The sequence below is a fragment of the Chiloscyllium punctatum genome, chromosome 46, assembly GCF_047496795.1.
Source record: "Chiloscyllium punctatum isolate Juve2018m chromosome 46, sChiPun1.3, whole genome shotgun sequence".
In the NCBI taxonomy this organism is placed as follows: Eukaryota; Metazoa; Chordata; class Chondrichthyes; order Orectolobiformes; family Hemiscylliidae; genus Chiloscyllium; species Chiloscyllium punctatum.
In genome coordinates this window covers 55,151,712-55,281,520 of record NC_092784.1, presented here as the reverse complement: position 1 = coordinate 55,281,520, position 129,809 = coordinate 55,151,712, and the positions used below count along the sequence as shown (strand labels likewise).

Sequence of the window (129,809 nt, the reverse complement as noted above, 5' to 3'; positions counted from 1 at the left end):
AAACAATTGACTAACTCTCCCTGGATCCCACGTGATCTAACCTAACTAAGACATAACAACTGAAGCAGTCAGAATTTAACAATAGATTGGATAAGTAGTTGATACAAGCATCCTAAAAGAGACATTGGAAATTGTGGGACAGCATAGAAAGTACAGGACAGAAAGATGCCATTCAGCCCCACTACTACTGCTTGTTTGTATTTCAGTTGGGAGGCAAGTCTTCCAGTTGAGAGGGTGGCAGTAAAAGAGAATAGTAAGTTACAGAATGAGATGTACTAGAAGAAAGACTTGCATTGAGGAGCATGAATTCATTAAGTCATTGAATGCGTTTGGAGATAGAGATGGAATTTGTAGACATGGTGAGAGGTGATTAGGTGAGATCAATCAATACAAAGTCAATGTTGGACAGACAAAAAAAAGTTAGTTCATCCATCAAATCAGTCCCTCACAACTATATACTACCTTTTGCATCACAATATGCAGTCCACCCCATCTCAAATACATGAGATTGACTGGGAGATGAACGTGCAGATATAAACCCAGATTAATTTAAGGGAGAATATCTGAAAAAATAATCCCCTCTGGCCTCTTTTTCTCAGAAAGAACACTCTGATTGGGGTTAATTATCTAATTCCTGTTTTCATTTCTGTATTATAGGCATGTATTAATTATTGGCATAAATTAATTAAGTAACACTTTACTTTTTCTTGGAATCCTTTTGGAGAAAGAAAAGAACAATCCCACTAGATGTGTCACGGATGAAGCATAAACTTTCTAACATTTCGAATGCTTTGCCTAGCTGCTTACAGAATAAGGCTGAGAGAGACACGCGGGAACAGTAAAGTTCCTATACTCCTGTGCACACTGTACCAAAGGCAAAGATCAGAGAAAAGGTGGGGAGCAGGGGTGCAGATAGAGGGAAAGAGAGAGAGAGAGAGAGAGAGAGGGAGAGAGAGAGAGAGAGAGAGAGAGAGAAGCATGCTGACAAGAAAACAGTGTTAGCTTTAAAGGTCAAATATTGCTTTTGTTGGTATGAAGCTTACAGAAATAATCTAATCAATTTGAAAACATTGTATCTACGCAAAGCAGTAAGGAACCATCAGAGGGAAAAAAATTGTCATATTTGTCTTTTCAACAAACAAAAGTTTCCAACTTAATCTGCAAGGTTAACATGATTCTCATTGAAAAACAATGGGAGCTTTAATGTGCTGAGTATCTTTTAGTTTTTTTGATGACACTGTGCTTTCTGAGGAAACAGAGGGTGTTGTGACATTTCTGCCAATAGTTTCATCTGATGTGTTCAAGTTGAATCTTTTTTTTACATTCATTTTGCAAGAATTTGGAGTTGTCCTCCATCGAGCCACATACATGATGATCTCTCACGACATCTCCATGGCTATTATTTATGTCACTCTTCGGTCAGCCATACAGAGGATTCAGAAGCTGCTCCTCTATCCCTGCCAAGCAGTCTCTCAGAGATAATTAATTCTAAAGTAGTTTTCTTAAAAGAACATGTTTTTTTTTCGAAGACATCAATGTGATGGACATTTTGCCCCAAGTTTGATGCTCTGGAGTTTTCATTCTATTGTCACATACAGCAGCCTCTTCCAGTGCTCTGAAAGCTGTGTCGCAAAGACCAATAAATAGCAAGTGTTGGCTCAGGGTTGGACTTGCATGAGCTGATCCCGGTCAAGGCAAGTAATAAGACTGTTGTACTTGGCCATTGTGCATCCAAGTGTTCTTCCCTACACGTAATTGGCAAATGTTGTTAGTTTTAAATTCTTCATTGTATTCACTGGCATGGACAATATTTGTTGTTAATTTCTGTTTGGCTTTGTTGGTTGACAATGATGATGACGACACATCTTCTTGAACCACTGTGATACATGTGATGTAGACACACCCATTGGAGTTATTCAAATTTTCTGCAGTTTGATACAATTAAGTGGCTTGCTCAACAATTTCAGAGGGCAGTTAAGTTTCAACCACATTGCTCTGAGTCTGGAGTCAGATGCAGGCCAAACCAGATAAGGACGCTAGATATCCCTCCTGAAAGAGCATTAAAGAAGCAGATGGGATTCTAAGTGACTATTCACCAGTTTCATAACTATCAATGGGCGGCACGGTGGCACAGTGGTTAGCACTGCTGCCTCACAGCGCCAGGGACCCGGGTTCAATTCCCGCCTCGGCGACTGTCTGTGTGGCGTTTGCACGTTCTCCCCGTGTCTGTATGGGTTTCCTCCGGGTGCTCCGGTTTCCTCCCACAGTCCAAAGATGTGCAGGTCAGGTGAATTGGCCATGCTAAATTGCCTGTAGTGTTAGGTAAGGGGTAAATGTAGGGGTATGGGTGGGTTGCGCTTCGGCGGGGCGGTGTGGACTTGTTGGGCCGAAGGGCCTGTTTCCACACTGTAAGTAATCTAATCTAATACAGAGATTACCTTTACAAAATTCTATTTATCAATAAATCTAGAATGAAGTCCTCCAGCCACCATGCTAGAGTTTGGACTTGTGTCTCTAGAACATTAACCCAGGCCATTGGATTACTATTGCAGTAATATTGCCACCCAGCTCCCATCACTCCAGAAACATGTCTATCCCAGGAGAAGAGAACTCTACTGCAGTGCAATGCCTTGTTTTATTGAATAGCTCCAAACCACTTGGGCATTAAAATGAAATAATGGGCAGTCAAATATGTTTACAGAGCAAGGAGGAGAAATCAGGTAATGAAAACTCATTATAAAAATAACTTTTACAGTGGATCTGGGTGGGGAAGGTGGTGAGGTAAATATATGAAGCCAAGGTTCAACACGGAGACAGCAGACAATGGAATTGAATATTTGATGCTGTGCTTTAAAGCCTTTGATCTTTTTTCTATTCATGTGTTGTGGGTGTCACTGACAAGGCCAGCATCTGTTGCCCAGCCCTAAGTGTACATGCACTGAATAGCTTGCTTGACCATACTGGAGAGTAGTTAAGAGACAACCACGTCACTGTAGATCGGGAGTCACACGCAGACTAGATTAGATAAGGCTGGCAGACTTTCTTTGCTGAAGAATACTGTGGGCGGCGCGGTGGCACAACAGTTAGCACTGCTGTCTCACAGCGCCAAAGACCTGGGTTCAATTCCCACTTCAGGCGACTGACTGTGTGGAGTTTGCACATTCTCCCTATGTCTGCGTGGGTTTCCTCTGGGTGCTCCAGTTTCCTCCCACAGTCCAAAGATGTGCGGGTCAGGTGAATTGGCCGTGCTAAATTGCCCGTAGTGTTAGGTGATGGGGTAAATGTAGGGGAATGGGTCTGGATGGGTTGTGCATCGGCGGGTCGGTGTGGACTTGTTGGGCTGAAGGGCCTGTTTTCGTACTGTAAGTAAGTAGTCTAATCTAAATAATGAAATAGAAGGGGTTTTACAGCAAATAATGATTGTTTCATGTCGCCATCACTGAGACTAGCTTTATATTCCAGATTTGTTCATTAAATTTGATTCCTCAGCCATCATAATGCAACTTAAACCCATATCCTCAGAGAAGTTGGGAAAAATTAAATTAAATTAATCAATAAATTTGATAAATTAATCTCACTATTGATAGTTATAAAACTAATGAGTGATCTTCAGGAGCGATCTTTAGATCTGGTGCACTAAAGTTCTTCAGGAAAGGAAATCTACTGTCCATTGCCAGTCTGAGCAACATGTGACTCCTGATCCACAGTGAAGTGCTTGACTCTTAAATACCCTCAAAACGATCCTGGTAAACCACTTAATTGTGCAGAAAAATCAAATAAACTCTGTGTGTGTGGCTCCACCATTTGCACCACAATAGTTCAAGAACATGTATCATCATCAAACAACAAGGGCAAAAAGAAATTGGCAATAAATATTAGCTCTGATTTCTAGTCCATTGACATTATCACAACACCACAATTTCCCCTTAAGTATTAACGCATCTTGCACTGCCACCACTCCCTTCCCCAAGATAGATTTGTCGACTTTGTGCATGGGGCATTAACAATTTATTAAAACTGACGCCTGATTTCATAGGTGAAAAATAAATGAGCTATCAAAGTATATGCTAATACTTATAGAATCTGTAAATTTATAACTTCCTGATAGAAAAAAAATTGAGATCATGCATTCACAACCTCAGTACATCTCAAAGTGCTTTACAGCCACTGAGGAGTTTTTGAGGCTCTTGTCATGCGGGAAACATGGTGGCTTCCACAAGCGGCAGTGTGATATGACCAGACAATTAGTCGTAGTGATGGTTGCTAATTCCTTCTTGCCCTTATTGGTTGATGATGACACATATTCTTGAACCACTGTGGCCCAAATGGTCAAGAGGAAAATGTTATCCAGGCACTGAGGAAAACTGTTCTGCTCTTCTTCAAAGATTAATGCCAAGTAGACAGGGATTCAGTTTAATGTTTCATTCAAAGGACTGCACATCTGATGGCAGAGGATGCTTTCCAGCTTCACAAAGGGTAGCTTTTTTCTATCCCAATGAAACATAGGGCAGTGAGATACACTGCAGGGAGTTATGAGCATTAGGTTATTAATCTTATGCACATGAATTTATCTTATCTAAGAAGGCAATTATTTGTGTTGTTAGATACAATTCCCTATGGCAGAGAAAATCAAGAAATTGTAATCAATATGATATTATCTGGAAGAATGCACAGGGAGAGTTATTAGTCTGTATTTTACATTCACCCCATCTTCAAATTTATCTGGAAAAATGTTCATTGTAAAATATAAAACACACTTTCCAAACTGCTATTTCCCCCAACAGCAATCCCAATAAATCTAAGTGAGATTGTCGGTTTAATAAAGATATTTTAGTACTGTGCACGAGGTTTGACTGAGAGCTCATTTCACATGGGACACAAGCAGAGGAAACTTGCATTTATTCACTCAGTCTTCATTCAAGTACAGTTTCTTGAAGCAAAGGGACATTGCGGAGCTGCTACATAATCCAATTGCCCTCAGCATTGTTCTCAGTATTTATGTTTTCAATGTACCTTTGCTATTTCCAATTCCTTTTCATTGCCTCACACCACTTGCCAGCAGAAGGTGACAACATAACAGCTTTGACTGAAAGCATCTTTTCACTTATTCCCTTGAAGAAAGGTGTGTCCTGTAATAATACACTTAAAATATGCACATTCACACAATGTACATGCACAATAGCCAGCAATGTATTCACACGGAATGGTCTGTATGTTGGAAATTTGTGTGAAAAGACCAAGTCGATGATTAAAACTCAGGTAAAGGGATGGTTTGATTAGGAGAGTGGTAATGAACAGACAAGCAATGGGGGCTCAGAAAGCACCATGGGGAGATCTTGTGACAAAATGGAGGTGTGAACTGACTGTTATTAGCAACAATAATGAAAGCAACAAAGATGGTAAATGTTTGGATTTAGGAAGTCATATCCAAGGCTGATGTTCATTAGAACTGATTGCCAATGAGATATTTTATTGTAGATAATCTCACAATGAGATTATCAGACCATGTAATAAAATACATGCTGAGCAAGCCATTTTTATGTTTAGTGAGTTGACTCAAAATTGGTGCCATTAATATCGCGTGTTATCTAATTGCTGTTTCATGTAATTATCTTATATTGAAATAAATCTGACTATTAGATTGGCCTGAATAATTCAGACTGGTAGTGTGGCATTTATTATCTTTTTGAGTAGACAGGAGAGTACAGTGATTTCTGGTACATGATACATAAAATCAAAAGAATTTTTTTACCAGAAGAATGCACAATTGAATTCAGCTGGAGCTGTGTCTGTTTATAGAAAATATAATCAGAGCAATGTTGCAAAATTTATGTTCTGATAATATCTCAGTTAACTGGAAGAGGGTGGGTTTCCCGGAATTACTGGAATATGGAATGCTTCTCTGTGGGTGTGTATTGAGGCCAGGGATATAACATTTCCATTGGTACGTAGCAGAAAATGCCGTATGTAAAATGATGTGGGGAAATGGAATTAGAGGAGGGAATTCTGATTGAAAAATCAGTCCTCGATATTTAACAGGCCAATAAATCTCTCTATAGCTGCTGTAAATTCTGTGATCATATTGCATAACTCCAGCATATTGTTAAGAATTACAGCAAAAGAAGCAAACCTACAAACCAACTGTACAAAAGGCTAATTTCTGTGCTGAGTTCCATGTATACTAGAGGACACAAGTTAGATTGACAAGAGTGGGAGAGAAGGCAGGGTAAATCATATACAGGTAGAAAGGGAAAACTCAGGATGAAAAGAATTCCACAGTTTTTAGTCAGGAGAATGTGATATGAGATGGGAATAGATATAACAAGCCTTCAGTTTAATACAGGGAAAGCAATGAGGACTGGTTACGATGATGTCTTTACAGCTTTGGATGAACAAGATGGAATGTTAAATGGAATCATGTGATACTGACTGCAGTACTATCAGGTTTTGCATCCCAGCAATGAATCAAAATAAAAATCTACCTGAAAGTTATACCATCCGTTCCAGCGATGTGGTTCAATGTGACTTTAATTTCACCCTTGTAATGTACATCAGGTTATCTTGCTCTGATTGCTGCAGCAAAGTCCATTATTGTATTCAAATTTTGGGTTTGATAGATCATGTTTTGTTGGCTGTGTTGCAGAGATGAACTTTTTAAAAATTCCTTCAGGGGATATGAACATCAACTTTTAGGCCGAATTTATTGCCCATCATTAGTTGCCCTTGAGAAGGTGGTGATGAGCTGTCATCTTGAACCACTGCAGTCCAATTAGTGTTGATAGACTCACAATGCTCTTCAGGTGGGAATTACGAGAGTTTGGCCCACCAATACTGAAGGAACAGTAATATATTTCCAAGTCAGGATGGTGAGTTTCTTGGGTGTCAAAACAAGGTTTGATACTTCAATAAGAGTAAAATATTGTGGATGCTGGAAATCTGAAACTAACATAGACAATGCTGGAGAAACCCAGCAGGTCTGGCAGCATCCGTAGACAGATAGACAAAGTTAATATTTTGAGTCCAGTATGACTGTGCTTCAGAATTGAAGTTCTGAAGAAGAGTTATAGTGGACACGAGAAGTTAACTCTGTTTCTGTCTTCACTTAGTTTATACACAGAGCCACATTTTAGGACAATTGGCCAAACACTTAGTTGAAATAATCAGTTTTATGAAGCAGCTTTAAGGAAAAGGGAAATGTGGAGAGGTATTTGAGAGAATTCCAGAGTTCAGGGACCAGGATGCTGCAACCATCAACAGTGCCGTGTAGAAAATCAGAAGATGTGTAAGAAGCCAGAATTGGAAGAGAGCAAGATTTGAGACAAAAAAAAACCCCAAAGAATTGCAGATGTTGAAAATCAGAACCAAAAACAGAAATTGCAAGAGAAAATCAGAGGTGTGGCAGCATCTGTGGAGAAAAGGCAAGTTAGCGTTTCAGGTCTGGTGACCCTTCTTCAGAATAGGAGATTTGAGAATACAGGTTGGAGGAAGACATGGAGGTTGGAAAAGGGAAGGCCATGGAAGAAATTTGAAAACATGCTAGATGACCAACCCATCCACCGACCTGCTCAGTCTCACCTGAAGCTTTTGTTTGTCACCCAATCCTAAACTCGGCTGAACAGGCTGGGGCTGTTTTCCCTGGAGCGTCGGAGGTTGAGGGGTGAACTTATAGAGGTTTACAAAATCATGAGGGGCATGGATAGGATAAATAGACAAAGTCTTTTCCCTGGGATCAGGGAGTCCAGAACTTGAGGGCATAGGTTTAGGGTGAGAGGGGAAAGATATAAAAGAAACCTAAGGGGCAACTTTTTCACACAGAGGGTGGTACGTGCATGGAATGAGCTGCCAGAAGAAGTGGTGGAGGCTGGTACAATTGCAACATTTAAAAGGCATTTGGATGGGTTTATGAATAGAAAGGGTTTGGATGGGTTGGACCAAAGAGTCTGCTTCCATGCTTTGTACATCTCTATGATTCTATTTGCAACCCCACTCAAAGCATGACAACAGCAGAGTGAACATCAGAACAGGAGTGCAGCCCAACCCCTATCCTTCCCATCTGCTCTCTACTCAATATAATGATTTTTACCTTTGTTTTATCTACTTGTGTCAATAAGGGTTGCAACATTGTAAATTACAGTCTGGGGCTAGTGTTTGACTTGTGTGAGACTTGTCCACATCAGATGTGGCTGACTCGCTCTTACCTCCCTATCCCAAGGTTCTGGATTCGAGAAGACTGAAGACTGAGTTCAGACTCCGGTGCTGGTCTGAGGGGGTGCTGCACTGTCGGAGGTGCTGTGAAGGAAAAACTACAGAGATGGCCCGCAATCTCAAAAAAAACTACTCACGTCCTTTAGCTGAGATCATGGTTCTTTTTAAAATATATTTTATAAAGCTCATTTGATTTCCCACCGTTCATTGCGATATAATAATGTGATTTTTTTTCCCTCTCTCTTTTCGATCGGGGTGGGGGGGTGGGGGGGGGTTGGGTTTAGCAGATGCCTCTCAGCTCCTCCCTCAGCCCCTGATGCATCACTGTGGCAGTGAGAGCAGGCAGCCAGAGATGCTGGCGGGAGACGCTAAGACTAGGTAGAGTGCTTCCCGTGAAGTGACAGACGCACACCCCGTCCGAGTTGAGCCAGAGGCAGTGATCATCTTCCAGTGTCCTCCCCACCGCAAGTCGGACCGAGACCCAACACCTGGGAAAGCGGCTGTGATTCGCAGGTACCGGCAACGTTAGAACGGGCGATAATTTAGCCGGTGGGTTACAATGGTCACGTTGGTTTTTTTTTGGTTTTGAAATCTTTTTTTTATTATTGCCTGAAATATTTCTGAGGCGGGGTATAACCCAAGCAGTTGCCGGGCTCGGTCCCTCATCTTCGCTGCTGGATTGGAAACCGCGTTTGCCTGTTGGTCATGTTTTGATGGTGAACGGGTGAACTCTTGGGACGGTCTGTCGATTGATCCCCCCCTCTCTCTCTCTCTCTCTCCCTCCCAAAAAAAATGAATATTTAAAACGTGCGGTTTAAATTGTTAAAAATTAGGAAAGTGTTTTGCTTCGCTGTCCAGATTTTGTTATGGGAGGGGAAGGCAATGAAATGGAATCGATTTTTTAAAAATATTTTGCGTCAAGCTTCAGTTTTCCTTGCAGTCAGTGAGCAGCGATGGTTAATCTCTAACTCAGACAAGCACGAATGGAGGCAGTGGATATGCGGATCTTTTGTTGTTGTTGTTGGGGGTCTGGTGTTAAACTGGATGACACGAAATTTACACGGAGTGAATGTCCTGAAATTGAAGCGTTCGGGGCGGGAGGGAGACGGGACCTCTTTTTGATTCGCCTCAGTAAGAGCGAGGATTAAAACAAATGATTCGGTGTGAGGTGACTGCGATCACCAGGAACCGGGTTGAATATCAGTCTAAGGAGGGTAAACATAAACAAAACAAGATCCATTTAAAATAAAGAGTCCGATGTTCGAGCGAGAAATGTTTCTGAACAACCGGATCAGAATTCTGACTTGGGAAATGCAACAAATTAAATACAATTTGGCACTTTTTTTAAAAAAAGATTCATGAAACACATTGTTAAAAGTAAAATAAGCACTCTTAGAAATATCTTTTTTTTAAAATTGGATAAACAGTTTTAGAGAAAGATAAACCATCTGGAGTGTGAGATTCCGGGGGATTGTCAGTGGGAGGTTTATTGCCTCACCCCTGCTTTCAGATCTAAGCGGGACACATACTCAGTAAAGTCAAGGTGGAAGCGGCCAGACAGTTTTCAGGCAGGGGCTATTGACGGTCCACCTAAAATGTGTTATTAAAAGCCGGGATATTAGGGGTGAAAGATGGAACAAATCTGTGGTATTATCGAATGACTTTGAGCTTCTGGCCTGTGCCTTTTTGTTTTGGTTAAATCTTTTCGAATCTCTAAATTGCCCCCATCGTGACCTCGGCTGTGCAAGTTAAAGTGGGTTAGCCACGGGAAATGCAGGGATAGGGTAGATGGAGAGAGGATGCTCTTCGGAGGGTCGGGGTTGACTCGATGGGCGGAATGGCCTGCTTCCACACTGTCGGAATTCTATGATTCTTTTCCAACGAATGGTAACTCCGTTACTGAAGCATTTTTAAAAGTCTGACCTCCAGTGTTAAGCTCAACTCCGTGTGACAGCCGCCGGCTGTGTCCCAGCTAATCAAAAAAAGGTCGCAATCATTCAGCATTAAGGTGTATTTTACAAGATTTGTTCTTCACTGCAGAGGGCTCAACCTTCACAGATGCTGTTTAACATTTGTGCACTGCTGGCAGACTTGTCTTTCATTTGAGATCTTTGGTCTCAGAAGCCTTTTGTTTCCCTTTTTGTCTGAAGAGAATATTGTACCTTCTTTCATAAACTGTGAAATTTATTGTGGAGAAGAATATATAAACATTGGTGTGAAATTAATTTGGGTCAAATTATGACAGATATTAATGAACCCACTGACACCACAATTGGAAAGCTCACCTTAGACGTGGAGAAACTGTCTTGGATAGACCCAAATGGACAAGTCTGTGTCATCCAGTGATTTTACTGTTTGAGGACAGAGACGAGTATTCAGGACAAGTGAGCACCAATGCTAAGCCATCTATCCATCCCTGCAATACTAACTTTATGAACAACATTAGCCAACAGTTAAGGGGATGTGCAAAGATGTGTAGGTTAGGTGGATTGGCCTTCCTAAATTGCCCCCAGAGTGTCCAGGGTAGGTGAACTAGCCATGGTAAACATGGAGTCGCAGAGATAGGATGGGCCTAGGTGAGATGCTTTTCAGAGAGCTGGTGCAGACTCAATGGGCCGAATGGCCTCTGTCTGCTCTGTAGGATTCTATGATTCCATGAATTAACACCAGGCTCAATGTTACAACATGGAACAACATCAACATGGTCGGCAAAGGAGTCTTTTTTTTAACTCTGGACACCCATCAAACAGCAGGAGAATACATTGTCAAAGTAGCAGAAAGATAGATTTCACGAAAGTATTAGTTTGCCTGAATGATATCACAACTCTGGGATTATGAAAGGACATTTTAGCGCTCCAGGTGAAAAATGTCAGGAACCAGGTGGCCTTTTTAGAATGTTGAGCATCAATGGATGGCAGTTCATTCTGCAGCCTGCCTAAATTTCCAGTCCCACGACCAGATGAAAAGCAGACAGGGTAAAAGGTGAGGTCTCTGTCCTGTCGATATTCCAAGAAGTCCTGTCATTTGGAACACGTTGTATCATGATATAACAGGCGCAAACCATCACACAGCCCCACCAAGATCACCCCTCTAAACCTTAGCACTTAAGAAAAATAAAATCTCTGTGAAAAGCAAAGATTCAAAACAATAAATAAACAAAGCCTGCTGCAAAATGTTCACTGCTGGCTGTTGTCCGTGGGAGGAAGGTCATCAGAAATAGGAGCAGCACATTTGGCTCCTCAAACTTGCTCCAGTCAATAAGATCATGACTGTTCTTGTCTCGGTCTCAATTCCACTTTCCTACTGTTAATATATTGACCATTTTCATCAGTCAGCAAAACTTTACACATTTTTGTAATGTGTTATTGTCATAAATTTCCAAATGTGTTGGATATGATTAATCAGCACCTTTTAAAGGGGCCTAACCTGTTAAAGAGGCATTGAGCTATTGAGTTCACTTTATTCTTGCATGTGATACAGTGGGTAATTTGTATTTCAAAAGTGCCACTTCATTATATCTCTTTTCAGTTGGGTGGTGGTCCCTGTTCTTGTCCCCTGCTTTTCCCCCCCGCGCTCCCCATGACTACACTCATTGTCCCAGGTACTGAGGGAATTCTGCATGGTCACAGTTAGCATTTTGGTTGAGATGTTCAACCAAAATCTGTCTGCCCCCTCAGGTAGATGTAAATAAACCCCTAGCATTGTTGAAAGAAGGGTCTGTCTGATGTACTGGTCAATATTTGTCCCTCATGAACACACCATCTGATCATTGCATTGACATCCATAGAACATACATGGTATATGTTGAGCACACGTTCATAAGACCAACTCAGGTGCCTTGATGGGTTCACTGCCACAAATCCTTCTTATTAGTATTAGTCTGAGCTACTGATGCCAAGTGGGGAAGGATGCCCACATTAAGTCCTTGGGAGAGATATCTTTGGTATTGTTAAACATTATAGGTTTAATACATGATACCTAATAGCTAGTAAATTACTTCTGAGTTACATAGTAAGTCTAACCTGAGGTCTCGCAAGAGACTGAAGTTTGATTAGTTTCAACTTTCTCTGTGGCAATGTAGAAATAAACTCATGTTGTGGCCAGATTCAAGCACCAATTTTACATCATACCAATCCATACGTATTAAATCAAATACTCAAGTAGTACCTTTCTATGTGCGGATTAGCTTCAAAGATTGGCAGTCATTGTTCTATAAGCCAACACAGCAGTATTGCAGAGTCAGTATTACCATGTATGACCGATTAGTTTGCTTTGGTACTGCTGCAAGCAGGAAGCATTGATGGGGAATACGAGGAGTTCCTGCATTTCCTGAAATAATGGCAAATGCCTGAATCATCTAGATATGGAGATGGCATTTTACTGTAACGTCCATCTGTAAGAGGCGATATTTTGCTCCCTCGATGACTGTCCTGCCATATGCCTTAGGCCGCAATCTTCTAACAGAAGATTTAGGTTTAGGATTCATACAAGTGGAGCAATCTTCTAACAGAAGATTGCTCCACTTGTATGAATCCTAAACCAAGTGTCAATTTTATTAAAGAGAGCAATATCAGTAATAAATATAGTAGAGTATTCAGATAAAACATCATGGCACAAAGAGTGATTGGAATATGGAACCTGCCACAACAGAGAATGGTTAAAAGGCATGGTATGATTACATTAAGAAAAGTTAGATAAGTACGTGCAGAGGTGAAAGGGTGAGATGAAGATAGGAAGAGGTGCACGTGAAGCACAGACTTTGTATGGCCAATCTCTGTGGTGTAAATACTGCTGTAAAGAAAAATGGTTACCTGCAACTTAAAACTCCATCATTTAAATTTGCTTTTAGTTTAGTCATTCAAGGGATGATGTCAAGAAGGGTAGTCAAAATCTGAAACTCTCTCCCACAAAATCCTGTTGAGACGGAACATCAATTGAAAGTTTATACACTATGATTGATCGATTTCTGCCAGGCAAGTGTTATGAAACTAAGGCAGGCAGATGAGCCAACCTACAGATCAGTTATCGCCTAAATGAATATCAGAAGGATAGAAGGGCTGAATGACCTTTACATCCAAAATTCAAAAGTGTGTTTCCTCTTGTGAGAGAATCTAATACTAGGGGTCATAATTTAAAAATAAGAGATCATCCCCTTAAGAACAAGGTGACAAAATTTATTTTTCTCTGAGGGGAGAGTCTTTGGAATTTCCTTCTTCAAAAGGCAGTGGATGCAGAATCTTTACTTCTGCCTTTCAAAATATTTGGATAGATTCCTGCCTTCGGAGAGAATGAAAGATTGTCAGGGACATGCAGGAATGAAGAGTTGAGGTTAAAATTAGATCAGCCATGAATTGACACAAGAGCAGAACAGGTACAACGGCCAAATGGTCTATTCTTGTTCCTTGCTCATACATTTGCATGATTTTTAATGCTCCTTTTTAATGTTTCATATTGCAAAATATTTTCTCCCCCAGTATCATATTTACTTTCTTAAACTTCTATTGCCCACTTCAGATTTGAAACAAGTTTTGAAAAAACTGGACTTTAATTATTTTAGCATACTTGATATTAAAAGCCTAATAATTTAGATGTTTAGATGAACACTTTGTAAACATGAACTCAAAGGTCACCATGGTAGCTGTGGGAATTCAAATTCAAATCTTGAATATAAAGTTAGTATCATTGATGGTGACAGTGAAACTAGCAATTGAAGAAGTGTTGGAGCATAATCCCCAGTGTCCAGGCCAACATTTGTCACATGACCAACATCACTAAAACAGATTATCTGGTCATGACCACACTAATTTTTGTGGGAGCTGCCACCTTACTATATTACAATAATGACTTCACTTCAAAAGTCCTTTGTTGGTTTTGGGATGCCCTAAGGTCTGTTTCATTGTGTGGTCTATGCCTCTTCCTATTGTGAAGGTATCAATTCAGATTCCAAATGTGCTAATACCTATTTTGATAGCTCACTCAAGTAATCATTTTTCATGTGTGAATTCAATGTGTGAGTTTTTGCAAATTGGTGGGAAATCGCATTCAAGCCCAGCTTTCAGTTAAATGATGTCCCAAGCACAAGACCCAGAAATTCATCTTGGATGGTAGTGCAAGACATTTAAGGGCAGATGTTGGTGCAGTTTTAATATCAATGGGCTCAGCAATTCATCAGTTCAGGTTAATGCTGTAAGGATACGGGTGCAAATCCTGCTCTGGAAGCTGATGGGATTTAATTAAATGACACAAAGTTATAGTCCAAAGGTTTATTTGAAGTTCCAAGCTATCGGAGCTCAGCTCTTTCCTCAGCTAAACTCCAAAAGCTTGCAATTTCAAATAAACCTCTTGAACTATAACCTGGTCAATTATTAGATTACTTACAGTGTGGAAACAGGCCCTATTCGATTTTTGACCTTGCCCATCCCAGTCCAACTCCAGCATCTCCTTAATCATGGATAAAAGTTTGAGTTAAATGACTGTAAACTGGAATTGAAAGCTAGTTGCAGTAGTAGTGATAATTATATCAACATCTATTGTCATAAAAGCTTATTTGGTTTGCTAATAATCTAGTGAGAAGGAAATCCGCCACCCTTCCCTGGCCTGGCATACACCTGACTCTAGACACATGTCATGGTGGTTGGAATGAGCTGCCAGAGGAAGTGGTGGAGGCTGGTACAATTGCAACATTTAAAAGGCACCTGGATGGGTATATGAATAGGAAGGGGTTTGGAGGGATATGGGCCAAGTGCTGGCAGATGGCACTAGTTTGGTTTGGGATATCTGGTCGGCATGGATGGGTTGGACCGAAGGGTCTGTTTCTGTGCTGTACATCTCTATGACTCTATAATTCTAATTTGTTTGACTAGTAACTGCCTTTTGAAATGACCAAGTGAGCTACATTTTTGCTTTTCAAAAGGTGGTTCAGCATCTCAAGGGGAAATTAGTGAAAGGTAATAAATGCTGGCCTGAACACCCACATTCCATGAATGAACAATTTATTTTGCAAAAATCCTTTAGACAACCTGAAACTAAGACATTGGAAATACATAACGTACATAATGTCTCTAGATGAATAAAGTCAATCTCTGCTGATTTAATTTTACTCTATAAAAGCAGACTAGCATAAAAGTATGGTTACAGCTGCCATCTGAGTCCCCAAACTGGATGAGAGCATCACAACAAAGACTTGAATTTATGTAACATCATTAATACAGTAAAACATCTAAAAATATTTTGCATGGTAGTGTTATCAAATAAAACCTGATATCAACCCACATGGAAATATTCGACCAAGTTTCTGGTTGCATGTTCCAGGAGGTAGAACTTAATGACCACCTTACAGGAGAGAGAAATGTTGGGTTGAAGGAGGGAATTTCAGAGTTCAGGGATTAGGCAGCTGAAGGTGGTTAGGTGGTTACAATGGGGGGGCGGGGGGTGGTGGGGGGGGGGGGGGAGGGGGGATACAAATTCCTGATTTTCTAAAGGTCAGTCTTGGAGTGGTGCAGAGGTCAAGAGGGTAACAATGTAAAGATAGGGAGGGGGCAAAGCAATTTGGAAACGAGGATGATTATTTTAAAAATGGGAGACTGTGAAGGCCAGTGAGAACATGTGAAATATAAAGGAGGCTCTGAGAGAGTTAGGATAGGGTCAGCAGATTTTTGAAACAGCTTGATATGAAGGGTGAATGGAGCAAATTGAAATAGTTGAATTTAAAGAAGATAAAAGCGTAGGTGAGTGCTTTGACAGTAAATGATCTAGGGCTGGAGAGGAGACAGGCAGAGTTACAAAGAGTTAAGACCATTATCTAATCCTTGGGTACTGACTGAATCTAAACTGCTCAAGTTTCAGTCTTGTGAATTATGACATCAGTGAACCTCTCAATTGGATTACTGTTTTATAATTAGCTGGGAATCATCTGTTATCTTTCACATAACAGTATATGGCATTAACACAAAGCTCCAAGACATCGGAGTGAGCTCACACATAGTTAGTCATGCAATGCTTTGCCTTCCAAACTGTTTTACACTTGCAATCCTCCTCTCCAAATGCTTGAACACAGTTCATGAATTAATCATTTTGTTTTTGTAAAGAAAATGGATCTAATAACATAAGAAGTGATTCTGAAGAAGGGTCACTGGATCGGAAATGTTAACTCTGCTTTCTTGCCACAGATGCTGCCAGACCAGCTGAGTTTCTCCAACGATTTCTGCTTTTGTCTAACCTAAGTGGGGCCTTTGCTAAATCTGTTGAGATGAGCTTTACAATTACCAGGATGAGATTTAGCACTGGGGACTGGGGCACTTTGTACGTTAGTCATCAGTGGCAGCATCAGTCAGTCCTGGGTCAGAATGATGCAGTTATTTACAGAAGGAAACTCTCTCTATACTGCTGCAACATTTCCCCCCCCCCCCATTTGCCACAAAGCATTAGGGAAACAATGCATGTTCGTTGTGCTATGGTCTTGGAATTGGACTGAGACAGCTCAATCCCAGTCCACAAAGGACTTGCATATCAACAGCCAGAGCCAGATTGGACCTTTATACCAATCCAAGTTCTCAAAATTGTAAAGCCTGTGTCTAACCCTTAACTTGTTTATTCTTTGTACTGAAAACAACACTCTTGACAGCTACAGAGATTCAGTCCTGCAAGACAGTTTGATGATGAATAGTATTGCAAAGAAAAATTGTGAATGACTTACACTTACATGCCATAAGCACCATGTACTCTTTATTCAGTGGAATATGTCAGTCTACAGATGTTTTCTTTACTTCAATAAAGGCTCCTCATCGAGCTACTGTTATAAAGTTAGCTGACAATGTAGTGAGTTGAGTGCCTACAGTTTCATAGAAACAGCCTAGTGAATATTTATTTATTCATTACTGCTTCGAAAACTTCAGTTTTGTGGTAGAGCTAAGCTAAAAGGCAGGGTTTCAGTAGCAGGGAGAATGCATGGAAGCTCGGTTGTTAAGTTAAATTAGAAGATCACAGGTTCATATCCTATTCCAGAGACTGCAGCACAAAATCTAGGCTGACACTCCAACGAGGGGACGTTGCATAGTTGCAGGTACCATCTTTTAGGTATAATATTAAGGTTCCAAATTCCATGTCGGATATACGGAAAACAGAATCTCCTTAGCTCTGTTCCAAAGAGCATCAGGATAGCTATCCCTCCATTAACATCACTTAAAAACTGATTATCTGGCTATTACCATTTTGCTATTCATTTATGCACAAATCAGGTGTAATTTTTTTATAAGGTGTGTGCTTCAAAAATGCTCCATTGGCCATAAAGCATATAGGGCATCGTGAGGTGGTGAAGGGTGCCATATAAATGCAAATCTTTCTTATTTCCTAATCGCCTTATTCATGGAGGTTAAAGTTTCATGGTTGAAAAATTGTGTTGCAGTTCCTTACAGTTCTTTACTGCCAAATTGTAATTAATTAGGCACACGATGAATCTATCACAAGGTGATGTGTCATCCTCTGTGGGGAACAAACTTCCTTCTGTTCTATAATCTGTAGGATTGGGAACACTCGATCATTTCTGGTCTAGTGGAGAACACCAAAAAGCACAACAAGAAAGACTGCAGCTTTGATATTTGATGAGTAACTTTACACCTTTCATCCAGACTGTCCCATTTACCTTCCCATCTAATGTTCTTTCTATCAGAGTGATATCAAGGGAGTTGTTGGGCAATTTTATACATTTTTTAAAAATTCCTAACTTTCCATCCTTCTGGGTTATTTTTTTCAGAGTCAACGCAAGTGCCAAAATGCTGCCATTGATTGCTGTTATTTTGTTGTGTGGGACTGTTAGACACCTGGAAGCAACCTGCCCAGTAACTGGAAGCCACAAAGCTGCCCCGAGCCCTGAGCCAGATCTCCATGACTGTCCGTTATATTCAAAGAGTAAGTGTTTGCATGCTACATTTAATATTTTGCCAAAGTAGTTTGTATTAGTGTTTATGTTGCACATGCACCTCTCTCACTGATCGTCTAAGTCCAGCATTAAAATATTATATTTCTCTCTGCATTGTTTAGCATTTCCTCAAATGCATCCATACCATTTTCTTCAATCATTATCCAGGGTAGAAAGTGCTGCATTCTCATGATTCCCTGGGTCAGAGCGTTTTGCCCTGGTTCCATGCTATATTTATCCCTGACTATCTTATACTTACAATTCCTAGTTTTGATCTTCCTCACGGATAGAAATACTTTCTTCTTCAGCTGTCTGTCCGACGGCAGATCTCAATCACAGCACCACACCTTCCACCACAGGTACGGGAAGCCGGCTAGTTGTAAAGCCTTGAAACCTCAAAGAGCAGGAATCAAATCCCACGCTGTTGACACCAATCTGGGGCTACTGGCTGTCAGCTGGTTGGACCAACTATCCAAATTGTCCAACCGATCTGATTTAAGGAGTCCAAATTGTTACGGCAACATGGACTTCTACAAGCATGCTGCAGATATTGATGGGAGAGGCTTCAGTTTTCTTACCATCATACGACTGGCCAGGAACTTTTTAACCAGTTGCATGTGTTGGAAGTATTTGCAGGTTGATGGTACACCTGTTTGGCTGTGTTATGAACACATCTTCCTTGACCATTGAGTCCTAGGGTGGGATGTGAACTCAGAGCTTCTATACTACCCACTGTGCTACTAGATCTTTTTCTTTAAATCCAGCCTGTTAAAGTCTTTATAACCCTGAAGACCAATGAGGCCACATGGATTGAGGTTAAAATGTAATATATGCACCATTATTGCTATTGAATACTGAAGTAATGCACCCTGACGTTTTATGTTCATCATGAGTATAACTTTACTGCTTTTGGAATGAACTATTAGTTAACTAAGCAACATCTCACTTTAGGACTAGAAGTTTGTTTATTTAAGTGTCTGAGATGTAAAGATGTTTGTGCACTTTTCAGCAGAATTTACCATGGGATATATTTAAGCTGTCTCTTTCGCATGATAACTGGAGTTGAGAGTCATAAATGCAAACCAATTAATGTTAACTGCATATGTGGGAGGGGTGATGTAACACAGTGTGGCACTCTTCTATTCATGATAACTAAGTGTCAGTACTGAACATTCTCCAGCAACACAAAGTCAGAATGAAAGCTCCATTCAATTGCAGGTTTCCACCACCCAACTTCCATGCAAAAGACTGAGCTCAGGAGCTTTGGCATTACTTAGTGCACAGTGAAATCCCCCAAAGTAACACAATGCCTCAAAGTAGAATTACCGATTTATTTCTGCTGTGTGGGATCTTGTTGAAAATCTACAAAAAGCAAATTAGTTCCCATTATGTAAGAATGATACCTAAAAGTGTCTTGATTGGTTGTCAACCCCTATGGTCCATCATGAGGATGTGGAAGGAATAACATAAATGCAAGTTTCTCCTTAATGATGTGTAAATTTGCTCCTGGCAAGTGCTTCAAAAATCTTTCGCTGGAGAAGACTGCTTTCATATTTCCTCATTTTACATTGATCCAATGGATAGATAATAGATTTGCATAATGCTGAGAACCCTCTTAAATGAACCCTGGCTGGAGTTGGGGTTTTTATGCTGGTGTAAGAGATACTTAAAGACCTTCAAAAATATGCATGTGAGGATCGAAGTGTATTTCAAATGTTCTGCCTTTTTATTTAATTTGTAGAGTATTCTGTTTAAGAAAGAATTGAATTGAAGCAATTTGCAGAAGAACTGTGATTATAATAGCTCACAGACTGTTTGATTTGCAAGATTTTAAATTCCTTCACAAACATCTTCAGCAGTTCAAAGGTTTGTGCGTTTGTGCAGTTGTTGACTCCCCAGAAGCTCTGATTTCTCTGCAGATCAGTGCCTATCTGTCAGCAGAGAGAAGCCACTGAACGCAGGACACAGCCAGTGACGAGCAGTAGTTGTGTGTAAGAAGCATACTTGAAAACGGTCACCCTTGTGGTGCGTTCTGAAATGGTATAGAAACAGGAACTGCTTGTCGTTAACATTAGCTAGCCATATGCCTTCATTGTCTGGCTGAAGCATTATCCTCGCTAATTACTTCTCCTAAGACATTAATCTTAATACTTAGAACAATGAGGACATGGAGAGTTAAACCCTTCCACCCAGAACTGGCTTTCTGTCCAAGGATTGAGCAACAATTGGATTATTTACTTCAAAGATATCTACTCCTAAGTATGTTTTTACTTCTGAAAAAAACATTCTTGTCACCAAAATCCAGTCAGAGAATCGAAGAAGTGAGGACCCTTTGGCTTTATCCTTCTGCCTAATTGAAAATAAACAGTTCATGGATACTCTTTTTGCCATTGATTTCCATCTACTTGGAATTGTTTGTCCAAGGTTAATAAAGTTTTGGGTCTTAGTGTTGCAGAGCAACAAGTTAATTCCATCTTCTAGATTTAATTTGTACTTCACTTTCTCCAAAAAGTGCAAGCAGAGCTTTCTAATATACGACACACAAATGAAGAGCAAAAGTAAGCTATTCAGCTCCTCAAGCTCGCTCTGCCATTTAATAAGATCATGGCCAATCTGTTTGTTTTTTGAATTCAAAATTCCCATCTACGCTTGATAATCATCGATTCCCTTGTCCAATAAGAGTCTATCCACTTACACCTTAAAAATATTCAATAATTCAATATTCAATATTCTTCTGTTTTCTGAGGCAGAGAATTTCAAATTCACACAAGCCTACAAGAGAAAAACATTTCCTCATCTCTGTCCTAAAATAGGTGACCTTAATTTTTAAAAAGTACCTTCAAGTATTGGATTCGCTTACAAGAGGAAACATCCTTTCAATGTTCACCTTGTCAAGATCATTCAGAATTCTAGTGATAAGAAAGTCCAATCTGTCCAACCTGTCCTCATAAAACAACCCATTAATTCTAGGAGTCAGTCTGGGAAACCTCCTCTGTACCATCTCAAATTATTTACATCCTTTCTTAAATCAAAGAGACCAAAATGCACATGATATTTGAGATGTGACATCACTGCTGCCCTATATGACTGTAACATAACATCCTTGTTCTTATTTTCATTTCCCCACATTATGAAGGATAGCATTCCATTAACCTTCTCAGTCTCTTGCTCTAGCTGCATGCCAACATTTTGTGACTTGTGTATTAGAACACCTGGAACCCTCTGCGCCTCAGAATGCTGCAGTCTTTCACCATTTAAACAATATGCTGCTTTTTAAATTCTTCCTGCCAAAGTAAATAACTTTACATTTTCACATATTGTACTCCATTTGCCAGTCTCCATTTTGTCCGCTTGGTCTATGTGAATTTTCTCATGTCCACTTCACAATTTATTTTTAAACCATCTTTATGTCATCTACAAAATTAGCTACCATACCTTTGATCCCCTCATCTAAGTCTTTAAAATAAAGTATGAAAAGCTGAGTCCACACAGGACTCCACAATTTCATCCTGTCAATTAAAGAAATGCCCATTATGCTGACATTGGTTTTTGCTATGTTATCCACTACATGTGCTCCTACTTTGCACAATAGCCTTTGGCTCAGTGGTTAGCATTGCTGCCTCACCGCACCAGGTATATGGGTTCAATTCCAGCCTTGTGCAGCTGTCTGTATGGGGTTTGCACATTCTCACTGAGTCTGTGTGGGTTTCCTATGGGTACTCCAGTTTCCTCTCACAGTTCAAAGATGTTCAGGTCAAGTGGATTGGCCATGTTAAATTGCCCACAGTGTTCTGGGATATATAGGTTAGGTGGGTCAGCCATGGGGAATACAGGGTTACAGAGATGGGGTGGGTCTGGGTGGGATGCTCTTCAGAGGGGCGGTGAAGCCCCTCAATGAGCTGAATGGCCTGGTTCCAAACTGTAGGGATTCTAGGATTCTTTGATTAATGGTCAATTCTAACACCTTCGTCATGGCAGACATCAAGCTATTGGACCTATAGTCTCTTGGTTTCTGCCTCCTTCCCTTTCTGAATTGACTTCTATTTGTTATTTTCCAATCTGGTGTTCCAGAATCGACTAGGAGAAAGTGAGGACTGCAGATGCTGGAGATCAGAGCTGAAAATGTGTTGCTGGAAAAGTGCAGCAGCTCAGGCAGCATCCAAGGAGCAGGAGAATCGACGTTTCGGGCATGAGCCCTTCTTCAGGAATGAGGAAAGTGTGCCAAGCTGGCTAAGATAAAAGGTAGGGAGGAGGGACTTGGGGGAGGGGTGTTGCAAATGCGATAGGTGAAAGGAGGTTAAGGTGAGGGTGATAGGCCAGAGTGGGGGTGGGGGCGGGGAGGTCAGGAAGAAGATTGCAGGTTAGGAAGGTGGTGCTGAGTTCAAGGGTTGGGACTGAGACAAGGTGGGGGGAGGGGAAATGAGGAAACTGGAGAAATCTGAGTTTATCCCTTGTGGTTTGAGGGTTCCTAGGCAGAAGATGAGGCGCTCTTCCTCCAGCCGTCATGTTGCTATACTCTAGCGATGGAGGAGTCCAAGGACCTGCATGTCCTTGGTAGAGTGGGAGGAGGAGTTGAAGTGTTGAGCCACGGGGTGGTTGGGTTGGTTGGTCCGGGTGTCCCAGAGGTGTTCTCTGAAACGTTCCGCAAGTAGGCGGCCTGTCTCCCCACTATAGAGGAGGCCACATCAGGTGCAGCGGATGCAGTAAATGATGTGTGTGGAGATGCAGGTGAATTTGTGGTGGATATGGAAGGATCCCTTTGGGCCTTGGCAGGAAGTAAGGGGGGAGGTGTGGGCGCAAGTTTTCCATTTCTTGCAGTTGCGGGGGAAGGTGCTGGGAGTGGAGGTTGGGTTGGTGGGGGGTGTGGACCTGACAAGGGAGTCACGGAGGTAGTGGTCTTTTCAGAACTCTGATAGGGGAGGGGAGGGAAATATATCCCTGGTGGTGGGGTCCGTTTGGAGGTGGCGGAAATGACGACGGATGATACGATGTATATGGAGGTTGGTGGGGTGGTAGGTGAGGACCAGTGGGGTTCTGTCCTGGTGGCGATTGGAGGGGTGGGGCTCAAGGGCAGAGGAGCAGGAAGTGGAGGAGATGTGGTGGAGAGCATCGTCGATCACGTCTGGGGAGATATTGCAGTCTTTGAAGAAGGAAGCCATCTGGGTTGTTTGATATTGGAACTGGTCCTCCTAGGAGCAGATGCGGCGGAGACGAAGGAATTGGGAATATGGGATGGCGTTTTTACAGGGGGCAGGGTGGGAGGACGTCGGTTTATAGTAAATGTCTGTGTTGTTCATCCAATTTACCAACACCTTCCACCTGACCTCAAATTTACCTGGACCATCTCAGACTCCACCCTCTCCTTCCTAGACCTCTCCATTTCTATCTCGGGCGACCGAATCAACACGGACAGGGTGGGGGGAGGTGTAGTCTAGGTAGCTATGGGAGTCGGTCGGTTTATAATAAATGTCCGTGTTGATTCGGTCGCCCAAGTTAGAAATGGAGAGGTCTAGGAAGGGGAGGGAGGAGTCTGAGATGGTCCAGGTAAATTTGAGGTCGGGGTGAAAGGTGTTGGGAAAGTGGATGAACAACACGGACATTTACTATAAACCGACCGACTCCCACAGCTACCTAGACTCACCTCCTCCCACCCTGCCCCCTGTAAAAACGTCATCCCATATTCCCAATTCCTTCGTCTCTGCCGCATCTGCTCCCAGGAGGACCAGTTCCAATATCGAACAACCCAGGTGGCTTCCTTCTTCAAAGACCGCAATTTCCCCCCAGACGTGATCGACGATGCTCTCCTCCACTTCCTGCTCCTCCGCCCTTGAGCCCCACCCCTCCAATCGCCACCAGGACAGAACCTCACTGGTCCTCACCTACCCCCCCACCAACCTCCATATACATTGTATCATCCGTCGTCATTTCCGCCACCTCCAAATGGACCCCACCACCAGGAATATATTTCCCTCCCCTCCCCTATCAGTGTTCTGAAAAGACCACTACCTCCGTGACTCCCTTGTCAGGTCCACACCCCCCACCAACCCAACCTCCACTCCCCGCACCTTCCCCTGCAACCGCAAGAAATGGAAAACTTGTACCCACACCTCCCCCCTTACTTCCCGCCAAGGCCCCAAGGGATCCTTCCATATCCACCACAAATTCACCTGCATCTCCACACACATCATTTACTGCATCTGCTGCACCTGATGTGGCCTCCTCTATAGTGGGGAGACAGGCCGCCTACTTGCGGAACGTTTCAGAGAACACCTCTGGGACACCTGGACCAACCAACCCAACCACCCCGTGGCTCAACACTTCAACTCCTCCTCTCACTCCACCAAGGACATGCAGGTCCTTGGACTCCTCCATCGCTAGACCATAGCAACACGACGGCTGGAGGAAGAGCGCCTCATCTTCCGCCTAGGAACCCTCGAACCACAAGGGATAAACTCAGATTTCTCCAGTTTCCTCATTTCCCCTCCCCCGACCTTGTCTCAGTCCCAACCCTTGAACTCAGCACCACCTTCCTAACCTGCAATCTTCTTCCTGACCTCCCCGCCCCCACCCCCACTCCAGCCTATCACCCTCACCTTAACCTCCTTTCACCTATCTCATTTCCAACACCCCTCCCCCAAGTCCCTCCTGCCTACCTTTTATCTTAGCCTGCTTGGCACACTTTCCTCATTCCTGAAGAAGGGCTCATGCCCGAAACGTCGATTCTCCTGCTCCTTGGATGCTGCCTGACCTGCTGCGCTTTTCCAGCAACACATTTTCAGCTCTGTTCCAGAATCTAGCAAATTTTGGAAAATTAAAATCAACGCATGTACTATCTAATTAGCCTCCTCTTTTAAGACCCCAGGATGATATTCAACAGGACCCAGAGAATTGTCAGTCCACACGTCCATTTGTTTCCTCTCATCACATCCCTAATGATTGTAATTTCACCAAATTCATCTCTTCCTTCCAACTCATGATTTATAGCTATTTACTGGAATGTTTTTTATATTGTGAATACAAGCAAAATATTTGTTCATTTTTTTTTCCTGCCATTTCTTTATTATGACGATTCACTCCCCATTCTCACTCTTTCAAGGGCCAACACTCACTTTACTTTCATTTATTGTTTAAATACCTGGTAATCTTTTTTACATTTTTTGCAAGCTTCCATTCATACACAAATTTCTTTCTCAGATGTACGTTTTGCTATTTCTGCGATTCTTTATATTCTGCCTTGCTTCATTCTCGCCTCTACACAAATATATACGTTTTCCTTGAGTTCTGTGAGAGCTCCTTGAGAACCTTGAGCTGTTGAGGGGATATGGCATACAAAGGGAAAAAAGGACAAGGCAACATTACCGGGTAGGTATTTCAGTAATGAAGTTGGGCGGGAAGGGGCAGTGTGCACAAACAAAAACATGCAGCAATAAAGTCAAAGAGAGAAAATACATTAAAAGCCAAAATTAATGGCTCCATACTTAAATGCACATTATCGAGTCATAGAGTCATACAGCATAGAAACAGACCTTTCAGTTCAAATAGTCCATGCCGACCATGTTCCCAAATTAAACTAGTCCCACCAGTCTGCATTTGGCCCCTTCTCCTCCAAACGTTTCCTATTCATGTACTTATCCAAATGTCTTTTAAATGTTGCAATTGTAATTGCATCTACTACTTCCTCTGGCACACACTAACGACTTTCTGTGAAAAAAAATTTTCCTCATGCCGTTTTAAAATCGTTCTCCTCTCACCTTAAAAATATCCCCTGAGTTTTGAACTCTCCCACCTTAGGAAAAAGAGTTTGCTATTCACTTTATCTGTGCTCCTCATGATTGTATAAGCCTCTATAAGGTTACCCTTCCACCTCCTCTGTAACAGTGAAAGAAGTCCCAGCCAATCCAGTCCATTTTTATAATTTAAGCTTTCCAAACCGATAACATCCCCGTAAATCTTTTCTGAACCCTCTCCAATTTAATAATATCCCCCCTATAACAGGGCATCCAGAATTGCACACATTACTCTAGAAGAGGTCGCACCAATGTCCCGTACAACCTTAATATGATGTCCCGAACAAAATAAATGAATTAACAGCACAAATAGAGGTTAATGGCATGATCTTATAGCCATTATGGAGACATGGTTCCAAGAAGATCAGACCTGTGACCTAAATGTTCATGACTTGTGACTTTTTGAAAGGACAGGCAGGAACTAAACAATAATCGAATGGCTTTGTTAGTAGTAGGTGGAACAGGTACAATAGCAAGAAATCATCCTGAATCAGAAGATGTAGAATGCGCATGAATGGGGTTAGATGGGAAAGCACTGATGGGAATAGTCTACAGGCCCCCTAACAGTAGCTATCCTGTAGAACAGATAATAAATCAGGAGATAATGAAGGCATGTAACAAAAGCAGTCTATTAATCATAGGTGACATTAATTGTCATGTATATTGAAAAAAAAACTGGCAGAGATAGTCACAAGGAGGAATTCATGCCTGACAAATTCATCATAATTCTTTTGAGGATATAACAGGCAAGATAGTTAAAGGGGAACCAGTAGATGCAGAATATTCGGATTTCCAAAAAATATTTGATAAGTTACTGCACATAATAAGGTTAGAGACAATGGTGTTCAGAGTAGTATTTATCATGGATGGAAGATTGGCTAGGTCATAGAAGATTAAGTTGAGATAAGGGGTGCATTCTCAGAATGGCAACCTGTAGCAAGTGGAGTGTCACAGTCATAAGTATTGGGGTCACAATTACGTATAAGATATATTAATGATATGGATGCGGAAATGAAGTGTAGCATCTCCTAATTTGCAGATGGCACAAACATAGATGGGAGGACAAGTGGCAAGGGAGAGATGGTGTCTGCAGGGAATATAGGTTAAGGCAAAAAGTTGGCAAATAGAATATAATGTGAGAAAATGTGAACTTATGCATTAGGCAGGAAATGGAAAAACAACTGCAGCACAGAGGATTTAAGGGTTCTCAAGCATACATTGGGAGCAGATATTCTTAGGGAAATGCATGACAGAAATGTGGAGGTTGTTTAGGGAGCACTTGCTGCAAGTGGTGGATAGCTTTGTCCGACTGAGGCAAAGAAGTGATAGTAGGGTGAGGAACCTTGGATGACAAGAGATGTGGAACATCTGGTCAAGAGGATGAAGGAAGCTTTCTTAAGGTTGAGAAAGCAAGGATCAGAAAGGAACTGAAGAATGGACTTAGGAGAAGTAGAAGTGGGTATGAAAAAGCCTTAGCGGGTAGGATTAAGGAAAACCCCAAGGTATTCTACATTTATATGAGGAACAACAGGATGGCCACAGTGAGGATAGAGCCAATCAGGGATAGTGGAGGGAACTTGTGCCTGGAATTGAAGGAGGTATGAATCGGAGGGTGAATACTTTGCTTCAGTATTCACTAATTAGACGGACCTTGTCATTTGTGAGGACAACATGAAACAGGCTGATACGCTCAAATAGGTTGATGTTAAGAAGGAGGATGTGCTGGAAAGTTTGAAAAACATGAGGATAAATAAGTCATCTGGGCTGGACAGGATATACCCAAGATTACTACAGGAAGTGAGGGAAGAGATTGCTGTGCCTTTAGCGATGATTTTTGAGTCCTCATTGTCCACTGGAGTAGTGCCAGATGATTGGAGGGTGGCAAATGTTAGTCCCTTATTCAAGGAAGGGAATAGGAACAACCCTGGGTATTACAGACCAGTCAGTCTTATGTTGGTGGTGGGTGAGTTATTGGAGAAGATTCTGAGACAGGATTTATGACTATTTGGAAAAGCATAGCTTGATTAGAGATAGTTAGCATGGTTTTGTGAGGAGCAGGTCTGCCTCACAAGCCTTATTGAATTCTTTCAGGATGTAACATTGATGTAGGTAGAGCAATGGATGTGGTGTATATGGATTTTAGCAAGGCATTTACTAAGGTTCCCCATGGTAAGCTCATTCAGAAAGTAAGGAGGCTTCGGATACAGGAAATTTGGCTGTGTAGATACAGAATTGGCTGGCCCCGTAGAAGCCAGAGAGTGGTAGGAGATGGAAAGTATTCAGCCTGGAGCTTGGTGACCAGTAGTATTCCACAGGGATCTGTTCTGGGACTTCTGCTCTTTGTGATTTTGATAAATGACTTGAATGAGGAAGTTGAAGGGTAGGTTAGTAAGTTTGCCGATCACATGAAGGTTGGTGGAGTTGTGGATAGTGTGGAGGGCTATTGTAGGTTGCAACAGGATATTGACAGGATACAGAGCTGGGCTGAAAAGTGACAGATAGAGTTCAACCTGGAAAAGTGTGAAGTGATTCATTTTGCAAGGTCAAATTTGAATGCTGATTACAGGGTTAAAGGCAGGATTCTTGGCAGTGTGGAGGAACAGAAGTATCTTGGGGTCCATGTCCATAGATCCCTGAAAGTTGCGACACAAGTTGATAGGATTGTTAAAAAGGCGACTAGTATGTTGACTTTCATTAGCAGAGGGATTGAGCTTAAGAGCCGCAAGGTTATGCTGCAGCTCTATAAAGCCCTGGTTAGACCACATTTGGAATATTGTGTTCAGTTCTGATCGCCTCATTATAGGAAAGATGTAGAAACTTTAGAGAGGGTGCAGAGAAGATTGACCAGGATGCTGCCTGGACTGGAGGGCATGTCTTCTGAAGAAAAGTTGTTGAAGCTGGGGCTTTTCTCATTGGAGCAAAGAAGATGAGAGGTGACTTGATAGAGGTGTACAAAATGATGAAAGGCATAGATAGAATGGATATGGAAAGACATTTTCCCAGGGTGGAAATGTCTATCATGAGGGGACATACTTTTAAGGTGATTGGAGGAAGGTTTAGGGGAGATGTCAGGGATAGATTCTTTACACAGAGAGTGGAGGGTGTGTGGAATGTACTGCCAGCAGTGGTAGTAGAGTCAAATACATTAGGGACATTTAAGTGAGTCTTGGAGAGGCACATGGATGATAGGAAAATGTAGGGTATGGCAGTGAGTTTGATCTTAGAGTAGGATAAAAGGTTGGCGCAACATTGAGGGCTGAAGGGCCTATACTGTGCTGTACTCTTCTATGTTCTTTGTTCCAGCATCCATATTCAACGAGAAGGTCAATGGAATGTTGGCCTTCATTTCAAAGGGACTGGAATATAAAAATAGGGAAATCTTGCGAAAAATATACAAAAAACCAATTAGGCCATAGCTAGAATACTTTGAACCGTTTTTATCCCCTTGTCTAAGGAAAGATATACTGTTGTTGGAGGCATGTTCAGTCGGTACATCCTGGATGTGGATGAAGGTGAGGTTGAGTTAGTTAGGGCTGTGCATATTATAGTTTAGAAGAATGAGAGGGTAAATGTAGAAAGGTAGTTTCCACTTCTGAGAGAAAGAACAAGTCTAGAATCCCAGGGTATAATCTCAGAGTAAGAAGTCTCCCATTTAAGACAGAGATGAGAGGGAATTTCTTCCCAGAGGGAAATGAATCTGTGGAAACTTTTTTACCACAAGGGGCTGTAGAGGTTGGGCTGTTACATAAATTCAAAACTGAGATCTATGGATTTGTAATCAGTAAGAGAATCAAGGATTACGGGGAAAAGGTACAAAAATGGAGTTGAGGATTATCAGGTCAGCCATGATTTTATTGAGTGGCAGAGCAGAGTTGGTGGGCCACATGGTCTACTACTGCTCCTACATTTAATGGAGTTTGATGACTTCTTTAACTTCCTTAGTTAACAATGAATGCTGGATCCCCCCCTTAGAATTTTTCATTTTAGTACGAATGTTTGTTGAAGCTTTCCATCTTGCATTTATCAGGATAATTCATAAGAATACTAATTTAAAGTGGTAACCAACATTTACAGTATCTGAGAAAAGAATGCTGAATGATTGACAAGTAGACATTTCTATCAATCAGAATTCTAATGAGTGCAGGGTGTTCAGTTTCAGTAACATGTTTTTACAGTAACGTGTTTTGTGCAAACTCTATACAGGCAGTCACCCAACAATGGAATCAAACCTGGGTCCCTGGCACTGTGAGGCAGCAGTACTAACCACTGAGCCACTGTGCCACATTTTCTGTATTGATCTATCTACTAGCTTAGCATCCCAGTTCACTTCAGCTCGCTCAGTTCCATGTGCCTATTGTTGCCCTTAATTAAATTAAAAATTTTTAATCTCAGACCCACTCTTCTTCCTTTTGAGGTGGAAGTATAATTCAATCATGTTGTGGTCACTGCTCAGTTCAACACCAAGTTCTTTCATTGACATTGTTAGAAAACTTTGCCTAGTCTCCCAATGTTTCACTATTTTCATCTCGACCAAATCTGTACCCTTATAACGCAGCAATATGCTGAGTGGATCAATGTTAATCATATTTTCACCAGATTACCTAGCAGTTTACTGCTGTTCTCTGCAGCAATCAAAGCCACTGTAAAGGTCAATTCTTGGATGCTTCACTTTTCCTTTATTCTGGAGCAGATCTTTCTTTTAGCTTTCTGTGACAGTAGCTGCTCAGAATATGCTGACATCCGTTCAGATCTCAGAAGGATCGCACCTGTGCTCTTGACTTATCATTAACAAATATTTGATGGCTGAGTTATTTTTCAGTTGTTTAATAGTTTTTATGACAAATGTCTGCTAGTTTGAAACAAGGTCTGTTGTCAGTTGATAATCAGGGTGCAGTCAAATAGTATGTGTGAAACAGTTTTTTGTTGGCAATTGAACAAATTGGCAAAGCCAAACCTGTGAGGCATGATTTCCTTGTATATTCAATGGTCTGGCAAATAATTAATTTTGTGGATACCAGACCTTTCCAGTCAAAGTTTCTTCCCAAAAGATTTTCGTCACCCTTCAAGCTGGGGAGTTTCCCATAGCCTCTGAACAAACTCAAATATCTCACCTCAAAACTCAGGATCAATGACTGTTTGACCATGATCTACAATCACACTGGAGTCCAATTCTATACTTTTACACATTCCCTCATTCATGGAACATCCACATGCAGATATACACACACAATAATAATTGGGGACAAAAACAGAAATTGCCGGAAAAGCCTAGAAGGTCTGTCAGCACGTGTGGACGGAAATCAGAATTTTCTGAGGGTCACTCAACCCGAAACATTAACTCTGATTTCCCTCCACAGATGCTGCCAGAGCTGGTGAGCTTTTCCAGCAATTTCTGTTTTTGCCTCTGATTTACAGCATGCGCAGTTCTTTCGGTTTTACTAATAATTGGGAGTGAAAAGCCTCGTTCATTTTATTTTCTTTCATACTCTGAGAAATAGTATTGCATGTCCTTGTTCAAGTTAAGCTCCGATAACTGCATGGCAAAGGAATTTAGTTTGGATCCTCACCTGATTGTTCAGTTCATAATCCCAACATAGCATCAGCAGAACTGTCACAGATATAATTCTCTGATGTGTGTTAAGGAAAGAAATATTTTACACACAATGAAATATTTTAGAAGCGTTATCGTTATGGTCATGAAGGAAAAGACGCAGCCAATTTCCATACAGCAAAGTCCACAAGCAGCAAATAAGTAAATGGCCAGACAGTCTGCTTTTTTTTTAAGATGTTGGTGGAGTCAATGGCAAGAATTGTCCTGCTCTTAACAGATTAGTACCATGGGATCCTTCAGGCTCACGTTAGAGGGCATCAGTTTAAAATCTTATATGAAAGATGTGAAGCACCACCTCCATCTCAGCCCAGATTATGTGCTCAAAACATGTTATACATGAACATGCTTTGTTGGTGAATCCCAATCCTACCAATACCATCTGTAGTGGAGGATGAGAAATAAAATTGGGTGGTAAGATCTGCAAAGCCCTGTAAAGGAAATATGGAGGGCACTATCACGATAGATACTGAGATTAACATAGAGTAAGTTTAGAGTTGTACACTCACCCCCTTAAATTGGCAAGGGAACTGATATTGGGGCTGCAGTGTGCAAGTTTGATATTGAGGAAGTTGTGTTGACATAAATAGTCGCATTGCCTGAACTAAAGAAGACTATAATCGGAGCATTACCTGACATAAGAGATATTAAATAACTGGAATTAAAGGACTATTTTTATTTAAACCTTTTGCTTCTTGATGACCTTGTCTTCTGGTGGGGCTGAATATTGGCACTGAGCCTAATTTGTGTAAGCTGATTTCTTATTTTGGAGTCACCAATGAATAGAAAATGAAGATGGAACTTGAATTTCTATGAACACCTCTGAATGTGGCCCTTCTGCTTCACCCTACCTACAAGAACAAAGCACCTCATAATTTTTAAATTGCTGGTGAGAGGAATGACCTTCATTCTTATACCTACTCACTTTAAACCTTCAAGTTGTATACCTATCCACCGTGCCCTCCTTATCAATCAATTCATCTCAAGATCTCACCCCTTGCCTTTTCCTAACCTTGACCATATTTCATGCACTGATTACTTATTGATTTTTCTTTTAGGAAGGGAAAAACCTACTTTGCTGTGAAGCTACGCAATGTATGAAATGAAAGAATTAAAAAAAACTGCTGGCAGTGCATTCAAAATAGCAAAATCAATGGTTACATCCTGCTGATGTACAGAACCATTCAAGCTTGGCTCCCTTTAGTTTATAACCTCATCAGAACAGTTTGATTGAATTTCAGTCTCGTAACTCATTGCTGAACATGAATTATTTACAGACTACCCATGCTTAAGCATTTCTGTTTGCGTTTGTACTTAACCCATTGAAAGATGGGAACTCTTCTTTCTTGAGGGTGGGGGTAATTTGAAGGATTCAAATTGCAATAATACCTCAACGAGAAAAGCTAAGCCAGCATGGCTGATACTCAAAAAAGACCCTGCTTTACGTTTCCAGTGCATACAGGTTATCAGTCCTGTGAACCTAATGTATTTCTCATCCACTCTGTATTGTACTCTTCCTACATTTGGAGAAAAGACTTGCTTTGACAAGGTCCCACCAGACAGTACTATCATTTGTGTTTCGACTACCATGGATGAGGGATAAATATTGCACAGGAAAAAACTCCTGCTGTTATAATAGTGCCATGAGATCTTTTATGTACATCCAAGAGAGCATTCGGGACTTCAATTTAACACCTCATCCAAAGAATAGTGCCTCCCATGATGCAGTCCTTCATTGGTAATGCACTGGCAGTGTCCAGTTCAAGTCTCAAAAATGGGGTTTGAACACATAATCTTCTGACTGGAGAGTGCTAGCCATTGAACCACAACTAATGTGTAGCTCAGCAGAACAACCTGAGCTGTGAAAGGCTCTGTCTCCAGACAAAATATTACAACTATCCCATCCCCTCATTAGGTACACAAAAGCCAATGGATGATATTCAGCAACAGGAACCTTGGCTGATTTTCAATCCATCGACTATGATAGGGGACTCTCTAGTCAAAAGCACAGACGGACGATTCTGTGGCTGACAGCGAGACATTAGAATGGCCTGTTGCCTCCCTAGTGCCAGGATGAAGCATATCTCAAAAAAAGGGGAGAATATTCTCAAAGGAGAGAAGTACCAGCAAGAGGTCATTGTTCACATTGCAACTAATGACACAGGAAGAGAAAAGGATGAGATTCTGAGGAAACAATATAGGAAGTTAGGGCAGGAAATTAAAATGTAGGTCCTTGAGGGTAGTAATATCTGGATTACTCCTAGTGGCACGAGCTAGCAAGGGTAGGGATAGGATTATAGAGCAGATGGATGTGTCCCTAAAGAGCTAGTACTAGGGAGAAGGGTTCACATTTTTGGATCATTGGAATGTGTTCTGAGGTAGAAGTGACCTGTATAAGAAGGACATTTTGCGTTTGAATTGGAAGGGGACTAATACACTGGCGGGGAAATTTGCTAGAGCTGCTCGGGAGGATTTAAACTAGTTTGGCGGAGTTGAGGCATTGGGGTTTGTGTGTGTGTGAGACACCCAGGGAGACAGTGAGGAAAGAGATCAGTCTGAGACGGGTACAGTTGGGAAAAGGAGCAAGTCAAACAGACAGACAGGCAGGAACAAAGTAGAGAACGAGATAAGACTGATTAAATTAAAGTGCACTTATTTCAATGGAAGAGGCCTAACAGGGAAGGCAGGTGAACTGAAGGCACAATTAGGAACATGGGACTGGGATATCATGGCAAATACAGAGAAGTGGCTCAGGGATGGACAGGACTGGCAGCTTAATGTTCCAGCGTATAAATGCTATCAGAAGGACAGAAAGGGGCAAGAGAGGAGGGGAAGTGGGATTTTTGATTCAGGATAACATTATGGTTGTACTTAGGAAGGATATTCCTGGGAATATGTTTAGGGAAGCTATTTGGGTTGAACTGAGAAATAAGAAAGGGATGATTACCTTGTTGGGATTGTACTACAGACCTACCAATAGTTAGCAGGAAATTGAGAAACAAATTTGTAAGGAGATCCCAGTTATCGGCAAGAATAACAGGGTGGTTATGGTAGAGGAATTTAACTTTCCAAACATGGACTGGGACTGCCAGAGTGTTAAGGGTTTGGATGGAAAGGAATTTAAGTGTGTACAAGAAAACTTTCTAATTCAGTATGTGGATGTACCTACTAGAGAAGGTGCAAAACGTGACCTCTTGGGAAATAAGGCAGGGCAGGTGACAGGTCTCAGTGGGTGAGCTCTTTGACCGTAATTCTAATAGTTTTAAAATAGTGCTGGAGAAGCAGAGACCGGATCTAAGAGTTAAAGTTCTAAATTGGAGGAAGGCCAATTTTGATGGTTATGAGGCAAGAACTTTCAAAATCTGATTGGGGACAGATGTTCACAGGCAAAGGGATAGCTGGAAAATGGGAAGCCTTCAAAAATGAGATAATGAGATTCCAGAGACAGTATGTTCCTGTTAGGGTGAAGGGCAAAGCTGGTATGTGTAGGGAATGCTTGATGACAAGAGAAATTGAGGTTTTAATCAAGAATAAGAAAGATGGATATATCAGATATAGTTGGCAGAAATAAGTGATTCCCTAGGGTACTATAAAGGCTGTAGGAATATACTTAAGAGAGAAATCAGGAGAGCAAAAGGGGGACTTGAGATAGCTTTGGCAAATAGGGTTAAGGAGAATCCAAAGGGATTCTACAAATACATTAAGGACAAAAGGATAACTAGGGAGAGAATAGAGCCCCTTAAACAACAACAAGGCCACCTCTTTGTGGAACTGCAGGAGATAGGAGAGAAACTAAACAAGTATTTTGCATCAGTGTTTACTGTGGAGAAGGATATGGAAGATAGGCGAGGAGGGGAAATAAATAGCGACATCTTGAAACGTGTGCATACTAGAGGAGAAGATGCTGAACATCTTCAAATGCATAAACGTGGATAAATCACCGGGACTTGATCAGGTGTACTCTAGAAATCTGTGGGAAGCTAGGGAAGCGATTGCTGGCCACCTTGCTGAGATATTTATATCATCGATAGTCACACAAGATGCTGGAAGATGGGAGGTTGGATAACGTGGAGCCACTATTTAAGAAAGATGGTTGGACAAGCCAGAGAACTATAGACTGGTGAGCCGGACATCGGTGGTGGGCAAATTGTTGAAAGGACTCCTGATGGACGGGATTTTAATGTACTTGGAAAGGCGAGGACTGATTAGGGATAGTCAACATGGCTTTGTGTGTGGGAAATCATGTCTCACAAACTTGATTGAGTTTGTTGAAGAAGTAACAAGAGGATTGATGAGGACAAATTGTGGTGCTCGTGATCTATATGGACTTCACTAAGTTGTTCGACAAGGTTTCCCAGGGGAGAATGGTTAGCAAAGTTAGATCTCATGAAATACAGGCAGAACTAGACATTTGGATACAGAACTGGCTCAAAGGTAGAAGACAGAGAGTGGTTGTGGAGGGCTGTTTTTCAGATTGGAGGCCTGTGGCCAGTGGAGTGCCACAAAGATCGGCGCTGGGTCCACTGCTTTTCATCATTTATATAAATGATTTGCATGTGAATATAGGAGGTATCGTTAGTAAGTTTGCAGGTACCACCAAAATTGGAGGTGTAGTGGACAGTGAAGAAGATTACCTCAGATTACAATGGGATCATGTTCAGGTAGGCCAGTGGGCTAAGAAGTGACAGTTTAATTTAGTTTAATGGAATTTAATTTATATAAATATGAGGTGCTGCATTTTGGAAAGGCAAATCAGGGCAGGACTTATACACTTAATGGTAAGGTCTTGGGGAGTGTTGCTAAACAAAGAGACCTTGGAGTGCAGGTTCATATTTCCTTACAAGTGGAGTTACAGGATAGTGAAGAATGCTTGCTTTTATGGGTCGGTACATTGAGTATAGGAGTAGGGAGGTCATGTTGTGGCTGTACAGGACATTGGTTAGGCCACTTTTGAAATACTGTGTGCAATTCTGGTCTCCCTATTATAGGAAGGACTTTGTAAACTTGAAAGGGTTCAGAAAAGATTTACAAGGATGTTGCCAGGTTTGGAGGGAGCTGCTGAATATACTGGGTTATTTTCCCTGACGCACCAGAGACTGAGGGGTGACCGTAACCAGGTTTATAAAATCATGAGGGGTATGGATAGTTTAAAAAGCCAAGGTCTTTTCATCATTTATTTAGGGAGTACAAAACTAGAGGGCATAAGTTTATGGTGAAAGGGGGAAGATTTAAAGGGACCTAAAGGGCAACTTCGCAGAGAGTGGTGCATGTATGGAATGAGCTGCCAGAGGAAGTGGTGGAGGCTGGTACAATTACAATATTTAAAATGCATCTGGGTGGTATATGAATAGGAAGGGATTAGGGGAATATGGGCCAAATGCTGGCAAAAGGGAGTAGATCAGTTTAGAATTCTGATCAGCATGGACAAGTTGTACCGAAGGGTCTGTTTCAGTGCTGTATATCTTTATGACTCTGTGACTCTGTTGAGATCAGTTCAAACTTGCCACTGGTACCTTAACTGTGATCAGTAACTCACTCCAGGGTCAGGTTTTTAACAAGAGTGTAAAAGCTTAAAAATGTGTTGCTGGAAAAGCGCAGCAGGTCAGGCAACATCAAAGGAGCAGGAGAATCAATATTTCGGGCATAAGCCCTTCTTCAGGAATCAAGAGTGGGCATGTAGCATGTATGGGGATGCAGTGGTTATGTTACTGGATGAGTAAACCAGAGAGCTGGGTCAATAATCCTGAATGTGGGAGTTAAGATACCACCATGGCAAGTTAAGAATTTTCATTTATTTAAAACAATATCTGGAAATAAAAAAAACTGACACCAGGGAAAAAAAGGCCAACATGTTCATTTAATACCTATTAAGGAAAAAAATGTAAAGAAAGATTGAACTGATCTGCTGTATATGTGAGTTGATTCCAGTCCCTCACCAATGTGCTTTGACCACCCTGTTCAGGTACCCTGTTTACCTCAGAGATATCAGCAATGGTTACAGCCCAAGAATGAGTATTTTTAAAAATGGGAATTTCAATCAGCGTTATATCTCACAATCATTACTTACTGTTTAATAATGGAGAGTGTGAATGTGTTGAGGCTTGACCAGGATAGGGTTGACTTTAGCTGTGATTTCCCTCAGTTAAATGATCTACAAATGACTAATCTGGAGTAGAGAATAATACACTGCCTGTAAGTGTAATGGGAGCAGATTCAGTGATAATTTTCAAAAGGGTAAATCCTTGAAAAGAATGTTTGTTGGGTTGTGGAGAGAAAGCAGGAGATTGGGACTAATTGAATAGCTTTTTCAAAGAGCCAGCACAGGCATATTGGAGCCAATGAGGTAAAAACAATGACTGCAGATGCTGGAAATCAGATTCTGGATTAGTGGTGCTGGAAGAGCACAGCAGTTCAGGCAGCATCCAAAGAGCTTCGAAATCGACGTTTCGGGCAAAAGCCCTTCATCAGGAATAAAGGCAGTGAGCCTGAAGCGTGGAGAGATAAGCTAAAGGAGGGTGGGGGTAGGGAGAAAGTAGCATAGAGTACAATGGGTGAGTGAGGGAGAGGATGAAGGTGATAGGTCAGGGAGGAGAGGGTGAAGTGGATTGGTGGAAAAGGAGATAGGCAGGTAGGACATGTCCGGACAAGTCATGGGGACAGTGCTGAGCTGCAAGTTTGGAACTAGGGTGAGGTGGGGGAAGGGGAAATGAGGAAACTGTTGAAGTCCTCATTGATGCCCTGGGGTTGAAGTGTTCCGAGGCAGAAGATGAGGTGTTCTTCCTCCAGGCATCTGGTGGTGAGGGAGCGGCGGTGAAGGAGGCCCAGGACCTCCATGTCCTCGGCAGAGTGGGAGGGGGAGTTGAAATGTTGGGCCACGGGGCGGTGTGGTTGATTGGTGCGGGTGTCCCGGAGATGTCCCCTAAAGCGCTCTGCTAGGAGGCGCCCAGTCTCCCCAATGTAGAGGAGACCGCATCGGGAGCATCTGCACAGCCACTAAATTATATTAGTGGATGTGCAGATGGCCTCCTTCTTTAGAGACCGCAATTTCCCTTCCCACATGGTTAAAGATGCCCTCCAACGCATCTCATCCACATCCCGCACCTCCACCCTCAGACCCCATTCCCGAACCGTAACAAGGACAGAACACCCCTGGTGCTCACCTTCCATCCTACCAACCTTCGCATAAACCAAATCATCCGCCGACATTTCCGCCACCTCCAAAAAGACCCTACCACCAGGGATATATTTCCCTCCCCACCCCTTTCCGCCTTCTGCAAAGACCGTTCCCTCCGTGACTACCTGGTCAGGTCCATGCCCCCCTACAACCCACCCTCCCATTCTGGCACTTTCCCCTGCCACCGCAGGAACTGTAAAACCTGCGCCCACATCTCCTCCCTCACCTCTATTCAAGGCCCTAAAGGAGCCTTCCAATCCATCAAAGTTTTACTTGCACATTCACTAATATCATTTATTGCTCCCGATGCGGTCTCCTCTACATTGGGGAGACTGGGCGCCTCCTAGCAGAGCGCTTTAGGGAACATCTCCGGGACACCCGCACCAATCAACCACACCGCCCCATGGCCCAACATTTCAACTCCCCCTCCCACTCTGCTGAGGACATGAAGGCCTAGTTTCAAACTTCCAGCTCAGCACTGTCCCCATGACTTGTCCAGACTTGTCCTACCTGCCTTTCTCCTTTTCCACCTATCCACTCACCCTCTCCTCCCTATCACCTTCATCCCCTCCCCCACTCACCCATTGTACTCTATGCTACTTTCTCCCCACCCCCACCCTCCTCGAGCTTATCTCTCCATGCTTCAGGGCTCACTGCCTTTATTCCTGATGAAGGGCTTTTGCCCAAAATGTCGATTTCGAAGCTCTTTGGATGCTGCCTGAACTGCTGTGTTCTTCTAGCACCACTAATCCAGAATATTGGAGCCAATGGCCTACTTCAATGTTGTAAGATGCCACTTAGTGAAAATTGGTAAAACAATGTAGAATAGCAGTAGACATTAAATTCTCCACTCCCAGAAGAATGGGATTTATTTTCATGTAAACAAGGATTTGCTGTTCAGAGGTTAGGTGCTTGAATTCCTTTAAGTGGAGATTAGTAGGCGAAAGCTCAAGATTAGCCGATATAGAGATTCAGGGGCCTCAGGGGTTTGGGAAACAAACATGGCAAAAGAAATCTGGACCTGCCGCTCACAAAACTAATAGACTTTAGTGTTAAATATTAAAGCCACTTGTGCACATTCACAGAATTCTTTTGTACTGTTGTTAGTGATTTGCAATAGAAGTGATTAGGCACCAGTTCCTTTAGATGCATGGCATGACAAAGCTTTTCACTGTGCCTCGGTACACGTGACAATAAATTCAAATCAATTCAATTCAATTCAGTATGAAAAATACCATACGGGATATGTCCAGCTGGACCATCTACCTTGTCCCATACTGTCACGATGTCTCATGCTTCACAGCTAACGGACTTTTTTTTAATAGATATTTTTGTTGAAAATTTAACATGTTTTTACAAGTTTACAAATAAAAAAAACACAAGTATTAACAGTGACATACAATTAAATCTTAAATGAATAATAACCAAAATCTATCAAACAGAAAAAAAGAGATACCAAGAGAAAAAAAAGACAAAACTCAACTAACTACTAATCTAACCTACAACTAACCAGAATGTATGATTAAATCTCTGACATTATTCAAGAAAAAAAACGAAGGATAACACAGAAATTGAGTAGTGAAATACATCTCGGAATGTGTTAACATCAGATCGTAACAAAACCCGTATTCGTGTTCGCCTCAATTAAATAAAAGCCCTTGTTAGGATGACCGAAATATCTGTATTTGTGTAATTCAAGAAGGGCTGCCATATTTTATGGAATAATTTGGTTTTATGGTGCACCATATTTGTAAGGAATATTCCATGATTATTCTGTGCCAGTTTGAAAGTCCACCAACCAGTTTACCAAAATATTTTTCCTTGCACAAAAAAAGAGAATGGAAAATAATCTCTTCCCGGTTGTAATTTCAAGTGTTCTTTATCCAATAAATGTGTCTCCTGTAGGAGAGCTATACCAACCCTTTCTTTCTTGAGGTTTGATAATATTTTCTTCCTTTTAATTGGTGAATTACTCCCCTTGACATTCCAGGTGCACCATTTATTTGACTGATTAACCATAATCATCCAGGCAAGTCCAAGACCATTGGGAGAAGAAACCCTATCTAAAACATCCCGAGCATAGAGCATATAAAATTCACAAAAATAAAGGCTCTTTAATACACTCACATCAATATAATAAAAAACTATTTCTAAATAAAAAAAACTTATTTAAACTAAGATTTTCCCCCTTGTTCCCAGGGGGCATCACTTCCTTTCCAAAAGCCCATCATATCCTCTCCCAACCAGTGCCCCACCCTTGACCCAGGCACCCCACGATATGATAAAGAAAATTCAAATATACTACAGAGCTAGAGTTAACAGTGTGTACCCTACCCCCCCTCCCCCTCCCCCACACCAACACCTGGATATATTTGGTAATGTTAATACCATGTATGAACATATATAATGATAAAATTACAGTCTCAGCAAATGATAATTAAATATCGTAATACAATATAACGGGAAAACAACCTCACTCCTAAAGACAGAGATAAAATATGATAAGGTAACCACCTCCCCTCACCTACATTAACTAGACCCCCCAGCCTATAAAGAGGAGAAAATCGCTAAGTGAAGAACAAATAAATAAAAACCTCTCCCCACCCCCCGGAGATAATATTAAACAGTAAGGTAATGAAAAGGAAAAAAAGGGGTAAACCTGGATGGGGGGAGGGCAAAACAACATTAATTAACTCTTACAATCTATCGAAGAGAGTCCAAAAATTCCATGGCCTACTCCAGCAATCCAAAGTTGTACACGGACCCTTCATGGCTAAAGCGTAGCATCACTGGGTAGCGCAAGGAGTAGAGTGTTCAAGTCCCTTAAACGCCTCTTCGCTTCGTCAAACGCCTTCCTCTTTTGGACCAAAGCTGGGGAAAAGTCCTGGAATAACATAATCTTGGATCTTTTATAAATCGTGGCTTGGGGATCTTTCCCAAGATTTCTGGAAGCTTCCAAGACCATCTGCCTCTCCTTGTAGCTACGCAGCCGGAACAGCACCGGGCAAGGGCGCTGGTTCAAGCCGGGCCCGCGTATTGCAACCCGGTAGGCCCATTCCACCCCTACAGATCCAGCCTCCAGAATTAACAGCTGTGGAAGCCACTGCTCGAGGAACGCTGTAAGCTGGCCTTCCTCTTCCCGTTCGGAAAGGCCCAGCAAAAGAATATTTTTTCAATGACCTTGAGAATCTAAGATTTTCTAAGGTCCAGACTCGCTCTTCGAGAGTCTGGACCCGATCCACAGCCGATTCTGCTATAGTCTCGGAGGTTGTGGCCTTTAACTCTGCCCCTCCAACTCGCCACTCGATTTCGTCGATGTCTCAGTCATGCTTTTGTAGCATGGCCGAGAGTGAATTCCATCTGCTCCGGGACTCTTCGATGAAGGTGTTGATCTTCGTGTCAAGTTTGGAGATTACTCCCACAAGGCTCGCCACTGTAAGTAAGTCCCCCGGGGCGGCTGTGGATGCCTCTGCTGCAGCTCGGGCGGGTGTGGGAGGGGTTCCTGCCTGCTAAGAACTGCGGGCTCCTTTCCCCCTAGTCATTTTTACAGGAGAATAGACTGTTTAAATTTAGTACTGAGCAACTAATTACATTAAGTAAAAACTATTTTAAATGATTTGGTAAGTGTAGTGGCCCACTTTGCCCAAGTCTTGGGAGGAGCACTATAGACTCAGACTTGCTGGGTCGCCGCCATCTTGGATCTCCCCAGCTGAGGGACACTTAACCCACTCTCACCTTTGTGTTAGAAGGTTTAGAGGTTCAAGTCCCAGTCCCCTGGGAACCTGAGCACATAATCTAGGCTGACACTGCTATTTCAGAATTTTGGGACATTTGCATTGTCTAAGACTTTGTCTTAAGATGAGACATTAAATCAGAGTTCAGACTATCCTCTCAGACACCCTTATCAGAACATTCAACAGGTGAGTTATCCATGGTGGCCTGGGCAATGTTGTTTCTCAAAAACATTTAATTATTTCATTTTTAAAAAATTATCTTGTCAGCGTTACATTGTGGAGAAAGTGAGGACCATAGATGCTGGAGAATCAGAAAGTGTGGCTCTGGAAAAACACAGCAGATCAAACAGCATCCGAGGAGCAGAAGCGTTGACGTTTCGGGCAAAAGCCCTTCATCAGGAATGTGGAGGAAGGATACTGAGAGATAAATAAGGGGGTAGGGATAGGGCTGGGGGGAAGGTAGCTGGGAAGGCGATAGGTGGAGGCAGGTGGGGGTTAATTGTGATAGGTCGGTAGGGAGGGTGGAGAGGATAGGTGGAAAAGAATATGGGCAAGTAGGACAGGTCAAGAAGGTATTGCCAAGTTGGAGGGTTGGATCTGGGATGAGATTGGGGGAGGAGAGATTTGGAAATCAGTGAGGTTGATGTTGATGCCATGTGGTTGAAGTGTCTCGAGGCAGAAGATGAGGTGTTCTTCCTCCAATTGTCAGGTGGCTTGGATTCGGCGGTGGAGGAGGCCCAGGACTTGTATGTCCTTGGGGGAGTGGGATGGGGAGTTGAAGCGAATGGCTACAGGGCAGTGGCGTTGTTTGGTTCGTATCTCCTGGAGATGTTCCCTGAAATGCTCCGCGAGTTGTGTCCTGTCTACCTGATGCAGAGGAGACCACATCAAGAGCAACAGACACAATAGAATGAGGCGGGAGGGTGTGCAGGAAAATCTCTGCCGGATGTGAAAAGATCCTTTGGAGGTGTGAATAGAGGTTTACACCTCTTGTGGCAGCAAGGGAAGATGCTGGGTGTGGTGGATGGTTGATGGGGGGCGTGGACCTAACGAGGGAGTGACAGAGGGAATGGTCTTTGCGGAATGTGGACAGAGGTGGGGAAAGAAATATATCTCTGGTGGTGGGGTCTGATTGTAGGTAGTGAAAATTTGGAGGAGTTTCCTTTGTATAAACTGGCTGCCACGTTCCCAACAGTGTGAGAGATTGACTACTTTTCAAAAGTATCTACTTGGCTGTAATGTATGTTAGGGACCCTGAGGGCGGGGAAGATGCTGGTAGATAACAAGTCTTTGTAAAAATTTGAACTTGTTGATCCTTTTGCCATAACATTCCCACAAAGCTCCATGTCATACTTGAAGGATACTTATTTTGACAGGACTTCTGCATAATCTACATCAGTGGTTTCCTACCTTTGCAGTGTCAAGGCACACTTCAATGAGACACACAATTCCACATAGCGCACACCTTTTTCAGTTGACTTGAAGCTAATGCGCATTGCCAAATCGGCACCGTATGTGGTGTTGGAAGTTATGCATGCAATCCTGTGGAAGCTTGTGCATTCCCAATTGGTAAGGGTGCCTGGTGTCTGCAGATAATAGATACCAAGGCTCCAGAGGAGAGGGGAGTTGAAGTGGGAGTGAGACTGCACAGATGCAGTCTCAGGTAAAACAGCGCTGCTTCCTGAAAATTTCAGGGCAATGTTCTTAGCTTTTCAAGTGCTGTGACACACCAGTTGAAAACTACTGTTCTCGCAAGCAAGTTTGTCAGCTATTCCTTTACAATAGCGAAAACTGCAAGATTACTGAGCTGAAATATAGGCAAGAACCCACATCATCTTTGGGAAGTGGCTCAGTAGTTAGTACTACTGCCTCACAGTCGCTAGGAACTTGGGTTCGATTCTACCCTCAGGTGACTATGTGGAGTTTGCAAGTTCTCCCCATGTATGCGTGGGCTTCCTCTGGGTGTTCTGGTTTCCTCCCACAGCGTAAGGTGTGTAGGTCAGGTGGATTGGCCATGGGAAATTGCCCATTGTGTCCGCGGATGTGCAGGTGAGGTGGATTAGCCAAAGGAAATGCAGGGTTACGGGAATAGGGTAGGGATGGGTTGGTGAGATGCTGTTTGGAGAGTTGGTGTGGACTCAGTGGGCCGAATGGCATGCTTCCACACTATACAGACTCTCAGATCTGCCTTTGTAGCATCAACTGTATGCTACTGATCTTGATTGGAGGGAAAAGGCGACCAATTTGAAATTCTTGAGAATAGAGTACGGACAAAGAATTTTGCAGTCCAATCTGGAAAAGATAAAACTCATTGAGACTGAACTGAGAGAGATTATCCAAAACTCTGGCACATGACATTGGCTGTTAACAACAGCAGGTAATAATGAGAGACACGCAGCAACCCCAATTGACTGGAACAAAAAAACAGGGGATGAAGGGCTTTTGCCCGAAACATTGATTTTCCTGCTCCTCGGATGCCGCCTGACCTGCTGTGTTTTTCCAGCACCACTCTGATCTAAACTCTGGTTTCCAGCATCTGCAGTCCTCACTTTTGCCTGGAACAAAAAAACTCCATGTTATGATCATCTGACCAGAGACCTTTGCAAGACATGATCACGTTGCCAATGGAACAGGGTTTCCAATTAGCTTATTTCTCATGGTGGCTGTTAATGACAACTCACTATGGAACTAACCTGTTAAGAGTGAGCTGATCTACACAGACCAAGCTCAGCTTGCCAATTTACACTTAACGCACTAATCCAGCCTGATCAGGGTGGATGTGACACTATTGAGCTGGGCAGACTTTTGAGGAGGTGGGGGAGAAGAAGAGTTAGGAGGATATCAGCCAATGATCTTAACTTGAACGATACCAGTCAAAAACAGCCTACCCTTCATTAGTAGCTCTGTGTGAAATGGGATCAGGTTTGATTGTAAGACCTCCCAAGATTGAAGAACCAGCCAACACTCAGTCTATGCTCACATATAGAGTGCCCATTGGGGTATAGTAGTATCAGAGAATTGGCAATGCTAGTGGCATAATATTGGTTAGAGACAAAAAGAAATCTGCAGATGCTGGAATCCAAGGTAGACAAGCAAAAGGCTGGAAAAACACAACAAGTGAAGCAGCATCAGGAGATGGAGAAGTCAATGTTTTGGGTGTAATCATAATATAGCAGACCAACTAAACACCCCCATCAGATCTAGTTGGCGTGTATAGATAACCACAGGTGGCCCCAAAGCAATTTTACAGTCAAGTACTTTAATGGAGTTGGCATCAATCATTGTAATGTAGGAAACTCCACAGCCCATTTGCACACCACAAGATCCCACAAACAGCAATACATTTGCTCAAGGTGACCTGTTTTTGGTGATGTTGGCACACAGGTAAACTTTAGCCTGGATAACATGTCAGGAGAGAAGAAAGGTAAAGGTTTGGAGTGAAAAAATGCACTTGATGTTACTGCTAGTCATGAGAGACTACATAAGGCATCAATGAAAATGTTTATAGTCAGTGTAATCGTCAGCTTCTGGCAATGAAATACATTGAAGTTGTTTTGGGGTACATGAGAATTACTCATTTTCTTCCAGTTTCATAACTCTTTGAAATCTCAATTGCTTTATAATCCTTGCATCAGCAGATAAATGTTTAGAAATCTGTACCTCACAGTAGTTGATCTCCAAAGTTGCTAATTTAGGGACAGAAAAGTGAGCCAGGATTTCCAGCTTCTGATCACCAGTTGAGTGACACTCTTGCTTCCCGAACACCATATGCATTTTGGGAGCTGGAAGAGGAAACACCTTACTAAACTACTGAGTTGTGGGCATATATTCTGTATTAATCTATCAGTCAAGAGAACACAGAAATAGCGAGTTTTGAGAAGATTTGTAGGTCAGGTTGAGGTTCTGGATGTAAGTTTGCTCGCTGAGCTGGAAGGTTCATTGTCAGACGTTTCGTCACCGGATGAAGCTTTGTCCGGAGGCCCAGTATGGTGACGAAATGTCTGAAAATGAACCCTCCAGCTCAGTGAGTAAACCTACATCCAAATTCCATGACTATGGACATTGACAGTAATTTTTGTATCAATTACTAAAGGTTGGACTCAAAAGTTTCAATCATTATGTAGTTACAGGAAGAGACGATTCAGCCCCTCAAGCCTCACTATTCAATTAGATCATGATTAATCAGTATATTAACTCCATTTACTTCCTTAGATCTGTACATTTGACTAACAAAAATCTATCAATCCCAGTGTGAAATTTTCCAACTAACCTCCAACCTAAACTGCTTTCTGAGTGATAGTATTGCCAATTTCCACTACCATGTATGTTTAGAAGGGCATACTAACACCAGTCTGAAACTCTAATTGTAAGGTTTAGTTACCACTTTATGCACTTTTCCATTAAAGCAAACAATTACTACTGATCTACCATGTCATAGAGTCCTAGTCATACAGATCCTTCAGTCCAACTAGTCCATGTGAACATAATCCAAAACTAAACTAGTCTCACCTGCCTGCCCCTGACACATATCCCTCCAAACCTTTCCTATTCAGGTAATTATCTGAGTGTCTTCTAAATGTTAGTTCCTTTTAAATAACTGCAAACATCTCAATGAGTTTCTGCCCATTACAGTGAATAGAAATCAGGCAGGAGAGGTGGCAAATTCCAGAGCATATATTTAATTATCCTGGACATCCTCTCAGACAGAAGTGTAAGTTTCTGGTTGGGCAGTACTTTGTTCAACATTCTCCCTTGATCGGTTCATAAAGACTCACCACTTCAAAGATTTGATCTGATCCCCAGTGTCATAGGATGAGAAGTTTAATCATGTGGATTGGACTATGAAAAAAAATTGTCATCTCTATGACTCTATGACTGAGTGGCTGGCGCTGTCACTGAACAGGAAAGTAGGCTCCAGTTTCTCTCCCAGCACACTGCCTGTCACAGCAGATTTCATCATGCAAAATCGCTGAAGGCCTCCCTCGGTTAATCAAAGCAGCATGTGCTACAATCTTTCTATTCACATCACTCAGCTATTTTCCTCAGCTTCTGCAAAACAAAAACCTGAACTGCCAAATCCTTGGCTGGCTGATCGTCACCTTCCTTGTGTATGCAGTAAAGGGAATCAAACAGTTCACCCTCACTCTCCATGGTACAAAACTAGAACTTCAGCAGGGACAAATGTTGTTTTTGCAGCTCTGGGACTTGGACTTGTATTCAATAATGAATGACACTGCATGTGTCCAAAGATAGTGCAGCTAATTTTGGTGCATTTGTCCAGCTCCCCAGGGACACCACCAAATGCTCCCATCCTGTGCACAAGCAATGAAAGAACAGAGTGAGTGAATGTGACATCTGGGAGCTGTGTCTCTATAACTACAGTTCCGTCCTCACAATCTGCTGTGGATGCAGAGACGGGTTTTAAGTCTTCAGCAGTGTATTTGTACCTGATGTGGTAGTGCTAATGGTAACATAAGAATGGTACTCATATAGTACCGAAAGATTTAATAAATTATCTTGAGAGCTCATGATATTTGCACATATTTCCATCACCGGTGTGGGCCATGCATGGGATAGGACTGTGACATATGGTTATAAACTGCAGCACACTGCCCTCAGCATGTCATGCTACAAGCAGCCCTAGTAAGGTGGAGACTAAGAACTTTTCTAACATTGGGTCACAGTGATGAGACCACAAGTATGCCTCCTTCACATATATCGCATACTAGCTGTGAGTCATAACCCGATATGTGTATAAACAACTGTTCAAAAGATTGGTCAAAGGAAAACTTGCAGACCCTTAGCTCATGGATGTCAGGGACTAAAAGGGACTTTTGTTAAGCAGTAAATAACATGGCATTCTGCCTCCATTTCGCAAACACATTAGCATTCAAGGTCATGCAACTTTGAGATGAGTGTGGGTTTCAGATGCTTTATTGTTCACTGGCAACTTGCCTGCAGGGTGACTTGCATCTATTTTGCCCACCTCTTTGACTTTTCACCCCTCCTCATGAGGCAGCACATTTTGTCAAATAGTAATAAATTCTCCCAGTACTATGTCCAAGCTGTCATCTTTTTTGTATGTAAAGCTAAATAATTATCAGCAAGCTATTCAACCACACGAGGCATCACATTCAAACTTGCTGTTCTCCTCATCCTGCAAGCATTTGACCAGGAATATTAAATGGTGCACGGGTGGCTTATTGCCCCCACCCTGTTTAGGGGAGGTATTCAGTCCCCAGTTAAAACCAATTGCCTGAGTAACCATCAGGGATTCAACTCTGGAGGAAAGATAACAAGGCAAGTTGACAAAATCTACTGAAATCAATCATAATTTCTTTTGCAACTATATTTTCAGAAGTGATCTTTAGTATTGGAATGAGGGCCAGGTGGATCTCATTGACTGCGGGGAACCCTGATTGGCCTGGGTTAAGAACCCCAATCAGGGAGCCCTGGCTGACAGGAGTCTCAGAGATTCTGCTCCTTCTAGGGACTGGCTCTGAGCTGGCTGGTCAGAGTCCATGTACTGTGCACGTGTAAATAAAGGGTGACTTGGTGACAGTATACCAGCCTGCGTGGAGTTTTCTTTTCAGGATCTTAATGCCAAATGTCATCAGGCACTAATGTCGCACTGATGCATACCTAAGAAATAGTCTGACAATGTAATGAGGTACACTTTTGGGGTAAAGTACAACAATCTTAACTCTGAAAGTGAACATAAACTGCTCTTCAACTGGAATGCATAATACTAACATTGGGTGCAAAAATGGAGAAGAGGAGTGCTCTATCTTAACTTTAATAAAAGTAATTTGGACACTGACCCCTTGCTCCCAAGAAGGAAGAAATAACCACCTTAAAATGTTGACATTGCTTAGTTATTGAAAATGCAGAAGGTTGTTTTAAAAAAAATACAATGGCTCAACTACAAACAGAAAATATAGCAGGAGACAGGAGCAGAAAAGTCTGAAAGGGGAAGTACAGATATTTTACTGGTTGCATTAGTGATTACTATAATTAAAAATAATAATGGAGAGGGGACATGGCTGAAAACTAGGGGAACTAGAGCAATGTTAACTGAGTTCACAGCAAATGACTGTATTTCAGCAGCAGTGTACAGATTCTAGTAGTATCCCTCTCGACTGTCCTGGTTTAATCAGGATGACCTGACTCTGTAAGCTAATTTCAGTCCTGTATTGGTGTTCCTTCTTCAAAACAACAGTCGCAGAGGTTTAAACACTACCCCAAGTTATAAGGTTGCTTGACCTACTGGGACTGGAGGTATAGAAGTGTAAAGAACGTTGACAGTTGCCAAATTGAGGGTTCTCACTAGCTGTAGGCCTATGTCACCAATTGCTAATGTGGCTAATGAATCAATCCTAGATGGTTTTAGTTACTTAAGTCAAACTGATATTCTTTGAATTTTAAGCGATTGGATACAACACATTCTATTTCCTTGAATTACAGATGCTTGCTGCACAGCGAACATAAAGGATAAAGTGAATACTTCACCAGAGGCTGTGTCCTGGAACCAATGTGGACGCTTGAGCACAAAGTTAGTACAACATTTGATTTTTAAAAAATCACTTTTCTTTATAGGCTGTTTTCAGTAGTCGCATGAAGTGGATGTGTACTGACTTGATCTTTGTGTTGACCAAAGGAAAGGATAATTAATTGGAGAATGGAGCCTTTTGAGAGAGAGAGAAGAGCAGGTCCAAGACTAGTATTTTAAATTTAAATAGGAGCAATTGAGAAGACTGGCTAAACTGAACGAGCAAATTAGGACGGTGGCTCGGTGGTTAGCACTGCTGCCTCACAGCACCAGGGTCCCAGGTTTGATTCCAGCCTCGGGCGACTGTCTGTGTGGAGTTTGCACATTCTCCCCGTGTCTGTGTGGGTTTCCTCCGGGTGGTCTGGTTTCCTCCCACAGTCCAAAGATGTGCAGTTCAGGTGAATTGACGACACTAAATTGCCCATAGTGTTAGGTGCATTAGTCAGAGGGGAATGGGTCTGGGTGGGTTACTCTTCGGAGGGTCAGTGTGGACTGGTTGGGCCGAAGGGCCTGTTTCTATATATAATATATAGTTAATAGAGAAGCAACCAGCAGCCATTTGAGGGGATATTTCAGAATTAACAGAACAGCTACATTCCCTTGATAAAGAAAAAGTTAGATTTTTTTTTCACTTTAAGCTTTTTATTATGATTATGGGCAGCAGTAGTGCAGTGATCATGCCACAGAACTGATAATCTAGAACCCCAGGCATGTTCTGGGGACATGGGTTTGAATCCCAAGGTAGCAGATGGTGAAGTCTGAATTAACAAAATCTGGAATTAAATACTGGCCTGATGGTGACCTCATAACCACTGTCAAATATCATTTTTTTAAAAAGTACCTGGTTCAGTAAGGTCCATTTGAAGGAAGGAAATCTGTCATCCTTAAAATTGGCTTGGCCTATATGTGACTCTAGAGCCATAGAAATATGGTTGACTCTTAACTACCCACTGAAATGGGCTACCACACTACTCAATTGTATCAAATTGCTGCAAAGGCTGAAGAAAGGAAAGAAACTAGACATATCATTTGGCATCAAACAAAGCAGCAGAAATAACAATGGCAAACCCAGCCCTGTCAACGCTGCAAAGTCCTCTCAGTTGCATCTACGGTTTTGCGCCAGAATTTAAGAGAATTGTCACAAAGACTAGTCAAGCAACAGGGTGAAAGTCATTCTCACAGAAAAGTACTCTATTCCCAATGGCCCAGATATCACCATCGCTACCCCTAGTACTTCTTGTCACACTGTCAAAACAGACCAAGCAGATCTGGCAGTCCGTGATGTACTTTTTCGGTGTGACTTGCCCTGGTAGTTCTTGACATTGATTCCAGAACACACGAAGTCTCATAGCTTCAAGTTTAACATGGACAAGGAAACCTCCTGCCAATTATCACCTACTGAACCTCCTTGAGTGATGAATCAATAATCCTCCATGTTGAACAGCACTTGGAGGAACTACTGAGGGTGACAACAGGACACGGACTTGAATGTCTGTCATCAAGAATAGCTCAGTAGCACCACTACAGGTGGAACTGCTCGAGCCCTAAAGGTCACAGCTGCTAGATAGGGTCAGCTTTTCGTGATATGGGAAAAGCAAGAGGATAAAAGCAATCTGCCTGTTGCAGGTGCATTTTTCTGTGACAGTATCAATTCATTGCAGAAACTAACTCCCATTTTCTCAATGGGGACACATGGCACCATTTGACAACAAGCTTACCAACACGTGTGGTGTGACAGGAATTTGTGATATCATTCAAATTACATTTAGGTAAAGAATAACTCCTGGAAACTCCATGGTTAACCCAAAGAAAGTGAGGAGCCACGCCCAATGAATAGTCTGAACCAAGGCTATTTATACAAACTAGAAGGTCCCGAGTTTGATTGTCTTGTCTGAGTTTCATTGAGTAGTCTTAGTTACAGCAGAAATTGATGAACACAGCGCTTCAAATAACCACAGTGCCCTGAGCTGTAAAAGAGAGAAATCAGCCATGATTTCAGTGACTCCTGCTGTAACTGCATGGCTGAACATGGACCGCTTTGGGGCATATGGAAAATTGCTCTTGCCAGCAGAACCAAAGGGAGGAAAAAGAAAAATGATTGGGTATTCTATGCCTCAAGGTTTTACTGATATAAAGGAAAGCACTGTCACAGTGCATTAATAAATTTCTTTTCTCTCTAGGTGCGAGCAATTCTTCAGCCAGTTGTCGTGTTTCTATCGCTGCTCCCCAGATGTTACAATTTGGGCAAGCCCAAGGCATTCCAATTCTCTTCTGAATGTACCTCTCTGTCAGGGCTTTTGTGACCAATGGTAAGTACAATAATGCTCCTCCAGCTACTTAAGGACTGAACAATTCATATTTGAATATACTGGGCACATACACAAGTGGCATGGTGAATCACAACATCCTTTCACTCAAGCGTCTGCGTTTAGACAGAATCCTTCATCATTGTTACCTGTAAGAATCAACACAAAGCAAAACATCTCTAGGTACTTCACAAGAATGTCATCAAACAAATGTTTTTCTTTAAATTAAGGAGATGTAAGTGTTGTTGTCAAGGTGAAAGCTCATTTTTAAGTGCCCCTTATGAACATGATGATGAGCTTCCACCTTGAATCACTGCAGTCAATGTGGTGAAAGTACACTAAGAAGTGTTGCTAGGGAAGAAGTTCAAAGATATTGAATCAATGCCAGTGAAGGAACAGCATCGTAATTCCAAAGGTATATTAGGACAAATTGGGCAATCGTATAGTTTTTAAGTACTGTCTCAAAGGATGAAAGAGTAGTGAGGAGACTTGGTGAGGGAATTTCAGAGCTTGGGACCTAGGAAACAGAAGGCATGACAAGCAATGATTGGATGAGGAAATAAGGAATGTACATGATTGAGAATGAACCCATTATCGTCTCTTCTGTCTCTATCTACTTACCAATTACAAACATATATCACTGGATTACATTTAGGCAGACTCCACTTCTCTCCATAAAATTGCTCACCTTTCAGCTCAAGTGATCTAAGTGTCAAGTGTCAGAAGGTTGTTCCACAGTTGGAGGGGGGGGGGTCTTCTGTTCATGGTATAAGTGTTGACCCGGCCTTCAAATGACCATACTTGCTGCAAGACCAGTGATGATGATTACCAAAGGGATGATTTTCTGATTTTTGCCATCCTTAAGCCAAGGTCAGTTTACTGTCCCAATGCTCGCCCATAGAGATCAATTAAACCCACTTAGGCCAGGGGCTAAGTTGAATATATTCTTGGTCTTGAGACTCCACTACTCCTTTGATAGAGTTGGTGAGATATCAGAAGAGTGATGAGACAGAACTAATTTCCAGTTCTGAAAATGCAGCAGACTCTCAGTTTGCAACCAGGCCAAAGATAACATTTTGCAGTGGATTCTACCAAATTTCTGTCTCCAGAAACATCTTCAAAAAGTAATAACCTGATGGAAAACTCTGTGCCTGGGTTATTTTATCAGCAATGGTAGCTATAAAAATCAGACAAGAGCAACTCACAGAGGGAACTGCTCCTATCCCTCCCACTCTCGTTATACACTGGTGGGTGAATGAAATGACTGTTGTGAAACCAAACCAAGGTGAACAGAAACCACAAATGCTTTAGTCATTGATCTCAACTTGAGGGCTAATGGGCAGTGGGGCATTACCAGTGACTTAGTCTTGCAGAAGAAGGGAAAATAGTCATGTATGATGATTCCTGCTTGGCTTGTATTGACATTTACTGCTGTGTGCAGATTATGCTTTTTTTAATACAATCATAGACACGGTGCAGAGAGTAGCTATTTGGCCACTGTGCCTCTGTCATTTCATTGAAAAGGTTCTTCAACCAGTCCCAGTAAACTCAGGTCTTGAGAATAGTGAGTGAGGGAGTATAAGGGGTGGTGGAGATCCATACGTGCTTCTCCTTTAATCTGAAAATGTGAATTTTTTTTCAAGTAATGATCTACCCTTGAATCTGCTTCCACTATCCTTTCAGGCAGTGCAATGCTACTACCTCCCCCCGCCCCCACTGTTGTCTCTGGTTCTTTTGCCATTTATCTTGAAGCTTGTGGTGCCATTCACCCATTGCAGGTGAAAGAGTCTGACTTCTTCCCATAGCCAAACATTTTGTCAGCACAAGAACAGCAATTTGGCCAAACTACAAGGAACACTGGGCACATATAGATTCATTACTGTATTCCTGATGAAGGGCTTTTGCCCAAAAAATTGATTTTACTGCTCCTCGAATGCTGCCTGAACTGCTGTGCTTTTCCAGCACCACTAATCCAGACACATAGATTCATGCAGTTCCATATCAATAGAAGTGATGGGAAAGGAGGAACCTTGAGCTTAGAGAAGTCTCTGTGGCGCAATTGGTCAGCACTTTCCGCTGTTAACCAAAAGGTTGGTGGTTCGAGACCACTCAGGGATGGAGCAATTGCTTTAGGGTGGCACGGTGGCTCAGTGGTTAGCACTGCTGCCTCACAGCACCAAGGACCCAGGTTCAACTCCAGCCTTGGGTGACTGTCTGCTTGGGTTTCCTCCGGGTGCTCCAGTTTCTTCCCACAGTCCAAAGATGAGCAGGTCAGGTGAATTGGCCAAGCTAAATTGTCTGTAGTATGAGGTCAGAGGGAAATGGTCTGGGTGGATTACTCTTCGGAGGGTCGGTGTGGACTTGTTGGACCAAAGGGCCTGTTTCCACATTGTAGGGAATCTAATCTAAACATTCACCAGTGAAGTAGTTTTATGATTGCTTACTCAATAAAAAAATTGTTAAAGCAGGATCGCTGGGTCACATGCCAAAACAAGTCAGCGCAATAGATACTGTTAAACTCATTCATTTCTAAACCAGCTTTTAATGGGAGTACTGGTGGTGATTATGGCTATTCTCAAGCAGTTCCATTTTCCCTCGACAGGTACAAAGCATGTGAGAATGATCAGACCTGCGTTCGGGACTGGAATGCAGGTTTGAAAGGGTCAAATCGTACTCGGGGCATCTGCACCTCGGACTGTATTCCTTTCACTAAGGTAGGAACAGTGGTGAGGTTACAGCTGCTAGTGCAGCTCCAACAACAAAGACTGAAACGATGGTGAAATTAACATAATACTACTCTCCTATTGGCTTGATCGGCAGTATCAGAATGTTGAGGCCCACACCTGGTAATCTGATAGAATTTCAGAGCAATTGGCTCATCTGATGAGTTGTTCCAAACAAATCATGCACCGCACTGTTGTGGGATCTTGCTATGCAGAAAAAAAATGACCTGCAAAGCAGTGAACATGCCTCAGTGCGATTTGGCACATTCGGAAGGTAGTGCAACAGATTCTGGAAGGCAGAGGTGGAATCCTGCTTTTCATTTTCTTCCCAGGATGAAAAATGTTTTGCTGCAACAGTAGCTCAAGAGCGACAGGACTCCCACCAATGATCGCAGTCCCCCTCCACAGCCAAGCTTGCAGAGTTGGAGCAGAAGCGCCAGCCTTCCCCCCAAAGAAGAAGGCAGGCCGGCAAAGTTGGACTCAATTGCCTCCAGCTATGCTAAAGCAGCTTGTCAGTTCATTCATCATGGAGAAGCAACTATATTCGGGGCTTGAGAATGGCGAGTGGGGGAGTGGAGGGGGCGGTGGAGATCCATAGAAAATAAGAAGTGATTTTAAAAAAAAGTCTTCATTGTTCACTCAAATGCCTGTGAATTGTAAGGCGTGAGTTTAAAATTGTCTAGAAAGCTCTGTCAGATCTCATTTTCAACTGAGACACCAGAGGATTGAGACCCCAACACCCCTTCCGCTGCTTCAGGTCAATGATTCGTGAAGACACATTGCACTTAACGTCACCGAACAACGCAGGGAACATATCATCTTAATCGATTTGATGTGGAGTATCGCAGATGGCAAGGCCCAGAGCAGCTCTTGAAGAAGGACAGTGTATCTCAAGTAGTTTAATCTTCCTCAGATTATAATCATTAAAACCTCAAGAGTGACGGAATTTTAGAAACAGGAAAGGTGGCTGCTGAAGCAGGAAATATACTTTAAGAAGCAATTACAGCCAACTCTTCATGCAAATAATCTGACTGTTTCCAGTCGTATTTCAGCATTAGCTTCTCATTTTACGCTCTCATTTACATTGATCTTGTAACCAGACATAAGACTCTCTTTTCTCAAGCATGAAATGCCTTTGCATTATTTATAAAAGCAAATTACTGCAGATGCTAGAATCTGAAACCAAAAGAGAAAATGCTGGAAAATCTCAGCAGATCTGGCAGCATCTGTAAGGAGAGAAAAGAGCTGACGTTTTGAGTCTAACTGACCCTTTGAGTCTAACTGACCCTGTCGATGACTATTTCGGTGCAGCTTCATGCTCTCATCCTGACCTGAAAAAATTCATAAACTTTGCTTCCAGTTTCCATCCCTCCATCACCTTCACCTGGTCCATCTCTGACACTTGCCTTCCTTTTCTTGACCTTTCTGATTCCATTTCCGGCAATAGTCTATCCACTAATATCCATTACAAGCCCCACTGACTCCCACAGCTATCTGGACTACAGCTCTTCTCACCCTACGTCCTGTAAGGACTGTATCCCTTTCTCTCAGCTCCTTTGCATCTGCCGCATTTGTTCCGATGAGGCTACTTTCCAGAGTGGTGCTCTAAATATGTGCTCCTTCTTCTCCAACCTACAATTGTTGACAGGGCTCTCGACAGCGTGCGGTCTATTTCCTGTGCCCAGACCCTCACCCGCTCCCTCCCCTCCCAGAACAAGGATAGGGTCCTTCTTGTTCCCTCCTTTCACCCCACCAGCCTTCACATACAAAGAATAATCCTCCGCCATTTTCACCAACACCAACACGACACCACCACTAAATACATCTTCCCTTCCCTCCCCCAGTCAGCATTCTGCAGAGATCGTTCCCTCAGGAACAACCTAGTCCACTCCTCCATCACACTTAACATCTCTCCTATCACATACGGCACCTTCCAATGCAATCGCAGAAGGTGCAACACCTGCCCCTTTTCCTCTTCCATGCTCACCATCCAAGGCCCCAAACACTCATTTCAGATTAAGCAGTGTTTCACTTGTACCTCTTTCAATTTGGTCTATTGCATTCGTTGCTCCCAATGTGGTATCCTCTATATCGGAGAGACAAAACGCCGACTGGGTGATCGCTTTGCTAAGCACCTTCGGTCTGTACGCAATCAGGTCCCGGACCTTCCTGTGGCTTGCCACTTCAACACCCAATCCTGCTCCCATGCCCACATGTCTGTCCTTGGCCTGCTGCAATGTTCCAGTGAAGCTCAACACAAACTGGAGGAACAGCATCTCATCTTCCGATGAGGCACATTACAGCCTGCCGGTCTCAACATTGAATTTAACAACTTCAGATGATTATCCCATCTCGACCCCTCAGTTTTCATTCTGCTCCGTAATTTTATTTCATTTATTTTACTTATCATATTAATTTTTTTTATACTGTTCTGTACCTCTTATTTCTTGGTTGTCTCTCTTTCTCTCACTCCCCACTCTCTCATCACCTTTTTCCTCTCCTCTTCCCCTTTGCTACCCTTCTCCCCTGTTTTTCATTTTGCCTCTGCTTCACCCATCCCCCCCCATATTTTGTCACATAGCACTGGCTTCAGCCTTGGTCATTCACAGCTCCTATCTCCCTATAATCTCTCTATGCACTGTCATTATCACCTCTACATTGCTATCTTTGCTTCTGGAGCCATGACTCACCTTCTCTCAGCCTAGTATAAATACCTCCCTATTTCTCCCTTTTTTTTAGCTTTGACAAGGGGTCAGTTATACTCGAAATGTCAGCTCTTTTCCCTCCTTACAGATGCTGCCAGACCTGCTGAGATTTTCCAGCATTTTCTCTTTTTGGTTGCATTATTTATAGACTGCTAAAGTATTTCCATGAAACAAAAACAGAAATTGCTGGGGAAGCTCGGCAAGTCTGGCAGCATGTCGAGAAAGCAGGGTTAATGGTTCAAGTCCAGTGACCCTTCTTCAGAGCTGAAGGTGCTGCCAGACCAACTGAATTTCTCCTGCAGTTTCTGGTTTTGTTTCAGATCTTTAGCATCCATAGTTATTTGTTTTATTAAAGAATTGCCATGGTTGCTAAAGTAGCACCTCTTTGTCTGTTGCTGCTATTTCTCATTTTTGGCAACTCCGGTGTTTTTTCAAACGATAAGTCTACCCAACACAAGAGCTGTACTGAGAGCAACAGAACCATTTGAGAGACTTATTGGGTTCGGATTATTTTGATAGTTTAGCCAACAGAGCAGATTAGAAACATAGAAACAGCTTAGAGGGAACCATTTGTTCCATTATGTTTGTGCTGGCTAGCAGTAGTGCAATCCAGCTCAGTTTTACTTTCAGCTCTCATTGTGTAGACCTGCGAGGCATGATCTAAGCATTTTTAAAAAATGTGATGAGGACTTCTGCTTTTAGTACCATTTTAAGCAGTATTTCAAAACCCTTTTGGGACAAAAGATTTTTCAACACCCCCCTCATTTTCAATCAATTTTTTTTTAATATGTACCCTGGTTATGGTCCTCTCTGCTAAGGGAAACAAATCTTTCCCATCCACTCTTGCTAGGTCCCTTTAAAATTTTATATATTTCAAATAAATCTCCCTTCAGCTTTCTTCATTTTGAAGGAAATAATACAGACCCACCTTTAAAAAAAGAATTGCAGATGCTGGAAATCAGAAACAAAAACAGAAAATACTGGAAAAACTCATCAAATCTAGCAGCATCTGTGGAGAGAAATTACAGTTAACGTTTCAGGTCCAGTCACCCTTCTTCAGGCCTATCTAATCGTTCTTCAAAGCTAAAGTTCTCCTGGCAACATCTCAGTAAACCTCCTCTGACTGTGATCTTGTAATGTGATGATCAGAACCACATGCACAAGTTCACAAGCAAATATTGCCCCACACTGTGAATGCACTTTAATTCATCCACTAAAATGTGTTTATTAAATTGAAAATACTTTTCTTTCCTCGTCAATATATTTGGTCCATTTGGTTGCACTCTCCTCATTTGAGGTGAAAAAATTTGGGATCGAACCCCATTCCTGGAGTTGAGCAATGATTGAGGGTCAGAAACCATCGCAGTACTGAGAAAGAGGTGCATTGCTGCCAAATGGCAACATGTTAAGCCATTACATCATTTACCTGCTTGTAAGCCACAAAAGATCTCACAGAAAGAGGAAGGAAGTGCTGCTGGTATCCTGACAACAAATTCCTTCTTGAGCACCACTACAATGATCGGATAAATTAGTCACGTTTATCCATCATGGTTTACGCACGAATTGATTTCTGTGTTTACTTATATGACAACGGTGACTATACTTCACAAACAATTCATTGATTGGCACCTAAAAGATCCATGCTCTTTCTTCCTAACATTTGGTTTGCAGCCAATAGGCTGGGACAAAGGGAAGCAAACAGCTTGCCATGAGGATTCTGAAAAATCAAACAAACCAAGTATGGATAAGTGCGCTTCATCCAAATTATCAACACCGCGTAATTGACAGTATTAAGCTGCAAAGATCAATGTTCAGAAGATAAGGTGTATGATGATCACTGTTTTAGAATGAAACAAAGTTGGAAACAGTAAACTGACCCAAAGGGGTTCTGCTGATTGCAGAAATTGAAAGAAAAACGCAGAGATACAAGTTCCTGGTCCTTTACTACCTACCTAAAATCAAGAATATACAGGGTTGGGATAATTTGAACTTTTGGGGTATGCATTAGCTGCACTTGAATAATTGGATCTTAAACCAGATGACACAATTACACTTAGGGAAATGCCAAAAGTGATTGGAAGCATCACAGAAAACAGTGAGCTATTTTGATTCCAGGCATCTAGCCCAGCCCTATACATTCCTAAGTCTATTGCAAATATTAATACTTTCTTATTCAAGGAGAGGAGAAAGGAAGATTGAATCAGAATCAATACATTAAGAATTTTATAACGTTGGACTCCAGATAGAGGGCCGATTGGGTAAGAGGGTCAGGTGTAGCTTTTAAATTATTGTTTAATATTGGAAAAGTATTTGATGGCCTATAAGTTGCACCACTGTTGAATAATCAGTATCAGTCAAATAGTGTCTGGATGACATTAAGCTTGCATATTAAAGTCTAAAGCTTGGAGAGCAAGCTACAAAAAATAATAGGAGATTTGAGATCCTGAGAAAGAACAAGTTACAATGAGAAACAAAGCAATGAATTTTGATTTATGCACAATGTAGAAGACTCAACTCAACAGATTCACACTGGTGTTTATTCTCCATATGAACCTCCTTTCATCCCTCTTTGTCTAACCCTTTCTAACTTGCATTTTTTTTTGTTGCTTGTGTTATCTAGCTTTGCATTGAAAGTGAGTTTCACACTTTAATATATTTCTCCTCTGATTCACTTGCCTCCCAATCCTTTTGCCCCTACTGAGGAATGCTTTCTTAGAGTTCTGCATCACCCAATAACTCACTCAAATGTTCGCTGTTCATCTGTGACCTTGACCAGTGAGCACAATGGTAAATTGGCCATCCATGTACATATATTTCTTTCGAAACCACTTAGATAGTGTTTGGAAATTTGACCCATGGTTACATTTCCTTTCCAGCAAAGTAGCAGCAACACCAACTGGAATGTCACTGTTGCTACTGAGATCAGCTAATAAATCCTAAATTTGGGATAAATCCCAACAATACAAATTTAATTTATATAATCCATGCCATGTGGCAAAATGCCCCAAAGCACTTCACGGAAGTGTTATCAATCCATATTTGACTATATGCCCCATAAGGAGATACTAAGGGAGATGATCAAAAGGTTGGTTGTAGAGGTACATTTTGAGAAACAGCACTTTAAAGGAGGTAAGAAAGATAGAAAAGTTGAGAGAAGGATCTCCAGACCTTAGGGCTACTGCAGCTGAAGACCCATAGCCATCAGTGGTGAATCAGTTAGAATTTGGGATGTGTGCAAGAGACTCAAATTGGATGGAGTGCAGATATTGCAAAGAGTCATGAGCCTGGAGGTTGCATAGGTAGGGAGGTACGAGGCCATGGAAGGATTTCAAAAGTAAGAAATGATCTAAGTCTTAATCTCAGCTACTCATTTGATCAGAAAGAAATGCTTGCATTTGTCTCGCACCATTCATGATCGCTGCACATTGTAAAAATCTTCACAGTACATGAACAGTTAACACACAGCAACCAATTTGTGCATAACAAGGTCCCCAAAATAACAATGAACTAATGACCAGATAATCTGTTTTAGTGAAGTTGTTTGAAGGAAAAGTGATGGCCAAGACACCACATTCCTCTAAGTTGAAATAGTGTCTATAGTGATCTATTGCACCTACCTGAAAGGGCAGATAGGTCAGAACATTAACACTGCCTCTGACAGTACGGCTCTCCCTCAGTACAATGACGGGCCCGAATTTTGCTTCCGAATCTTTGAACACATGACCGTCTAATTCTGACAACCTAAAGTAGCTGCTAGCACAGAGCCACAGCTGACAACTGACCAGTCACTGAGAAACAGTTATAGGCTTGTTAATGCATTTCTTCTGATATGATGAAACAATAAAATAGAACAAAGTATTACAGGTGCTGGAGATCTGAAATAAACCCAAAAAAAAAGACCCTTCCTGAAGAAGAGTCACTGGACTCAAAATATTAATTGTTTTCTCTTCACAGATGCTGCCAGACCTGCTGAGTTTCTCTAGCAATTTCTATTCTAGTTCTTCAGCTATTATACTGGATATAACTGAATCTCGATTATTAGCATAGCATTCACATTGTAACAAGGAGCTTCACTGCTTTACCACTTGTAATTATATTTCTGAGCTAATGCCACTGTGCACAGCATGCACTTTCTTCACAGCACTTGAAATTCATTGCAACCCTAGTTCCAGCTGAATGATAATTGTGTGACAATTTTGCTGAAAGATGATGACGTGTGTGACAAATGGTCACAGAGGTCTATGAATTATGTCGCATCGATAAGCTTCTGTCTTTCAGAGGATGCTGGGCCCCGGGGAGAATTCTGCAGCCAGCTGGAAATTTGCTGGAATATTTCTGCGAGTTTTGAGGAGTTGTCAAGACAGATGAACATCCCTGTCGTGATGTGTGGGACAGGATGTCTTAGTTAGAAATTGCCTGTCATACAGATTGCTGTTAGCAAATTGTTTTTCTTCCCCACACACTCTCTTCATGTCTTCACCTCCACCCAAGAGCACTGACTTGTGATATCACTACAGGTATCAGCTGCCCTGCAATCACTAGAGAAGCCTTTTGAGCCAAAATAGCAGGGTCTTTGACCAATGGAATGGGTCAGATCTGGTCCTCAACACATGTCCACAAATGCATTCTCCAATCAGAATCAGGATGCTGCTTAGGAATTGATTCTTTTCCTTCCCTGAACTCTTATCCATGGTGCTTTGGTTAATGCTGGGCTCATATCAGGAGGGAATGTGGTGGTCTTTGCAACCATGAATATAACCTATCTACATCTCCACAAAAGCAATTTAATTTGATAATTTACTCACCAAAAAAAAGTCAATGTAGCTCATTATTATCATCACTCCTCAGTCTTTAAGCAGCCCACAAGGTAATCTATACTTAAGGCTGAAATTCAATCATTATTATGATTTGGGCACTTCAGTAGAATTGCAGCTCATGTTCTTGATCCAAAGACCTTCTCACGTACTGTAGCCACCTCCTGTGCACCAAGCTTTAATTTCTGCCTCCTCTCTGACTCCACATTACTGCTCGTTCCATTTCTGCTGCTTTTACTGCTTGGGTGTCATGGTGCATGGGGATTATCACAATTTCAATATCCAGCCATGCTGTTCAGCATACAACAAAGGAGAGACAATTGTTTTATTGAAAGAACACCATGGTGGTAAATTGTGCCAAATTGTGATGATGATACAAATAAAAGTAATCATAATAGACTATCATTAATAAAAAGTATACATTCATTAAAGGATTGCACATACATAAATATTTCAGTATTTAATTACAATATGTTACAATATGCAAGTCTCTTTAATTTACACAATGAACGGTGTCTTGCACACTACAGTTTATATTGAAACCTACAGATCACATGTTTACAGGTTGGGTTCATTAAGTTCTCTACCATTTACATCCTATTTGAGTTTTGGCTATCTTGTAGTTTTCTTGTTCTACATCTTATTTGTGGAATTGCGTGTTTTCTTCTTAATTCCATTGCATATTTATTTTTATCAGGCTGTGGTGAGAGATAGTAACTGGAAGTGAAAGATACTGCTTTGGATTTTGGGGAATGCAAAAGAAGCATAATAGAGCAACAAGAGGTGAAAAGACTTAAGAAATGCAAACGGTGGTCGATCGGTTTTTAGGGTATCACCATCATCCCTGCTTGTTCAGAATACCAAAGTATACCTAGGGCCTAGATAAGTGATCATTGCTTTTTTTTATATGCAATATGCAGATTCCACAATGTGTAACGAAGTGTTGGACAGAAACCCAGTTTAGTTAGATGCTGTTAATATCTCTGCTGATAGCAGCATCAGCATCTGCTGACAACAGTGCATCCTAGCAATAAAAAAGCACAGCCTCTAGTCAATATCCTGAAATTGCTGGCACATATGGCTTAATGGCTTTCTTTATTTTATTTTCTTCCAAGATGTACAAGAACGGAAAAGATCTATGTGAGAGCATATCTGGAAGTTCTTTCAAGGTCAGATCCTGTAATTGCCTGAACATGGACGAGAATGACGAGGAGGTGATTAAAACCCTGATGCAGGAGGATAGCACCAAGGCTGGTATTAATGGGGAGCTCCCATGCAAAGAGAAGCGCAGCATTCGGAACAAGCTGAGGCGCTCCATCCGCACGCATTCACTTTTCGTGGAAGACATTGATGGCAGTGGAAGCGGGTTCCCGACGACTGATTAGTTAAAACTACGGTTGCTGTCTCTCTTTTGTTTTGCATAGTTGCTGCTCCTGTTAAAACCCATTCCTTGCTGTATTCACATTGATAAATATTCCAGAGTTAATACTCACCATCCCAGTCCTCTTTATTCTCTATTCTAGCATGCAACCCATCTACATTTCAACAAAGTCCATCAAATTCCCTCCTGATCTAAGTCCAAAGTCAACCAAAGCACCATGAATGAGAGTTCAGAGAAAGGAAAAAAAAATCCTGTTCTTCTTTCTATAACCTCACATTTTCTTTCTCACAAACTAGCTGATTCAGGATTAAGCTTACAGCCAAGTCAATATTTTAGCATTACTATCAAGCTGCTAATCTCAGCAGTGAAAAAATGATGCCACACCATCTTGAGTCATTAAGCTGAGATGTCCAGTGTCCAAATTTGGTATCTTGGTTTCCATTAGACTCTACCGAAGAAGAAGTCAGATATGTTTTATCCATCAGTTCCAAATTATCACCACCTAACTACATATTGATCACCATCCAAAAAATAACACAAAAATAGAGAAGGATGAATGGACCTTTTAAAGAATGAACTTTTAGCAAGAGTTAGACAGTAATGTCATCACATCAGGAAATTAGACATACGTAATGGGCCTTTCTCCATCCCGAATACAATTCTCGGGTTCACATTTTAATCCACCGAGTCATTCCCCTACACAGAACTTGTGTAGATTCCTTCAAAAGACACATTCCTTAAGTCAAGACAAATGCCTCTCTGCAAGTTCAATGACCAAGTATATCAAACTTATGGATGCAGTCCCTACGTTGTGAAGGACAACTCCAGGTTGTTAACCCAATCTTACAACTGACTCTGACCTCCTCCGTGGACTGGAATATCTCTGGAACCATTATTTTGGGAGGAGTAATTAAATATCTAAATTCATGTAAACATTTAATCCTGTAAGAACCAAATAAGAAGTTGTCCAAGAAACTTAACAGCAGATTCTATTCCAAATTGCTATCATTCTTTTTGCTGAGCTTAGGAAGAAATATCTGATAAGATTAGGATTTGGTAACATTGTACTCCTATTCTCTCGTTCCTTGTTTTGCAGTCTAAAAACTTATAGTTACCTGCTCACAGCAATTCCTCACTTCATTTTGAAACTCTGGATCACACCTCTGAAATAATTTTGCCAGAGAAAACAGACTCAATAATATACAGAACGTATGACATTAAAATAGAGAACTAATCCAACAGTATGCAATCACTTCACTCAAAGTTCCAAGTCGCATTGTCATCTCCATTCCCTTTGGGCATGGTTTGTATTAAACATATAATGTTTGTGATAAGGGAAGGAACATTTGGGACAATTCTCAAGCCACCTGCGCTTTCGCAGCAAACTTTTAGATGCTACAATTCTGCAGCCCAGTTAGTGTGAAATTTGCTTGCTCTGATCCTAACTCCTACTATTAGGAAAGAGGAGAATTTATATTTAGCACTTTTAACAATTGCTGTAAAATTTGAGTTGTAGACCACCATTTGCTTGGGCCACATAGCCTACTACTGTTGGATAGGTGGTGGTGTGTGTGTGTTTGTGGGGGGAGGAAGCAGCATCTGAGTAATAGTCTAATAATAGTCTATACGTTGCACCTTGTATTTAAAGAACATATAAGCATTCATGAAGATATAGTTTACTTGCTGGATTTTACATTTAGACTTTCTTGCTTCTGAAATGGTCTTGAGATTTTTCTGTAAATTTCTAATAGAAATTATTATAGAATTAAAAGGATGCAATGACTATGGAGTACTGATAGCTGTATTAAAATGTAATTTGGTGATCATTTTCAGAATGTGTGTTAAAATGTCATTGTAGCAAATCTGAGCAAACATAAATACAGGACTGGTGATGTAATGCCATACATTGCATAACAAATTCATAAAGATACAGTCATGTTATCCTGACTAGAATATTATTATGCTGTATGAACAGAGATTTTATAGAATGGATGAGGATGACATTGTTGATCAGCTGTTTATTAATTTAAAAAAGTCAACATTTGAATCTGTCCTCCTGAAGGCAGCAACTTATGCTAAAGTACAGTGCAGCGCCTACCAGACACACTCACTCAAGTACTGGATTAGTGGTGCTGGAAGAGCACAGCAGTTCAGGCAGCATCCAACGAGCAGCGAAATCGACGTTTCGGGCAAAAGCCCTTCATCAGGAATCATTCCTGATGAAGGGCTTTTGCCCGAAATGTCGATTTCGCTGCTCGTTGGATGCTGCCTGAACTGCTGTGCTCTTCCAGCACCACTAATCCAGTATTTGGTTTTCAGCATCTGCAGTCATTGTTTTTACACTCACTCAAGTGACCATTTGTTCATGTGTAAACTCTAACCAGGAATATTGGCACTCGACTTGACTGAGATCTGGGTACAGTAGGAAAGGAAACTGAAATCAGTATAGCAAAACTGAAGATCGAATATCTGAGCTGATTTCTGCCAGTCCCCCACAACCTAGTCTTAGCATAGGGCTACTGTGGCCAATTCTGCCAAACCAGTCAACTTAGCTTATGGCTGCTTTACAACTAAATATATGTACGTGGCCCAGCAAGTGCAATGGAAGAATGTTTTGCTATGGATCAGTCACAAGTGGTGCATTATTGCTGACATACTAGTTTGCATGAATTGGGATACAAGGTGCTTCTATTGGTACCTAAAGTGATAACTGCAGGTGGGCAACTTATGAATTAAGGGTTAAATATTTAAACAGGACATCTGTCTTCCAAGTGGTATAACTTCATAGAATGTGTATAAATGAAATCCTTGATGATGATACTGATCCTGTATGTACTGGCTCAGTTTTTGGATCCTCCATGTTAATTTTTAAAAAAATATTTTATCATCTTCATTTGATAGATAATATTTGTTAAAAAGTCCATTATTTTTCCTCCACTGATTGTAAACTATCATTCTTAGCTGTTGCTGTACCATTACATTTTAATTTACTTTTCATTAATCTTACAATAAATTCACCCTTACCAGAAGGTGAATAATTTGGCTTAGCATCTTCTATGAATTGTGTCAACAATAACATGGAAAATGTCAGCAGACAGACTGCTTCATTTCTCCACTTACCAATTAAAGAAACAGATCTTTTTGCCTTGCCAATCCTGCCAGAGACTTGACTGATGTGGTAATCTAATAAGTAACTTTCTGCAGAACAAGAGAGCACAGAAAGTTATAAAATTCAAAGGCCCTTTATCCGCCAAAACTACATCAACAGGAATTGTAATATTGAACAGAAATGGGCTGATAAGCAGTAGATGTTTGGCCTAGCAAAGAGATGAATTGACCTTGTTAAAGATTTGTTTGCTCCTTCTTTGCAGGTTGCTTATACTTTGAACATGCCATGTCAGTTGGTTTCAAAAATACTTAGTTTTCTTATAATGATAGAAATTTTCTGTTCGGAGCATAAATAATAAATCAGCAAGACTAGAAATAAAGCACATGCATGTTTTGTAGCAGCTTGTTTCGTAACAGATGCAAAAGCACAGGTGAAAGTTTTGGCTGAATCAGTTTTTTGCGGGCAAGCCTTACAAATAATTTTTTTGTCAACTTTGTATCATGTGAAACTCCTGACTAGGAAAGGGAAATATAGATACAAAAGATGGGTTGAAAACTTATCCACTTCTGGCTAGACACAATAAATTAATCATCATTTTCTGTCTCCTGCACTGCGTCAGTGTTGATATGGTGATGGCTCTGGCTTTACTGACAATGTTCAAACAGAGTAAACCTCTCGAGGTCCAAGGAGAAATGGGCCTGTTGAATAAAGATTGGACCTCCGCCATGCTGGAGCAGAGAATGCATGACCCTATTCTTACCCTGGCACCATCACCACCCCTTTTACACGCAATATACATATGAATTATCAATTCTCCTGCAACATTAGAAACTATAGCAACTAATGTCAAGAGTCAATCATGCTGCTTGCTTCAGACTACATTCTTACAAGATACAGTACTCCTATCTCACAATAGGTTAGCCACAAATTACTGCTTCCTCTCTCCTCTATTCTTTCCTTCACCCCCCTTTCCAGTCAAATACATTTAAAATTAAGAATTAAATAGAATTCATTGCAGTCTCTTTTGTATTTTAGGCACTGTTCCTGCCCCGTAATGTCTCGTATATTTGGTTTTAAAGTCTGATTATCTTTCTGTGGTGGATTGTAAAGATCTGCTGTAGATTTGGTCCCTGTGCACAGTGTGCTGTAAACAGGATGTCCTCATATAAATGGATAGTGCGCTTTTTTGTCTCTGCTTGTTCTATATTTTTATTAACCAGGTTATCTGTCCCTGTAACTACTGATGTTGTGCAATTCTACAGAAATGTGAGATTTACTAATAAAATGGGAAACACAGTGATAAAATCTCTAATGTCACTAAGTCTCATTTATGTTGAGAAACAAATTTATTGATACTCTTTGAACCAGTCAGAGTTTCACAGTTAAGGTTTACACTTATAGTTGTGTTAAATTGCACAAAATATTTAAAACGTTTTAAAATACATTCACAGGGGAGCGTGTGTTACTGGCATTCATAGCCCCTCTCTAAATAGCCTGAAAAAGCCCACGTCGTGCAAGGTCATTTTAGAGGATTGTTAAAATCAACCTCATACAGTTCAGGAATCACATGTAGGCTAGACCCACTAAAGATGGCATATTTCCTTCTCTGAAGGACAACAGTGAACCAGATATGTTTTATGACAATTTGGTAATTTTATGATCATTACTGAGACTAGCTTTTTATTACAGATTTATTTAATTATCTGAATTTAAATTCCCCAACTATTCTGATAAGATTTGAACCCAGTCTCTGAAATACTAATCCAAAAATCTTTGCAGGACAGTGCCCATAACACTATGTGCTGTTATTAGGAATACACGAAGGGAAGCTACAAATCATTCCCTAAAATATATCTGCTGCATTTTTTCCCAATTAGTTTTCTCTCTTTAAAGATCTTGGACATGGTACCAAGTGAATCACCCTTGTCCAGATGCACAGGGGTAAAAGGAAAGCTTACATAAAGTCTTAAAGATGCAACGTCCTTCTGCTTCCTGCTTACAGTGCAAATTACTCAGCAGCCCATTTAGGCTAGTGAAAATTAGCTCCTCCAGCCTCCATGGCCGAAGAGCTGTAATTATTTAGGGCTATGATGAGACCATAACTGGTAAGTAATCTACAGTTCCAGACTGTGAACAGATTTCATCTAAGCCCATTAGTTTCAGTTCCAGTTCCGCAGAGAAACAGGGATGCCACTAAGTGAGAAAAATATGAACATCAGGATTCTGGAGTCAGCAGCAGAGAAATTACCTTGTGCACTGACAGTAAAATGTCTCTCAAGAAAGAGAAAGGCTTGCTTAGCATAACATTAACACATCGGTGTGCAACACTGCAGCAGCATACTGCCCCACACTTTGATTGCTTTTATTAGGTTTAATGTACCGGTCTGAAGTTGCAGAAACTGATTCAGGAAACATCTGTTTGTGAACAGCGATATCCACTAAACAGGACTGTCAATAGGAGAGAGAAAAATGGCCTAGTGACCCAAGACACCCTGCGATGACTGAAGCTGCGAAAGAAAAGAATGCATTCAGGGAGAAATTAATACTAAATTGTTCAAGTCTGATTACAGATTCATTTTTATTTCATTAGATTTTTAAAACATTTGAAAGGAGGCGGCTCCACGTTATTAAAAAAAATTGCATTTCAGCATCTGCATAAAAATGGATTTAAACTTAATAAAGCTTGTTGGGTCTGGTGTTGTCTGTGTACTCACTGTAGCAGATGGGAGCTCCTTAATTTTTACTTTCATCTCCAAATCTTCATTTAAATATACTTGAGGTAATTTTCATAGGACACATAATATTAAATTGCTCACCCATTATACTCCTTGCACAATTATCTTTTATGCTCAAGTCGTTGGAAACCAAAATCTGAAAAGGTATGTAATTCATTAAATAGCCCTGGAGTTTGCTGTCTTCATTCCAGCAAAATTGTTAACGCTCCCTGTTATAACTCTACGAAAACTGATAACACGGAAGGAATACATTAATTTGCAGAGCAACATGAAAATGCAGCAGTTGGTTCAAGTGAGCTACTCTGTTGGCTGCACTGTAGATTCAGATAGACTGATATCTATACTAAAACCATGATTTGCTGCAACCTTCCCCCTCAATGTCATTTGTTTCACAGTTTAAGATCCTCAGAAAATCTTGCACTTTGATGGATGACCTGCAAACAGCTGTTGAAATGATTCTGATTTATAATTAATGATAAAAGTACTCTTTCTGACCCCAAAAATCTAAATGTTATATTTGTTGATTGCCAAATTTCTCCATATCAAAAAATATCTATTATTACACAAAAGTGGACATCTTAATTAAAAATAGAGGCTTCTAAGTGACTGTGACATCCTGATGTACCTTTTCAGAATACTACATTGCAAGTGGTACCATACTTGTTGGAATCATAGCTACCATCGACCAGAACATGATCATTGGTTAAATGTTATAGGTTGATTTTGAGTGAGTTACTATTGGTTAAGTGAGAGCCAGATGATCACAGGACAATACTTGAGAAGGGCTGTACTTTGATTGGAGGCTGTTCAGAGAAGATTACTAGACCAATTTAGGAGATGAAAGGGTTGCTTTACGAGGAAACATCGAGGAGTTGGACCGGTATGCATTGGAGTTTAGACGAATGAAAGTTGGGGCCCTCTTTTCATCTAGTGATAGAGTCCTTGGTTTAAGAACCACCACCGCCTTCCAGAGGCGTGTAATAACATTTCTGGGCAGGTTGAAAAATAGATTAAATTGAAAGAAAAGTGATCTGACTAAAACATATACAATTTTAAGGAGGCTTAATAAGGTAGATGCTGATAGGGTATTTCCCCTTTTGGGGAAAATCTAGAACCTGGACACAGTTTAAAAAATGAGGTTTTCCAGTTAGGGCAAAGATGAAAAATAAACTCTTGGCTGAGGATCATTAGTGTTTGGACTTTTCCTTAATGAGAAGTGGAGGCTGGGTTGTTGAATATATTTAAAGCTAAATTGATTATCTACAGGGATGTGTAGAAATGTGTGTGGGGAAATGGAAGGCAAAAATTTGCAGTTAAGGCCATCATTCAAAACAACCATGGTCTGACTGAATGGTGCATCAAGTTCAAAGTGGCTGAGTGGTTTCCTGCTGTTCATAATACTTATGTTCTCGCGTTCATTGTATCTATTTAGTTGGTACCAGATTTAAATTACCACTGTAAAGGGAAAAGCATGTCTCAGATTCCAGGGAACTAGATTTATACAGACAGCTTTCTTTCACACTAGCAATTAATGACTACAAAATCCAGGCTGTTTTATGCTGCCGCCGAATAATGTTAATTATGTTTAAACATACCAATCAACATCAGTGTTAAGGTGTACTAGTGGCACTACAATCACCAGTTTAATGTGGTAAACCTATATCCCTACAAAGCAACCACTCAGCAGAAGGAAACAACTTGATTTTATATAGCACATATTAAAAAGTCCCAAGGTGCTTTAGAGGAGTATTGTCAAACAAAATTCAACATCAAGCCACATAAGGAGATGTCAGGTCAGAAGACCACATGATTTCTGAAAGGACTGCATTTTACAGAGTGTCTTGAAAGGAAGACAGAGATATGGAGGGGGTTATGGAGGGAATTTCAGAGCCAAGGCCCTAGCAGCTTAAGTCATGGCCATCACTGGTGAAACAATAAGAACAAAAGTGATGCACAAGAGTCAAAACTAGAGGAGAACTGCCACCTCAGTGACCAAACCAGATCACGACTATAGCATCAGGTTCACTGTGGTAACGGAGTTTGCTGTCTCAGCTGCACGATCTGCAATGTCAGTGTCACTTTGCCACAGTTTATACCAGTCATACCTCCAAGGCAGAGGGATCAAACCATCCTACAAAATCTCCAAGTTTAACCTAGCCTCTTTTTTTCAGTATATCACTGCTACTTGATTTATCTCCTTTTTAACCTTGAACATGTCCTTCAGGTTCAATGTCTAAGAGGCTGCTGCACTATACTATTTATCATCGTTCCTACAGATGTACACAGGGGCCTTAAACCATTAATCATGGACTGAGGTAGACAGTAAACATGCTGCTCCAATTTATATAAATACAGAAGTGAAGTAAGAGGAGGATATGTAATTCAAAGAAAAACACAAAAAGTTACAGTAACGAAGTGATTTACTCCATGTCATGGCAAGGTTATAAAGATCTTCAGGGCTCAAATTTCACATCTCAGGTTGCATAATAAATTATGTGCAAACTCTCATTTCTCCAGGATAACCAATAATTAACTAAAATGACTTGGAGTCGGCTCACAAATGTACTTAATTTTTAAAAATTCAATATATTGGAGTTTAGGACAAAGATACTTGCAAATGACTGCCCTGCAGTTCCAAAAGACAGTGTTTTAAAATATATAGTTCTAAACTGTCTCAGTCTTCCATCAGTAAATTATTTTTGCAAGCCTAGAGCTCTGTAAAGAAACACTGAGCCACTGGCTCTGGAACCATGATGTGTTATAAAATGAAACAGCAGGGCTTAAAAACAAGTTTATGATTTCTTACAGAGGGACTTCCCCACCTTTGCATTTTATTCAACAGAAATCACCAGGCAGTACTTCAAGAGGAGAAGGTTGAGGGGGCGGGGGGAGGAGGAGAGAGAAATTTATTCTCAGCCTACAAATTAATTTGATATTTTTGATATTTCCTGTAAAAAAAAAGAAAAGAAAAGCCTTCAGTCAATTTCCACTAATGCAAAAGCAGAATAACTGCACATTCTGGAAATCTGAAATAAAAAACAAAACAAAACAAAAACAAAAAACTTTAAACACTCAGCAGTTCAAGCAGCATCTGTGGATAGAAAGATTTCAGCTCAAGTGACCTTTCATCAGAATTGATGAAAGTCAGTTTTCTTGATGGAACTAAAGAGTTGCTTTGCAGATGTAATTCTTAAAAAAAAACAATGAAGTTCAAGAACAGTTTCTGTGACCTCAAATACCCAGCAATGGAAATTCAGGCAAAATACTCAATACAAAACTTTCGATATTGACAAGGAACATGTCCTTGATGAGTAGCTCTAGGATGAACATTCTCATGAAAAATTCAGTTCAGGGTTACTGTCGCTTCTTGCACGCATGGGCTAGATGGTTGCTCATTGCTGACCCACATTTTCCAGCATGCTGCTTCTTGGAAAAGCTCATTCTCTGCATTTGTTTTTTCTCTCCTCCCACCACATAGCATTTGAATTCCAAACTCTGTTTTGCACTTTTTCCATACCCACGAGATCTTGTGCTCATAGGTTCACAAGAGAGACAAGTTTCCTTTCAGTGAAGAAGCGATGTGCCTGATCTTTAGGACCTTCGGTCTTTCTTTGAAAGTAGGAGAGGACTGAAGAGACTTCCTTTTTGTTGTCATCCTCCTCATCATCCCTACAAAAATACAGCAGGTTTAAAAAAAAATGCACTTCAGAAAAAACTGAATCTGGTAATGCAGCTGGCAGAGTCCTAGCCTGAAGACCAGGAAGGAAAAATTCAGAATTCTTCCTTAAAATTTTATTACAAAGTTCTGAGGGCAAAGCTGAACTTAACTAACAACTTGAACCAAGTGGAGCATTAAATTTTAGCAGGTTTTGAGAAGATTTGTAGCTCAGGTTGGAGGTTCTGGATGTAGGTTTGCTCACTGAGCTGGAAGATTCATTTTACGACATTTTGTCACCATACTAGGTAACATCAATCAGCCTCCAGTGAAGCACTGGTGTACTACAGGAACTGACAATCACCAACTCAAGGAAACCTAAACACATAAATAGAAAGCGGGTCACCTACACCAGTGCCTCACCGTAGGCTCACTGATGGTGTTACCTAGCATGGTGATGAAACGTCTGAAAATGAACCTTCCAGCTCAGAGAACAAACTTACATCCAGAGCATTAAATCATTTGTCTTGCAAATCAGGCAAGTCTTTTGGATTGGCAGTGCCTTGTGTGAAATGAATCTGGACAATTTGAAGAAGTTCCGAGATGGCACGATCCTATAGAAATAATTGTCCTCAAGCCTGAATTAATTTGTGCCCTGATTGGCAAGCCAGAGGATATGTCAGAAATAAAAAACATGTCTTGGTGTGAAAAACACTTGTGTCTGCAGGGGGGGAAATAGATGTTCATCTGACAAAGGTGGACACATGCTTGTAAAATGTTTACTCCATTGCTGGTTACACTAAGTCTGACCTCAAGCAGCTTAGATCACCAACAAGGTGTGCCTGAATTGGGAAGAACTCCCAATCCTCAGCACTAATCTACCTCACTGTAATTGGCAGAATGGTGCAAGGCTGCCAATGTTATGGTACTGGCATGCATTGCACCTACATGAGGAGAGAGAATCATTACAGTGAATAACTTCAGGTGTCTGGTATCAGAGTTACAGACAATTAAAAAAAAAAGCAAATGCACTAGATGTCACCAAGTGAAACAACTTCTTGTTGATTCTTTTGTTGGACTTGTCCATACCTGAACATTTAATGTCACTCAGCATGTGGCCTGTCATCCACAATCAGTCACTCAAAACAAAAAAAAAGGTGTGCTGTACAAACCTGAATCCAGGGGTGAAAACTCTGCTGGACTGCAGAGGTGAACAGGACAATGCATCATTCAGCTTCAATTAAATGGAAAAACAAGGTGAAGTGTAGTGAAATCAATAAAAAAGGTTATTATAAGAACAAAAGGAAGGGCAACTAATAGGTATATTCTAAATCAACCGGTTCAGAGATGTTATTACACACCTCTGAAGTGGGTGGGTCTTGAACCCAGGCCTTCTAGCCTAGAGGCACCACCACTGTGGCACAACAGCCCTGAAGGACATCTAATATTTCAGAAGTGGAAACCAGTAGAGACAGGGAGGCTGCAGAATGATTTAGCTAGGCTGGAGAGTAAGCAATGAAGTGGCAAATGGAATACAATGTGGAAATGTGTGAGATTATGCACTTAAAAAGTGGTTAAAGGCTTCTGAGTCCTTGTTCAGGATTCTCTCGATTAATTTGCAGGTTTGCAGTTAGGAAGGCAAATGAAATGTTAGCATTCATTTTGAGAGGGATAGAAAACAAGAGCAGATATATTCTGCTGAGATTGCATAAAAGCTCTGATTAGACCACATTTGCAATATAGTGAGCAGTTGGGGCAGGGAATCTCCTTGACACTTAGACTATGCTAGGCCTAGATAGGTTGGACATGGAGATGTTGTTTCCACTCGGAGGAGAGAAAAGGATATTCCCCACACCCCCCCAAATGACAGCAAAGACTCAATAGTGAAGGGATGGACTTCTAGAACCGAAATGAGGAGAAATTACTTCTGCTGAATCTGTGGAACTCAATGCCACAGAAGACTAATGAGGCCAAGTCATTGAGTATATTTAAGACAGAGATGGGTCGTATGGGAATCAAAAGTTACAGGGAGAAGGCAGGAGAATGGAGTTGAAAAACATTGCCATGATCGAGTGATGGAGCAGACTCTATAGGCAGAATGGCCTAATTCTGCTCTTATAGTCTTACGGCATGGTCCTGGGGTCTTTTTGTAATGAAACAGGAAGACAGCCAATATTATTGCCCATCCCTGCATCACTGTCTGGTCTGTATAAGAGCTCAATTTGGTAAAGAAGAGAACTTAGAGAAGACAGAGTTAACATCACATCAGCATTCAAGTTATTTGCTTCATCATTTTTGTTTGCCTTTGTGCATCCAAACCACATCTCAGTCTCACATTTCATGAACTATCTTAATTTTGCATTATTGAAGCATGCACAGCATGAAAGTTCAAAACAGATACCAATATATACTGTGGCAGCTCAGGATAATTGTGGAGCCCTAGATTACAAGAAAGGAAGTACAGATTTCAAATCAGTCTGCAATTGTCCACATTTTATATCCACAATGTAGTGGCCTAATGCTTGATTAGGCCTATAACCATTGGAAAGAAACAACAGGCATTCCTATAGCATTTTCATGATCTCAAAAATGTCACAAAGAGATTCAGTCAGTCAATCAAGTACAGATATGAACAGAAATGCATCAATCAAATTTCATGCAACATGTTTCCTTAACAGCAATGAGATTAACAATTTTTTAAAAATTAAAAAACAGTGGTGCTGGACAGCGAGAGAATTCGTGTTTGAATAGAGCCAGAGGATCTATTAGATTCGCCTGACAGGAAGCTGCTATCATTCGAAAACCAGCAGCTCCCACAGTGCAGTGCCCCATCAGTACTCACTGAAACATGATTACACACTCAATGTCTGTGAGTGGCTCAAGAATGAAAATGTTACCTCTGCCAAAGTGGATATCTAATTTGGATGAACATAAAAAACATTAATGCAACATTCAGGTCTGTGGAGGAGGTGATGAATCCTAATTTTGCAATCTGCCCTAAATACTGGAGCTGGTCTCTCTATCCTGATGCTCTGCCATCCTTGCCCAATTCTAAAATGCAACTGTACTCCACATTAAAATGATATATTCCTATGGAGATAAGCATTTGAAGTAGAATTTCAACCAAGGAAATAAGTATTCACTTTAAAATAAAAATTGAACAAATTAACACAGTCTGCACGTTTAGATTTATAACATGAACTTCAAACTGGTAACCGAGGTTACTGGTATTGCTGTCTGCCAAATTAAAATATTTTTCTACAATAACAGCTATGATTCTATTTGTGTAGCTGACTTTTACTAAGAGTTAGAACTGGAACCACCAAGACTTCCCGGCAAATATTGGTAACTATACTTACCATCTGTACAGTGGAACTGAAGAATCAATCATATAAATGTGTTTATATGGCTACATTAGCAAATATGATAAATTATTGAAAGAAAAGCAAAAGTGGAAGTTTAACTTTGCAGCAGCACTGGGTGATAAGTGACAATAGTTAAGTGCAAAAAAGGAGAAAAAATATTCTGAATGCAAGAAAAAGGAAAGGAAATACATTTTAATTAGGAAGATCATAAGGAAGCATAGAGTGGAAGGAACTTGCTGTGCATGTATGCAGGTAAATATGTGGACTTAACTATACACATTCTTGGGCATCCCATCGATTTAAAACAATAGAAAAGGCAACACACATTATCAGCGATCAGAAACTATTGTTATGAAGATAAAATTGATAATATCTCCCTGCACTCTAATAATTAGATATTTAAGTGATTTCCAAGGTCCTCAAAGATATTAGGATTGTGGAAATAGTTTTATCAGTTTCCATGTCAGTAAGACAAGGGTGCACAGATTTAAGAATTAAAATGGAAAGTTAGAAAATTCCTTTGCACAGGTGTTAATCAAAATACAGGCTTTTCTGCCACAAATCACTGTTGAAGCAGAGCATGGGTGCTTAAAATAGCAGTAGAAGTCTTAAGAAAATAATATTGAACAGTATACAGACAGCAGGTAACTGTTGGTTCCCTCAACATCTGCCACAGACCCAGTCTAGCAGTTATGTCCTTTAGGACCTAACCAGCTTGATCCATAGTACTGTTGCTGAGCCACTCTTGGTGGTAGACATACGAAATCCCCCACCCAGAGTACATTTTCTGCCTTTGCCATCCTCAGTGCTTCCTCAAAGTGTTATATCGGTATGCCTCCATGTTGAACATCAGCTGAGGGAGGACATACATAGTAATCAGCAGGAGGTTTCCTTGCCCATCCTTAAACTGAAGCCACAAGACTTCATGGGGTCCACAGTCAATACTGATTTATACCAGTGGTGTCACCTCTGCTGGGTCTGGCCTGCCAGTGAGACAGGACATATCCAGAAATGGCAGTGGTGGTGTCTGGCACATTGTCTGCAAGATATGATTATGGCAGGCTGTTGCTGGACTAGTCTGAGAGACAGCTCTCTCAATTTTGGCACTAGCCCCCAGATGTTAGTGAGGACAACATTGCGGGGTCAACAGAGCAGCTTTTACTGTTGTCTTTTCTAGTGCCTAAGTCAACCCCACGTGATCCGTCCAGTTTCATTTCTGAGAGATTGTAGCACTTAATAAGCATGAAACATTAGCAGTGCTTCGTCCGAAGGCTCACTGAAGTTGTTACCTAGTATAGTGATGAAACATCTGAAAATGAACCTTCCAGCTCAGCGAGCAAACCTACATCCAGAGCTTAAACGTCCCTAATGTATCTCAGACTCTAGTACCACCACTGGCAGTGCATTCCACCACCCCTCTCTGTGTAAAGAACTTACCTCTGACAACTCCCTAAAACTTTCCTCCAATCACCTTAAAATTATGCCCCCTTATGAAAGCCATTTCTGCCCTAGGAAAAAATCTCTGGCCATCAACTCTATCTATGCCTCTCATCACCTTGTACACCTGTATCAAGTCACCTTTCATCCTTCTTCGCTCCAATGAGAAAAAAGTCATAGCTCCTTCAAAATAAGGCGTGCCCTCCAGTCCAGGAGCATCCTGGTCAATCTCCTCTCCACCCTGTCTTATGCTTCCACATTCTTCCTATAATGAGGCCATCAGAACTGAACACAATATTCCAAATGTGGTCTAACCAGGGCTTTATAGAGGAGTAGAATAACTTCGCAGCTCGTAAGCTCAATCCCCCTGCTAATGAAAGCCAACACACCATAAACCTTCTTAACAACCCTATTAACTTGGGTGGCAACTTTGAGGGATCTATGGACGTGGACTCTAAGATCTTTCTGTTCCTCCACACTGCCAAGAATCCTACCTTTAACCCTGTAATCTGCATTCAAATTCATCCTTCCAAAATGAATCACTTCACACTTTTCCAGGCTGAACTCCATCTCCCACTTCTCAGCCTAGATCTGCATCCTGTTGATGTCCCACTGCAACCTACAACAGCCCTCCACGCTACCCACAACTCCCCAACCTTCACGTCATCGGCAAACATACTAACCCACCCTTCCACTTCTTCAAAGTCATTTATAAAAATCACAGGACAGATCCCTGTGGAACACCAATGGTCACAGAGCTCCAGATGAATACTTTCTACTACCATCCTCTGTCTTTTAAGGGCCAGTCAATTCTGTATCCAGGCAGCTAAATTTCCTGATATCCCATGCCTCCTTACTTTCTGAATGAGCCTACCATGGGGAACCTTATCAAATGCAATGCTAAAATCTATATACACCTCAGCCACTGCTCTACCTACATCAATGTGTTTAGTCAAATGCTCAAAGAATTCAATAAGGCTTGTGAGGCATGACCTGCCCCTCACAAACCATGCTGATTTTCAAACCATGCTTTTCCAAACAGTCATAAATCCTGTGTCTCAGAATCCTCTCCAATATTAGGAAAGTTTAATTCACCCATGACAACAACCATATTACTTCTGCGCCTTTCCAAAATCTGCCTTCCTATCTGCTCCTCTGTTTCTGTTGCTACTGGGTGGGGGTTTAGAAAACACCCAATAAAGTGACTACTCCTTTCCTGTTTCTGACTTCCACCCATACTGACTCAGTAGACAAACCTCTTCGATGACCTCCCTTTCTGCAACTGGGAAACTAAATCGCTGATTAGCAATACCACTTCCCCACCTCCCTCCCTATTTCTTTTGAAACATCTAAACTCTGGAATATCCAACAACCATTCCTGCCCCTGCGATATCCAAGTCTCTGTAACGGCCACAATATCGTAGCTCTAAATATTGATCCATGCTCAAAGTTCATCCCCCTTATTCCTGACACATTGATTTGCAACTTTGCCCTATCAATTTCTATCATTCTCAGACTCTCGGCATGCTGTAACTGCCTGTTCACCAGCTACCCCATCGTCTCATCCAAAGCTCCAGTTCCCATCCCCCTGCCAAACTAAATTTAAAACTCTCTCAGAGCTCTAGCAAACTTTCTGCCAAGGATATTGGTGCCCCTCCAGTTCAAGATAAACCTATCCTCTTTGTACATGTCCCACCTTCCCAAAAAAGGTATCCCAATGATCCAAATATCTGAAGCCCTTCCTTCTACAACAGCTCTGCAGTCACATGTTTGCTGCACTGACTCTACTCCTAGTGTCTCCAGCCCGTAACACCAGTAGCAATCCTGAGATTACTACGCTGCCCATACTGCCTTTTAGCTTCTAACCCAACTCCCTATATTCACCTTTCAGGTCGTCATCCCTTTCCTAGCTATGTCAACATTACCGATGTGTACCATGACTTCTGGCAGGTCACCCTCCCCCCCCTTAAGAATCCTGTAGATTTGATCAGAGACATCCCTGGCCCTGACACCCCTGAGATAACATACCATTTGGGAGTCTCATTTGTGACCACAGAATCTCTTGTCTGTTCCTATAACCATTGAATTTCCTATCACTATCACTCTTCTATTCTCCCCCCTTTCCCTTCTGACTCTTTAATTGCCCTTCAAGCAATTAGAGATGGGCAATAATATTTATCCCATGAATGATTTAAAATTCTAGATCAACCTGTTCAGAAATGTTATTATACACTTTTGGAGCAGGTGGGACTAGAACCCAGGGCTCCTGGTTTAGCAGTAAGGATACTTTCAGCTTGCCGCAAAACCCCCTTATCCACATGACTTACTTGCTCCAATTCATTGTCTACAGCTGATCATTATGTAGTATACTGATCTATTCCCGATTACTCAAAATAATAGTCAGCTTCTGAAATAATATCAAAGCATAGAGTGAGAATTTCTAATACACAAATGTTATCAACATAGTTAGTTATTCACTGCTCTGATATAAAGACAAGGGAAGGGATGGTCCTTGCTCTGTACCCAATGAGCCGATATCAGCCAGGGCAACATCCTCAGAGGTAACACAACTAGCCTTGGTACTTAATGGCAACATCACAGGACAGTTCAATCAACCTGGGATCTCACTCCTGATTTTCACTGAGTAACCCTTGCAATAATGAATAAGTGCACACATCCGAAAAGAACTAGGATTAGCCTTTGCTCTGATATTTCCCAAAGCAATTGACTGTTGAACCCCAATGCTAAGCTTACAAATGATAATTCCCAACTTGGATGAGATACTGAAGAGTGGCCAGTGTCTGTAGGGCAATCTCCCAATAGTAACCTGTAAGAAGAGAGCAGGAAGCAAGGAGTGTAAAATTTATAAGGAACTAGCAATATTCATTCACCTTACTTCTAGTAATATGACTGTCATTACATGTTAATTAACTCAGGTTTTCATATTCAATTCAGCAACACTGGACAACAGCAGAAAGCCAAAATTGTCTCTGAGTAAAGCCATCCAGCAATTCCTGCTAGAAAATACATATTTGTAGAATTAGGTTTGAACTGAATTGGACAGTGATGATGCAGCCCAGCATTAATATTAGTGATCTAAAGAAGAGACAGGACAGAAATATGACAAAAAGAAAACTGGAAGACACCAACATCGGATAGGCTTATAAACAGCAAGTTGTAGACTAAAAACGTACGCAATGGTAAGTTTCAGGAGACAAGACTCTCTCCTTAAACTAAATTCTGCAACTTGTGGACTAGTTAATTATGTAATTTGTTCCATACCAGTGCACAGGTACTGCCCGTGTATCCAGAATTGCCTGGGCTGTGCTCCAACTGAAGCGTACAAACTGTGGAAATCCAAAAACAGGGTCCACCTGGTTCTCCAACCAATCTTTTGTTTTAGGATCTACAAGGAACAGCAGATGCAAAAAACAATGAAATGCTTGAAAACAAGGGAACTTTTCTCGAGAGCAGTCTGGTGCAAATCCCCATTACGCAAGAGCATTGACAAATGCAGTGGCTGTTTATAGTGCTGCAGATAGTTTGATGTTTAATTTTATCAGATAGCCCGACACAGCATTCCACACAGTAGAATGTGAAGAGGAACTGCAAACCTTAAACCAGGTAACCATATAAAAATCAAATGTCTAAGAGTTTATGTCAAGAAAACCCAACAATTAAATTAAACCCACCAGTTATTTATTGCTGCAAGCTAAATTTTTTAAAAATCATTTAATTAAACTACAGCTGAAAGAACAAGTATTCATGTTTTCTGAAAATCCTGCAAATGTTGAATAAAAAAAAAGTGATTTGTCTGGTGTATCGATACTTTTTCAAAATATAAGATGATCCCATTTTCTACTTTATTTGATTTCTTCCCAAGCAGCAAGGCTGCGATAATCAATTCTGATGTATTGAGAATCTTACACACAAGTTTACATCCCATTGCTCTGACAACAATTCAATCTGACTCAATATGGTACAATAAACACAGACATCTAGAGGCACAGAGAAAATAAGAATGGTGCAGGATTCATATACTATGCAAGTATTGCACATCACTTACAGCTACGTCACCAATGTAAGAACTAACAATTAAAAGACCACGGCAAGAACTCCTTCCCTAGCTTTAACAGTAGTGTCTCACATACAACATTCAGCTCACTTTCAGACTCTTGTATACAAAAAAACTTTGTTATTTATGCTGCACTCCGATCAATATTTTTAGTTCAACATGTCCACTACTCAAAGCTTTTGTGACGCTCAGTAACACTTAAAAGTTAATTAAGATTAATGAGAAACCAGACTTTTTAATTGCAATGTGACATTGTCTAGTGCCCAGTGGTCAAAATCCCCTGCTTTTTAATATTTTTCATGATATTAAACAAGTTCTCTTCTCTCTCCTATCCTTTTTGATGAAGAATAAATATTACATGTTGCTGAAAAAAAATACAGTCTGCAAGTTTTGCATCATGCATGTATCAAGACAATTCATTAAGAAATATCAATCATTCTTGCAAAAACCCTGTTGAGTGCAAGATTAAAACCTCTGCTAAAGGGTGTGTCTTTTGTCAACAATACTCAAGTTCTGTACTACTAGACAACTATTAATAAGTGTTCTCTTTTGACTGTAGGACTCAAGATTTAGGCAATAAAGCAGGTTTTAAATGGAAAGAAAAAGCAAACTCTAATAGCAAACCAATATCGTGACTTCATTTAATTCATCTGGACCGGGTCAGACATAAGTATAATGTGCCTTTAGTACCAAACCTAGACCAATGTGCGAAAGTCTACCCACCACAGGATTTCTATTAGCCATTTGCCCAGCTGCAGTACAATGGCCCAAGAACTGCCAGTCTGGGTCAGAAGGTTATGCACTGAAGTTCTGCTAACAAATGTGAAGACAATCTCAGTTGACTCTATCATAACACTGAAGGAGTATTCCATTAGAATAGAGTGTACAGGAACACATTCTTTGGCTCACCATGGTATGTTGACCATGATGTCATTCTAAACTAATTCCATCTGCCTGCACATGATCAGTATTACACTATTCCCTGTCTGTTCAGCAGAGAGTGTCTAAATGCCTCTTAAAACATTGCTACTGTGTCTGCTTCTACCTCCTCCCCTGGCACTGCATTCCATTGCTGGAGATACTGCAATTATAATTAAAAGAAGGACATTCTTGCCTGTTCAAGTAGATACAAAACATCTGCCGATATTATCTGGGACAGAAGTAGAGAGAATTCCCAAACATCAATGTTTCTTCTTTCAGTAAGTCCACCAAAGGCAGATTATCTTGTGACTGATACATTTGGTGTTTGCAGGACCCTGCAGTGCACTGGCATTTCACCCATAGGTCAGCAATGGTGCATTTTAGAAGTAACTGGTTCTTTGTAACAAGCATTGAGCAATCTAGTGGATATGGTAAGATTACTACTAGAGTGCTTAATCTAAATGGAGGTGGGAGTACACTGTCACATACCCGTCAAGGTTCAAATTTGATATACAGAAAATGAGAGGTTTCCACCAGTCAGCAAAAAATATATCAAATGAGCCAATTCCTGGTAACTGTCAGGTAACTGTGTTGAGTTTGCACGCTCTCCCCATGTCTGTGTGGGTTTCCTCCAGGTGCTCCGGTTTCCTCGCACAATCCAAAGATGTGCAGGTCAGGTGAATTGGCCATGCTAAATTGTCCATAGTGTTAGGTGCATCAGTCAGGGGGAAATATGGGATCAGGAATGGGTGTGGGTGGGTTACTCTTCAGAGGGTTTGTGTGGACTTGTTGGGCCAAAGGGCCTGTTTCCATACTGTAAGGAATCTAATCTAATCTTAAAAAAAACTAAAAATACTGAAATCACTAATAATATATCCAGCTGTTTTATGTGAGATTTATGAATTCACATTTGGGGTTGCTTCCTTTCTACTTCAGTGCAAAAGTAAAGTCAGTTAGTCACCAAAATATATCACCAATGCATTCTGACGGCCATTTTTAAAATTAGATCACAAGCCTTTAAACAGCAGGTCAGCATTGGTCTTCATGAGATCAGTTTAGAGTGGGGATTGGGACATAAAAATTGTGGTATAATTTCTCTTCAATCTCCCCATATCCCAAAAGACACAAAACAGTAAACTGCAGAAGGAAGATAAACCCAGATTAAATATTTCACATTACTCCCAAGAAGTCAATGGCACAAACAGAAACTGACAAAGCAAATTTGAAGAAACAACATTACTCAACAGAAGTTTGTGAAAAGCTCAAGTAGGAAGCAACGAACACATGAATATGCAACCACAATCGATTCCTCCCCTCAGAAGGTCCAGTGCAAGCTTCTCATTTCATTTCTCCAAACAAACAAAGCAAAGTCAATCAATTCTCATTACTCCTGTACCGTATTGACTGATGACACTCTTGCTACTGATAATTCTTACCATTCGGATACCCTGAACCATAATCCAGGTTTACATCACCTAGATCTTCAACAAATTTCCATGTCTGAATTGCATGATCTCTGGCAACCTGAAGGACACACAATTGAAAGGACAAGATTAGCTTGGTTCATCAACTCAAGGTTACAATTAAATTTCAATATTATGATGTTAGTGTTATATTCTTTAATAGAAGTATAATGCATGAAAAATAAGAATATTTTTTCAAGTATGCAAATAAGTAATGTCTCAATTCCATTTCTCCCTAGAATACTTCAATATTTTAAAAATCACTCACATATGAATTCTTTATGAAAAAATAGCCTATTTTTAAAAATCAGCCTGTTCGGAGGTGTTATGACACACCTCAAGAGCAGGTGAGACTTGAACTTGAACTAGGGACCATACCAGACCTGGTGTTGTGGAATGAGCCCGACCATGTGGTTGAAGTTCCAGTAGGAGCACTTTGGGAACAGCCATCACAATTCCATAAGTTTTAGAATACTCATGGACAAAGACAAAAGCGGCCCTAAAGGAAGGGTGCTAAATTGGGGGAAGGCCAACTACACTGGAATTCAGCAGGAGCTGGGGAATGTGGATTGGGAGCAACTATTTGAAGGTAAATCCACATTTGAAATTGGGAGGCATTTAAAGAGAGGTTGATTAGAGCACAAGACAGACATGTCCCTGTGAAAATGAGGGATAGTAATGGCAAGATTAGGGAACCATAGATGGCAGGTGAAATTGAGAGACTAGCTAAGAGGAAAACGAAGCATATATGAACGTTTAGGCAACTGAAGACAGACGAAGCTTTGGAAGAATAATCGGAAATATAGAACCAATCCGAAAAGAAGAATTAAAAGAGCTAAAAAGGGGTCATGAAATATCTTTAGCAAACAGGGTTAAGGAAAATCCTAAAGTCTTTTATTCATATGTAAGCAGCAAGAGGATAACTAGGAAAAGGATTAGCCCACTCAAGGACAAATGAGCAAGTTACGCGGAGTCAGAGAAAATGGGTGAGATTCTTAAATCGGTATTCGCCGAGGAGACAGACAGGACGGATTTTGAGGTTAGGGATGGATGTTCGATTACTCCAGGTCAAGTCAGCATAATGAGGTAGGAAGTGTTGAGTATTCTAAAAGGTTTAAGGTTGACAAGTCCCCAGGTCTGGGTGGGATCTATCCCAGGTTACTGAGGGACGCAGGAGGAAATAGCTGGGGCCTTAATAAATATCTTTGCAGCATCCTTGAACAAGGGTGAGGTTCTGGAGAATTGCTAATGTTGTCACCTTGTTTAAGGGTAGCAGGGATAATCCAGGTAATTGTAGACTGGTGAGCCTGATGTCAGTGTTAGGGAGACTGCTAGAGAAGATACTGAGGGATAGAATCTATTCCCATTTGGAAGAAAATGGGCTTATCAGTGATAGACAACATGGTTTTGTGCAGGCAAGGTCATGTCTTACCAACTTAGTAGAATCTTTTGAGGAAGGGACAAAGTTGATTGATGAGGCAAAGGCTGTACATGTCATTTACATGGACTTCAGTAAGGCATTCGATAAGGTTCCCCATGGTAAGCTGATGGAGAAAGTGAAGACGCATGGGGTCCAGGGCGTACTAGCTGGATGGATAAAGAACTGGCTGCCTCCTGTTGCCCAGAGCGTAGCAGTGGAAAGAAGTTTCTCAAAACAGAACTGTGACCAGTGGTGTTCCACAGGGATCCGTGCTGGGACCACTGTTGTTTGTGATATTCATAAATGATCTGGAGGAAGATATAGGTGGTCTGATTCGCAAGTTTACAGAGGACACTAAGATGGGTGGAGTAGCAGATGGTGAAGGGGACCGCCAGAGAATACACCAGAATATAGATAGATTGGAGAGTTGGGCAGAGAAATGGTGGATGGAATTTAATTTGGGCAAATGAGAGGTGATTCATTTTGGAAGATCTAATTATACAGATCTAATTATAGCAAACTATACAGTAAATGGAAAAGCACTGGCAAAAAAAAAAAGAGATCTGGGTGCTCAGGTCCACTGTACCCCAAAGGTGGCAACGCAGCTCAATAGAGTAGTCAAGAGAGCATACAGTATGCTTTCCTTCATTGGATGGGGTATTCAATACAAGAGTTGGCAAGTCATGTTACAGTTGTAAGATTTTGGTTCAGCCACATTTGGAATACTGCATGCAGTTCTAGTCGCTACATTACCAAAAGGATGTGAATACTTTGGAGGGTGCAGAGGAGTTCACCAGGATATTGCCTGGTATGGAGGGTGCTAGCTATGAAGAGAGGTTGAGTAGATTAGGATTATTTTCATTAGAAAGAAGGTTGAAGGGGAACCTGATTAAGGTCTACAAAATCACGAGGTATAGACAGGGTGGATTGCAAGAAGCTTTTTCCTCCCAATTACTAGAGGTCACACGTTCAAGATGAGAGGGGAGAAGTTTAAGAAGAGATATGTGTGGAAAGTTCTTTACGGAGAGGGTGGTTGGGTGTCTGGAATGCATTAGAGGTGGTGGTAGAGGTAGGCACAATAGTGACATTTAAGACTGATACATGAATGGGCACGGAGCAGAGGGATACAGATTCTTAGAAAGGTTTAGAGAGAGGATCGGGATCAGCGCAGGCTAGGAGGGCCAAAGGACCTGTTACTGTGCTGTAATTTTCTTTTGTTCTTCTGGCTCAGAGGTAGGGACACAACTACTGCACATCAAGAGATAGCGTTCTATACTTGTCATTTTCACATCTGGTTTAGAGTGAAAGACATTGCATATTCTAAAGTGGTTTTATCAGATATCAACTATGGCAAATTTAAATAATATTCTTTTTCCACATATTGGTCTGCAAGTGTGACCCATTACTGCCACCTTAAGGACATAATTTTCCAGTCAAATCATTCCTATGCAACTAGAAAGAACAATATGTTAGACCAGGAATTTCAGCAATGCTCATTCTGCACACCAACACAGGAAACATTTAAAAAGTTAGTGACATGAAATTACACTTTGTACACATTGCAGTTTATGACATATTCTGCTATCAATTGGTCCATTTGACCAGTTATTTCCAAATTGCTGTATTTCTAGCATCTAAACACTGCCATCTGATGGTTTAATCAGTAAATGCAACTCTCAAGCCTAGACCAAGACCTGTCAGTCTGGTGAGAAGCAGAAAGCTAGCAGTGTTAAACTAATTATGTAGTGTCACCTAGGTGTGTATTAGTTAGATGATAGAAATACAGCAAATAATTTATAGGAGTGCAGTTCAAGAGATATGGATCAGTCAAACTATTTTTGCTTATAAACACTTTGCACTTGATAATATTGTTCTTCACAAGCAAACGCAGTAAAGCACAGATGCACACCATGAGCTTTCCCCTTGTGCAAAATCAGAAATACTAAAGTAAAATTGCCTCATTGACCTACACCATTCCAGTTATTGGGGAGGAGACTGCAATTGGGCGAGGGTACATTGCTGCAATTATACCCTGAAATACTTTGTATTGAACTGCATTTAATGAGAATAAGTGCAATGAAACTTTTTGTTAAAATAATTCTGGAATTCCTTCTTAAAACCTTAGATACAAAACTACAGTTTACTCCGAACAATAGCCAATTTACATTGGTGAGAAAACGTAAAGAGCAGAGTTAAACAGTGATGTAATGTGATATAGTAACAGTTTGCTAAATACAGTGCATGAATCGTTCCCTCAAATGCTCAAGATTTCTTGATTTCAACTAGGAAACCAGAATTTCAAAATGTTTTTAATTCATTGTCTGGAAGTAGGCATTGCTGGTAGGGATGGAAGTTATTGCCAGTCCCTGGTTGCTTTTGAAATTGAGGTAGCAAATCTTCTTCAACTGCAGGACTCCATGTGGCAAAAGGTACTCCCATGACCAAGAGGAAAAACCTAACACACTCCTAACATTCAGCACTCACTTTGGCACAGATGCTCGCTGCACTGACTATTGGGAACAAGGAATCAGCCTTGGATCTGACTGTGACCTCCAGGCCTGGGAAGCGTTCCTTCAGCTTTGCCTCATACTTTTCTGCAGGTCCCACTGTGTCTACGTAAACCTAAGGATAAGCAGAGAATAATGCAGCAATATAAAAAAAATCACTTAGTTTTTACTTAAGAATAGGAACTGTAGAATTCATGCTGCTAGGCAGAAAGCCTCTCCAAATGGAGAACTAGACAATGTCTTTTAAATACCAGATATTAGTGCTTAAAAAAAATACAAAATGAGACATGCAATTCAGAAACAATTAGGCATGTACTGTACAAGGAAGCACAGGTGTGACCAACTTTGTACATGTGCATAGTTAAACTGTTTTACAGAAAATGAAAACAAGTTTAAAAAGCAACTTAATAGCAGCTGAACTAGATTCATGAGCCAGATTAAAATGGATATCAGATAAAAGCAATAGTGTTAATTTATTATTGATATAAATAGCAGAATGATTGTTATTAATGAAATCAATAACGAAATCTCTTCAGGGTAATCATTCATGTTAATTCACTAGTTGACCCAATTCCTCCCATGCAGCTCAATGATTCTATGACCAAGGTGTGCGCTTGAAGTGGACGAAGAAATGTAGTTCAGGCTATATGTAAAATCAGAACACAATCTCAGTTGAAAAAACAAAAAAGGAACATTGCCATGGTAAAGCATCAAGATATTGTTATTTTTAGACAGGGTGAGCAATTATCCAATTAGAAACCTGAAGCAAGACTGCATGTTCTTGTCCAATATAGTTCTATAACTGTAGGATAAAATGTTTTTAAAAATCCAACATTAGATAGTCCTCAGAAACAGATGGTCACAGAAGCTAAAATAGCAGCAGAGTTTTCAGAACAAATTCCACGAAATGAGACAAAGGCATTTGGCTAAAGCTCCTCATTGATGTGTCAGCTATCTAATAAGGATCAGGTTATCAAATCCATCACTAATTTTTGATATTTAATATAGTAGTTTTTTTTTGTGACCTGATAGAAATCTTGAACAAAGTAAATTCTAGTGTCTACTAACCATAAAAGGCACTCATAACAAAATGCTTAGCTCAAAGGTATCTTCCCTCCTCGGCTCAATCTAGTACTTTCTCAATCCCTTATATCTCTTTCAAAGGCTATGGGGAGAAAATGGGGTTGAAAAACCTCAGGAGAAAGTGAGGACTGCAGATACTGGGGATCAGAGTCAAAGAGTGTGGTGCTGGAAAAGGACAGCCGGTCAGGCAGTATTTGAGGAGCAGGAGAATCAACATTTCAGGCATAAACCCTTAATCAGGAATGAGACTTATGGGCCAAGAGGGCTGAGAGATAAATGGGAGGGTGTGTGCGTATGGTGGGGGGTGGGAGTGGGAAGTGGTATGGTAGCTGGGAATGCGATAGGTAGATTAAGATTGGGGGGGGGGGGGGGGTCATAGGTCAGAGAGGACAGTACAGCAGATAGGTGGGAAGGAAGATGGACAGGTTGGACATTCAAGAGGACAGTAAGGGGGGGGGGGGGGGGGGGGGGGGGCGAAGCCGGTAGAGGGGGGAAAAGAGAGGGGAAGTGAGAAAACTGGTGAAATCCACATTGATCCAGTGTTCACAACAGTTCATCAACTTTACAAACACCTTCCACCCCAACCTCAAGTTCACCTGGACCATCTCAGACACCTCCCTCATCATCCTGGCCGTCTCCCATCTCCACATTTCTAGTGACTGGCTCAACACGGACATCCACAACAAATCCACTGACTCCTACAGCTACCTGGACTTCACCTCCTCCCAACCTGGCTCCTGTAAAAACATTATCCCTTATTCCTAAATTCTTCCACATCCATCAGATCCACTCCTAGAAGGACCAACTCCACTCCACATCCTGCTCCACTGCCCTTGAGCCCCACCCCTCTAATCACAACAAGGCCTCCTCCATCACCAAGCACAAACTACCTGATGCCTGGAGGAAGAACACATCTTCTGTCTTGGGACCCAACCACACAGGATCAAGTTTTCCAGTTCACTAGTTTTCCCATTTCCTCTTCCCCCACCTTATCCCAGTCCCAACCTTCAAACTAGGCACCACCCTCTTGAACAGTCCTACCTGTCCATCTTCTTTCCACTATCTGCTCCACCCTCCTATCCAACCAAATCACTTTTCACCCCCACTGTATCTACCTCGCACATTCCCAGCTACCCTGCCTCCAGCCCCATTGCCATCCCAGTCCCATTTATCTCTCAGCCCTCTTGGCCCACAAGCCTCATTCCTGTTAAAGGGCTAATGTCCGAAATGTTAATTTTCCTGCTCCTTGGATGCCGGCTGACCGGCTGTGCATTTCCAGCACCACACACCCTTGGAAAAGCTATCAGCCATGATTGAATGGCAGAGCAGACTCAATGGCTGCATGCCTAATTTCTGCTCCTATGTCTTATGCAAATGTGTAACTATGTGGATTTTTATTCTTTTAAAAAAAAGAGCAAAAAAAAAAGGAACTATGATAGCAGCAACTCAATTGAATAATGCCACCAATAAGTTTTTTTTAAATTTGAGAGATGTTGGCATCACTGGTTTGCCAGCATTTATTGCTTGTCCCTAATTGCCCTCAAAGAAACTTTGTACAACTGGTGCAACTGAATGAAGTGGCCTTGTAAGCCAGAGGGCAATTGAAAGTCAATTACATTGAGAGTGTCTGGAGTCACATGTCAGCCACACGTGAGGATGAAAGAATTCCTTCCCCAAAAGACATTTGTGAACAAGATGAGTTTTTCCCCTGAAATCAACATGGACGGTTTCGTGATCATCAGTAGATTCTTAATTCCAGATTTGAACCCTGGTCCCCAGAACATTAGCAGAATTTCTGGATCAACAGTCTAGCAAGAAATACCACTAGGCTATTGTCTCCCTGTAATAATCTACTCAATCTCATTGCAAGAAATGCTCCCATCACACTGAATACCTAAAATAAGTGCAATCACATAAAAGACAGTCTTAGCAAAATGTTTAGTACAAAAGTTATCCTCCCTCCTCTTTGCAATCAGAACCCTGTACCCTTCTGGCAAAAGCTCGTTGTCCTGAAAGACTAATTCTGCATCCTTCTCCACAAATGCTACCTAATCGGAGTACTTTCAGAATCCAAGACTCAATGGTTTACGTTCCTCATACCCAATACAAAAGAATAAAACAACAGCTTTTAAAATTAATTAGAATTAGTGCTCCATCTGCCTTAGTTTTTCTTTCAGCTGTATAGATTGTGGTATACAAACTTTACAAGATACAAACAGAATCAAAACATGTGTTACTTACAGCAACATTGGAGGTTAAACAAGAATAAACCTACCAATTAACATGTGCTATTCTTGAAGTTCGGTCATCAATAGTCTAATTATTTTGATTTTGGTCAACTAGCAGAGATCCAATAACAAGACAATTTTTAAAAGCCAACTTTACATTACCATCACTGATCCACACACTATCCATGTCCTAGCTGGTTACCATTGATCAGAAACTGAACTGGACTGGACTGATTAAAAATGCAGGTCAGAAGTTAGGAATTCTCACCTCCTATCTCCCCAATGCCTGCCCACTCCATACAAGGCACAAATCAAGAGCATGATAGAACACTGTCCATTTTCTTAGATTGTTGCAGATGCAACAACATTCAAGCAGCTCAAAAGCACCTGAGGCAAAGCTTTCTACTTAACTGGCACCCTCTCCACATTCTGCACTGATGCAGGACAGCAGCAGTGTGTACCACTAAACGATGCACTTCAGCAACTCACAAAGGATCCTCAAATAGCATCTTTCAAATCCATGACCTCTACCACCTAGAAGGTCAACGGCAGTTGTATGAGAACACAAAGACCTGCAAGTACCCAATCAACCAACACTATTTGGACTTAGACCTAGAAATGCCATCCCTTCACTGTCACTAGGTCAAAATTCTATAACTCATTCCTTAACATCACTCGGACTACAGTGATCCACAAAGGCAGGTCACAATCTCCTCGAGGATATTTAGGGATCGGGGATAGCTGGCTTAGCTATGACACCCACATTCCATGAATGGATTAAAAACAAAAAAAAATTGTGTTTTAAAAATGCCACACTCAATGGCAAAAATCAAGCTTTGGGATTTCATGAGCAGCAGAAAGTCAGAGAAAGACAACAGCATCCCAAAGAATGGCTAAACCAGAAACTCACTGATAGGGAAGAAGGCAGTACCTAAAGATGACTCAAGTAACAAGTCAACATTTAGGAGAACAAGACTGTAAAAAAAGTAGTATGTCCAGATTATTTTATCTACTCACCTCTTTCACTTGAACACCACTGTCCAATGCATACTGAATGAGTCCAATGGCAGCATCATGAGACAATGCATTCAGGTTATATTTAGTTCTGACGAGAACAAGAAATGATAAAACATAGTCAGTCAGTCAGTAATTGATGGTTTCAACCTCTAATTCACCATGTGGAAAAATGTGGTCTAGTTCTAACTACCAGAAGGGAAAACTGCCCCCCATGTATTAATCTTGCTACAGCAAGAAGGAAGGTTTTCATCAACAAGGTCAGAAACTTAAAAAAAAAAGGTGTGCACATTCCAGAATGAAGTGTTTCGAGTATTTTGCCAATCAAAACTGAGATATCTACTGTGTAGTTCTGACAAGGTTGGAAAACATAGAAGAATTGCTTTCATGCTCGATGCCAGACACCAACTACAGTATGACTGCAACTAATACAAACCAGCATTTTAAGTTAAGCAAGCAGAACTAGGGTTCCAAGCCTATCAGCTTTCCTCTAATCTTAAAAATACGTCACCAACATATTTTTGTATAAGGATGCAAACAGAGTGCAGCATTCCTTAACCAGAGATCATCGGGTTGTCCACTTGCACTGTTTCAAAAACTGTAGTAGGCATCATGGAGGCAGCATAGGTATTAACATGCTTCAAGTTGTCAAGGATTTAAAGAAAGATGACCAAATTTAGAAATATTTTTTAGTTTTACATTTGGTGTGAAGCTTCTGTGTGGCAATTAATAATTGATATCAGTAAAGAGGATGGCAAGGAAAAGGAAAGATTAGTAAATGGGTTATCTGAATCTGGGCCATTAAAATCCAGCTAAAACAATTTGGAGAAGCAAGATAACCCTAATGGCAGACCTTCGACATGGGTGAAAATATTAAAATTTAGTATTGATAGTGAAGTGAAGGCAAACGGCTCAATCATAACAGTTCATTTATAAAGATAGCATGGAAGGAGTGTATTCAACCCCTGTAGTATCAGGTTCTGCCAAATATAATATCACTTTTTTTTTTTGCAGGAAAGTTATCAGCCCATTGCAACATCTGCATGTGGCCAGTCATCTTCATCTTATTCCAGCCCTAATGTGTCTCAAACCAACCCCTCCATTACATCAATATGCTGGACAGTACCTTTGCTGCATTGAAGTTGAGATTACATTGGGTGAAAGGACCTCCAAGGCCCAGCCGATAAAATCATTTGCTTCATCTAGTTTCGCAAACAGTTTTTCTCTCTCTTTCTCTGTCAACGTCTTGGAATCTGCAAGAGAGAATGGATTTGATTCGATTAGATTTATTATTGACACATATCAAGATACAGTGAAAATATTGTTTTGCCTGTTCATGTGGCAGTGCGAAGCAAATGGAAAAAAAAAGCAGTAAAAAAGGGAAATAAAGTCAACCTATCAGGATCTGCATTTAGCTAGCAGCTGGAATATTCCCTTCGCGGGGTAAGGGCAACAAGAAAAAAAATGGAGGCAAAGATAACAGCCTGGTGGTACAGTTGGCCACCAACACACTTAGGTGTTTGGAAACCAAAGGACATGCTTTCAATTCCCACACAGTAATCTTTGCTGTTGTGTTAGGTCACTTCTGGAGGAAAGGCCCACAGGGTAAAAGTGAAACCAAGCAGCATAAAAGATAAGGGATCAAACAGAATGGCAAGGTGGTCGCTGACCAGAACTGTAAGAGGAATGGGAAAGCAAAATCCTGAGTGAAAATAAACAAAAATAAGCAACTGTGTGGCAAGTCTTGCTTTCAACTCAGTCACATAAATGCATCCTAGGAATCATAGAATCCCTACAGTATGGAAGCAGGCAATTCGGCCCATCGAGTCCAACGAACCCTTCAAAGGGCATCCCATCAACCTACTCTATCCATGTAACCATACATTTCCCATGGCCAATCCACCTAATCTGCACGTTTTTAGACTGTGGGAGGAAACCAAATCACCTGAAGGAAACTCACAGACATGCAAACTCCACATGGTCACCCAAGGGTGGAATCAAACCAGGATTTCAGCATTTGAGGGAACAGTGCTAACCACTGAGCTGCAGTGACACCGTAGGGGGCTCAACACTTCAAAAAAGGTGGTTAACATCATCTCAACAAACTTTGAAAAATTTATTTTGCGAACATTAAAAGAACCCCCATGTATCTAAAGCAAAGGCAGAAATTGCTGGAGAAAAATCAGCAGGTCTGGCAGCATCTTTGGAGAGAAAGCGGAATTACCCATTCAGGTCCAGTGACCCTTCTTCAGAGTGAGAATAAATTCTTGCCACATTTCTAATCTAAACCACATCAAGCAAGGAACTTGCAAGATATTGTTTGGGACTGGGAAGAAAAGTCAGAAATCACAAATCCTGCACATTGTGCTAATTTGATTCAAGAGGTTTTTAAGAAACTGGCCACATGCCACTTCTTCATTTCAAATACAGCATGAAAGGTCACAAAGACCTGGAGAGCAGAATAATTTAAAGAAAATTTAAACACAAAACAACTAGTGACTCTTACATTTTACTATTCCTGGTTTATGCTTAATAATGAGCAATAAGATTGTAGTTTTGAAGCTTTCTTGAACAGCAGTCACCAATATCAAATACATTGCAGATTAATTCCAGCCATTTTCAGTACTTTGTTGAATAATCAGAAACACTTAAAATGTTGCAGCATTCTGGAGCCAGGGGTGAGCAGCAAGGTCTGCAGTATTGATACCTTGATAAGGAACAAAAGCTTGTACAATGTTTGCACTTGTACTTGCTTGTTTGTCATTTCTATATTTGGGTTTTGGCAGCATTTGGCAATTTCACTGGATTATCAGAAGCATTTTGACTTTTTAAAACTAAAAAAAAAGTGTTTTGACTTCCATACCTGCAACCTTGAGCTCCTCAAGTTGCTGTTGTTTAGAAAGCAGGCAATAGCAGATTCCATATACCATCGGCCCTGAGAGAACAGTAAAACAATACATTAGGCACAACAGTCCTGAACACAGGTGAAGAGGTCAGTGAGTCGACTGACAGGACATATAGGGACACAAACAACCATTATATGGTGCAGAGATTCTAATGACAATAAGTCATCTGGGAGAGTACAGATGTGAACACAGATTCATAATTTAAAGGTTTAATAAAGAATCAGTCAAAACTGGTCACTGCTGTTTTAAAGATCTCAACACACAATAGGATTGATTTAGTAAAGATATCCAAACTTCTTAAATCTGCCTGACATACAAGCTACTTATCCAGGTGAAGTTGTAATAAGCCTTTATTAAATGGTTTCCGAATCACCAAAATACATATGTCCACATATTTCAAACAAAGACAAAGACAAAGACAGAGTTGCACACTTGAGTTTGGACCAACAGCAATCTACCAAATAGTGGTTTTGGATGGACCCAATTAACATTCACTACTTTCAGGTAATTTTCTCCTGTTTGTAGTACTAGCTCAACACTATTTTAAAAATTAGAGGGAGGTGCCACCAATTGCCAGGTCTTTGTTGTATTGCTTGGAAAATGACTAAGTGTGGGACTGGTTTTCCTTCCTTGACACTTGAAAGGGTTCAGAAAATATTGACAAGGATGTTGCCAGGGTTGGACATGATTTGGAGATGCCGGTGTTGGACTGGAGTGTACAAAGTTTAAAAAAATCACAACGCCAGATTATAGTCCAACAGGCTTATTTGAAAGCACTAGCTTTCAGAGCACTGTTTCTTCATCAGGTAGTTGGAGGATTTCAGCTATCGGGAGAGGTTGATTAGGCTGGGGCTGTTTTCCTTGGAGTGTCAGATGCTGAGGGCTGACCTTATAGAGATTTCTAAAATCATGAGGGGCGTAGATAGGATAAATAGCCAAGGTCATTTCCCTGGGGTGAGGGAGTGCAGAGCTAGAGGGCATAGGCTTAGGGTAAAAGGGTAAAGATATAAAAGGGACCCAAGGGGCAACTTTTTCATGCAGAGGGTGGTACGGAATGAGCTGCTAGAGGAAGTGGTGCAGCATTTAAAAAGCATCTCGATGGGTATATGAATAGGAAGGGTTTGGAGGGATATGGATCAGGCCCTGGCAGGTGGCACTAGATTGGGTTGGGATACCTAGTCAGCATGGACAAGTTGGACCGAAGGGTCTGTTTCCATGCTGTACATCTCTATGATTCCTCTCCTATTGTGAAATACAGCATGCCTTTTGCCATACTGTTAAGACCTAGAGTAGGTACAATTACTGTAATTACTTCACTCCCTCCCTCCCCACCACCCTCACCCCTCCCCAATAATCCCCCTCATTCCCCCACCACCCCCCACACACACCCCCCCACCCCCCACACACCCCCACCACCCCACCACCCCCCCACACACCCCCACCACCCCCCACACACCCCCATCCTCCTCATCCTCCCCACCCCTACTACAATCACCATCACCCCTCATCCCCATCCACACTCTCACCCCTTCCCCACTCACCCCACCCTCCCCCACCACTCCACCCCTACCCTCCCCCACTCCTATCACCCCCAACCTCCCCACACCACCCTCACTCATCCCACCCTCACATCACCCCCTCCCCCACATTACTCTCACCCTTCCCCAATGCCCCAACCCTACCCCCCTCACCCATCCCCCCCCACTCACCCCTACACCTCCCTCACCCCTTCCCCCACCCCGCCGTCGCCCCTCACCCAACACGGGCCCCCTTCCAGCCTCATCAATGCCCAGGCAGCAATCTTCAGTCAGGCAGGCGGCGGGCACGGCGGATACCAGCCGGTAACTTTTACTGCTGTCCTCCAGAAACTCGCTCAGGTCCATCGCAAAGGCGCACGAAAACAACTCTGACCACAACCGCCGATCTGAAGCAGGACAGCGGCGGGACTTTTAAATATCTCGAGAAACAACCGCCACAATGACCTCTCCCGCGCTCAGCGGCAACCTGCCCTTTCACCTCTGATCCCATCCCTGACGCCCCATTTGTTTTATTTTTTTTAAAAATCATGCGGTAGAAAGTTACCCTAAACATTTACAGCCGGATTTTTTTTCAAATTTAAGTTTGGATTTAATTTAACGTTCAAGTTTATCATTCACTGCGACTTAATATCCTTTAGTGCGCATGTGCAAATGTGCGCAAAGCCCCCCGGGAGTTGTAGTTTAAGACCAAATTCAAATTTTGTTTTAAATATTGAAATTTGAAGTAGTCTTCCAACAATAAAAGAGCTTATGGGGTTCAAATAATAATACATTCGACATATTGTATTATCTTATACATATTTATAAACATAATATTGTGATTTTTCTTTCAGCTCCAGTATTTACTCTTCATCTCATTTTAAGGTTACCAGTTTAGCATAAGCACTCAATGGGTTCTCTGAACTTCAAATGGCCTTATGAATTATTCCGCCTGAAGTATCAGCCCAGATTGCTCTTTCAAATGTTGATGTAGCCGCTCTGCATTTCCGTTTCATTTTCAAATTTTCAGCATATTGCTTTATTTTTATCTCTGCAATGAAATCAACTACCTCACAGTTACCATGGAAGCAACATGTCTGCCTATTCAGATAGATGTTGACTGAACTGTCTTTACGCTGTTCAAAGAGCAGGAAGTGAAGCTCCCAGTGATTCAGCCAACATTTTCCTTTATCTGTATAGCAACAAAAAGCTAATTAACTGTTCATGCATTTGCTTTTTGTATTTTAGACTCAGCTATTCCAATACTCTAACTGGTCAGCCATCTTTTACCACCCATAAATTTATGTTTCTCTGCTGCCCATATCTCAACTCAGATGAAGTTACATGCAATCACTGATTTTTGTTGTTATTCAGTCTGCAAACTACTTATTATTAAAAGTTTTCATCATCATGCTCACCTCCCATCACGATCTCTTTCCTTTAGATCTCTGCAACCCAATTAGACCTACTCCCTTACCCCATGATCCATCCACACCTTTCACTCTTTTCCATCAACTGTTGATTCCTTCAATACCATCGTCTGAAAATCCCCCTATTCATCTCTGTATCCTTATCTCTCTTCTTTAAGACAATCCTTAAAACCTAGCTTTTGGTCACCTGGTGCAATGTTTCTCTGATGAATCTTGCTGTGCATTTTTGTCTGATTGCGTACATGTGAAACACTTTGAGATATTTTAAATGTAATGCACCAAATAAATTCAATTAGTTGTAGGATATTACTAAGACGAAGTATCTCTCTATCAAATCGCATCACCAGTCAATTTATTTTGCCCACAAAGTGGCAAAACACCCTACCCTCCTCCCTCTTATTTTCTACTATTAAGCCACTGCTCCAGAATGTTTTTTTAAATTCACTCTTGGGATGTAGGTGTAGCTGACCAGGCCAACATTTACTGCCCTTCCCTATTTGCCCAGGAGAAGGTGCTGCTAAGTTGCCACCAAACTGTTGCAATCCAATGGGTGTAGGTCCCCCATAATGCTATTAGAAAGGGAGTTCTAGGATTTTTGACCCAGCAACTGTGAAGGAAAGGCAATATAATAGTTCTAAGTCAGCTCTCAAACCTTCCTTACTTAATAGGTTAAACAGTATTTTCAACAAACTCACACTGGCAATGGGAAATTTCATAACCTGTATTGCTTTTAAAAGTTAGAGGTCATAGAGCGCCATCAACTGGGGATCAAGCATCAAAACTTTCTTCAATTTGACGAAGTCTTTTGGGTATTTCCCAATATTGCCCTTTGATCAGCATGGTGGCTCAGTGGTTAGCACTGCTTACCTCACAGCACCAGGATCCTAAATTCAATTCCAGTCTTGGGTGACTGTCTGTGTGGAGTTTAACACATTCTCCCTGTGTCTGTGTGGGTTTGGTAAATTGCCCATAGTGTTAGGTGTATCATTCAGAGGAAAATGGGTCTGGGTGGGTTACTCTTTGGAGGGTTGGTTTGGATGAAGAGCCTGTTTCCACAGTGTAAGTAATCTAATACTGACCATGATGATAGTCAAATGGACCAGAAAAGGGGACGTCATCAAATTTTTTTTATTTCAAAAATACACTTTATTCACAAAAAAAATCTTTAAATATACATAGTCACGAATGCAGTTTGGTTCTGTACAGTAGCATATCAAGGAAACAAACATTGAAGTTTGACACCATCCAAACAAACATTTCTTCCACATTCAAAGCTATATTTGCATGCGTTTGAAGCACTAGGACGATCTGATAACTGAACTGACCTACTTTAGCAACTTTTAAGGTAAATTGGTTAAAAGTTAAAGAAAAATAGCAAGAGTTAAATTCCCAATTCCAGGGGTTTGATTCACCAGAACTATCTCTGTTTGACTGACACAATTTTGTCTGAGATAGGACATGAAGAACTCAAAATGCACCCCAGACTTGAGCTCATAATCTAGGTTGACATTCCAATGCAATACTGAAAGAGTGCTTCAGTGGTGTAGGTAACAATTTTCAGATGAAATGTTAAACCAATTAAGGCTTTGTATGTCTTATCAGCAGGCCATAAAAGATCTGGTGGCACCAAGTTGAAGAAGACCAGAGGTGCTCTCCCATTGTTATCCCTCAATTAACATCAGGTCATCATTGGTTTTTATGGCGGGGGCAAAGGTGCTGCATTGCAGCTTACTCTGGGAATCCCAGTTGCCGTGGCAACACTCTTCTTGTAGCCTGGAGCATGAACTAGTGATGGTAGAAGCTTCAAGGTTCTTACCATCACATGGCTAAACATCCCACTCTTTCAGCCTGCCACTGGTGCGTGTTGGAAGGATTTGCAGGTTAATACTCATCATACTAGGTGTGACAGCATCTGTTCTTCAGTCCAAAGAACAGTTTTTTTGACTCTAAATATTAAATCTGCTTCTGTCCCCCCATATTCTACTAGAAATCTTGAGTTTTTCAACAGTTTTTGCTTTTGTTTAAGATTTCCGACATCTGGCGTATTTTGATTTTGTTTTATAATAACCCTGTTTGGCCACATCATGAATGCTTTTCTTGGCCATCATGTCCTGTGGTATGACTCACACACTTATGGCTCAGAGGCAGAGACACTATCCACTGTGCGCATAAGACCTGCTCCTTATGAGGTGTATCTGTACACAAATTGACTGTCCTGCTTCCCTTTACTACAACAATGACTACAATAAAGTGCTTTGGGATTGTGAAAGGTGGCAAGTAAGATGAAGTTATTTTCTTAAAAAGTAATTAAAAGTAAAACTACAGATTTTGATTTGTAGATAGACCTCGCAGCTCTGCATCAGAACGCCATAATTTCAAGTCCCATCCAGAGCCACAGAGTAGGCATTATTCTAACCCTTAAAGGCCCAAGAGTGTACTTCCTCTTCAAGTTAGCATTCCCTAACAGTACCAGCGTGCTTCTTTGCAACAAAAACATATTGGCTGGGGTTATCTTTTAGTTTTAGCACCTGTTGTTTCTCAAGTGTTTCCAAACTTTTTGTCACCAGCAAGTATTCTGCTCATTATCCCTGTATAACCACAGCTATCACTATCTCCTTCACTAATTCCACCAACAAAATAGCAAAGCAGTATGTTCCTTTGGTTGTTCATAATAGGCAGAGCACACACCAACCATTCCCGACTTGCACAAACCAAACGTCGACCGCACAATTGGGCAACACTTGCTGATTAATTCCAAATGTTCTCATACTTACTTGAACAATTAAAACAAAGGTAGCCAGCCGAGCTTGTAACATGACTCATTTAACCTTGCTTGATGCAACAGAAACACTTGTACATGGGCCCATTTTCTGCACACTAAAGGAATATGCCCAAGCCTTTTGCCTTTTTTGAATTTCCTGTGAGCTTGAGGAACCTATAGTTCCTGTTTCTCTCACCATGCCAATGTCAATCAGAATTGACTTGCCAACCAATCAGGATCCTTTTCTCCTAGAGTATAAATTTTTATGAAAATTTGAAATTTAGTATTCTTGCCTTTGTCCTCATGGGGGCAAGACACAAAACTTCAACAGAACTTCATTCTGTTCAGCAAGATGTAAAACAGCAGAAATTTCAACTGATGTGAGAACCCAGGACCAGACTGAAATCCAACTTTACCTCCCCTTCTGCCATTTGGACTGCTACCCTGGATGGGACAAGCAAATTACAACAATAGGATTGCATGGGTGCAGAGTTGGGAAACTGTCATATTCCTGGGTAAAATCCATCATCCACACCTGCCTTGTAGAAATGTAAATAGCTCTTCAAGCCAGGACTGTCAGAACCATCTGTCTCCCACTGTTAACCTTCAGAGAACCAATTGCCTTTTGCAGCTTTCAATGTATAAACTGCACCTTTAGATTTGCTTTGACATTTACAAAAAAAAACTTATATTTTTGTGTTGTGGCATATTGAATCTCTCCATAATATCCCACAACACTTTACATGCAGTTAATTGTTTCAAAGTGTGGGCATCATTATATTGGTTTTATTTTGTATGCAAGAGAGAATGTTGGCCATGACATTGGAGAACTCTTTGCTCTGCTCTGCCCTGAATCGCACTGTGGGCTTTTTCTCTGTTGCAGTCATGTGTACTGCACAGTGTGCCAGTATTCTACTGGGCAAGGACAGGAAAAATGTCAGCTCATGTCCAACTCTTAGGTTAGCTCCAGAAGAACAAGCTTGAGAGGCAGATTGACTTCCTTTTCAATTATGTCTCAAATTTTACAAGCTGTGTACTCTCATCTCATCCATATCCTGACTTCACTATAAGAAGTTTCACCACTAATTAAATAGTAAAATATTTTATCTTCCCCCTCTACAAGTTTAATGCTAGTAGTTTAGTAATATGGGGTGGAGCTGACCTCTGTAAAGGAAGGATGGGCAACTTCCTGTTCTCTCACATGATCCTATTCTAGAAGCCAGTAGGGAATATGAAAGACAAAAGACGCTTGTATTCGTGACTTCAGGATGGGGGAGCACATAAAACTTTTAGCACAGCAGGGCGTCACTCAGTTCATTATATTTGTGCTGACTGTCCGCAAATGCAACTCAGTTACTCCTTTAGCCTTTCTGCAAAGCCATGCAATTTCTTTTACTTTCGGCACTTATCCAGTTTCCATTTGAAATCCAGGATTGAATCTGCCTCCATCATACTCCAAAACTTCGCATTCCAAATCTTACCCATTATACCGCCACAGTGATTGGAACAAAGGACAGGTGGATCTTATTGGCTGTGAGATCCCAGATTGAGGCTGTTAATGGGACCAATCAGGGAGCCCTGCCTGACAGATATGAACCAGAATTTCCCCTTCACTGTTTGATCACACAGCATTGCCCTTTGATGTGAAGGGTACTGCTCGTCACTGGCCAATTGGGTGTTTCCTTTCTTCCTGGTGGTGGGAACCGAACAAAGATTTGTGCACCTTGTGTCTTTCACTGTCCCACACCTGCACAAAAAGAAAAAGAATAAAAAAAAGGATGTCAGAGATTCTTTTCACTCTGAGAGCTGGCTCTGAGGAAGCCAGACCTGTGTCAAGTACTTGGCATGTGTAAATAAAAAGTGACTTGGTGACGGGATGCCAGCCTCTCTGGAGTCATACAAAAACAAACAGAATTTCCCCTTCACTGTTTGATCACACAGCATTGCCCTTTGATGAGAAGGGCACTGCTCGTCACTGGCCACTCAGGTGTTTCCTTTCTTCCTGGTCGTGGAAATTTGAATAAAGATTCGCGCACCTTTTGTCTTTCACTGTGTCTCACACCTGCACACACACAACATGGGTGCTGGGGATAAAATAAGCACTACCGCAGTTAGGCGGTAGTGTCGGGGTTAAAAAAAGACAGGGGTGTCAAACATCCTGTTCACTCTGAGAGCTGGCTCTGCAGGAGCTGGATCAGTGTCAAGGACTCTCCATGTGTAAATAAAGGGCAACTTAGTGACAGGATGCTGGCTTCTGTGGGGTTATTTAATCTACCACACTTCCAGGCAGTGCGTTCCAAACTAGAAACTCTTGCAAAAGAAATAAAAACCAGAATTTCTTCACTGTGTCTCACACCTGCACACACACAACATGGGTGCTGGGGAAAAAATAAGCACTACCGCAGTTAGGCGGTAGTGTGGGGTTAATAGAAAAAGAACCGGAATTTCATCCTCGTGGGTCTGCTCCTGGGCCTGGCCAAACTGGCCATAAACAGGTCCAGTCAGCGGGCCATGGAGGGGATCATTAGGGCTGACTGCCTGCCCCTCTTCCGCGGTTATGATAGAGCCCGGGTGTCTCTGGAGAAGGAGCATGCGGTGTCCACCAACACCCTGGAGTTGTTCAGGGAGAGGTGGGCACCGCAAGGAGTGGAGTGCATTATTTCTCTCTCCAACTCTATTTTGATTTAATCCCTGCCCTCCCCTTCACTGTTTGATCACACAGTATTGCCCTTTGATGTGGAGGGCACTGCTCGTCACTGGCCACTTGGGTGTTTCCTTTCTTCCTAAAGAAAAAAAAAGATAAACCAGAAATTGGGATTTGTGGTTTGTCCTCATTTCCCTGAAAACTGGTTGAATGTTTGGGTTTGGGGTCAGGCTTTGCCATTCCTCTCCCTTGTAAAATTGCTGTTTCTTTGTATACAGCTGTTAATGTTAATTGTTTTGTAAACTGTATGGTTTAATAAAATATTATAAACCGGAAATTGGGGCCCTCTTGTGACATAGTGGTAGTGTCCCTACCTTGGACCAGAGAGGCCTGGGTTCAAGTCCCACCTGATCCATAGGTGTATAATAATATCTCTGAACAGGTTGATTCGAAAACTAGGTTATTAAAAAAAATATACAGGAGATTCAGAAGGTCTCCTCAGTCTAGGGACTGGCACGTGTAAATAAAGGGTAACTTGGTGACAGGATACTGGCCTCTGTGAAGATATTTCATCCAGGGATTGGTATATGAATAGGAAGTGTTGAGAGGGATATGGACCAACTGCTGGCAAATGGGACTAGATTAATTTAGGACATCTGGTCGGCATGGACAAGCTGGACTGAAAGTTCTGCTTCCGTGCTGTACATCTCTCCAATGACATTTCCAATGGTTTTTGTCACCATTCACTGTATATTAGTGTCCTCCTGACCCTCCCAGCAGAGGGAGTGGTTTCTTTCTATCACGTCTGTCTGAAGCCCTCATAATTTTGAACACGTCTATCAAATCCTAATGTATGTCTCATACAGTGAGGTACTTTGAAAGTATTGTCACTGCTGTGACTGCTGGTTATTATTGTCAGGAAATAGCAATAAAAATGCACCCAGCAAGGTTCAAACGACAGCAGTGAGAAAAATGACCAGATCATTTGTCTTGGGGAATATTGGTTGAGATGTAAAGATAGTGTGACAGGATCTTTATTTCCACCCTGTGAGTGCAAGTGGAACTTTAATGTCTCAATGCAAAAACAACAACAAAGACAACGTAACACTCCCTGAGAGCTGTACTAAAAGAATTGGGCTGGATTATGTGCCCCAGCTTGTACAGTGGCTAAATCCAGTTTCCCAGTTTACTTCATTGGAATTGCAAATTAATCACATTATGAAAGCCTGGGATTGTTGTGAGTTCCACTTTGCTTTCAAATCATGTACTGGTTTCACATCCTCTCTCTGCAAGGGCTGCTAGAGACATCAAGTCGATGGCACTTTTAAAAAAAACTCGCTCAATAAAATATATCTCTCCAATCCTTAAGAACAGACAGACAACAGGGATCTGGCTTGTCGTAGTTTGGAAAGGTGCCAAGATACTTTTGTTCACCTTTTAATGGCCCGTGTTGTTGAAACAAGGATGGTATTTTGAAAGAATTCTTTGCTGTTCTCACCTAATCCACCTGCTATTTTTACTCTTCTGTTCCTTGTTACTGTGCCAATAGTGTCAGTGATAATGCAACTGGCAATGAAATTTTCATATCTCACCCCAATCCCCTTATGTTTACTGTGATGCTGTTTATCACAGAACCGCAGAGTTGTGACAGCACAGAAGGCCATTCAGCCTGACATGTCTGCATTACACTCCATAAGAATAATTTAGTTAGGACCGCTCCCTTGCAACTCCCAGTAACACTGCACATTTTTCCTTTTTGGAATATCAATCCAATTCTCCCTTGAAAGTCTCATTTGAAACTTCCTCCAACATGCTCTTGGGCAATGCATTCCAGATCTCAAGAACTCACTGTGCTGTAAAGCTTTCATTGAATTCCTACAGTAAGCAAGCAAGCCATTTGGCCTATCAAGTCCACACCAAATCTCCGAAGAGCATCCCACTCAGACCCACCTCTCTACACTATCCCTGTAACATGTATTTCCCATGGCTAGTCCACCTAACCTGCACATCCTAGACACGACAGGCAATTTAGCATGGCTAATCCACCTAGCCTGCATATTTTTTGGACCAAGGGAGGAAACTAGAGCACCTGGAGGAAACCCACACAGATACAGACAGAATGTGCAAACTCCACACAGACAGAGGGTGGAATCAAACCTGGGTCCCAGGTACTGTGAGGCAGCAGAGCTAATCACTGAGCCACCATGCTGCCCAAAACTTTTCTCAGGTTTCTTGCCCATTTCCTTAACATTGTATTGCTCTTGTTCTTAGTCCTGTGGCTTATAATGTTATCAGCTTTCTGGTCATTTCCTATCTTCTCTAGGTACATCAAAGAGTAACCTGATGGAGCTATTTAAGTTTATGAAAGGGTTCAATAAAATTGGCACAGAGAAGATGTTTCCACTCGTAGGTGAGATCAGACTACAGGCCACAAAAATATTGTAGACAACAATAAATCCAATGGGGAATTCAGGAGAAACTTGTTTACACAAAGAATAGTGAAAAATTGGAACTCGTGTTGAGATAAAGTGTGAAAAGGGATCTTGGATAAAACATACAACGGAGGGAAAAAATAACAGAAGGACACAATTAGAAAATGAGATGAAAAGGGGCAGGAGGACATTTGTAAGCTGTATAAACACCAGGATAAACCGTTTGTGCTGAATTTCCTGTATCTATGCCAGAAATTCTATTTAATTCTAAGTAACCAAGCCTGTCTTTCCATTGCTTGACTACATTTCGTCTGATGATCTGAAATCTGAGTGTTACATCTACTTTGATGGCCCTTGCACCTTTGCAATCATGTTACAAACCAGGAGAGATGCCTTTTGGACTTTTACCAAAACTGTTGCTCAACAATTCAGTGAAACTGTTCCCCACCCTGCTGGTTTATCTATTAGCCCTCAGAACATGAAAGCTTGCTTTCTGTTGCTTCTGCCAACCCTAAGTAAAATAATCTTGGAAAAACAAATATTAACTCCCCCATTCTGTTCCACAAACAATGTATAGTTTCATTCCTGGTAGATGTTGGCTCCCTAAAGAGGAAGAACAAAAGCCTTACATGACCATGTATCTTGCCATACATGACCTTAGATGTGCCAAAGCATCATGCAACTGACAAAATACTTTTAAAATGTGTGGTCCCTTCAAAATGCAGACAGTACAGGGGTAGCAAAGTTTTGTTTGCTAATGCTATCATACTATGTTTCCCTCCCCAATACACCCAGTGGCTCATCCCCCTCTCATGGTACCTTCCCATGCATTTTCAGGGGGTGTAACACTTGCACTTTTATCTCCTCCCTACTTATTGTCCACTCTTTCCAAATAAAGCAGTGGTTTACTTGTATCCCTTTTAGTCTAGTCCACTGTTTTCATTGCTCACAATGCCCTACACAGGGCAAACTAAACACAGACTGGATGACCAATGTGCAGACCACCTTCACTTAGTTCATAGGTATGACCCCAACCTTCCAGTTGCTTGCTATTTCAATATGACATCTTGTTTTCATGCTCACATTTCTGCCCTAGATCTGCCGCACAGTTCCACTAACATAATGTGGAGGGATATCACCTCATTTTCACTTTGCCACTTCACAAACTTCCAGACTCAACAAGTTCAAAAGCTTCAGAACCTGATTCTTACCCACCTTCCACCCACTCCCCATTCCATCCTCAAAAATTGCTTTGTTTTCATGGTCTTGCTGTCAATAAAGCTAACATACACTCTGCTATCAGCACTTACTGCTAACTCCTACTCTGAATCTATGTTTTGCATGTTCTCTGCAACCATTTCCTATGCTCTTTGTTCTATGACACGTTTGATCTGTACTCTCCCTCAGTCACTAACCTTCTCCTGATCTTCCCTTCTGTTGCACTTGCTGCTTTCCAGCTTTTGCAATAACATAAATCTAAACACTTTCCCAATTTTCTTCACTTCTGAATTATAGTCATATTTGACTCAAAATATATACTCTCCTCCTGTCTCCACTGATGCTGTGAGACCTGCTCTGTCTCTGTATTTACTTTGCGGTCTTTTGCTTTTGTATTTTGCTCTTCTGGCTTTGGGCAAGTTCATTGTTACTTAAATAGCCAAACTCAAAATAAATATGTCATTTTTGGATTGAGTCTTTATTCACTGTGATATCTTCCCTGCCCTTGGGGGGATTTTAGCAATGATTATGTGTTATATATCCTCAGTTTTAACACATAATATCTGGTAACACTTTGGCTACACCTTGTGTCAGCTAGTACTGGCTTAGTTGATAGCTCTCTCACCATTGACTTGACAAGTTCAATTCCCACTCCAGGACTTGAGCCAAAAGATTATGGCTGCAACTTTGGTACATTACTGAGATTGTGCTGAACTGCTGCAAGTGCTGTCTTTCAAATGAGACAGTCATAGAGTCATACAGCATGGAAACAGGCCCTTCGGTCCAATTAGACCATGCTGAACCATGTTCCCAAACTAAACTTGTCCTACCTGTCTGCATTTGGCCCACATCCCTCCAAAGCTTTCCTATTCATGTATTACCCAAATACTTTATAAACATAACTATATCTCATCTAACATAGAGTCATAGAGATGTACAGCACGGAAACAGACCCTTCGGTCCAACCCATCCATGCCGACCAGATATCCAAATGTAATCTAGTCCCATTTGCCAGCACTTGGCCCATATCCCTCTAAACCCTTCCTATTCATATACCCATCCAGATGCCTTTTAAATATTGCAATTGTATCAGCCTCCACCACTTCCTCTATTAACTCATTCCATACACACACCACCCTCTGCATTGAAACATTGCCCCTTAGGTCCCATTTATATCTTTGCCCTCTCACCCTAAACCTATGCCCTCCAGTTCTGGACTTCCCCACCCCAGGGAAAAGACTTTGTCTATTTATACTATCCATGCTCCTCATGATTTTATAAACCTTTATGAGGTCTCCCTCAGCCTTCGACGCTCCAGGGAAGATAGCCCCAGCCTGTTCAGCCTCTCCCTGTAGCTCAAATCCTCCAACCCTGGCAACATCCTTGTCAATCTTTTCTGAACCCTTTCAAGTTTCACGGCATCTTTCCGATAGGAAGGAGACCAGAATTGCATGCAATATTCCAAAAGTGGCCTAACGAATGTCCTGTACAGCTGCAACATGACCTCCTAACTCCTGTACTCAATGCTCTGACCAATAAATCCTTCTTCACTATCCTATCTACCTGTGACTCTACTTTCAAGGAGCTATGAACCTGCACTCCAAGGTCTCTTTGTTCAGCAACACTCCTTAGGACCTTACCATTAAGTGCATAAATCCTGCTAAGATTTGCTTCCCTAAAAATGCAGCACCTTACATTTATCTGAATTAAACTCCATCTGCCACTCCTTAGCCCACCACTTCCTCTGACATTTCATTCCACACAGAAACCACTCTCTCTGTAAAAATGTTGACCTTTGTGTCCTTTTTAAATCTTCCTCCTCTCATCTTAAAAATGTGACCCCTAGTTTTGAACTCCCCCCCCCCCCCCCCCTTAGGGAAAAGATCTTTGCTAATCATCTTATCTATATCTCTTATGGATTTTAGAAACCTCGATAACATCACAAACTCCAACAGTTCAGTGAAAAAAGTTCCAGCCTATTTTTATACCTCAAACCCTCCATCCGTGGCAACATCCTGGGAAATCCTTTCCTGAACCCTTTCTGGTTTAATCCTTCCTATAACAGTGTGACCAGAACCGCACACAGTACTCCAGAAGAGGTTTCACCGATGTCCTGTGCAACTTCAACATGACATCCCAACTCCTATACTCAAATGTCTGAGAAATGAAGGCAAGTCTGCCAAATGGCTTATCCTGTCTAGAGAAGTTAAGGCTGAATTCCCTGCTCAGGTAAATGATCAGATGGCACTATTTTAAAGAAGAACAGACAAGTTATTCTGAGTGCCCTGGCTTACATTTATTCCTCAATCAGCATCACAATAAACAGCTTTTTTGGTCATTTGTGGGAGCTTGCTCCGTGCAGATTGGCTGTTCCATTTCCTACATTACAACCGTGACAACACTTCAAAAATCCATCACTGGTCATGAAGTGCTTGGGGATGTCTTGTGGAGTTGAAAAATATTATATAAATGCAACTTGCTCTTCTTTGCCTCACGTAAAATTTTGATTTCTTTAAAGTCAAATGGACCATCAATGTCTGAAAAGGCATTTCATTGAGAGTCATAGAATACCACCCAGTTGGTGTAACTGCCCAGAAGAAAAATTCTGTTGAAATAATTTGGACTTAATAAACATCTTCCATGTAGCAAAATATCCCAAGGCAACCTATTGTCTTCATGGGCTTGGCAAACACATTGTATAAAGAATTTGACAGGTGCAGAAAGGCTCAGCAGATCAGTTAAAGAGTCTAAGTGCATTATAGATGTGATTTCAAGTTGTTCACACATAGAACCTCCTGCTCCCAGAAAACTGTTTGTCCAGTAAGTAGATGTTCCCCTTCAAATTAAAAATAATCATGAAAAAAGATTATTGCGCGCACCAAAGACTAAATGCTTCGTTTCTAAAGAAGCTTTCCTGCTGAAATTCTGACGGCTGAAGACAGATGCAATGAATATAGCAGGTTATACGACACACCCATGGGTGTTCAGTTCTGTCAGTGTCTACTTCTTATCTCAGCAAGCCAAGAATGTGCCATTGCTCCTATCTATAGGATGCCACAAGAAGTGTTGTAACACAGGGTTAACGGAAGCAACACAATCAAACAAGGCACCTTTACAATATACTGACACATAATGTAGTTTTACAGGAGCTACAGGAAATACTTGCAGGACCTTTACTGGTCCTATGGTATATTCAAAGCATCTGATGCAACTTCAAAATTTAATTAACTTGCTGTCTAAGGCCTCTTAACCGTAGTGTACTGAGGGGCTGGAAACTAAATAGAATACAGAGCACAGAACAGGAACAGTTCACAATGTTCTGCTGAACATGATGCAAAATTAAACGCATCTGCCTGCCGTTGGTCCATATCCCTCCATTCCTTGCATATCCATGTGCTTATCTAAAAGTCCCTTAAATGCCCCAAGCATATCTGCCTAAACCAGAGCCACCCCTGGCAGCACATTCCAGACTCCTACCACTCTCCTTGTAAAAAAACTGGCCTCTCATGTTCTCCTCTGAACTTTCCCCCTCTCGCCTTAAATGCATGCCTGCTAGTATTGGACATTTCAACTCTGGGAAAAAGATTCTGACCATCAATCCTATCAATGCATCTCATAATTTTATAGACTACTATCAAGTCTCCCCTCAGCCTCCGCTGCTCAAGAGAAAGCAACTTGAGTTTTTCAAGCCTCTCATAGTCATTGAGTCATAGAGATGTACAGCATGGAAATAGACCCTTTGGTCCAACCCGTCCATGCTGACCAGATATCCCAACCCAATCTAGTCCCACCTGCCAGCACCCGACCCGTATCCTTCCAAACCCTTCCTATTCATACACCCATCCAAATGCCTCTTAAATGTTGCAATTGTACCAGTCTCCACCACTTACCCTGGCAGCTCATTCCATTCACGTACCACCCTCTGCGTGAAAAGGTTTCCCCTTAAGTCTCTTTTATATCTTTCCCCTCTCACCCTAAACCTATGGCCTCTAGTTCTGCACTCCCTGACGCCAGGGAAAAGACTATCTATTTACCCTATCCATGCCCCTCATAATTTTGTAAACCTCTATAAGGTCACCCCTCAGCCTCCGACGCTCCAGGGAAAACAGCTCCACCCTGTTCAGCCTCTCCCTATAGCTCAAATCCTCCAACCTTGGCAACATCCTTGTAAATCTTTTCTGAACCCTTTCAAGTTTCACAACATCTTTCCGATAGGAAGGAGACCAGAATTGCACACAATATTCCAACAGTGGCCTAACCAATGTCCTGTACAGCTGCAACATGGCCTCCCAACTCCTATACTCTGACTAATATTCTGACCAATGAAAGAAAGCATACCAAACGCTTTCTTCACTATCCTATCTACCTGCGACTCCACTTTCAAGGATTCTCTAATCCAGACAGCATCCTGGTAAACCACTTCTGCACCCCCTCCAAAGCCTCCACATGCCTCCTGTAATGTGGCAACCAGAATTTAACACAATACTCCAAGTGTGGCCTCAACAAAGTCTTATAAAGCTGCAACATGATATTTTGACTCTTGTACTCCATTCCCCGACCAATAAAGGCAACCATGCCATACACCTTCTCCACCACCCTATCTACTTGTGTGGCCACTTTCAGGGACTTTAACTTCAAGATCTCTCTGTACGTCAATGCTGTTCAGAGCCCTGCCTTGAACTGTATACCTTTCCCTAACATTTGATCTTCCAAAGTGCAACACCTCACACTTACCCAGATTAAACTTCATCTGCCATTTCTCAGTCCATATCTGCAACTGCTCTGTATCCCACTGTATCCTTTGACAACCTTCTATCCAGAACTCCATCGATCTTTGAGTCTTCTGAAAACTTACCAACCCAACTATCTACATTTTCATCCAAAAAATTAATATATATCATAAACAGCAGAGGTCTCAATACAGATCCCTGCAGAACACCACTGGTCATGGACCTCCAGCAGAAAAATACCTTTCCACCACTTACCCACTGCCTTTTATGGGCAAACCAATTCCTGAAGAAGGGCTCATGCCCAAAACGTCGATTCTCCTGCTCCTTGGATGCTGCCTGACCTGCTGCGCTTTTCCAGCAACACATTTTCAGCGCAAACCAATTCTGAATCCAAGTGCCAAGTTACTGTGGATTGCATGCAACTTAATCTTCTGGATGAGCCTACCTTGTCGAAAGCCTTACTAAAATCCATGTAGGCAACATCCACTGTTGTATCCTCTTTGATCACTTTCAACACCTCCTAGAAAAATTCAATCAAGTTAGATTTCCAGCCCTGCACAAAACCATGCTGAATGTCCTTAATTAGGCCATGCCTTTCCAAATGCATGTAAATGCTATCCTCAGGAATTCTCTCCAGTAGCTTCTCAACCACCAAAGTGAGACTCACCAATGTATAATTTCTTGGATTGTCCCTACGTTCCCTCTTGAACAGAGGAACAACATTAGCCATTTGTCAGTCCTTCAGGACCTCTCCAGTGGCAAGCAAGGATACAAAGATCTTGGTCAAGACCCCAACGATCTCCTCTCTTGCCTCGCTCAATAATGGGATATATACCATTGGGCCCTGGGAACTTATCCTTCTTAATGCTGTTCAAGAGATCCAATATCACTTCTTTCTTGATCTCAAAATGCCCTTGCACATTAGTATGCTCCACATTAATCTCGCTAGCCTCCTTGTCCCTCTCCTGGGTGAATATCAACACCAAGTACTCAGTTAGGATCTCGCCCACATCCTCTGCTTCCAAGCACAAGTTCCCCCCTTTATTCTTGAGTGGTTTTAACTTCTTCCTAGTTACCCTCTTGTTTCTAATTAATGCAGCTTCAAAATTTAGTTAACTTGTTGTTGAAGGCCTCTTAACCATAGAGCATGAGGGGGTGTAAACTATATGCCAAATGAGGAATGTATATTATCAACAGTATTGCAATTATACAGAGATGCAGGTGGCATGGCGGTTCAGTGGTTAGCAATGCTACCTCACAGCACCAAGGATCTGGCTTTGATTCCAGCCCTGGGTGATTGTCTGTGTGGAGTTTGCACATCCTTCTATGTCCACGTGGGTTTCCATTGGGTGCTCTGGTTTCATCCCACAGTCCAAAGATGTGTGGATTAAGTGGATTGGCTATACTAAATTTCCCATAGTGTCCAGGGATGTGCAGGCTGGATGGATTAGCCATGCAAGAGACAGGGGATAGGGTAGATGGAGTGGGTCTGGGTGGGCTGCTCTTCAGAGGGTCAGGGTGGACTCGATGGACTGAATAGCCTGCTTCCACGCTGTAGGGATTCTATAATTCTACTTCAGGAGTGTATTGCAAAAAGTTTGCTTCTGTTTATTCATTCATGGGATATAGGCATTACTGGGTGGGCCAGCATTAATTGTCCATCCCTAGCTTGAGAGTCATAAGACATAGGAGCAGAAGGAGGCTGTTCAGCCCATCAAGTCTGCTCTGCCATTCAATCAGATCAAGGCTGCAATTCTGTAATTTTCAAGTCAAAATGTACTCTTTCCAATTTTATGAATAAAGTATGTTTTGTGAGGAAAAATTGAATTAATTAATCACAACAACAGGACAGAATCTTCTACATTTAGACTCACAGTTTGAGTCAAAACTGTGCCGGTCAGAGCACCCAGTTGTGAGATGCAGCCATAGAGATGTACAACACAGAATCAAACTCTTCGGTCCAACTCGTCCATACTGACCAGGTATCCTACATTAATCTAGTCCCATTTCCCAGCATTTGGTCCATTTCCCTCTAAACCCTTTCTAGTCATATACCCATCCAGATGCCTTTAATAGGTTTTTATTGTACCAACCTCCACTACTTCCTCTGGCAGCTCGTTCCATATATACACATAATGCCATTTACAAGTTTGCTGATGACACCACCATAGTCGGTTGAATCTCAGACGAAACAGACTACAGATGGGAGGTGGAAGACCTGGAAAAATGGTGCACTGAGAACAACCTAGCTCTCAATGCCAGCAAAACCCAGGAACTCATTATTGACTTTCAGCGGGATGTTACTCATGCCCCCCTACACATTAACAGCACAGAGGTGGAACGAGTGGAGACTGACAAGCTCCTCGGAGTGGTCATCTACAACAAGCTTCCTTGGACTCTTCATGTGGGCGCACTGGTTACAAAGGTCCAACAACGTCTTTTCTTCCTCAGGCAGCTGAGGAAATTTGGCATGACGGCGAATACCCTTTGCCAACTTTTATAGGTGCACCATCAAGAGCATTCTGTCTGGATGTATCACTACCTGGTATAGCAACTGTACCATTTAAGATCCAAGAGCGTTCCGGCATTCTCAAAGATCCATCCCACCCTGGCAATGTTTTTCTACAACCTCTACCATCAGGGAGAAGGTACAGAAGCCTGAACACACGCACCAGCCGATTTCAAAACAGTTTCTACCCTACTGTTGTTAGAATACTGAATGGACTCACAATCTCTTAACATTCACGTGTACCTGTGTTTTTGTTTTGGCCACTGTTTATTTATTATTTACTTATCTATGCTACTTAACTGTGTGATCTGCCTGTATTGCTCGCAAGACAAAGCTTTTTTACGGTGCCTCGGTACATGTGACAATAAATTCAATTCACATACTTCTGCATGAAAAAGCTGTCCCTTTTAAATCTTTGTCCTCTCACCTTAAACCTATGCCCTCTAGTTTTAGACTCCCCTCCCCTGGGGAGCTCTTCCCAGATTAAGGCTTTCCTCAATTAAGACATTTCCCTCCTCATCCAGCGAACGATTACACATGTGACAATCTAGGCATGTAGGCTCTCTGCTTCACTTAAATAAACAACGGCCACAACTCCGAGGTGGAGGGGAAACTCTCTCTCAGCAGCAGTGGCTGGCTCATGGACATTGAAGGAGTTGGATGAGGCCTCATGAGCTACCAAGACTCGTTCAGGTACCTATCAAAGCTTTGCCCTGGAGGGGGAGCCGGGTGTCCCATCCCCGCATTGTGGCAGTCTCTGTTAATCAATAAGTGGTCAGTTAAAATATGCAGATGAGCCATCAAGTGGAGCCATGCAGGCATTCTGTATATGTGCTAATTTTCCTGTGGAAGGAATGCATGGACTCATTAACCTGACTTAGAAATTACCCACCCCCTGAGCCCCATAAGCCAGACCTCACCACCCCTCACTTCTCCAGCCCAGAGACGACAATAATCCTCTGCTGCATTATTTTATTTTGAATCACATGATGACTACACCCAAAATGCTGCCAAAATAAAGTCACAGTTACTGTGCTGCAAATCACCTCCAACACTGAAAATACCTCTTACAGCCACAATCTTTTTCTGTCCTCCGTCTTGGATTACCCAGAATCCTATAAGCCACCAATTCCTGCTGAATAGACAGTGGAGAGGTAGATGGGAGAATGGAGATAGGGTGTGGAAGTCAACCAGATGCTAGCCTTCCATTCTTTTCTGATCCTGGATTCAGGTTCAGTTCAGGTCTGGCCTAGACGATGTATGTACTCCAGATAAGTGAGTGAGGCAGTCTCACAATCCAGCTCTTAGTGAAGAACAATTGTAAAGAACTACATATAACAGAATTTGAAGAGAATTGGGCATATTCTTTTGTTACTGACAATCAATCACATCACCTAATCTTTCAACGGAGATCATTTTTAGTTGCCTACCATTACTGGCTGCATATTCAGCTGCCTAGGTCATCATTTCTGGAATTGACTCTCTTAAACTTCTTAGCTTCCCTTTCCTCACTTTCAGTGTCTAACTCTTTCAGCAAACTGTGGACCATCTGCCCCAATAACGCTCACTGTCAAAGTTTGCCTTTGAAACTTCAATGGCATGCCTTGTTGCATTAAAGGTACTCTAAAAATATAATTTATTCTTATTAGAGCAGAAACATTTCTAAAAAATAACAAACAAATGTAGTAGTTAATAATACCTAAATTACTGCTCAGTGGTTAGCACTGCTGCCTCACAGCACCAGGGATCCAGGTTCGATTCCACAGTCTAAAGATGTGCAGGATAGGTGGATTGACTATGCTAAATTGCCCCATAGTGTGCAGGTGGATTAGTCATGTGACATTCAGGATTACAGGGATATCATAGGGGGCTGCGTCTGGATGGGATGCTGTTCAGAGGATTGGTGTGGAATCATTGGGCCAAATGGGCTGTTTCCACACTGTAGGGATTCTATTCTCTATACTAGCAGTCCTCTGTAATTTTCCTTTGTTTAATCAATTCTGTTAACTTCTGTATGCACAACAACTTACATTGTACTTTCAACAAAAGACTCTAAGACATTTCACAGAGCTACAAAGAGCAAATGGGTTCCAATGCGAGTTACCAAATGTGTAAAGGGTTGGCTTTATGCAAGATCTTGCATTTATTTTGCACAAGAGTCCACAAGCAACAGACTTCCTCTGGAAACTTGCCTAAGGTCATTTTTGATTTCTAATGCAATGCTGAGGGGAGCGCTGCACTTTGCAAATGCTGTTCTCCTGCTGAGACTTTAAACCCCATCTGTTTGCTCAGGTGAATGTAAAAGGTCCTATGATACCAATTTTGAATAAGAGCAGGTGGGTTCTCCCAGGGGTCCTGGCCAATATTTATCCCTCAATCAAAGTCACAGAAGAATATATTACCTGGTAAAGATCATTTTGCTGTTGTGAGACCTCGCTATGTGCAGATTGTCTGCTGCATTCCTGACACACAACAAGGACTCACTTCAGATGTACTCCATTGGCTATAAAGTGCTATGAGAAACAAAAACAGGAATTGCTGGAAAAGCTCAGCAGGTCTGGCAATATTTGTGGAGAGAAATCAAAGTTAATGCTTTGGGTCAAGTGACTCTTCCTCAGAACTGAATTACTGTGAGAAGTCCAAAGAACCTGTAAAAGACTACTACATAGAAATACAAGTCTTTTGTTTCTCATGGCAACGTGTTCCAATGCTGAAACAAAACAGAAATAGCTGGAAAAACTCAGCAGGTCTGGCAGCATGTGTGGAGAAAAAGCAGAATCAACATTTCAGGCCCAGTGACCTTTCTTTTTGTTTTTTGTTTAGTATGTTCAAACCGTATTTGGCAATGCTGGAGAAAATTGTGACTCTCAGTCAATTATGACTATCTTCACCCAAAAGATACACCACCCCCTGCAATGGTGTAATACACTTGAAGACAAATCCTGACAGATTAGTTTCTCTTCCTAACCATGACCAATTGCACTGGTCCCCACACCATTTCCAGCTAAAATCTGCTAGATCAGCAAACAACTGAGTCTTAGAAGTCCTATTTTAAAAATGAATTATGCAAGTTAAAGAATTTTGTGGTTTTTTTCAACAACTGTCTGATGTGAAACTACATTTGAGACACTGTAAAACAATCAATTTAGAAATGGATAGGTAGCAAAAACTCAACACAGAAAAAAAATACAGTGGAGAACTACCCCAGTCTTGGCACTCATATGCAAAACAACCGAGCCTGTTTTTACTAGGATATTAAATGAAAGGAAGAAACAATGGAGAAAATGATTCGAATATATTCTGAGAAAGTTGACATACCCAAAAATAGGGTAATAAATATTTCTCAGTGTTAGCCTGGTTGCCTCAGGCATGCAAAGAACAAAGTTAAGGACTCTATTAATGTGGAACTGTACAACTGGGGTTTGATTATTTAAAATCAGTCTGATTACTAGTGAGCTTCCTGTCGCTCCTTTAGCTTGGATCACACAATCCACTCAGAGAAGAAATCCGCCTACCCGTTGATTCATTTAATAAACCAGGCAAATTGTTCAACTGCACAATGGTTTATGAGAGGTTGGTCTCAATTCCAATCTCCCCTCTGTTAATATTTCAACTTGGCATCAAACTTGCTGAGAGTGACCTTCTCCTTCTTCCTTCTCCCATTGCTATCTGATATCTTCTCCTGATCATGCACCTCCCTCTCCTTTTCCTCATTACCCATCTCCACTACCATCTCTCACTCTATACTACTTTCTCTCCCTTACTACCACCTACACCCACGCTGTCGCTGTCCCTTACTTTTTCCCTCTCTACTACTAGCCTGATCTCATCCTTCCTGTTCATACCAGCCATCTCCCTCTGTCTCACTTCCCTTACTACACCTTCTTCTTGCCTCTATTTTCTCATGCTCTCTCCAGCAATCACTGTCTCACTCTATACCACTTTCTCTCTCTTTCATTGCCACACAATCATTCTCTGCCATCCACCCTTTCATTCCCTTTATGAGCCACAACCTCCTTCTGTCCATCTTTACTCTCCAGTCTCTCTCTCTCTTTCTCTCTCCCTCCCTCCCTCTCGCCAACACCCTCTCGCCAACACCCTCTCTCAACAATTTTCTGGAAGTGACTAATTGTTAAAGTTGCAACAGGATAACTTGATCTTGAAACTCTAAAGTCATGCTGACGTTCACAGCGTGTCTATCCCCTTAATTCTTGGAGCCGGGATGGATTTTTTTGCTGAGTCATTCTGGACCCATGCTGCCTGAGATATTTAAAACCTCGCGAGTTCTGGCTCCATATAAAAGGAAGAAGCGCGGTGCAGAGAGTGTTGGCTGCAAGATTAAAGCGTGGGATTAATGTAAGTGCTGTAGAGATGATCAAAAAGCGGTGTTCGTGTTTGAAACAAAAATGGCTTATTTTGTTCAGCTTGTGCGTCGTGGATTTTTGCATAGGGTTATTTCACTTTGCTAGAAGCGAACGCAGTTGATTCGTTTGCGTTTTGCACCCAATTCAGCCACGAAAATGCATTCGCAAATCGGGAAGAAATTCCTTGTAAATTGAGTTATTGGTTGGGTTTTGATGGATTGAACGACTCTGAAGGCGGAACTGCAGTAAAAGAATAAAGGGCGCAGTGTGATCTAAATCCCCTTTGTTTAAAAACATGTCGGAGCTATTTTTCCTCCTATTTACAAAGCGACTTTCTGGGGAAGGCCCTGTAAAACCCAGCTCAATCTCTTCATGGGTTCGACTTTTCAAAAACTCTTCGAGATCCAATTGCTATTTTTTCTTTAGCTAAGTAGCTGATTTAAAAGGTGCAAAAGCGCTTTGCAACTTTTCTGATTTTATATAAAACATTCCCCATTCATTTATGATCACAATGTATCGACTTCCTGTTTGTTCAGTTTGTTACAACCTGAGCTACAAACCTTTCCCAAATCTCAAAAGTATCTGCTTCCAATTTCACCTAAGACTCATTCTGTTACCAGTTGGGATTTCAAGCTGGGCAATTGGTAACATTTAATGCTAATGTTAAAGAAACAAGTGATTTGAGACCAAGCACTTGCCCCTGGGATGAATAGGGATAGAAGCTTAATATTTCTAGGAATGTTTCACTTAATGTAACTTGCTGAAAGTTTCCACAGTAATGTCAGTTTGTAGTGACAATGGCACTCTCTCTGCTCCAAATTCTTTTCATTCTAGAAACTGAAGCATTAAGGAAATACTACTTCCTGTTAGACTCTTGCAGTTGGCATACTGTTGTCTTGCAATACTTGTCATTGATTGTCATATGTCCTCTAATCAGTGTCCCTGAACTAGCACTACTTGACTGTACAGAGTCAAGAGGAAAATTGCTGATTAAAATGCATCAATGATGTCAGGATTTCCAGTAGGGCAAATGGAGGAAAAAATCTTGGCAGCTTTTCCAACACCACCAGGATTTTTTTTGGAATCTTAAGACTTTGAAAGTGAAATATACTTTAACTAAACAAACAAAGTAAACCAGCTCCAGATTGACTTGCTCTCCAGTATCTGCAGTACTCAATTTTCCTGATGTCGAATTTAGTTGTGAATCTGGCTGTCTTGCCCTGTGGGTATTGAACAGTTGTTAATTTTCTACTGCTTCTCATTGGACAAATGAGAATTCAGCTGGCCCCAAGGAAGCTTGTGGCCTTCAGTGAAGTTTCATTTGAGTCAATGATCCTTATCTTGAAAGGGTCAAGATGCTCATTAACACTGGTTGTTAGTAGAAATGCCAAATGAGAAGACTGAACTTAATGGGTTGTTTTACCACTCAGTAAAATTGACTGGAGATAAAGGTTTTTATTGGTTTTCTCCTGTTTGACTGTCTTTGTCATGTAGTTAGACATGGATTGCATTCTGTAATTCACCAGATGAGACATTGTCCCAGTATGCACATTGCATGGGTTTGTTTTGATTGAACTCTAGACAATTCTCTCCTGCCCTCTGAGCCAATTCTGAGAATTTGACAGCAGATTACAACCAGAGAACGAGTTGGATCAATCAATGGCTGTTGTAGTAGAGGTCACTGCATTGGAATAGGTTGGAAATACTGACTAGTCTGAAAGTTTGTAGTTTCCATCTAAGAGCACTTGATTTTTGCAGAGGCTAGCAACCTAACTGTCTTGATGCAGCTGGTACAAATATTTACAGCAATTTAAAGATCCGTAACTATGGTTTTTATATTTTAGCTTGGAACAGCTGGGTTAATCTGTTTCCTTAAATATAACTGTGCCACAATAACATTGCCAACTATTTTCATTCCTTAAATGAAAATGTTGAGTGAGAAACACAACAAACACTAAAGTTCTTAAACATCTGAGAATGTAGCTCAAATTCCTTATTATAGTTGAACTTGCATGACTACTTCATTTCTCTTTTTTCAAATCAGCCTCTCGAGCAAGTGGAGCTTGAACCTGTCAAGCATGGATCCTACCACTGCATCTCTGAAAAACACAAACCACTCCCTGACCAGGAATCAAACTTGGGTTGCAGTAGTGACCGCCATACCATGGCTGTTTTTTAAATGGATCTGTTTTTTTCATATTCTCTCAATATGAAGAATATTGTCACTGGTGTTCTAGCTTTAGACTTAAATTTAAGTCTCTGTCCTTGTCACTAATCCATATTTTCCCCTCTGCTGTTCTACCCAGCCAGTGGCATATACCTGGTGTATTGAACCTGGCTTATCTGTGAAAACTAGATCGTTGGGGAAACCCTTTCATAGCCAACATGAGCAACAGCCCACCTGCAAATTGTAACAGGAGGTGGGTTTATTAACATTAATTCAATAGACTCATTAAATATAATGAAATGGTGGGCTTGGTTCACTTGATCTGCATGGGTGGGGGGTGGGGGGTGGAGCTGAGTATGATTGGTAGATGAAGGTGAAGATGTCTGGCATCTGCAGTCCTACTTCCTGAGTCCAGCCTTGTGTGGTGCTGAAAAAGCACAGCTGGTCAGGCAGCATTTGAGGAACAGGAGTTAGTTCCAGGCCTTCATCAGAATGGGCCCAGGTTGGAGGTGAGGCTGGGGGAGAGTAGCAGAGTATGATGGGTAGGTGAAGATCTCTGGTATCTGCTGTCTTTACTTTCTCCTTGGAATCCAGTCTGTTTACTCCACCTACAAACTAGATGTGCAATCCTACTAATGGGGCACTGGTTTATGCCACAGTGTTCACAATGTACCCAGGAGTGTCTTAAGTGCTAGTCATCTTCCACAAGATCAAATGTTGATTTTGTTTATCTATATTTTTCTTCCTGTACAGTTGCCATTCAAGATGTCAGCTGGAAATGCTAAAATTGGTCAGACTGCACCTGATTTCACAGCCAAAGCTGTGATGCCCAGTGGAGAGTTTGAGGACCTCACTTTGTCCAAATACAAAGGTTAAATTTTTGTGCTTGTAATCAAAGTTGTGGAGCATGTGAACAGTTCTGCTTTGGTGTGCTCAATTTCAGCAATCTTGGCAAAGCTTAACAGGACTTTGAATTTTGTTCAGATTCCAGCATTAGGACAATGTACATTAAGTACAAAGTCTGCTGAGGCCCTGCAGGTTGTATAGATAATTTTTTGCAATTGACTTTAAGCATGATCTAATTGAATTTTAAAATGAGAAATTGTAATTATTTATGTCAATGGGGAGCAACATGTATTTTAATCAGTCTTTCTGCCAAATGAAGCAGGACTTTGCCAAAAACCAAAGGCCAATTTTAAATTCTCAACTTCATTACTTAAAGGTCCCACTGTTGTAAAAATCAGGCACAGATCCACCATTATCTAACTTGAATGTTAGTTGTTTTTGACCAGGCCAACATTTGGGTGCCTTTACCTAATATCTTTGAGCTGAGTGCTCTGGTATGTCTGTGACAACACTGCTGTGGGTCTGGAGTCTGATTTCAGCCAAGCTAAGATTTGCCTCCCTGAAGGGTGTTGCAAAAATGTTGGTTACCATTACAACTGCCTTATAGTCCAGTTTGTTTTTAAAAGACTATCTCTATACTGTGGCTGGATTTGAATCTGATTTCTGGATTACTTAGTTATCAATGCACCACTTTTCCTTTTTTGAAAGAGGTCTTTGAGTCCAGAAAGGAGTCTCCTGGCATAGGAGGCTACTTTGCATCTGTATCTGCTCTGAAAGAGTCTTGCACAAGCTACCTTGCCCCATAAGCCTGCAACATTTCTCCAACTATTTTGCAATTATGTTTGTTTCCACCTTTTTCGTAATTCATTCAGATAATCTTGCTTCATCTAGATTTTTCTCCTTTGCAACGAAGCAAATGTTGGTTAGTCTTCAGTTAATGTTACTGTATCAGCCACTTTCTATAGAGTGTTTCAATTTTCTCAAGCGGTGAGGAAATTCTAATTATTTGTCAATGAAAAGACATTCTTTTTAAAGAATTAGTCAGATGTACAGCATGGAAACAGACCCTTTGGTTCAACCTGTCCATGCTGACCAGATATCCCAATCTAATCCTAACTGCTAGCACCCAGCCCATATCCCTCAACCTTTCCTATTCATATGCCCATCCAGATGACTTTTTTAAATGTTGCAAGAGGACTAGCCTCCATCACTACTTTTTTCTCTTGCAGTTCATTCCGTACACATACACCCTCTGTGTGTGTGAGAAAAGGTTTCCCCTTAGGTCCCTTTTTTTATCTTTCTCTCTCCTTTTTTTCCCCCCCCCAGCTGTATCTGATTGCATAATTAAGACCCTCCTCCTTGTTCAAATCTTTCCATTGTTGCTAAAACATTACCTCTTCCAGATTAACTTGTATTTGCCATCTTCCTTCAACAGTCTTCAATACTTTCTTCTGATTATTGCTACTTGTCAATAAATATTTAGTGCACTTATCTGGACAATTCATGACCAGGCAACACCTAGTAACAGATTGGGTGGAAATTCTTGTCAATATCTAATCTGGTATCAAATTTTTTTCCCACTTCAGGAAAGTATGTTGTATTGTTCTTCTACCCCCTGGATTTCACCTTTGTGTGTCCAACGGAGATCATTGCATTCAGTGACAGAGCTGCTGAATTTCGCAAGATCAACTGTGAAGTAATTGGTGCTTCGACAGACTCTCACTTTAGCCACTTGGCCTGGTAAGAATTGTTATCTGCTAACAGGATGGTGTACAATGAGCTTGCAAATGGGTGGCTAGGGTGCATCTCCAAACTCCTTTGACTGCAAGCTAGTACAGTTAAACCTTCTGAGCTGCTTGATAGCCCAATACTATCATTATGAATGACTTTTGTTTTGTTCCAAGACTTTATCCAGCAGGTTGATTTCAGGCCATTTATCTAGTGGATTAAAAACTTGTTGGTCAAGAGATCTAGAATAAACTGAAGAATTGTTAAAAACTGTACCCAACATTGCTTGCTTAACTTTTTGGACCTTGCATACTTTTATCCAGTTTGTGTAATATCAGGAAACAGGCACTAGGTATCACTGCTTATTTGACAAGCCAGTGCAGGCATAGGCCAGATGGCACTTTTTGCACTGTAACATTTGATTCTATGAATTGTCAATACTTCTAATAGCCCTAGACTTTAGGAGGGACAAAATACACTTTATTCTTTTAATTCTATTCTTTTGATCAAGTCAATCTTCATCACTTAAAAAGCAAACTTTGCTAACCTGAGTTAACTTTGAAAGGGGTGATTAATTCCCTTGAGTCAATAAAGGAATAAATTCCCAGCTATTTAATAGATGTTGGTTTGGATTTAGCTATAATACTACACTTTAGGCTAGCCAAACTAAACCAGCTATAAACTAGTGAAGCCAGTTTGTAACATGTTCTATTTTAATCCATTGGGTCTTTGAACACAAACCACTTTTTAAAAGGAGGTAACATTATGTTGAACACTTGTGTGCCTATGCATTTGATTTAAAGTGGATATTTCACTTCACTTAAATTTGGAGCAATTCTCTTTTTTGCATTTAAGATTAACCATTAATACAAATTTTTCTTTAGGACCAAGACTCCTCGTAAACAGGGTGGCATTGGCCACATGGACATTCCACTGGTTGCTGACCTAACTCAGTCCATTGCCAAAGACTATGGCATTCTGAAGGAGGATGAGGGGATTGCTTACAGGTTGGTACAATATAGACTGGGTCTTGTGAAGTTTCACTTTGCATCTAATTTACCTCTCATCTATCTTCAGTCTTAGAACTGATCACTTTTTCTGCTGACAATCTCTAATGCTATTCATTCTGCAGTGAGTCAGTGATACCCAAATCAAATATTCTCATTGGAGCAGCACTGACTTAAGGTAGTCCTTGCTAGAGTTGGTTTCAGCAGTTCTCTTAGCCAGAGATGCTGAAGATTTTTTTGGAGGAAACCTCTCTTCAAAGAATTGGAGGAAACCTTGTCTATCAAGGTGATCAGGGTTGATAGTTAGGGATGTTCGCCAGTATTATTAATTACTTTTTTGGGGTAACTTGCCACCTTCTCTCCCCTATCCAGAGGGCTCTTTATTATTGATGAGAAAGGAATCCTGCGCCAGATTACAATCAATGACCTTCCAGTTGGCCGCTCTGTGGATGAAACCTTGAGGCTTGTGCAGGCTTTCCAGTTCACTGACAAACATGGAGAAGGTAATGGTCTAGATCTCAATATGACAAAATGAAAACCAGCAGTCTCAAGCTAAATTATCTTGTAATAGTCAACTTTTTAATCTTGCATTTGCAGAAAGTCACTAGGCAGCTACCTCAATGGATCACCTGGGTAATGGTAGCTTTTGGCCAAGTTGCACTTAAACTTTGACATAAGATTAACTTCAAAGTTTTTATTAGCATGTTATGACCAAATTTCTTGGCACCTATCTATCCTAAGATCTAGAGAAAAGCAGAATCTTGCCAATTGACTGCATTTGAACATTGACAAAGATGCCTCCTAGAGCAGTGACTGTGTACTGCAGTAGAAAGTGGTACTAACAGGCATTTTGTATTCAATGGTGTCAGCAATCACTACGAAGTTAACTTTTTAAAAATTTTGATCTCTCTCTCTAGTTTGCCCTGCTGGTTGGAAGCCTGGCCAGGACACCATCAAACCTAATGTTAACGAAAGCAAGAAGTTCTTTGAGAAACAATCCTAAATGTTTCTGCTCCATCCATGCATAATGTTAAATGAGGAAAATGTGTATTTTTGTTAAGCAGGCACTTGACTACGTAGTGTAGATTGCTGCACATTAGGATGTTACTTGTCATTTTTTTAAGCATCTGAGTAACAAGGTCCAACTGTGCTCCTGTGAATGTTTTTGTTTTTTTAATTGTGCCAGAATAAAACTTGAGAGAACAATTTGTCTTGGTGTATAATACTTGCTCCATCTGAAAGTAGTACATCCATGGTTAACATTGCATTAAAATGGTTCTTGGATCACTTCTACCCACTAGGTCACCAGGTACACACCACCATTTCCTATAGTGGTGACTTTGATGTCTGCATATGTAAGCATACTACCAGTAGTGGGCTCACCTAAAGGCATCGAAGAGTCACTTGCTCTTAATTGACTCTCTCAGTAAGGATGCACCTTTAACTGTGTTGCTTGTACTGGTAGCAGATCTAACTCTATTGTGCCTTGTTGGTCAGCAGATCTCTTCTGCATGACTACTAGTGAAGCACATGGCTAGAGTTATGTCAATATTGCTCTCGGCCGAATCAAGTGTAATGTCAGTCAGTGTAGGTTCCACTTTCAAATGACTGACTATAGATTTTGTACTTGCAAATCTTGAGCCAGGTTAGTGAGTTCTATACACTGCCTACAAGAGGGCAAAGATTATAGCTTGAGGCTGCTAATGCTCAATGCTGTGCTCCTAGAATGGTTAACAATGAAGGTGGGTGAAGGAAGAGAAAACAATCAATGTAGCACTTTATCTTGAATTAGTCATATATAGGAAAATGGCAGTCAACTTGTGCAATAAGTTTCCACAACTAATAGGACTCTTCAAAAACAACATTGGCCAGGACAATAGAACTTCCTGTTGTTCAGAATAGGCCCACGGGATCTTTCACATCTACCTGAGCGTATCATGTCTTCACTTCATGATGTATGAAGGTGATTTGCCAAAACAGTGGAGGCATTAGCCTGTTTGTGCTGACTTAGATTGGAGCAGGTTTAAAAAAAATCAATCAAATGGATCAATAGTAGTTCTGATGTCACTGAACCATGCATGACCAGCTGATTCCAAACTGCATGCCTGCTTTGTATTATCCCAAGATCAACTAGTATGAGGGGAGGGCAGTTACCTTGATTCTGTTAACCTCACTAGGAGGTGGCTATTTAGCAAGGGGAAGATTCTCTCCATCAGTACTCTAGGAGACACCAACCTAGCAGGAACCTACAAACACTCTTGAATTAATATCTTGAATTTGCCAGCCTGTTCTTCAGGTGCCTACCATACCACCTCAAACCTATCTCCCAATCCTGCCATTCTACCACCTTCTGCTATCAAGTGCTAGTCACACATTCCAATCCTCTAGATGTTCCCTGTCTCTATGGATGTTAGGCTTTACCCACTGGAGAAAGTGAGAACAGGAGATCAGAGCTTAATGTTGCTGGAAAAGTGCAGCAGGTCAGGCAGCATCCAGGGAACAGGAGCATCAACACTTTGGGCAAAAGCCCTCAGGAATGAGGAGAGTGTGCAAAGCAGGCTAAGATAAAAGATAGGGAGGAGGGACTTGGGGGAGGGGTAGGGGGAATGCAAGAGGTGGAAGGAGGTTAAGGTGAGAGTGATAGGCTGGAGAGGGGGTGGGGGCAGAGAGGTCAGGAAGAAGATTGCAGGTCAAGTAGGCAGTGCTGAGTCTGAGGGTTGGGACTGAGAAAAGGGGGGGGGGAGAAATGAGAAAGCTGGAGAAATCTGTACTCAATCCCTTGTGGTTGGAGGGTGGTGGAAGATGAGGTGCTCTTTTTCCAGGTGTCATGTTGTCATGGTCTGGTGATGGAAGAGGCAAAGGACCTGCATATCCTTGGCAGAGTGGGAGGGGGAAGTGCATGTGTCAAACACATGCAGGTCCTTGGTCTCCTCCATTGCCAGACCATGGCAACGCAATGCAACACCTGGAGGAAGAGCGCCTCATCTTCTGCCTAGGAACCCTCTAACCACAAGGGATGAATGCAGATTTCTCCAGCTTTCTCATTTTCCTTTCCCCTCCCCTCCACCCCCACCTTTTCTCAGTCCCAACCCTCAGACTCAGCACCGTCTTCTTGACCTGCAATCATCTTCCCAACCTCTCTGGCCTATCACCCTCACCTTAACCTCCTAGCTATTGTATTCCCAATACCCCTTCCCCCAACTCCATCCTCCCTACGTTTTATCTTAGACTGCTTGGCATACCCTCCTTATTCCTGAAGAAGAGCTTATGCCCAATATGTTGATTCTCCTGTTCCTTGGATGCTGCCTGACCTGCTGTGCTTTTCCAGCAACACATTCTTTCCCACTGGAGTGGGAGATGGCACAGGGCAGGGTGACACTAGGCACACAAGATGGCAACTGGACTACACTATGGAGCAGAAACAACAGAGCAGCTACAGACACTGCCTGGGGCCACCACACTGCACTCAACCCAGTTGACTAGTTTAAGTCAGGTGGGCAGAGAATACACAAGTAATGAACACTACCTGCTGAAGTGTCTGGGTCCAGCCAACCCCTCTTAATAGAAATGCTAACAGCTTGACACAGACTCAGTACAAAATGCTAATAGCCAGGGCTGCAAGTAATCATCCTTCTCAGGAAGAGTGATTAGTGCTCATTACTACAGCAATGGATTTCCACACACAGGTTGAAACTGACCATGACCATGCAGAAATTAACAAAGGCTGCATCAAAACCAATCAATGATTTTGCAATGATTGTCTTTGTAACATGGTTTGTTTATGGCAATCTCATCACTGATCTATTGTATCACAAGATGTATAACAGTTTCTTGATGTGTGCTTCGGGTTCGGAGAAGACTCGGAGCTGACCACTGTGCTGTTGGTGTCTTTCTCTTCCCCGGAGCTCCGCTATTTCCTTGTACAAATAAACCCTGATTCTGACTCAGAAACTGGTGATTTTCCCCATAACAATTGGCGCTGCAAGCAGGGGTCTTATTACTGGTGCCCTGGTCCAAGGCCATGATCGGGGGACCAGAGTAAGAACCAATTTGTACCTGCAAATGGGAAGAGTCAAACCGGGCCAAGGACACAGTTTAAAATGTATACCAATTGTAATGTCTAATTTGCTACAGTATGGAGTTAAATTTTTTTCATTACATATCTGTGGAGAATAAGTATTAACTACTGTAAGAATCTGCTGCTTGTGCTGAAACAGCCAGAGGATAAGGTCATGCCTCTCTTAAAAGCCCTGCCCTAAACTGGTTGTTAAGAGGGGTAACACTCCATACGAAGGTTGGGATTTGAAGTGAGAATTGAAGTGCCAAGGGTAATAGGAGTTGTGAAGCACAAGTGGCAATATCAGGTAGAGAAGTCGGAGCTTTATTCCTGAGTTTGGAAAATTGGCTGAACTGATCCAGAGACTAATTAAAGGAGGCAAGCCCACCTGGGGTCCAGAACAGGAGGAGGCATAAGTCAGCTTAAAATTCGGCTCATATCGGCCCCTGGGCTAGGGCTGCCAGATCCCAGCAAGGGATCCCAGCACGTCCACTGTAATAATGAGGGAGGGTTTTAGTCCGCAGTGGTCACCCAAGACCACGGTAGCAGGTGAACGCCCGTAGGGTACTACTCAACTAC

The 129,809-nt window shown here is 41.4% G+C and overlaps 3 protein-coding genes across 4 annotated transcripts; 2 read left to right on the top strand and 1 right to left on the bottom strand.

Annotated features, from left to right (window-relative positions):
• Nucleotides 1-8,528: 8,528 nt before the first annotated feature.
• On the top strand, nucleotides 8,529-65,843 carry rtbdn (retbindin). 2 transcript variants are annotated; one of them, XM_072564300.1, is made up of 6 exons: nucleotides 8,529-8,754; nucleotides 17,957-18,111; nucleotides 49,889-49,976; nucleotides 52,154-52,282; nucleotides 54,882-54,993; nucleotides 63,637-65,843. In XM_072564300.1, exons 2-6 carry the CDS (start codon nucleotides 17,976-17,978, stop codon nucleotides 63,904-63,906), a joined length of 735 nt encoding a protein of 244 aa, XP_072420401.1. In that variant the 5' UTR covers nucleotides 8,529-8,754; nucleotides 17,957-17,975; the 3' UTR covers nucleotides 63,907-65,843. The 2 variants fall into 2 exon arrangements, with proteins under 2 accessions (XP_072420401.1, XP_072420400.1); XM_072564299.1 differs by having other exon boundaries at nucleotides 8,530-8,718.
• Nucleotides 65,844-72,523: 6,680 nt separating this feature from the next.
• Nucleotides 72,524-97,824, bottom strand: rnaseh2a (ribonuclease H2, subunit A). The gene is made up of 8 exons (XM_072564298.1): nucleotides 97,577-97,824; nucleotides 95,778-95,849; nucleotides 94,041-94,167; nucleotides 92,918-93,005; nucleotides 88,567-88,704; nucleotides 84,636-84,723; nucleotides 81,486-81,609; nucleotides 72,524-73,415 (listed from the first exon to the last, which is right to left on the bottom strand). Exons 1-8 carry the CDS (start codon nucleotides 97,701-97,703, stop codon nucleotides 73,280-73,282), a joined length of 900 nt encoding a protein of 299 aa, XP_072420399.1. The 5' UTR covers nucleotides 97,704-97,824; the 3' UTR covers nucleotides 72,524-73,279.
• Nucleotides 97,825-119,246: 21,422 nt separating this feature from the next.
• On the top strand, nucleotides 119,247-126,379 carry LOC140468113 (peroxiredoxin-1-like). The gene is made up of 6 exons (XM_072564290.1): nucleotides 119,247-119,417; nucleotides 122,346-122,463; nucleotides 124,025-124,178; nucleotides 125,051-125,173; nucleotides 125,546-125,676; nucleotides 126,091-126,379. The coding sequence occupies exons 2-6, from the start codon at nucleotides 122,358-122,360 to the stop codon at nucleotides 126,174-126,176; spliced, it is 600 nt and encodes a 199-aa protein (XP_072420391.1). The 5' UTR covers nucleotides 119,247-119,417; nucleotides 122,346-122,357; the 3' UTR covers nucleotides 126,177-126,379.
• The last annotated feature ends 3,430 nt before the right edge of the window (nucleotides 126,380-129,809 follow it).

Bases quoted from the DNA above. Each gene is read 5' to 3' on its own strand.
- rnaseh2a (XM_072564298.1), bottom strand. From the start codon at position 97,703: ATGGACCTGAGCGAGTTTCTGGAGGACAGCAGTAAAAGTTACCGGCTG. The intron at 95,850-97,576 runs GTGAGGGGCGAC...CTGTTCTCTCAG, and splicing joins TGGAAGGGGGCCCGTGTTGG to GGCCGATGGTATATGGAATC. The intron at 94,168-95,777 runs GTATGGAAGTCA...TCTCTCTTGCAG, and splicing joins TGAGGAGCTCAAGGTTGCAG to ATTCCAAGACGTTGACAGAG.
- LOC140468113 (XM_072564290.1), top strand. From the start codon at position 122,358: ATGTCAGCTGGAAATGCTAAAATTGGTCAGACTGCACCTGATTTCACA. The intron at 124,179-125,050 runs GTAAGAATTGTT...ATTTTTCTTTAG, and splicing joins CACTTTAGCCACTTGGCCTG to GACCAAGACTCCTCGTAAAC. The intron at 125,174-125,545 runs GTTGGTACAATA...TCCCCTATCCAG, and splicing joins GATGAGGGGATTGCTTACAG to AGGGCTCTTTATTATTGATG.
- rtbdn (XM_072564300.1), top strand. From the start codon at position 17,976: ATGCTGCCATTGATTGCTGTTATTTTGTTGTGTGGGACTGTTAGACAC. The intron at 18,112-49,888 runs GTAAGTGTTTGC...CTTGAATTACAG, and splicing joins CTGTCCGTTATATTCAAAGA to ATGCTTGCTGCACAGCGAAC. The intron at 49,977-52,153 runs GTTAGTACAACA...TTTTCTCTCTAG, and splicing joins TGTGGACGCTTGAGCACAAA to GTGCGAGCAATTCTTCAGCC.